The sequence below is a fragment of the Myxocyprinus asiaticus genome, chromosome 38, assembly GCF_019703515.2.
Source record: "Myxocyprinus asiaticus isolate MX2 ecotype Aquarium Trade chromosome 38, UBuf_Myxa_2, whole genome shotgun sequence".
In the NCBI taxonomy this organism is placed as follows: Eukaryota; Metazoa; Chordata; class Actinopteri; order Cypriniformes; family Catostomidae; genus Myxocyprinus; species Myxocyprinus asiaticus.
In genome coordinates this window covers 10,306,648-10,441,888 of record NC_059381.1, presented here as the reverse complement: position 1 = coordinate 10,441,888, position 135,241 = coordinate 10,306,648, and the positions used below count along the sequence as shown (strand labels likewise).

At 37.7% G+C, this 135,241-nt stretch overlaps 6 protein-coding genes across 9 annotated transcripts in view; 5 read left to right on the top strand and 1 right to left on the bottom strand.

The window, feature by feature from the left end:
* The window catches only part of LOC127429102 (ER degradation-enhancing alpha-mannosidase-like protein 3), an 11,877-nt gene extending 4,695 nt beyond the window's left edge, over positions 1-7,182 (top strand). For both annotated transcript variants that reach the window (XM_051677896.1, XM_051677897.1), the window contains 13 exons: positions 61-166; positions 1,812-1,909; positions 2,031-2,156; positions 2,254-2,337; positions 2,459-2,542; positions 2,635-2,759; positions 3,268-3,433; positions 3,637-3,791; positions 5,043-5,163; positions 5,283-5,459; positions 5,575-5,740; positions 5,957-6,148; positions 6,517-7,182. In XM_051677896.1, coding sequence (XP_051533856.1) covers positions 61-166; positions 1,812-1,909; positions 2,031-2,156; positions 2,254-2,337; positions 2,459-2,542; positions 2,635-2,759; positions 3,268-3,433; positions 3,637-3,791; positions 5,043-5,163; positions 5,283-5,459; positions 5,575-5,740; positions 5,957-6,148; positions 6,517-6,728 — 1,812 coding nt within the window. In that variant the 3' untranslated portion in view covers positions 6,729-7,182. The remainder of the gene's footprint in view (positions 1-60; positions 167-1,811; positions 1,910-2,030; positions 2,157-2,253; positions 2,338-2,458; positions 2,543-2,634; positions 2,760-3,267; positions 3,434-3,636; positions 3,792-5,042; positions 5,164-5,282; positions 5,460-5,574; positions 5,741-5,956; positions 6,149-6,516) is intronic.
* Positions 7,183-16,462: 9,280 nt separating this feature from the next.
* On the top strand, positions 16,463-65,649 carry LOC127429107 (neural proliferation differentiation and control protein 1-like). The gene is made up of 9 exons (XM_051677912.1): positions 16,463-16,804; positions 45,709-45,867; positions 55,132-55,224; positions 56,412-56,615; positions 57,958-58,024; positions 61,261-61,342; positions 63,479-63,558; positions 64,039-64,138; positions 65,248-65,649. The coding sequence occupies exons 1-9, from the start codon at positions 16,699-16,701 to the stop codon at positions 65,317-65,319; spliced, it is 963 nt and encodes a 320-aa protein (XP_051533872.1). The 5' UTR covers positions 16,463-16,698; the 3' UTR covers positions 65,320-65,649.
* Positions 65,650-74,049: 8,400 nt separating this feature from the next.
* Positions 74,050-80,958, top strand: LOC127429001 (POU domain, class 5, transcription factor 1-like). Its single transcript, XM_051677714.1, has 5 exons — positions 74,050-75,428; positions 75,515-75,626; positions 75,710-75,840; positions 78,483-78,647; positions 78,724-80,958. The coding sequence occupies exons 1-5, from the start codon at positions 74,670-74,672 to the stop codon at positions 78,985-78,987; spliced, it is 1,431 nt and encodes a 476-aa protein (XP_051533674.1). The 5' UTR covers positions 74,050-74,669; the 3' UTR covers positions 78,988-80,958.
* Positions 80,959-81,105: 147 nt separating this feature from the next.
* On the bottom strand, positions 81,106-85,155 carry LOC127429002 (alpha-(1,3)-fucosyltransferase 7-like). Its single transcript, XM_051677715.1, has 3 exons — positions 84,968-85,155; positions 84,643-84,864; positions 81,106-82,672 (listed from the first exon to the last, which is right to left on the bottom strand). The coding sequence occupies exon 3, from the start codon at positions 82,663-82,665 to the stop codon at positions 81,628-81,630; it is 1,038 nt and encodes a 345-aa protein (XP_051533675.1). The 5' UTR covers positions 82,666-82,672; positions 84,643-84,864; positions 84,968-85,155; the 3' UTR covers positions 81,106-81,627.
* Positions 85,156-91,003: 5,848 nt separating this feature from the next.
* On the top strand, positions 91,004-95,761 carry LOC127428762 (chloride intracellular channel protein 4-like). The gene is made up of 6 exons (XM_051677363.1): positions 91,004-91,933; positions 92,284-92,393; positions 93,207-93,332; positions 93,555-93,661; positions 94,673-94,848; positions 95,075-95,761. The coding sequence occupies exons 1-6, from the start codon at positions 91,898-91,900 to the stop codon at positions 95,237-95,239; spliced, it is 720 nt and encodes a 239-aa protein (XP_051533323.1). The 5' UTR covers positions 91,004-91,897; the 3' UTR covers positions 95,240-95,761.
* Positions 95,762-96,992: 1,231 nt separating this feature from the next.
* LOC127428814 (patatin-like phospholipase domain-containing protein 7) lies at positions 96,993-133,367 on the top strand. Of its 3 annotated transcripts, none has more exons than XM_051677425.1 (36): positions 96,993-97,174; positions 97,665-97,705; positions 99,507-99,572; positions 99,905-99,992; positions 101,041-101,120; positions 101,442-101,530; positions 101,750-101,890; positions 103,705-103,864; positions 104,261-104,341; positions 104,434-104,562; positions 105,606-105,686; positions 110,237-110,378; positions 110,511-110,594; positions 111,948-112,033; positions 112,133-112,285; positions 112,387-112,464; positions 114,074-114,279; positions 114,854-114,985; positions 115,395-115,518; positions 118,271-118,384; positions 118,478-118,544; positions 118,688-118,837; positions 119,255-119,318; positions 123,922-124,090; positions 125,032-125,214; positions 125,675-125,793; positions 126,398-126,554; positions 126,848-126,964; positions 127,041-127,110; positions 127,195-127,311; positions 127,874-128,022; positions 129,531-129,683; positions 129,826-129,942; positions 130,482-130,566; positions 130,796-130,911; positions 132,652-133,367. In XM_051677425.1, the coding sequence occupies exons 2-36, from the start codon at positions 97,667-97,669 to the stop codon at positions 132,766-132,768; spliced, it is 4,023 nt and encodes a 1,340-aa protein (XP_051533385.1). In that variant the 5' UTR covers positions 96,993-97,174; positions 97,665-97,666; the 3' UTR covers positions 132,769-133,367. The 3 variants fall into 3 exon arrangements, with proteins under 3 accessions (XP_051533385.1, XP_051533386.1, XP_051533387.1); XM_051677426.1 differs by having other exon boundaries at positions 118,271-118,388; positions 118,482-118,544; XM_051677427.1 differs by lacking the exons at positions 127,874-128,022; positions 129,531-129,683; positions 129,826-129,942; ... (1 more) ...; positions 130,796-130,911; positions 132,652-133,367 and adding an exon at positions 127,412-127,863.
* Positions 133,368-135,241: the final 1,874 nt, after the last annotated feature.

Sequence of the window (135,241 nt, the reverse complement as noted above, 5' to 3'; positions counted from 1 at the left end):
ACGTCAACAAATCAAGACTCAAACAGTGATCTATGCGATTTTTCCTGTAATCCACCACAGGAACATGCTCGGAAAGCTCTGGATGTCCTCTGGGAGAAGAGGCAAAGAGGAAGTGACCTCGTTGGTACAGTTATCAACATCCACAGTGGAGACTGGGTTCGCAGGGGTGAGACTCTGAATAATTATGACAAACATTCACTTCATATTAGAGCTATAAAAATGAACGCGTTAACACATGCGATTAATTTAAAATGTTTAAATGTTGTATTTTTTTCTTAAACACGATTAACGCATTTACCAATTTGACATTCTGACATTTTATTTTCCTCTGTGTGAGTTCTGAACACTGGTTGGTTTAGGGTGGAACCTTTGCAATGTGTCAGGGGACATTACACAAACACACACACACAACAGCAATTCCGTGTCAGTGATTATGTGACGGGGAAAGGGCCTCTTAATGCTATTTGTTGTTCAAAACACACCCAGATGTGACATGTGACAGACATAAAGTACTTTGAAGCCTCTGTAGGGTGCAATTTAATTACCACAGAAGCATGTCAAGTCTTAACTATCACCAAAATGGCAAAACACACAATACAAGGCACTGATGAGGGACCGCTGCAGTGGCTAATGGAGTTCTCCTTTGGCAGGTCCGTTGACGGTCCGGTCAAATTTAAAAGAATTTTCATTTTGAACCCGTTGCCGCGGATTTTTTCAAACCGTCAGCTAATGATTACCGGACAATTCGGATGTATCATATCATGAGCAGTGCCATCACTAAAAGCAGAATTCTGCAGCGCTTTTCATGTGGAGTTCAAAGCGGCACCTTGACACCCTGACGTGAATTATGTTAATTCCATATAAAAAGTGGATAGCCACAGCCTGCTGGCTGAATAATATTGTGGAGGGTGAGGGTTTAAGAGATTTATTTTGCATAGCAATGAATATGCAACCTGTGGAAAGACTAGTTCTTTCAATTAGTCAACCTCCCACTTAGAATTTGGGAAATGTTTAATGTTACTTGTATTACATTTCCATTTAGTCATTTAGCAGACGCTTTTATCCAAAGCAACTTACAAATGAGGAACATTGAACAAATGAGCAAGCAATTTATCATACAAAGTTCAACAACATCTACAGTGTTATACTGCCAAGCTCTCAAGATGGCTGGAGTAGTATAGGTGCTAGCGCAGAAGAAAGAGACTGAAAGAGAAAGAAGTATTTTTGTGTGTGTGTGTGCAGAAAGTGCAAGTTAAGTTCAATAGTAAGTGCAATTATTGTGGATTGGTTAAGTGCTCGTGGAACAGATGTGTTTTCAGCTGGTTTGGTGCTATTTTAGTGCATTTCTATCTTTATACTGTGGAAGGCTTTGTTTGGAAAATGTTAATAAAGCATTATATTGTTACATAATTTTTTTGTTTTCCTTCCTAACAAGGAACTAAATCCAATTTGACACAAAAATAAGTACAGTATACATAGTGCGAATTTACAGCACTTTCAAATTCTGCGATTAATTGCGATTAACCATGAACAATTATGCGATTAGTTGCAAAACATTTTTTTTAATCGACTGACAGCATTACTTAATTTAGAGTATATGGTTGTAAAATAAACTTCACAGTCATTTACATTCATTTATTCATTTGACAGATGCTTTTATCCATTGCTTCTTGAGAATTGATCCCATGACCTTGGTCTTGATAGCGCCATTCTGCACCAGTTGAGCAACGGGATCTTCACCACCTCAAATCTGTCTACGATTCTCAAAGAGATTATTTTCACATCAAAGTCTTCTCTGTTTATTATTACAGATAGTGGTGTTGGTGCTGGAATAGACTCTTATTATGAATACTTGATGAAAGCATATATTCTTCTTGGAGACAAGGTGTACCTTGAGAGATTCAACACAGTAAGAGCTCTATATTCTCTTATGCTGTTCTGCTAAAAATCTGAAACCTCCATTAATCACTTAAACTCATTTTAAATAAATTTCTAGTACACATGATTTGTGTTTTTGTCTATTGTGACAGCACTACAGTGCCATTATGAAGTACATCAGCCAGCCTCCTCTGCTGCTCAACGTGCACATGCACAACCCCACCGTGAACGTGCACAGCTGGATGGATTCCTTGCTCGCCTTCTTTCCTGGATTACAGGTTTCTTACTATACCATGTTGCATCAAGAAATTGAAAGAGAGAAAAAGCACACTCAGTTTTGAATTGAATTTGAACTTTGTGTCTAAACACATTCAGGTTCTAAGGGGAGATTTGAAACCTGCCATTGAGACACATGAGATGTTGTACCAAGTGACCAAACAGCACAATTTCCTCCCTGAGGTGATTCATAGACAGACTGCATCTACACTATCACCTAAAACTGAAACGGCCTAATATTTCAAGATTTCTCAATCCTAATCCTCCATTCGCCTATGACTTCAAATTATCTGATGTCTTACAGGCCTTTACCTCAGAGTTCAGAGTTCACTGGGGGCAGCACCCTTTAAGACCAGAGTTTGCTGAGAGCACATATTTCCTTTATAAAGTAAGTAAATGTGACCCTCTGAGGGTCAAGATTGACTTTGACTGTCTTTATGTTTTGTCTGTACTCAGTCAATTTTACCATCTCATTTCCAGGCCACAGGTGATCCGTACTACTTGAAAGTGGGCCAGTCTATAGTGGAGAAGCTGAACGCTCATGCGCGGGTCCCCTGTGGTTTCGCGGCAGTACAAGATGTGAGGACAGGAATGCATGAAGACAGGTAAGAGAGAGGCTGAAACTCAGAAATCAGGGGTAAAAACAACAATATTTTTTCTTAGTCGGGCTGAACGGTTCTGAGCACGCTGTGTGACAGTTTCAGTTGCATTTACACTTGCACATGGTTCGGTATGGTATGCATTTCTCAGCACAGTTAGCTTACCGTACTTAGGACAGAGAACTGTGCTGGTTTAAACGGCTTTAGTGATGTGGCGAATCAGGGCTGGTCACTTGCCCAGTCAGTTAATTCTAATACTCATTTCGCTGCACCACAATGAAAAAATAAATCGGAAACGTGTCCGGATTTGTACTGCATGGCATTATTTGCCAACATTTACCGTTCGGCCTGATGGTGGAAAAGTGCCTTGGAAGTGATGCCTTTAGGAATTATGTCAACATTTGCTTGAGGACTGAGACACAAGCCAGCCATTCTCAGCTTTGAATTTCTTTCCCGAATCAATTTGAAATGTTGCTTGAGCTCATAGTAAAAGTATTTTTGTGTTTGTTTCAAGGATGGATTCCTTCTTCCTGGCCGAGATGTTTAAGTACCTCTACCTGCTGTTCTCAGAGAAGAGCCAGTTGCCTATAAACATTGATGACTATATTTTCACTACTGAAGCTCACTTGCTTCCTGTATCTCTGTCCACGAACCAGCCCCCCTGCCATAGCAACAACACGGTGAGAGTTCTCAAACAGGAACCCGAAATCATCTTGTCCTGCCAACTAAACGGGACTTTTGAAATACTGCTTTTGGATCCATAATAACTCTCTATATGATTGGATGTTTCTCAGATTTGCATCAGTCATTTGACTTCAGTTTCAAAGACCTATATTTCCACAATGTGATCATTTCTAAATGACACCTTTTTGCATCTTTTTAGGAACCTCAAGGATCTCATGCGGACGATTTGTTTTCATACTCCTGCCCCAGTGCTCAGACCCTGTTTCCCAACAACCCCACCTTTGCCAAAACTATCAGGGACAGTTACAAATACCTCACCGGTGTGGGCAGACTCCACCAGAACTCACCTGTCAGGTGGGTCTATATGTGATATAGGTTTACCTTCAAGTGAAGACTAATCGGGTTGCCTACAAACCGATTTGTCTAATGCAGTATGGTATAAGTGGGCAGCCTGTAAAAGACAAGAGACTCAAGGTAGAAAATGTACTGATATAAATGTACTGTAAGTTGCTTTAATCTCATTAATACTGTATTCAGGTCATATTTCACCACAAAATGAAAATAAAAAAATACGAAATATATTTTGTGCATAAAGAATATATGTTTTATGACCTTGATACCTAAAGGGATAGTTCACCCAAAAATGAAAATTCTCTCATCATTTACTCACTTTCATGCCGTCCCAGATGTGTTTGACTTTCTTTCTTCTGCTAAACACAAACAAAGATTTTTAGAAGAATATCTCTGTAGATCCATACAATGCAAGTGAATGTTGACCAGATAGCTCCAGAAATCACAAAGGCAGCATAAAAGTAATCCATGTGACTCCAGTGGTTAAATATATGTCTTCAGAAGCAATATAATAGGTGTGGGTGAGAAACGGATACATATTTAAGTCCTTTTTTACTATACAACTCCACTTTTACTTTCACATTCTGAAAGTGAAAGTGGAGATTTATAGTAAAAAATAATTTATTAAAAATTAAATATTGATCTGTTTCTCACCCAAAGTGATTGCATCACTTCAGAAGACATATATTAAACCACTGGAGTTGTATGGATTACTTTTACTATGACTGTCTGTGCTTTTTGGAGCTTTAAAGTGCTGTTCACCATTCACTTGGGTTGTATGAACCTTCAGAGCTTAGACATTCTTCTAAAAATTGTTGTTTGTATTCTGCAGAAGAAAAAAAGTCATACACATCTGGGCTGACATTTCCTCCTAAATTCTCTGTACTTTTAATGAAAAAAAACCTTTACTGTAATAATGAAATCACCTTGGCTGGACACAGTGGTTTTTTTTTGTTGTTGTTTAAAATCAGCATAAATTAAACAAATACTACCATGATGTATAAACATAATTATTTATTAATTGTTTTAATGCAGAAGGCCATTAACTATTAGGCTTATTAAATATTAGCATGATAAATTGGCTTAATTGTCACAATGCAAATTTCAGAATGCGAAACATTTTAAAATTCTCAAAATAGTCTTTGATTTAATTTCGGGGCGGAATATGACCCGAACATTTCTTAACAATTTTGATCAAAAAGTAAAATTCACCCTAAATGACTATTTACTACAACACACCTTTCTTTCACACAGGGGGATTAAACTGCCTCTTCATGACACAGGCCTGGAGCCAGTGGAGTTTCTGAAGAGCATGGGCATCTCTCTAACACCCCTTACTGAGCTGGCCTCTGCCAGTTTAGGCTCAGCAGCACAGGTGAAACAGCCCTTAAGTTTACATTTACTTAACTTTGTTGCGTTGGACCAGCTGTTGGATATCTGTCATTTATTATTTCCTCTGTACATCCATTCATTTATGTGTCTCTCCTTCCACAGAACACTCAGAAAGGTGTTTACAAATTAAAGCTGGTTGCTGAGGTGAGCCAAACCCCTGAGCATGCGGAAGTGGTGCCACTGATTGTGCAGCTCATTTCTCCTCCATTTTTGGGTAGAACGGTCCTTACAGCTGGACCAGCAAAGTTTGGAATGGACCTTACCAAACAAGAGCACGGGGTGAGCAGCTTGCAGAAACTGTTCTGTCTAGTTGCAGGGCACATTGTTAATTAATTTATTAAATAATTTTTGTTTTCTTTTTCCTCATATCTCTCTCTTTTTTTTCTTCTCTTAGTTGAAAGGCAGTATTATGAGGAGTGTTCCATATACAGCATGTGGGTCCATTGAGAATGCAGTAGAGATGCAGGGACACATAGCGCTGGCATTGAGAGGAGACTGCATGTTTGCTGCTAAAGCTCGCCGCCTACAGGAAGCCGGAGCCATTGGAGTCATCTTCATAGGTGAGCTGAACTGTGATAAACATGAATTACAGTAAATAGTCTATTGTGTAATATTTATAAATATATTGATTATAACCATGTGACTAGATTTAAGTAAATAAATATGGTTTCCAGTCCTAATCTTCATTGCTCTCTGTCACCCTGAAAGCGTTTCTATGCTTTCACTTGAAATAGAAATAAAGACTTTGGATCGTTTGGATTTTAATGTTTTCACAGATCACAGAGAGGGCAGCAGCAGTGCCGAGACTCCACTGTTTCAGATGGTTGGAGATGGAGACTCTACAGATGACATCACCATTCCTCTGGTGTTCCTCTTCAGTAATGATGGAGCTACACTTACTGCCGCTCTAGAGGAACATCACAGTGTGGACGTCCTTTTGCTGGCCAAAGAGAAACGACTGCGGAAAGGTACCATTTAGTTGAAGACACACCTCCAAACCATGATTTGCTACTTCCTATAAAGTAAAACTTTCCTCATTTTTGAGGGATCTCTCGACATGTTGCTGGGAATCGCCAACTCTCATTGAAAAAGGAATGACTTCTGGTCAATTTGCCACTGCAGATCGCTGAATGAGTGAACGTCCCTTCATTTTAGAAATCATTTTATTAGTCAGATATGTTTGTACACCCCTAAGCAAGAGATTATGTCATTAATATTTTGCTCTATTTTCCTAGTAGAGAATGTAAATTTTACATATGAATTTCTGCTAACAGACATCGACTGAAAGGTCATTTCTTGTGATCTTTGATTTTATTTCTTTGTGATTTTCTTGTAGAAAAAACAGAGAAATTGAACATTAAATTCCGTCTGGCTAAGGATGGAGAGTTTGCAGAGGGGGAAGTGGAGAGCACTACCATCCAGCTGGTGCTTGAGCAAAGCGAGGCAGCCACAGAGACGGATATTGATGGGAGAGAATCCGCATCCTCAACAGGGGACAACCAGGAGACCTGCACCTCTTCACAGAAAAACCTCGAGAGCAGCCCCTGACAGTGGGACCAGCCCATGACCATGATTCCCTTCACAGAATGCAGAAACCGGATATTCAAACTCTCTCTTCCCCCTTTTTATATTAAAGATGGCCTCACCTTGTGTAGTTCAGAGTTTGAACCGGATTGATCTGCATAGAGTGAGAGGGCAAGACATGCAAAACTCTGTCTCTTTATTGTGGTATTTGCAATGGATTCTTTTCAATGGTCCTCAGTGGAAAAAACAAGTGAGAAGAATTGGTTCTCTTCCTCATATCTAAGTGGCTTGAAGTCTTTAGGACAGCCTTAATACAGGGCTCCTATGACCAAAACAGTGTTGTAGTCATTATATCACAGAAGATGTTTAAATGAGGGAGATGGACCAAAATACCTGAAATAGGTTAAAATTTCTATCTCTCTCTCTCTCTCTCTCTCTCTCTCTCTCTGTATAAATATACAGTGAAATACAGGATATATATATATATATGTATATATATATACATGTGTATATATACAGGTATATATATATATACACACAGTATTTACAGATAAAAATCAGGGAAATCAAAGACAAATGACTTGAACATGTTTGCATGTGTACGTAGAGGCGGTATGAGGTGGCCTTTATCATTATGTCATGGAATGTGTGCATTTCATCATGTGCCAATACTAAATCTTTGTGTGTGTGCATTTTAAAAGATTATGGATATAACAGTTACCTCTTAATTTAGCACATTTTCACATTCCCCAACTCCTGTCACGAGGTCCCAGGATGCACAACACATCAAACCATCAGAAATGTTACGTAGTGATATTTACATAATGGTCTTGAGTGATTACAAATACATTTCATGTATACTGTGACTTTGTGGTTTACTTGGTGGGGTGATGATGACTGTTAATCTCTTATATATCTAGATTTGATCATAAATTTGCAATATTTTATTTACTGTACGCCCCCACTTCCCCATATATATGATTGCCATCACAATGTAAAGACACACTTTATTGCTTACACTAGATTCAGTGTTGTCTACATATCACTTTATCTGGCTTTCTGCTAAAAATCACCAAAGAACATTGTAAATATATTGCTTTTGTTATTTTACTTTCAATGCCATGTATGATTCACACATAGCTCAGCCTTTATACTCAGTCAAATATGAGGGATCTGTTAGGCTGTGTTACTATTTCAGATGATCTATCACTTTAGCATTGAAGACCGCGGGTAATTGTTTTATCAGTCCCAAAAGTTTTCACTTCAAGTCTTAACTTGGTTTGACACCTTGCACTGTTATTTATGGCTGTTCTCATAATGATGTCAATCTGTGTAACTCTCAAGGGCTTATGACTGATTCACTTTAAAGTGGGGGCATAATACAGATCAGATGGGATTTTTATTTATTTCTTAAGTTATTTTCTATACATTAATTAAGATGCCATAGATAATGTGTGTCATAAGAGTTAGACAAAATGAGATTTTAAGAGTCTTTTTAAGAGCTGTTTTTGTAACGATTAATGAAAGAATGATCAGGACTTGCCATTAAATCAAGTTATGAACTCATTTGTTTTCTGTTTACTTTTAAACATTATTCTATATATATATATACACACACACAAACACACACACACAGTACTGTGCAAAAGTCTTATGCACATAAGATGTTTCACAAAAGCATTTGCCTTAAGATGGTTATTTATATCTTCAGCTTTAGTGTGTCAATAGGAAATATAAATGTTAGAGTCCCAAACATTACTTTTGCAAATAGAAAAGATTAGAATAGAAGAACAGGGAGCCCTGCAACAGATGTCATGGCCCCCACAAAGTCCCCCACTAAACATCATGTCTGTCTGAGATTACATAAAGAGACAGAAGCAGTTGAGACACCCTAAATAGATAGAAGAACTGTGGCGAATTCTCCAAGAAGCTTGGAACATCCTGTCTGCCAACAACCAAGAAAAACTGTGTCCAGGTGTATCTAGGAGAATTGGTGCCGTTTTAAAGGTCACACTGATTATTGATTTACTGGACTTTGTATGACATTAAGTGATCAATGAAAACTATTTATGTCATTATATTTGAAGACATCCTCACTATGCAACATTTTTCACAAGTGCCTTAAATATATATATGATATAAATCATTCATATAAATCATTATTTTATATCCCTGGAGTGGAGATTAAAAAACACACACACTGGTACTTGTTATGATTTAAAAATTTTCTCTAACGCTGATTTTTCACGTTGCTGTTCATTAGAATTATAATTGCAATGGATATCTGGAAGTGGTCCAGGAAATTATATGGTTCGCACTACCCTATAGTGCCTCATGAACCTATCAGGTACAATAAAATCTGCTTGTACACAGAAAACAAAAGTTAATATTTTCCATTAAAATGTTTTTCAAACTCTACTTTCAGTGGATTGATTTGTCTGGGAGTTAAACAAACCTCCATTCTCAGATGTACAGGTAAATATTTCATATATTCACGATAAATTTATTATCGCGTGAATGCAGGACTTGCTTTTTGATCGAACATTACACTTTAAAGCGTCTTTTTGTTATCAATTTAGATGAGAGAAGTGGCAAATCTCCAATAAGAGACTCCGGGCAAAAGGTGAGTGATATTTTAATCTGACTCAACTTCTTGCGTTTGTTTTATTAAACTGAGGATGTTTTACGCAATTTAACATGCTGTTGTAAATCTGTCACATCATTATGGGTGAAATAGGTTTGGTTGCTAGCTTTATTAAGTTACAATTTGTTATTTAAAATACGACTTAAACGTTAACTTAAAGTAGTACAGACATTTTTCTCGCAAAAAAATAAATAAATAAATAAATTCCACTGCTCCGAATGTTAAAATTGTGCTATATCTGAGGGAAATCTTCGGCACTGCAGTCATATTTGTGATTTACAGTTGACACGACCAAAAGTCGCCAACAGGGGGCGCTTTTTAAGAGCGGCCTCACCTGTGCCCCCTACCGGGCTTTCTGCCCCAACTCTGGACCCGTCCACAGGTGAGTGGGCTGAGCTCCACATTTACTGTATCTCTCATGCAGCACAAAAACGTTCAATTTTGTCTAACCTTACTTTGTTAGATATCGTAGTAGCCCATTGAAAGTTTTCATTCAGAGTTTCACTTGATGTAAATTTCCTCCTTGTCTTGAATCTCTCTTGTTTGCAGTGGCTCCTCCTCTTCTGTGCAGGTTGCCACCATCCAGACTTCCTCATCCTAGCCCTGATATTTCAAAGAGGATCCTTACTGAGGTATGTGCTATTTCTACTTTTACTAGGGTTTGCACAAGGTCCTTAAAGTGCTTAAATGTAGCTTTTAGAAATGTAAGAATTGGAATACCTTATTTTGGAACATATGTAGGAAATCACGACCACTCACATAAAAATGAAGACTCCTGTCACATCTGTAACCTTATAAAAGCTGTTTTATTCTACATTATCCGCACATGGGGGCTGCCATGTTTGAATCACATGACCAGCCGAATACTACTTGCTTAATCTCAGTAACCATCCTATTATTTGACACTTTCACTCATTGATTAAATTAATCATGGCTGACTGTGAATACTACATTTCTACAATGGCATCTGAAACTGAAAACTATTGATTTTAAAAGATTCTGCTTCCAAGCCGCTAAGTGTCAGTGCAAGTCAAAGATGACACAAAGACAAAAGTTACTTAGTGCACCTTTAAGTCGGCTTGTTTTTTTTAAAAGTGCTTGAAATTAAAACTGAACATTTCTTCCGTGTAATGTGTGTCCATCAGAGACGAGATCCACGCACTCCACTTTCACTGAATAATGTGTCTTATAATAACTAGTGCTGTTAATTGATTTAAAATTTTAATCTGATTAATTACATGATGTGCCGATTAATCGAATTAATTGCATTTAATTGCAAATGTCAATATATTTATTGAGAAAGTCCCCAAAATAAAGATATTATAAGTATATAATCATTAAAATTAAAGTTATAATATATAATTCATTACATATTGTGTCAGAAGACAAGTTAAGCATTTCTACAACACAAAAAGTGGCTTAAAATTCAAACCATATTATGGCCTACTTTCGTCTGAGCTATTTTTAATTGTTGGTCTATGTACTCATGCATCAGACAGATGCTTTTGGAGTGTCTCACTTTGGTTGCGTGGCGTTTCGCTAGTTTTCAGTGTATCTAGCCATACATGCTGTGTATTTAGGATGCTGTGTTAAAGGCATATTTCACCCAAAAATGAAAATTCTCTCATTATATACTCACCATCATGCCATCTCAGATGTGTATGACATTCTTTCTTCTGCTGAACAATAATTAAGATTTTAAGAAGAATATCTCTGATCTGGGTAGTTCAGCGGGTAAAAAAAAAAAAGACACTGACTACCACCCCTGGAGCCACGAGTTTGAATCCAGGGCATGCTGAGTGACTCCAGCCAGGTCTCCTAAGCAACCAAATAGGCCCAGTTGCTAGGGAGGGTAGAGTCACATGGGATAACCTCCTTGTGGTCGCTATAATGTGGTTCTTGCTCTCGGTGGCGCATGTGGTGAGTTGTGTGTGGATGCTGCGGAGAATAGCGTGAAGCCTCCACACGCGCTACGTCTCCACGGTAATGCGCTCAACAAGCCACATGATAAGATGCATGGATTGACGGTCTCAGACGCGGAGGCAACTGAGATTCGTCCTCCACCACCCGGATTGAGGCGAGTCACTACACCACCAAGAGAACTTAGAGTGCATTGGGAATTGGGCATTCCAAATTGGGGAGAAAAAGGGGAGAATAATAATAATAATAATACAAAAAAAAAGAATATCTCAGCTCTGAAGGTCCTCACAATGCAAGTTAATGCTGGCCAGACCTTTGAGGCTACAAAAATCACAAAAAAGACAGCATAAAAGTAATCCATGTGACTCCAGTGGTTGAATCCATTTCTTCAGACGCAGTATGATAGGTGTGGGTAAGAAACAGATCAATATTTACAGTAAGTCCTTTTTAACTATAAATCTCCTCGCACCACATGTGAGTTTCAGATGAGAAAGTGGCCACTGTATTCTCCGCCGTTGACACGTTCAGCGGGAAATACTGATGTTAACACAGAGACAACTGTGCTAAAGCCATCCATGTAAAACATGGTCATAGAGTGACAATGTTCCACCTCCTCAAGGTTTAGGGGTAGAGTTGGGAAATCGAAAATATTATTAGCCTGAAATGAAATCAATGGAAGTCTATGAGATGTCCTCACTAATAGCATGTTTATGTGTGTGCATGCGTGCGTGCGTGTGTTTTCTGCATTGTGTATGTATTATAGTCTCACCCCTTCATTTATGTGTGATTTTGTTCTGCATTGTGTCTGATTTAATGATTTTTATTTGACAAATAATAAAAAAAATTGCTCTGTGTTGTAGTCTTTCCCATTCATTTCCTATGATGGGCTTTTGTGTGTTCAGAGGGTAAACGTAGGAAAAGTAACTACGTTTTGGACTACTCAGATGAAAGATACCATTATTATTAAAGAAACAAAATGAAAATGGGTAAAATAAAACCCCGAACAACTCATAAGGGGTTAAGGGCCAGAGTGATGAAATGTTCTATTGCTTGTATTGTATATTGAGATTTTAAGAGTGACTTTTTAAGAGCTGTTTTTGTGATGCTGAAGAAATGTTCGGGAAGTTATATCCCTACTCCTTATGTCTACTTGTTAGAGTTATAGAATTATTCACAATTTTTTTGTACATACGGTATATTGTTTTATGACAATTTTTTTATTTATTTTTAATTCATTGGAGAGGAGTGTTTTTGAGAAAAATTAACAGTTTGTTAATAACTGCGCATGGTAACATATTCCGAATTTTTTCATTGTGATGAATTATGAAGTTATTGTGAATGAAATATTGTGATGATGATTTTCCTTGCATCAAACTTGGATTTCTGGAAGAAGTCTGATGGCTCGCAGAACCTCAGAGTGCCTAATGAGCCCATCAGGTACAGTAGCAGATCACTCTACTCACACAGACAGCATAATAAGGCTTACATATTCATCTATTAAAACCTATTATCTATTAAAAATATATTTTAAAAAACTGTACTTTCAGAGGACCAATTAGTCAGAGAGATAGGGATTTTTCCACTCTCAGAAGTTCAGGTAAGGATTTCATATTTGTGTGTGTGCAGGACTTAGTTTTTAATCAAACGTTACCTTCTAAATTGGCTTTGTGTTATCAATTTAGCTGAGAGAGGTGAAAACCCACACATGCCTAAACTCGAATTTGTGGACTTCATTAAAAGAAGAGAACCAGAGCAAAAGGTGAGAAACTGGCTTTGGATATTTTGATGTCTCATTTGTGTTACACAACTGTGTATTCAATTCAGTATTTTAAATTGGTTTAAATTTACACTGTTCATGAGGACAGTTTACATGATTGATTAAAGTTGTCACATTAGTTAAAGCTGTCATTGGTGAATTAGTTGTTTAAAGATTATCTTAAAGCTATGAGTATAAAAGGTGGAATTCAAAATTATGAGTTATCCCTTTACTAAAAATTATGCTATTTTTTTCCGCACACAATTCTCCTGTTTTAAAATAAAAATCTGATGTTAAATGTTGATCAAATTTCTTCTTCCATAGTTGGCACTACCAAAACTTGCCAAGAGAGGATGCACAACAACAAAGGCCATGGGCTCAACTTTGCCTCTTATCGGTCCTTCTGTGCCAGGCCTGGGCAAATCCAGAGGTGAGTGGTAAATAGCATGTTAAATTTTGTTTAACCTCAATGGGAAGTTCATTTCCTTATTGTCTTTAATCTTTTTGGTTTGCAGTGACACTTCCTCTTCTGAGTAAATTCCTGCTGTCCAGACCCCTGTCATGTTGTCCAGACATTTCGAGGAGGTCCCTCAGTACTGAGGTATCTATATCTAGCTCTCAAAACACTTGCAAGTCTCACCATCAATGTTACATTTGATATCACCTGAGCTTGTCTCTGAGGTTTAACGTCTCTAAATACGGCATAAAGTTTGTTTATCAGTGGTAATTAGTGTTTGACAGGCCTTATTCACTGTAGCACCATAAATCATTTTTGAAGTGAATGAAAACAAAGCTGTGAGGGATAGACTTATGGTCTTTTCGATGGCATGCACTGTATAAAGCTGTATATAGGCTCTAGATTACATCTCATTTTCCACAACTCGTGCTTTCTGGAGTTATTTATCAACTGAAATTTCTTGAAAAATACTTTTTTTTTAATGTTTCATCAGTGGAACAATCCAAAACACTTTAAACTGCAAGTCTATCCCTTACTGCCACGTTGTCATTCCCGTCAAATATTAAAGATAGAGCTATTGTGAAGAAGGTCCATATCTGTTTAATATCTCTATCAGCTCTCAGGCAAGGACATCGGGCTGTTTGTTGGCAGTAGCCTATACAACAGACCGGGCCATGGACTTCAAAGACTGGAGGGCAAATGAGTAGGGATCCGCTTCCAGGAATCTGTGTGCAAGAGAAAAACACTGTATGTGCCAAAAAAATAAAAAAAATAAAAATACTATGTTTGCAAAAGAAACAATCCTATATGTGCGAAAGAAAATAACTATATGCGCAAAAGAAAAATAACTAAAAGTGCAACAAAAAAACCTTGTTAGACAGAATGTTATTGTTTTATTTTACTTTTTCATTTTTTTATTGTATTGACATTTTTAGAGGTTTATATTGTAATTTTTTGTTCACTGTGTTTCTTTTTTTAGAATGAATATATACTGTATATACACAGATGAGCCAAAACATTATGACCACCTGCCTAATATGCTGTTGGTCCAACGCATGCTACCAAAACAGCACCAACCCGCCGAGGCATGGACTCAACAAGACCCCTGAAGGTGTCCTGTGGTATCTGGCACCAAGACATTAGCAGCAGATCCAACACATCCCACAGATGCTCAATTGGATTGAGTTCTGGGGAATTTAGAGGCCAGGGCAACACCTTGAACTCTTCATCATGTTCCTCAAACCATTTCAGAACAATGTGTGCTGTGTGGCAGGGCGCATTATCCTGATGAAAGAGGCCACTGCCATCAGGGAATACCATTGCCATAAAGGGGTGTACCTAGTCTGTAATGATGTTTAGGTAGGTGGCACGTGTCAAATTGACGTCCACATGAATGGCCAGTCCCAGGGTTTCCCAGCAGAACATTGCTCAGTGCATCACACTCCCTCCACCGGCTTGTCGTCTTAACACAGTGCATCCCGGTGCCATCACTTCCCCAGGTAAACAGTGCACACATACACGGCCGTCCATGTGATGCAAAAGAAAATGGGACTCACTGGACCAGGCGACTTTCTTCCACTGCTCCAAGGTCCAGTTACAACACCATTGTAGGTGGTGTTCGACGGTGGACAGGGGTCATCATGGGCACTCTGACCAGTCTAGGGCTACGCGACCCCATACGCAGCAGGGTGTGATGCACTGTGTGTTGTGACACATTCCTCCTGTAACCATCATTAACATTTTCTGTGACTTGTGCCACAGTAGACCTTCTGTCAGCTCAGACCAGACAGGGTAGCCTTCATTGCCCTCCTGCATCGATGTGCCTTGGGTACCCACACCCTGTCGAGGGTTTGTGGTTTGTCCCTCCTCGGACCACTGTCAATAGGTACTCACCGCTGCTCACCGAGAGAACCTCATAAGCCTTGCCGTTTCAGAGATGCTCTGACCCAGTCATCTTGCCATATAATTTGGCCCTTGTCAAAGTCGCTCAGGCCTTTACTCCTGCCCATTCCTCCTGCAATCAACACGTTGACTACGAGAACTTATTGTTCGCTTACCATCTAATCTACCCAGACCTTGATATGTGACCTTGTTAGGAGATGCTCAGCATTATTCGCTGCACCTGTGAGTGGTCATAATGTTTTGGCATATGTTTCAGTAACAGCACAACGTTCTACTAGAATTAATAATTTCAGGTGAATAATTTCATACTGGTTTCTACAGAGACCTTGCAACTTGAGTTGATCGATTTGGCTGTGGTACTTAATACTTATGAACACAACTGAAGCCTTAGTCACAGTGGGTTGCTTGCAGTGGTACTGTAGCAATAAACCCTACTTTGTATCACCTTTGCTCTGATTCTGTCTGGAAGCTTGATTTTTAAGACACAATACTGGGTTAATGAGTAGATAAGTAATGAAGAACAGCATTCACTTAATATTCAGACAGACAGACAAACAGACAGACATTAAAGACATTAAAACAGCACTAGCATACACTACATAATGAATGTAGATTTAAACCAAAAGATTGAACTGTATTCTTAAATTGTCACATTTTTATTGAGGTCAAGCTGTCCTATGTGTTTTAAATTTTATAGCTAAATCTAAACATTTATTACAATATTTGTTAAAAACGAAACAATGGTTTTATATATTTTTTTGTGTGTTACCATTTACATTTTTGTTATTTCATGAATTGTTTTGTTTCATAATTGTTTTACTTTTTAATTGGGCTAAAAAGCCAATTATAGCCAATAAATATAAACGAAATACATTTAATAAATGAAAGAAAGAAAAATACATTATGCATTATTTTATGAAACATATTTTATTTTGTTATTTGTACGTAGAATATGTTCTCTCATCTGAGAGAACAAACATCCACGTCAGCGTCACTGCGTCACGACCTTATCCTCCACGCTGCTTCAAGCCTCCTCTCTCTAATCTCTCTACTCTGTTAACAGGGTTTGCTATACTCCTCCTCTTTCCCACCTTCCCAACCGCAATCTCTGTCATCTATCTTTAGCACTGTACCACACGAACAGCGGCTTAACATCGCCTGTTTCAGACAGGCAAACACTTATCTTGGGTTGACTCTCTCTCTCTCTCATCTTTATTCGGGCCGGTTTGTCTCACTCAATTCGTCCTAAACAAATGGGGGAATGACACCCCGAAGCTTTTATCTGTTGGTCTGGACTTGAGAAGCACAGTGAAGTATGTTGTTTTCTTCGAGCCGGATCGCAAGGCGAGCCCGGGTCTCTCTCCTCCTGCCCGGGGTCTTGATCTGCGTAATCCTCGCTGCGTCCAGTGCGAGTATGCCAGGTAAAAGTGTTTATCTGACATATGGTAGTAACAGCATTTTATTGAAGCTTCTGTGAGCTCAATATATGCTACTTTTCCATCTGGAATCATATATATATATATATATATATATATATATATATATATATATATATATATATAATGCATAATATTTGGTGTGAAAACATTTAAAGTGATTGAAAAGGATTTTTTTCCAAAGACGAAGGTGAATTTAAACAGAAGTTCTAAGTTTATAGTTATAAATTGCTTTAGTTTTGACTGGTGTTTTGTCTTGTATTACTCTTTTGTGGTCTTGGATATGTTCATTTTTGGCAATTAGAAGCAACAGGATGTAGGCTGAGTCTATGTAAACCCTAATCCAGTGGCACAAGTGGAGGAGGAACAAACAAGGAGAAATAGAAAAAGGAATGGTGTTTCCTTGTTATGATTTTCCCTACTTATCCAGTGATCCTTACTCTCTTATTTAAGAGCTGTTAAACCAATATATGCTTTGTTTTGGGGTCATACATTTCCCATTTACATCTCTTTATCCATCAAATGAAGAGTTATTATCCGGGGCTCTGGGCTAAAATGCCTCTGAAAGTGACTAGATGTTTATAACGTGGGTGTTTTAAGCCTAATTGTTGGTTTAGAATTCAAACTATATTTTGTTCAGTTATGTATTTTACCTAATTTTACAGCATGGTTTGTTTGTATATGTTTTTATTTTTTTTGGCCAGCATTAACTTGCATTGTGAGGACCTTCAGAGCTGAGATATTCTTTTCTTTTGTATTATTATTATTCTCCCCTTTTTCTCCCCAATTTGGAATGCCCAATTCCCAATGCACTCTAAGTCCTTGTGGTGGCGTAGTGACTCGCCTCAATCCAGGTGGCGGAGGATGAATCTCAGTTGCCTCCGTATCTGAGACAGTCATTCCGCTCCTGTTATCACGTGGCTTGTTGAGCGCGTTACCGCGGAGACGTAGTGCATGTGGAAGCTCACGCTATTCTCCGCGGCATCCACGCACAACTCACCACGCGCCCCACCGAGAGCGAGAACCACATTATAGCGGCCATGAAGAGATTAACCCAACGTGACTCTACCCACCCTAGCAACCGGGCCAATTGTTTGCTTAGGAAACCTGACTGTCACTCAGCACGCCCTGGATTCAAACTTGCGACTCCAGGGGTGGTAATCAGTGTCTTTACTTGCTGAGCTACCTAGGCCCCATATGTCTGTATATGTTTTAAAAAATAGGCCCTTGTGAAGTTGCAAAATGCCCCTGAAAATCAATTACAGGGCTCAAAATATTGAGAAAAAAAAAATTCTTACACTGATCCAAAGCCAATAACAAATGTTATAACATAAACAATTCATCCTAAGGAGACTGCAATACAAGTTGCCATATGATCTCATTTGTTGGAAATATTGACGGAAGTCCGTATGCGTTTTTCTCACTTTGTTCTAGGGTTTTTGTGTCAGTCTTTGATATATGCCACTGTATTACGAGTTTCATTGTTGGCTTTGTGAGCTATGGACTGTGGGATGTAAGTGCTGAAAACATAGATTATCTATCTGAGCTTCTCTCTCAGACTCCTGTGGGAATTACTACAGATGGACTCTGGCACATCGCAATCTCTCGTTATAGCTTTCTACTTGACTTACAAATGCATGCTCAGCATTCCTAACTTTATATATTTGTATATTTTTATACAGCAGCTGTCATCAAACAAGAACGATTAAGAAGAAAACGAATAGTTTTGTACAGAACTGCATTTTTCATCAGAATTCATACAGCAAAGTCAGAAATTAACCAGAGCTAAATGTCAGGCACAAATGCCTGACGTTTCTAATCCTGTAGTCAATTTCATTGTTTTTTATTTGATTTAACATTTGATATATTTCATTATGTTCTATTCTTGACCTATCTAGTTATGGGTTTTCGTGCCTGTAGCTGTCAGATATCTTTAATCATTGTCTGAACAGGCAAGTGTTGTTGAACGTGTCGCTAATATTAGGCTAGGTGATTTTCAGTGAGGAAAATCACAGCTTTAACAATAATGAATGTGAAGAAACTCCAAAACTTGAAACAGTGATTATATCAAAATTTACTGTGACTGTAGACGGTAGAGAGCTGTATCAAACATAGGGAATGGCCAATTGTATCAAATAGATTCTAGCTGAAATATTCTGGGTTCATTACAAGTTAAGCTCAATCGACAGCATTTGTGGCATCATGTTGATTACCACAAAAAATAATTTCGACCTGTCCATCCTTTTCTTTAAAAAAAAAGCAAAAATCAAATTTATCATGAGGCACTTAGAATGGAAGTGAATGGGGCCAAATTTTGGAGGGTTTAAAGGCAGAAATGTGAAGCTTATAATTTTATAAAAGCACTTACATTAATTCTTCTGTTATAACTCGTGAATTATTTGAGCTGTATAGTTGTTTAAATTGTCATTTTTACAGGCATTTGAAAGGTTTTAGGGTTTTTCGTCATGGCAACAATGTTGTAAAATTGACATGATGTCACCGTCATTGTAATTTGCGTGTAAAGTGTTGAGGCTCATGCGAGTCTCATTGACAAGCTTAAGTCTGAATGTGCTAGAGGAATCATACATTGGTCTCTGATCATCAACTGACCATTTGCAGCCAAATAGCAGTTTATTTTACCTCTTACAATTGGATAGCCCTAACTACTTCTATGCTTACCATCAGTGATAATAAATGGTAATATAAGTCATTGAACTTCTGTATTTAATTTGAACTGAATTAGAATGAAGTTGATTGAAGAAAGTCAAGTTTACTTAAAAAAGACAACTTTAATGTTACATTTGTTTAAACAACTTTCCCTCTTAAATTGAAACAACTTAAAATTTTAAGGCAGCACAAACACTTTGTTAAAACAACAATATTTTTTACACTGTTGAGTTTTTTTTTTTTAAAGTGTTTATACATTGCATAAGCCCATATTACTAGTATTTTGATAAGGTCAATTAAAAAGAAGACCTGTCCATCCAACCACAAATAACATATGCGCTGTTTCTGGACATAAAAGTTCAGATTTGGGAGCAAGCTTAATCTTTCCTTACTGACATCAGTGGTGGAAAGAGTACAGATTTTTTACTTAAGTAAAAGTACTGCTACTGAAGAAATAATTCACTTGAGTACAAGTAGAAATACTGAGAAATAGTGTGACTCAAGTAAGAGTAAATGAGTAGTTTGCTGAAAAACTACTCAAGTAATTAGGTTACAAGTTACTTTATGAAAATTATATTATATAAAGTATATACGCTTCCATTTTTAGAACACAGACATTTTTGTTCTTGAAAGAAATTGATGTATTAAATTGATCAAAAATACTGTCAAAATCATTGATTGCAAATTATTATTACAGTTTGAAATAAAGGTTTTAAGTGATATTTATTCAATTTTTTTCTTTAACTGTGATGGCAAACATATACTGTGTCACCTATTCCTTAAAAAGCATTCTAAAGTGCTAATTTGGTACTCAAGACAATTTTCTTATTATTAGAACAAATGAAAATGGTTGCGCTACCATGCGGAAATCACAATACAGTGGGTTTTTTCCCCATTTGCTGAGGTATTGAGTTCTTACAAGTTGCTTTGCACTTGCAAGTCAAAATTTGGTTTTAAAAATAGGCAAAAAGAAACACATTTCTCCTAAATTCTGAAGTCTATTGTTTTAGAGAGATTAAGGCTTTTCCATGCATTACTGTTTTGAAAAAATAATCTCTAACCAGGATAGAGGGGGAAGTGGACGCCCAGATGCACAACAAAAAGACAAATAAATCACAGTCTCTAGTTTGAGAAACAGACTCCTCACAGGTCCAAAACTAGCAGTTTTTAAATGCCAAAGACCTGCATTGCTGCAAGAGTATTCTTGGACAAGCAGAACATTTAAAAATACAACATTTATTTCAATGAAATAGCAATTTGTAACATTCTAAATGTCTCTAAACCGTCTCTAAACTACATAATGTGCATTGTGACTGAAACACATTGCTATTTCAGGATTATTCTCAGTCACGTATGTCCAAGTATTTTGGCTAAGTTAACATACTGTACAAAAATAATATAATGCAATATCATAGTGGAGGAAATGTATCTTCTATGATATTGCAGCAATTCCAGATATGGAATGAGATTATTAAGCAAAATGTTATCAACTCCTACATGCCAGCTGAATAAAATAAGGCAAAAATAAACATTTCACACAGCGTTTAGTGAGAGATATGATTGATTCAAACACTAAAAGTGGTTGTTCTGTATATGTATTATTGTATTACAGTTGTGATAATAACATTATGATTATTTAACATATTGAGATATTATTAAGTAAATTGTAGCATTTGGTTACATTATGTTTTGTGATTTCTCATACCTTCTTTATATAACAGCCATCCCTTGTGCACTTTTGGCCTCTAGCGGATGAGGCTTTTCAGACAGATAAACAGCAGCACAGGGAAGTACAGTACAGCACCGTGAGCGAGAGTGTCACCCGCTAGGACAGTTTATTTTTAACGAAGGGCGAACAGTTATGGAATTTAACGTGGGAGTACAATAACGAACTGATGCGGATTGATAGAAGCGGATGGCAGGAAAAAAAAATGTTCATTGAAATTTAAAAGAAGATCGCAATGTATGTAATTGTAACTATATCAGATATTATTAATAAAACACGGGAACTCGTTGCATGGGCATTATTTGCCTCCATATTTAGAATTTCGGGGATATTTTCGAGTCCCCGTTAATTTCCGACACTATTGGCATTGTATCTTTCTAAGGTATTTAAAAAGTTTGTTTTAGACATATAGTAGCAAGTAATCAAGATGTCCCCACATACAGTTGCAATCAAAATTATTCAACCCCCCTGACCAGCAATACATTCTGATGATGTGAATTAAAACACATCAACTTAAACCTCAGTAAACAGTCAAAGTAAGTTTTTAATACACATTTGAGTGATTTTGAGAACAAAGAGTTCAGTTTACCCAAATTTTAAAATAAAAAATAAATAATTCTCTCCACAAATGTCATGCCAAAAATATTCAACCCCCAAAGTCAATCATTTGTGGAGCATCCTTTATCCTTAATAACAGCAAATAAATGTTTCAGGTGAGTGTTCTCAGGCTTCGGACACCTCTCTATTAGAATGTTTACACATTTCTCATGAGCAAAAGCTTCCAGCTCATTGACATTCTTTGGTTTCTGTGTGAAATCCCAGCAAAGGTTTGCAATGGGATTTTAATGATGGACTGAAAGGGCCATTTAATGACAGATTTTGGACAACTTGGATGTAACCTTGGTGTTATTGTCTTGCTGGAAAGTCCAGTGATCACCAAGCTTCAATTTACACACTGCCAAAATGGCCTGATACCTGAAAGAATCCATGGTGTCAGTCACATAGTCAGGATAGCCGTTTCCTGCAGCTGCAAAACACCCCCATAACACACCTCCATGCTTGACTGTGGGGATGGTGTCGTTCTTGTTATCACCTTGTCATCTTACTCCAGACGTACTGCTGACCCATGGGTCTAAAACTCATTTTCAGTTTAGTGTCATACGTCTATAAAACCTTCCAGGACTCCACAGGTCTTTCCTAATTACTTCTTGAATATTCAGTCAACTGGAGTCAACATTTCCCTTGGTGAAGTTTTGCTTTCTTCCACACCCCAAGAAGGTTGCTGTTGTACCATATTTAAAAAATGTATGAATGGTGCTGCCAACTTTGTCTATTGGAAATTGAAGTGCCTTGGAAATGTACTTTTAGCCATGACCTTTCTTGTGTAATGAAATACTCTCCTCTTTTGAGACAGCTTATATTTAATTGCATTTTTTGCTTAGAAATACATTTTTGCTTGCAACGCTAAACTTAAATTTTAAAACTTATATAAGTGCCATTGCAAATTGATGACTTAATTTTGTTTTAAAACAATTACTTGTGTAGCCTTACATATTTAAGAAACAGCTACATGCAATAGGGGTTGAATAATTATGACATGGCTGTATTTAAAAAAAATCCTGCTATTTACAAATATTAGGTTATATATTCACACAATGACTTTGAATGTGTCACTCAACTGATATAGATGTAAAGTTTACAAATTCTGGGTCATCAGAAAAGCTTACCTTTGTAAATCCTTACTGTCTTGGGGGGGTTGAATAATTTCGATTGCAACTGTATATGTCAAACTACATTGTTTTAATGTTTGACACAGTTAAAACATTGCCTACCTTAAAAACAAGTGAAGTTTGATCAGTGGTTAAACGTGTTCAGACGGTTCCCTCGTACCTGAATGAATGGCTCCTTTCCAGAATAAAATGAAATCTGCAGAAAATCACAGTATTACAGTTCTTGTATAGTGAAGAGAAGACACTGGTGGCAGTTTATGTAAGCTGCTGTGCTCATGATGTTGTGCCCTGCGGGCTTCCATCGTGCCGCGCACAGTGTGTTTTAGTTAAAAATGTCTTCATCCCAAAACTTCAGAAATATTATATATATGAAAAATAACTGTAGCGAAGTTGAATACTTCATTTTTAATCAACTTAAGTAAAAGTACTATTATTTATTTATTTATATTTAAAGTAGAAAAATTTGAAAAAGTACAAGAGTAGTTGTAATTCATTACTTTCCACCTCTGACTGACATGGTGCCCTAAAGTGTACTTGACATGCCCTAAGGCTGACTGGAAGTAGGGATTGTGTCCCACTCTTTGTTTTTCTCTCTTTCGCTCTCTCTTATCTCATCTTCCAGTGGTGTTTGCATGCGTTTATGCATGTTTTCCATTGTAAAGTGGATTGTTTGTTGTTCCCTATCGTGTAACCTCTGAAAAGAGCTTCCACTTTCAGTTTGAACTCCCCTCAGGTGGTTGATTATCTGATCGCCAGAGTAGATTTATATTTCACTGAGAAAGAAAGACCTGTGTTTAGAGCTGCTAGCAATGCAGCAATTTCACAGATGGTGCTCAAAGCCTGTCTTAATAATCAAGCCTGTTTATGCACAGAAGAACAAAACAACTAGTTTTTTACATTTGTTTTTTTTTTTGTTATTAACAATTTTTATTGATTCCATTCAACAAATTAAATAAATATCACAGAAAATGCGGAATCAAATTATGTACAATTAAACCCTTCCCCCCGAACACCCCAACCCAACACAAACACATAAATATTTATAAAAAAAAAAAAAAAAAAAAACACAAAACAAGCACACACACACATAAATAAAATAAATAAAAAGCATATTTTCAAAAAACAATCAAATTGCACACACATATTTAAAACTAGAGGTCCCTCTCCACTACCCCTCCCCGAAAGCCTTCCAAAAAGGCCTAATATCTGCCCCATTTCCTATCAAATAACTCCAGATTTCCCAGCCTTCTGTACATCCCTTCCTCAAAGGCCGCCACCCTCCCCGTCTCCGAGCACCACTCATGAAATGAGGGCACTCCAACCGACCTCCAACCCCTTAAAATAACCTGTCTGGCGATCATGACGCTCGTTAGGACCCAACTCTTTATGTGCCGATTCTCAACGTTGATGACCACCCCATCACCCAAAATACAGAGTCTGGGGCAAAGTGAAAGCCGAGTGTCCAATACATCACATATAAGACTCTGAACATTCAACCAGAACTCCTGGATCTCAACACACCCCCAAAAGACATGAGTTATGTCTCCAACCTCTGATTGACATCGCCAGCAGGTGGGTGTGTCTTTAAGACCAAGCCTATACAATCTGGAGGGGGTCCAATAAAATCAATGTAAAATCTTAAATTGCATAAGGCGAACCCTTGCATCTCTAGATGCAGACATGACATTTATTAGGATCCTACCCCACACCCCCTCCTCCAATGTCAATAATTTTTTGAGAGAATTCAAAGTTCCGTCCCCCAGACTCTGAATTAGCAGGGAGTAATACACTGATGCCTCATGACCCTTCCCAAAAGCAGCAATCACCACTCCCAGAGTATCTGCCGCACTGGGGGGGTGCGGGTGCGTGCCACTCCCAAAAACAGTGCAGAGTAGGTGGCGCAGCTGTAAATACTTATAAAACTGAGATCTGGGAATGCCAAAATGTTGAACAAAACAAAATCTTGGGTAGGCCTATGTAACTTATTGAAATTTAACATGGGACGCTTACCATTCTAAATGAAGGACTTCGCTATCAAATTGCTTGAAATAAGAGAAGGGGACATCTACAGGGAGAGACTGTAGCAGGTAGTTGAATTTTGGAATACAATTCATTTTAATAACATTTACCTTCCAAATCATCGATAAGTGTAATGAAGCCCACCTGTCCACATCATTCTAAAATTTTTTTATTAAGGGATCAAAATTAACTCTGACTAAATCAGACAAATTTTCTGGGAATAAAATTCCCAAATACTTAATTCCCGGTTTGGGCCACTGGAAGGCACCCGGCTGGAAGGCCGTTACTGGACAGTACGCTGTCAAAGCCAATGCTTCGAATTTAGACCAATTGACTTTGTATCCTGAGAACTTGGAAAAGGAGTTAATAATTCTGTGGAGGCAAGGCAAAGATCTAGTAGGGTCGGAGACGAATAATAAAATATCATCTGCGTAAAGCAGAAGCTTATGTACCACACCTCCCGCAATCACCCCTGGAAAATCATCCTCCTTTCTTATCGCGGCTGCTAATGGTTCCAGGGCAAGACAGAACAATAATGGGGAAAGAGGGCAACCCTGCTGGGTGCCCCTATCCAGAGGAAAATAATCTGAAATTAACACGTTTGTTTGTACCGCTGCTACAGGGTGTCTAAAAAATAACTTAATCCAACCAATAAATGTACTCCCGATCCCATACATTTCCAAAATCTTAAAAAGATAATCCCATTCTACCATATCAAACGCCTTTTCGGTGTCAAGTGTGATGGCAGCGACCGGAGATTGATCATTCGCTACTGACCACATAATATTGATGAGACGCCTAATATTATCAGAAGAGCTACGGCCTTGAATAAACCCCACCTGATCTATATGTATAAGTGATGTCATAACTTTACTTAATCGATTAGCCAGAATTTTTGACAACATTTTTACATTTAACTGGATCAGGGAAATTGGGCAGTAACTTTTACACTCGCTTGGAGCTTTGTCCTTTTTAAGAATCAGACTGATCCGGGCTTGTGTCATGGTTGGAGGAAGCTTTCCATTCTTTAATGATTCCATATAAACTTCTAACAAAAGTGGAGCCGGTTCTGTAGCATAAGATTTGAAAAACTCAGAGGAAAAGCCGTCAGGCCCCGGAGCCTTGCCTGTAGGCAAGGCCTTAATTACCTCATCAAGCTCCTCCAAGGTTATCTCAGAATCAAGATAATTTTTTTGCTCAGTCGTAAGTTTAGGAAGATCTAATGGTTCCACAAAGTTCCTAATATCTTCATCAGTAGATGAAGATGTGGAACTATAGAGATCAAAGTAGAATTCTTTAAAAGCATTATTAATATCAATGGCCGAGGTAAATATTTCACCACCCGCAGATTTCACTGAGGGAATGGTAGAAAAAGACACTCTCTGCTTAATATATCTAGCCAAAAGTTTTCCTGCTTTGTCCCCCGACTCAAAGTATGACTGTCTTGGCCTGAATAACCAAAACTCCACTTTCCACGACAAAATAGTATTATATCTATATTTCAATCGGGTCAATTCTCTGAGGCCATCAGATGACATTCGGCGCTTCAACTCGGCACTTTTAATATTTCCTTCCAACTCCAATTTCTTGTGCTTTGGATTTTTTGGTGAATGAGGCATACTGTATGATCCGACCCCTAAGAACCCCCTTAAGTGCCTCCCAAGCCATGCCCACAGAGGATACTGAGGACCAGTTGGTCTCCATATAAACATTGATTTCAGTCTTTAACATTTGTTGGAAATCAGGATTTTGCAAAAGGGACACATTAAGGTGCCAACTATATGATTTCTTTTTCTCTGTATATGGCAACACCTCTAAACTCACCAGGGCGTGATCTGAGACTAAGATATTTCCAATTGAGCAATCAACAACAGATGAAATGAGGGATTTGGATATATATATAAAAAAATCTTATGGACTGATGAAAAAAATTTATAGTCCCTACCAGATGGGTTCAAAAGTCTCCAAATATCTGTAAGACCAAGATTTTTACACATCCTGTGAAGCATCAATGTTGCTCTAGGGGGTTTATACACATTTGCTTCACTATGATCAATGACTGAGTCCATCAAAAGATTAAAGTCTCCTCCCAATATTATATCATGAGGGGTGCCAGCGGTTTGCAGCATCCCTTCAAGATCTATAAAAAAGCCCAGATCATTAGCGTTAGGTGTGTAAATATTAGCCAAAATCAACCTTTGCCCTTGAATTTCAGCTAAAACAATAATGACTCTCCCTAATTTATCTTTAGTCTGTTTGAGACATTTGAATTGTAAATGTTTATTAATCAATATAATGACTCCCTTGCTTTTACTTGAGCCAGCACTAAACAAAAACATGTCCACCCCATATCTTCCCAAATTTTTCAGCTTCCTGCGGGAGAGATGTGTTTCTTGAAGAAACACTATATCATATTTCTTATGTTTAAGAAAAGTAATAACCTTCCTTCTTTTTATGGGGTGCCCCAATCCATTCACATTCCATGTGGAGAGAGATAGAACACTCATATTAACATTTGACATTTTGATATAGTAGAAAAAATAAATTGTGTGTCAAAAACAAAATTATACAGACCACATTCCCCTTAGTGAAACAATCAAACCCCGAACTTCCCCCCGAACAAAACGAACAGAAAAAAAAAACGTGCGCATTAACCCCACGCATGAAAGCGCCAACCGACGACTCAAAACTCAAACTCAAAAGGTTCATGAACGCTCACGAGCCCCCACGACAGCTTTGCCATCGGATTGCTCAATTTTGCCTCACAAGTTTGTGAGGCAAAATTACATAACAGAAAATACTTTGTAAAATAAACCCCAGCCAATAGGAAGAATGAACACAAAGAACGTGTAGATTCATTCACAGAACTGTCTCAAAGGTGTGATCTTCCACAAAACAAATTCCAGCTGATATAAAACCGTTCAGATTCCTCGGACAGACAAACGAATGTTTAGTGAGCCGGCTGTTATGAGTTCAGCGGATGACGTAATCATTCCAATGTCCCGTAAAAATACTCAACAAAACAAACTCCAGCCAGCAGGAGGAATAAGCACGAAGAACGAACAGATTAATCCACAGCTGTTCCAAAGGAGTGTTATTCAATAGAGCAAGCTCCAGCCTCTAGGCGGAACCAATACAAAAAGAAACAAAACCGGCATCCCGGTCTCCGGATGGTCGAGTCAATTCACTCGGAGGCCGCATAAAGTATATACCATGACTTACACAATCCATCAACTTTATAAAAGACATCCTTTGTGTGAGCATGTAGATATTTTGCGGTCATCCGTAGTGTCCACTGTCAAACTTGCATTGAAGTTCCCGGCCAAAGTAATCTTTCGTCAATGCAAACGTTTCTTTAAGGAAAAGTGTTATTCACAAAACAAACTCCAGCCGCCCGGCAGAGCCAACACAAAAAGAAAAAAGAAACCAAAATGATGCCCAGCTTCCTCAAAAGCCAGAGTAAGTACAGCGAGTCGACCCACTCACATGAGAAACACCCAATGGTTTACTCACACATTGATTCCTGATTGGGACATGTAAATACTTTGCGACCGTCCTTCGTTTCTATTCTCAGTTTGGCCGGAAACATCAGAGCAAAAGTGATCTTTCACTGATGTAAGAGTTTCTTACATTCCTTAAACCGATCGCGTTTCTCTCTTGTCGAACTCGCAAAGTCCGGGAGCAAGAAAATATTATAGTTCTTCCAAGAAAGCTTCCCTTTGCTCCTCGCCTAGCACAACACAAGTTCTTTATCGGATGATCTCAGAAATCTGGCCAGGATTGATCGGGACCTATCTCCCTCAGCAAATCTGTGAGCTGGGACTCTGTGAGCTCCCTCGATTTCCAGTTTATGGCCTGTTATGTCGAGCAGACTTGGGAAAAGCTCGTCTAGGAATTTCACCATATCTCTGCCCTCCTCATGCTCAGGAATTCCAACAATTCGAACGTTATTCCTGCGGCTTCTATTCTCAAGATCTTCAAGCTTTTCAAGGAGATGTTCCAAATCAACTTTGGTCGCGGGCGGATTAGCGGTTAATTCCCTCTCCGAAGACTCCAGACAATCGATTCGTCTCTCAACATCAGTCACTCTTGTAACTAACTCAGATAATTTTATTTCCATCGCCATAATCGATCGACGTATTACAGGGAGATCCTCCAAGTCAGCAAGAACCTTCGTCAACATCACCGACATGTTGGACATCTGACGCTGGATCACTTCTCCCACCCCGCCATCCAAATCGAGTCCTGTCGGAGCTTTCATCCTGAACACGTAAGTGTCTTTTAATGTCTCCAGAGCCCGAGGATTTTTACTTCTTTGCCATGTTTTGCCTCAAAGAGCAAATGTGTAACTGGGTGTATCAAATTTCACCAGATTATAACATGAAAATAATAAAAAATTTAGCAAAGTGCACAGAGCTCGTCGCTCACACGTCTGCTTCTTGCATGGCGTCACGTGACCAATGTTTTTAACGTTTTGTGAGGAAAATGTCAGTGGTGATTTCCCATGCAAAAGTTGCCGCCACGATGCTAAGGTGTTGTGGGTGTTGCAAGGAGCTTACTGCCCCAGTCAAATCAAAAGAGCCCACCTCTAATTTCCTATAAATTTCTTGTCCCTTGATGTGGCCTGGGCTGCTCTTTTAATTGAAGTCTTTGGGATGTTTTTACCCGATTTATCGTCTGGCAGGCAAAAATCGTAAGTCAAATCGTTTCTAGCAAAAGTTATAACACACCTTCTCAACAAGCCACATGATTTTAGGTATTATTCATATCCATAGCACAAACGGTGTGGAATGAGTTGCACACTGAAGTTCAATACTTAGGGTTAGGGGTTTGTTCGAATTACTCAAATTATCAGGGTTTTGTTGGAATTATTGGCTGCCGAGAGCACAAAATCATCTTAAATTCAACAATTTAGAAAACAAAAACTCAAACTATAAAACTATAAAAGTCAGTTCTCTTTCGATTACAGTTCATTCACATTGCATCAGCTGATGCAATGGGAAATTCCTTCTCCAACAACCTATTGAAGCCCTTGTGTCATAACGCCAATCTGCTGTTTGGCAATGGTGTTTGAACCCCACCCACCCAGGCACTGTCAATAAGCCTATATAAGCGAGTGGTCAAACACAATTTCTTCAGAATTGTCTTCCTTCAAGACTGAACTACACCTCTCATCTTGAACGCCCTTTCAACTCGGATTCGCCATCGAAAGACACGCATTCAGTGGATGGATTCTTGATTTGGACGCGAGCAAGATGACTCGTCGCTTTTACTGCCAGCGTACATCAGTTGACTGAACCTCCCCCTGCAAGTGTTCCAGCGAGGAATTTCCCGCGCTCACCGCAGACACCTCAGCATTTTAACTGTATCTGCAGCGCCTCAGCGGAGACTTGTATCCTTTATTGCCATGCTTTTTATATACTGTATATACATTGTTGTTCCTCCATGGAGGATATCATAAATGAGCTGCTTGTGTACACTTCTTTTTGAAGATGTCGTTTCGCAAGTGTTCCCTTTTCGAGTTGCACATCCCGCTCTAGGCATCAGACAGGCATGAGAACTGTATTCGCTGTCTGGTCTGTGCCCATGCAGAATCAACTTTCATAGAGACGGACATGAGTCTCGATGCTCTGCTCGAGGATCCCCCTTGTTCTTAGGAATGATTCAACCTCCGTTGGAGCACAAGGTCTTATCACATCCGCAGATCTGATGATGGGGATGATGCCATGTCACTCGCAGTGTCTGACATGGGCAAATGGTCATGTCAGGCTGATGATGTTGCTGTCCCTTCCCTCACAATGGTGAGGAGCACGCACACGGCATTGATACGAGTTACTCCGCGTCATTGCGTGGGTCGTCGAGGAGCTTGGCCTTGAGTGGGTGCCTCCTGTCGATCCGGAAATTCTGGTCTGAATGAATGATTCCTGCTCACCGTCCACCGTCAAAAGACTGTGGTTCAGAAAGCAGTGTCGTTCTTCCCTGAGGTTCATACGGAGCATACTGAGACCTGACGCACACCCAGATTGGAGGGGCTGCCATTCTCAGGCATATTTTTAAAAATATTTTTAAAAACATTTTAAAAATGCTCTTTCTTCCTTTCCAACCAAACTCACTCACCGTGATAACCATCTCAGAGAAAAATCAACCCACACTCCACGCAAAATGCTCCCGTCTTATAAACGGCAGATCCCCTCAACACGTGCAAAACTCGGTGCCCACCCGCGCATTATGCGGTCGCGTGGCACACGTTACCAAGCATTTCTCAGTGTGTAAAAAAAATAAATAAAATAAAAAAAAAGGTAGTGTGCGGTTATACATTCTGGTTCATGACTCGGCCGCCTCACTTCAACTGCATTCTATTCTCCACGTTACTGGAGGATATGCCCATTCTGCGCTCCAAGGTAGTAAATCTTCTTGCGAGAGATGCAGTAGGGGTCATTCCTCCTGTGGTGCGCAGAGAGAATGTCACAGCCGTTATTTTCTCATCAAAACGCAGAAAGACGGTGGCCTCCGGCCTTTTTGCATCTGTGACATTTGAATTGAGTCAGATTCTCAGGCAGAAGGTGGTGACTACAGATGCATCAAACACAGGTTGGGGTGCTCTTTGCAACGGACATCTGGCGTTTTGGCACTTGAACGGGTGCCAAATGGGCAAATCAGCCACCTGGAGCTACTAGCTGTCTTTCTAGCCATGGAGGCTTTTCTTTCTGACGTAATGAATCATCATGTGCTGATTCATTTGGACAACAGTAGTAGCATACATAAATCACCAGGGCAGAATTCGATCACGCCAGGTAACGATGACTGGGGCGGGAGACTGAACCCCCCAAAAATAATGATGATTTGGGAAGTGTTCAGGAAAGCGGAAGTCGAGCTGTTCACCTCTGCAGGAACAACACATTGTCCTCTATGGTACTCCATGTCACAAACCCCGTTTGGCCGCCAAAACACAAGTATGCATTTCCCCAGTATGCCTCTTCCACTCTATCATTTGCAAAGTCAGAGGGGACAAGGAAACAATAATTCTGATTTGTGTCAAAATGACCCATTCTGCTATGGTTTCTGGAGATGTTAGAGTTACTGGATGGGCAGCCTTGGAAAATAGAACTGAGGAGGAATCTCCTCTCTCAAGCGCAGGGCGTGATTTGGCATCCCAAACTGGAGCTTCGGAACCTGTACGTTCAGCCATTGAACGGAACTCGCCAACAGTGCCAGTGTTAGCTCCTTCATCATGAACACTATTATACAGGCTAGTGCTTTGTATCAGAGCTTTCAAAAAGCAACCCTCAAGCCCAGAAAAGGTTATGTGCCTAAAGTGCTGCCCACACACTTTAGAGCTCAAGTAGTGCATTTACAAGCTTTCTTTCCCCCTCCGTTTAATATGGACGAGGAGCATACAATGCACTTGTATGCCCTGTTCAGGCATTAAACATTTACATGGAGCATTCATTCCAGTTCAGACTGTCAGATCAGCTCTTTGTATGTTATGGAAGACGCACAAAAGGTTCTCTCTCTCTTCATGGGTTCTCACTTTCTAAGAGAGTCATTTTACAGGCGAGCTTGAGCTCCCCTCTATCTATTTTAATAGCTACGAGCTATAAGTCGTGAAAGACAACCGCCATTGGCCGTTGTAAATGATTTTGTCCAATAAGCAACAAGAACTTCATATAAGCCCCTCCTTCCCAACTGGCTGTTGTGAAAAGGGTTGCTATCACAAACGCAGCTGCCGATTGGCTGGCCTTTGTAAAATATTCTGTCCAGTTGGTAACAGGCACTTCATATAAAGCCCCTCCTTCCCAACTGGCTGTTGTGAAAGGGGTTTGTATCGCAAATGCAACCGCCTATTGACTGGCTGATTGTTAGATTTTGCCGCAGAAGTCACAAGCACTTCTTATAAGTCTTTCCTTCCCAACTGGCTGTTGTGAAAGGGTTTATCATATTGTTGGTTTTGTATATATACACATATTTTCCCTATAATTAGATTAACTCCCTCCCGGTCTGACCTTGTAGGGGTTAATCACTCATTCATTCATTCACCTAAGTTATATTTCTAGTGACGCCCCACGCGGGCCGTGTTGCCCTGTGAGTATTTTTATTGGGTGCACCCCTCTGCGGGGTTTCATGTTACGTCATGTAGTGTGGCATGATAGAACTCATTCCCCATAGCTGACAGCTGACGCAATGTGAGTGAACTGTAATAGAAAGGGAACATCTCTGTTACACATGTAACCTCGGTTCCCTGAGATGTAGGGAACGAGACATTGCGTAAGATGGCCACACTAATGACTCTGAGTTTTCGAGGGATGAGAGATACGCGCTTCATCTCTCAGTAAGAAAATTCTGAAGAAATGGTGTTTGAGCACTCGCTTATATAGGCTTATTGACGGCGCCTGAGTGGACGGGGTTCAAACACCATTGCCAGTCAGTGGATTGGCGTTATGGCATAAGGGCTTCAATAAGTTGTTGGAGAATGAATTTCCCATAGCGTCAGCTGACGCAATGTCTCGTTCCCTACATCTCAGGGAACTGAGGGTACATGTGTAACAGAGACGTTTTCCTATTCAGCTTAGTAATTTTGCATATATTCATGGGTATATTAGTCAATGTCAGTGTTTTCTGGGCCCTGAAACAAAACTAGTTCAGAACCACTGGGTTAATCTTTTCCCAACCTAGCTGTATTTAGTTATGTGTTTTTTAACTTGGCCTACAGTCACACAACTCACTCAGAACACGGAAATGTTTTATAATTATATATATCAAGTTTGAGGTAACATAAGGCTATGTCCTCTGCCCTCTTTTGCTCTATTAATCCCCCTTGTCATTCATTGATTCTAGCAGTAGACCAAGGGCTCAGTTTTCAACATTATGTTTTAAAGATTCTTTGATGTAATCAAGTGTTAGGGTGGAAAATAGGCCTTTTAGTTTGTGCAATATAGCATTCCAATCTGGAAATTTAAATCTTAAAATGGCACCTTAAAACTAATCCTCAATGTGTAAAGTAAGAGAGATAAAAGAAAGGAATCCTGCTGTTTCTGAAGGGAGGGACCAATTTTTTTCCATTACGTTGCTGTTCTGGCCACAGCTTGCTTTGTAATGCACTTACATAAGAAGTGTGAGGTGTCTAAGTGTTGCATCCCTCTCTTCTGAGGTGATGGAGTGGATTGAGAAAAGGTTAGCTGCGTTGCTGTGGCAACTGTGTGGAATTGGACCTTGCGCTTGGTCTCTCAGGGGACGTGAGGGTCTCTGCTTATTATGGCCACAATGATGGTTAGCAGACTGCTCATTGAGAGCGGTGGCTTATCTCTGTACCAAAGAGCTGAATAAGGTCACGTACTGCATATAAACCACAGCGTGAGAATGGAACAGCTGCAGCTAAATAAAGCTCCCACTTTTTAAGTGGCCTTGGTTCCGAATCAATTTTTCCTTTACACTTTTTCAAAGGCATTTAAAAAACTTCAGTAAAGAGTTCCAAGCCATAAACAAACCAGCTAGCTTCAAAATGAATCATTACAACATTACAACATTTGATTTGAAGCTAAAAAGTGTTTGAAAATTAGGCAAAAGGACAAAGGATGTGTACCATAATTATTTTAGTATGGAATGAACTACTCAAATGGGTGTTAATTTGTATATAGTACTCATAGTACTCATTTCAGAAAGCATTGAAAATTATGTAATAGAAAAAGCACAGTAAAATATAAAAGTAATGACTTGTAATAATTGATTTTAAGTTTGAAAACAATATATTTTAGGCTTATTGCAGAATATTCAAATACATACAAATATTTTAGTAGTATGAGAGAACAGGGAGACTCTATTTTGTCATTTGCAGTGCTTTAAGGGGTGGGTGGTCACTGCTATCACGTTTCCAACAGTGACTCCTCTGATTGGTGGATCTCTCTTCAGAATTATGGGAAGGGTAGTTCTTGAATTTTTAAAAAATGAATTAAATCACACTGACTGGTGGCTTCTACAGAACCATATCATTGCTTAACAACCTTGGAGCTCATGGTAGTTCTGTCTAGAAAGATTTATACGTTATCATTAAAAATGAATTCCTCTGTGAAGAAAATTGGTAGGATTTTTACTTTTGGAACCCTACTGTTGTGCTCTATTACTCACTTTTCTGCCAAGCAAGGCTATACTGCTATATGCTTGCTCAAAGCAGGTCCTTCTTGCGTGGTTAAGACGCAACCAAACATGGCATACATGTTTAAATATGCACACTAAAACCCAAACATATCCTTGGATGTTCAGTAACACTCAACAAACATCCACCCTTAAGTCTTCACACACTAAGTACACACTCAGGTTGCCAACTTGGTTAAGGAAGGTACATTGAGATCAGCCGGGACTCTTGCAGGTTCATTCCGTACTGTACAGAATGCAAGAAAAACCTATTCGAGAAACCTGCTGGCCCAGAAGGGCAGTTTTCATTGTGAAGCACTCTCTGATTCAGTTGTCTGAATGTGGCTATTGAAAGATGTGAGCATAATTCTGTAAAGATTGTTTTTAGTGCAGTTGTCACAAAGATTCAACATTTTAAACAAGTTCAGGCTGCATAGAGGGGACTGTTGCATTGTTTCATATTATTCCAGACTGTTCTACACCAAGTGAAGTTTCAGGCAGTGCTTCCCCCCCCCCCCCAATATGGTATTGACAATTGTCCTGTCCGGTGCATTCTCTGTCAGCATTTTTCTTACAAACAAGTGCCATTCTACCTTTCCTTGGAACAACTTCACTCCCTCAAACTTAACAGCTGCTTCTGCATCACGCACACACTTAGTTGAGAACGCGCGAGACAGAGGCTCCTAGTTATGGCCGTCAGGACTTCATTCATGTAAGACAGGTTTATTTTAATTCATCAAGAGAAATAAAATGGTCAGAAATAAAATGGCTTTGATTTGATAAGTTGTTTGCAGGTTAAATATAGCTATTGTAACGCTGCACTTACCGCGTTACTGACGTGATATTTGCAGTGAAATCGTGAAATTCATCATAAGTACTCATTGCCAGTATATCGAACCACTTGTATGTATAATCATAAAACCCTGCAGATACAGTGCAGACATTAGAAAATGTTCAGTTTAGACAAGTCTTCCCCCGTTTAGATCGGGAAATGAACTTGAGTTACAGATGTAATAAAAATGGACATTACGTTTTGGCAGACCGCACTAAGTAAAAACTTTGTTATAAATGCACAATGCAGAAATAATACTAGCCACACAATGAAGAGACTGTTCTCTGTCCCCCACTTTTCTCGGTACATTTTCCTGCTTTTTTGTGCTTAGCCGATCACAAGCCTGCTGCTGAACTAATGTATTCAAATGATCCTACAACCAACTATCAGTTATTCTTTGCAAATGAAGAGTGGAACCCTGCCTACTACACTTTCTGTATCTCTCCTACACATATTCATTTAAATAATAGTAATAATAATAATGTAGGAGATCTAACAGATGATTTTTAAGGACACTTTGGAAAACATCAGGTTTTGGGGGGAGGGGTACATTCAAAGGAAGTCATTACCCATACTTAATTGAATTACTTAAGTGAATGTCCATCCTCAACCTATAGCATAAGCGCCAATCTTCACCACAATGTTAACCCCCAAAACTCAAGCATAACCGACACTCTTTTTAAATACCAATAACAGAACATTAAACATTAACAAATCTCCTCCAATTCTTATCTCGCTCAAATATGCAAAAAATAACACTTAATTTCAATATTTGTTCGCCCCATCCAGACCCATGCAAAGCATGCTGGGAAATAGAAATCCCATGCTTCATCAAATCAATGCTACAAAAAATATTAATGTAGTCCAAACTCAAATGTATTAAGTAAACTTCCCTTTTACAAATTTAATTGGACAGAACGTAATGAAATCAAATTGTGACAATGTTCTAGAATTGTGTTTCTTTAGTACATTTTAATTAAGTGAACTGAACAACCTTCAAACATCCTTTTTTTTTTTTTTTTTTTTTTTTTGTGATACACTCACCTAACACTTTATTACAAACACCTGTACACCTACTTATTCATGATATTACCTAATCAGCCAATCGTGGCATTAGTGCAGTGCAAAAAATCATGCAATACAGGTCAGGAGCTTCAGAATCATCAGAATGGGGAAACATTTGATCTCAGACAGTGATTTAGACCGTGGCATGATTGTTGGTACCAGTCTTGCTGGTTTGAGTATTTTTTGTAACTGCTGATCTCCTGGGATTTTCATGCACATCAGTCTCTAGAGTTTTCTCAGAATGGTGCCAAAACCAAAAAATATCCAGTGAGCGGCAGTTCTGCGGATGGAAACATCTTTTTGATGAGAGAGGTCAACGGTGAATATCCAGACTGGTTCGAGCTGACAGAAAGACTACGGTAACTCAGATAACCCCTTTGTACAATTGTAGTGAGCAGAATAGCATCTCAGAATGCACAACACATTGAAGGCGGATGGGCTACAACAGCAGAAGACCACGTCGGGCACTTTATTAGGACCATAGTGTTCCTTATAAAGTGCTCAGTGAGTGACTAATAGATAAAAAAATAATTTCATTAATAGAAGCTCTTTTAATAAATAGAAACTACCTTTATAAAAACATTTTGCAGTGCTACCATGGTAATGTGATTATATCAGATGGTAATACCATGGTTCTTTGATGTATACAATGGTGCTGAATGATTACCGTATTCATGAACCAAGTTATATACTTAAAGAACTCCAAAGTGCCAAAAAGGGCATTTCCAAAAGTCTATGGTGTTATCATGTTATTGTGTCCAAAAAACAAACAAAAAAAACAAACACTGTAGTAATGGGAAGAGTGACACACCTGAAACATATGCCATATACTCATAAAACAGTAACCTGGCACATTCATGGCTAGATTGGTTAAAGAGTGTGCGATCATGGATAGGCACAATGTTATGTCTATTGATGTCAGAGGACTTAATTCCCTATTCAAATGGACCAAGGTATTAGACTTGCAAAGGAACAATTTTGACATTGCTCTACTACAGGAGACCCACCTTCTGAGACCAGATGATACATCAAGATTGCAGGACAAACAATATAAGCTGGCATTGCCTCAGGAGATGGTACAAAAACTAAAGGTGTCTCTATATTTATGAAATGTATAAAATGACTTTATATACAGAACAGGTTCTGACATGTTAGGAAGATTACGTTTTGTTGCACTAGCATACAAGGGAAAAAAGTAGCTTGTGTATGTATTTATGCCCTAACTATTATTAATTAATAATTTTTTCAAAAATTAACTAAGGAATTGTTGACATTACATGACTACCAGTTAATAATCGGATCCAATATGAATGTGGTTTTTTGATCCTTCATTAGATAAATCATCTATACTTTAATCACCTAACCAAGCAGCTTCCTCCAAAGCTGTAGGAAATTTAAATAGAGACCTGAACTTAGCAGATATTCGGCGAATATAAAATCTCTCAAGCAGGGAATATACATATTTTTCACCCTGGGATTTTTCCAGGATGGATTTGATTCTTTCTCCGTGCCCTTACTGCACCTTTTAAATGACAACTCGGCAACAATCGAATGAAGGATTTGTAAAATCTGGTTGGAGGCTTTGACTGTAGCAACAAAAAAAAAATTGTTGTGCAACAATAACATTGGTAACATTGCCTATTGGAAATATTATTCTTTGAACTTTCCTCAGCAAGGAGCAACCATGCAATGCCAAAAACTATAAAGATGTGAAAATATGTAATCATTATGGTGAAAGACTTATAACTGACATGAATACATGATTGGGGTTGAAATGAGTATAAGGAGACAAGAAGAGGGGAGATATAAGTACCCTTTTTGTTTGAAGTTTCTTTTTTCTACGTGTTTTTGATATAGAAATTGAGAAAAATATCCCTCTCGATGCTTTTAATCTCCCAAGAAAAGAAGTAAAAACTGAATGATAAAAAAAAAATATATATATAACATGGTTTCAAGGCTTTTGTTTTTAATTCTTTGTATTGTGTAATCATTTTATTGCATATTTGAATGTATTGTCACAAGTACAGTCATTATAAAACATATATTTTCCATACTCCCATGTCCACGAAGTTTCTGTAAAATAAAATGTCATTGCTTATCATGGTAACGTTCAGTGCGATCCAGTTGTAATCACATTAGCGCCCAAGAAAGAAGTGGCCATTTGGTGGAAGGTGTGGTTTCTGTAGCAGCAGGAATGACAGCCCATTCTCATAAAGTTAATAAGTAATGAGAGTGAGAAAGAGCCAAATGAATGTAATCTGGAACCTGTTTTAACAGGTTAACATATTGAGTATCTTGGAGTGTTTTCACAGAATAATTTTTAACATTATAAAAGATCTTCAGAAAAGGGTTGTTAGATGAGAATGTGGGCGTATTTGGTTATGCACAAGCCTTCTCTGGTTCTTATCTTGATATTTCAGATCTGTCTTGCTTGATGTGCATATAATGTCATTTTTCTTGAAAGGAATACTGGTGGATTTAGCATTTTGTTTAAAAGAATAGTTAGGTGAACTGTCCCTTTAATAATACTGAAAATAAGTGTTTAGAATGAGAAGTTTGTGTATATGAAGCCATGGATTTGCAAATCCAATTTAATCAGTCAAAAGAGCTGGCACTTTGCTTTGGTTTTAAGTGAAGCAACAGGAAATCCACACAATGGGAGTTTCCCCTTATCCTTCCACAATTTCCTGTTCATAGAATCTCTCAACACAACATCAGAAATGCCCAATTATTATCCACTTGAAAAGATTTGCACCACATCACTTCTTCGCAACAGATTTTGTAACATTTGTCACCCCTCATGATTCCTATCCTACCTCACGAAGTAAATCGCCACCTTAAACACCCCGTAAGTGTGTCCCTGTTCCAGAGTGCTGTAATGCTGTGCTGATGTTGGCTTCCTTCCTTCTCATGGCTCAGTTAATGATTTATAAGCCAGCAACAGATGGTTAGAATATTCATTTTTCATCCAGCTTTATGATATGCTGATCCGTGATATGTAATTGCATGCCATTTTCTTGTTTTGACAAATCTGTTTCCTCACGCTCTCATGAGGCAGATCTGACCTATTCATGTGTTTTGCATTTCAGGGAGCTTGTAAAGTCTCAAAAGTCACAAAAATGGGCAGAACAAGGTGTCTACAGCCACTTTCATTTCTTATTTCAGATGCATGAACAATGCACAAATTGGCACAGCCTTTTTTAAAACAGGTTTAAATGTTTAAACTGGTGTGGTTCTTTCACATACGCATTCTTTCAATATCAATGTGTCACTGATGTTAGATAATGTCACAAAAACTACATTTTTATGTTTTCTGAAGAATGCTGAAAGGTGCTTGCCCATGCAAAACTTTCTGTCGTGATGAAGTTGGAGGTGGTTGCTATGACATTGCTATGCTGTTACTAAGGTGTTCTTAGATTTTATCATGTTGCTATGTAGTTTCTAGGGCTAGAAATTAGCTATGGGTCTATGGGTTTTTATTTACCCCTTATGTCATAGGCCAAATGGAAATTCAAGTTTTACCCCTGCCCCTAGACCCTTTGACTAGTACACTTGCCTTGCTTTTAAAGCTCTGCATGTCTCCATTTAATTATGCAAATTTGTTGATGTATCCATATATGATTTCAGAGAGCTAAAATATAATTATAAGTCATCTGTCAGGTTTTAATTTGATCAGAGTTGTGTCATGTATGTTTAGATGTGCAGATCAAAGCATCTCCTCCAACGACAGTTCCAGACACATAGTCCTGTGAACTGAATGTGAAACCACAGGGGATGAATAGGAATGGTAATAGAGGTCAAGTGACCTGCAAGAAATGGGATTTTATAGCCAGGTTATTAATAATCTGGTCTAATAACTAAAGGGTTGCAGGTTAAAATCTCACTACGCATGATCCATGAACTATCGCTATTGTGCCCTCTAGCAGGGCACTTAACCTCAGGCTATTCCAAGAGATTGAGAAACTTTGGATAAAAACATCAGCTAAACGCAAAATAAGCAAGTAGTTCATGTATTTCAACTGGTGGTTTATGGTTCTATAACTTGGGAAGGTGATTGGTTTGATTCCCAGGGAATGCACCAACTGCTCCAAGCTATTAATTGAATATGACTTTTTGATAAAGTATTTGAGAAACCGGTAAAAGATAATGTTCTCCAGTAGAGATTAGCTGCAGCATTAGAAGCAAACGTGGTGCCCGTTGCATCCAAAGTCCCTCCTGATTTGCAGACGCAGCTTGAGCTTGTGGACGGTTGTGTAAATTAATGTTCATGACCGGCTGGAGGTGGGCGGCGCAGTTGGATGTTTAGAGGAACGTGCATCTCTCACATATACACACACACACATGCTCACACTTCATGAGTCAGTTAATCTCAGTTCTCATAACTTGTCCAGATTTAAAAGCAATCTGGTAACATTTAATGAATACTAATGAAGGGATGGAGGTCTATGACTAGTAATAAGCAGATATCAATGGATATTGGGTGGTGATTATTATTTAGTGAACATGAAATGTGGCATATTATATTGTCGTATGTTTTTGTTAAACTGTGAATTCCTTTTCTATCCTTGGTAACCTTGGAGTTTGCATTGACAGAACACTTACTGTCTCAATACTGCTCTTTTAAGAAAGTATTGTTGCCTGGAAACACATCGCCCACGGTGAGACATGTGAATAGCAAAGATGTGACACTTAAAAGCAAAGCATCAATGTAACTAAACTTGAAAATATGTTCTTATTACACAACAGATCAGAATCCAGTTGTGTGCTTATGTAGCTATAGAACAAAGTACACAAGTTTGTCTTATAAGATATACTGTTTACAAAGTCCCAGAGGTATATAATAAAAAGGTCTATTTATGATGCATTTCTTAAAATTTATTTTGTTATTTCTAAAAGCGAGGTGGACGTAATGGTTCCTACGCCCCTGATTAGAAGGGATTATCTAAGGACGCGTCAATATACACCTGCATCAGACGAATGCTTTTGGAGCGTCTCACTTTGGTTTTGTTGTGTCATAAACAGACTGTTTTTAGTTCGCTCTAGCACTTTTCATGTAATTTGAAAACATTCGGATTCGTGCTCCAAGCTGTTTTTGAACGCAAGTACGTGTTCTCATCTTGTGCTGTTCATTGGTGACGTCACTGTTCTGTGAACATTTCCTGCTTGTCAAAACAGAGACCATTTAGCAGAGATATGCCACTTCTATTAAAATGAATGGAAGAAATTGGAACAGTCCAAAAAATAAAATACAGTCTTATCACCGCTGCCTTTAAACACAAAGCGCGCCTGTCCTCGGGGAGACCGGTTTCTACCTGCTGGCGTTTTCGCGGGTCCAGGAATGGAGCGGTAAGGGTCCATTGCGAGTTAGATGCATCGCCGGACCCGCAGCCCCAGGCGCGAGTTAGATGCGACGCCGGGGATTGGAGCATGCGTCGTGGTCGGGCCACTCGAGTGAAGCCGGTGCCACACGTGCCTCGGACCAGTACAATTTTACTGCTTATTTGAAATATGTTCTTTTATCGTAATCTTGACCAACCATTTTGGAGATTTCAGTCTTTCTCCATTCAAGTAGATAGGATCTGCTTTATGACGCTTGTTTACATAGAAAAATAGCTGCCCAAACTGCCCAAGAGCGTTCCAAAAATGGTCGCTGAGTGGACTGACTTCCCTTGAAAAAGAAACTTCGTTGAAAGGATCCAGAAATACGTTTGGACCGTTCTAATTCATTTGTTTTTGTTTACATTCTTGAAATGGTCTATACAGCTAGAGTTTCGCTTACTGCCCCCTAGAGAAATCAGGTGGTGCTTCAAACTTGAATTGTTCCGATGGTAGAATTATTCCTTATTACGGTCAAGGGACTTGAATAATTGCGTTAATTTTTTTAATGTGTTATTTTTTTTAGATAATTAATCACACTGAATTAATGTGTTTAATCGAAACCACTTATTTTAACGTTTCTGAACTCGCCCCAGTCACTTCCATTGTAAGTGCCTTATTTTAAATGATATTTTTTTCTTTTTCTTTTTTAAATAAAGAAAAAAAAATGTTGTGGTAATAAACTTTAAGCCATAAATGCTGTTAGTTGAGCTTAACATATTGAACCTGGACCATTCCCCATCATTGTGTCTCTCACACCTGAACCCCCCCCCCAGTAGTTTGTGTCCTAAGCTGCCTTCATTCACAATGAAATACCAGGTATGATCCACAAGCGCCGTCACAGCACACGCACAAACCTGCTGCTGACCCAATTTCCTTCTGTACCCCCCACTGAGAGAATTAGAATGAAAATTGAGGGATTTACAAAAGATGCTGAGAGAACTACATAGGAGAAAATTAAATATAAGAGAGATACACATAGTGATTATGATTATGGACTCAATGGCATGATCAAACCCCGATGAACCCCAAATTGCAGAATTTTTTTAAAATAATGATCCACTGATTTACTCAAGCAACTGAGAGTCATTCAAGGATATGAGGCACATTGAATTGTTCAGCACTGATGTCATTAGGTACTTCAATTATCATTTCTTGAAAAAGAAGGATGTCTTTGGGCTACAAGGAATGTTCAATGCAGGTTACGCTCTATTGACAGTATCTATGATGTGTTTTTTTACATCATGTTCCCTTCTGGTATCCTTGCATGTATTATGCGAAAGTTACATATTTACCGGCTTTACATGGTCATGACAATAGTTAAAACATATAATGCAACTATAGGTTATATAAATTTATTTCAATAATTAGGTTAGTAAGTGATTTATCACTTTATCACATTAACATGCATAATATTTTGATTTGTGGCTATATCTCTAAAATGGTTTGTGTTTTAACATTTATTCCAGTGCATTGCCTTTCCCTATAGTCTTTTATTGTAAGTGCATTACTGTCAACATGATTTTTTATTTATGTATTTTTACTACAGTTTTCTGTGGTGTTCGACAGCATGTCAAAGAAGTCACAGAGCTTAACTTGTATTCAACCCAGCACATTGTTTAAATTATGAAGAGGCATTTTAGAAATGTTGTACAGGTTGTACTTTTTTCTGTACATTTGATACCAAGAACAGTATGATCTAATAAAAATTATGTGACTTTGGTGTGGCTACATTTTTGCAAAATGATATTATTTGGTTCATTACACATAACGAGGCATTTCCGAGGCAAAATGTTTTAAAGTAAAAAAAAAAAAAAAACTTAAACCTAACCAGTGGTGTCATAAAAAGCAAATGTGAAATGAAAAATGCAACCACGTAATTTTGTTGTGCTTTTATGGCACTTTTGACTCCTTTGAGATGTTGACTCCTGCATCAAGTGCTACGATCTATCAGTTGAGTTTGTTGTTGCGCCTCTAGTGTTCATTTTAACAGGTAACTGCCATGATACCTACAATGAGCCACGTAAAAATTATGTTGCAAAAATGTAGGTATGCAAGCAAGATTCTATGAGACAAGGTTGACCAAGAACATTTATTTATTTTTTGTCTGCTTACTGCTTAATGTGTAGTTTGGATCTGCGTCATAATTCTAAAAAACATAAACATTATTATGAATGTCCAAAAGCACATACTGATAGTCTGTTCCTGCAGAAACAACAAAACCAATAACAGAACCATCATGGGTAAGTGAATGCAGGTGGGGCTTCAGTGGAAATTATGCAATTTAATAACACTTTTAGGAACAACATTTCCTTCAGCAGCCATTAACACCCGGCGAACTAATGCATAATGATTTAAAGGCAAATCGACATTCAAACACATCATTCCTAACATGTGTCATTACATGTGACCATTTATGCTTTAAGACACTTGAAAATGTAAATGGTTAGATGCAGGCATGTAGATATATTTTTACTTTCTCTGAAGAAAATGTGAGTGCAACTTGCGGAGCAAAACTTGCCACCATGACACTAAAGTGTTGTCGGTGGTTGCCAGGGTGTTGCTATATTGTAGCTAAGGTGTTTTTTAGTGTGTTTAGTGCTTTGCTATATGGTTGCGAAGGTGTACTGGATTGTTGCTAGGTGCTTGTTCACAGGCAAAAGTGGGGTTTTTTCATCCAGGTGAAAATCGTAAGTCTGCATAGAAACTAAGTAGCACATCTCTTCATCAATCAAATGATGAGAAACAAGTTGTGCGATAAAGTTTAATACTTAAGGCTGAAACATATTCAAGTACCTGAACTCGGATGCTTCTAGCCATGTAAGATCGATTTTGTGCGTTGTTGCAGTTCAGAATGTGTTGGACCGCATTAGCATTCTCAACATCGCCACAAGGGGCGCTAAAGCGTACATTAGTGTGAACTGACCGCTTCTACAGTGAGTTTTCTCTTTCACGTCAACCGTTATCATGGCGACGCAACCGTTTGAAGAGAATATTGCCGAGCAAGTTAAAGTCAATATATTTATAACATCTTCCCTGAATTATAGCACATGCAGTGTCATGGCACTGACTTTTGAAGGTAACACTATCGCCCCCCTTGAGCACTGAAGTTGTTACCGCCACAGTAACACAAGAACTCACCTTCAACCGGTCTCACGTTGGCAATGCATTGGCTAAGTGCTCACGTCTGTGTACGTGTACTTGTATGAACAGTGTTTCTGGCCATAAGGTTGGCGTATTCAATCCCTTGTATGCTGATAGATTCTTACGAAAGTTTTTGAGTATATCTTCTAATCCTGCTCTCTCTTATTCTTTTAACAGTTTCATTTCTTTTTTTTTTCCCTAGCAAACAAGTGCCCCGACCACATAGACTGTGCTCGAATGGGGCGGCACTTCTGCAAGCCTGGCTCCTCCCACTGTGGCCCTTGCCTCTCCCCATTGGAGGAAGATGAAGTGGGACATTGTGTTGCCCACAGGAGACACCATCCCCAACACCACCTCCACGGTATGAAGACTTTTCACGCCCACTTTATCAAGTTCAACAAAAAACCCACACACAGATGCTCCTGAAACTAAAACTCAGATTCATAGATACTCCTCACACAATCACGTTGATGCCGTGGCATTGTATAAATAAGCATTATGAGTGATGATCGGTCTGGGTGCAGTGTCACGTTTTATTTCGCATCTGTTGTCTGGCTTGGCACTGTGCTTTGGTTCTCGTGCATCGGCATACTGTGAGTCAGGCGAAACATGGCTGTTTTTGGAGGCCAATGCTGTGCGTTCATTAACAGTGCTCTGTCTGGACTTCTGCCAGTGACTAATGCCATCATAAAAGAGGACATGATACTGATGGTGATGCCTAGACGTAGATCCTGCGGTCAGCTGGCTCTTACTTCTGCACTCATCTGTCTCTCTCCCCTCATGTGGAAAAGGCACATGACTGAATTTAATCAGTTGGAGTGTAAGCATGATCGCATCTGTCTATGCGTCCTTGGGTTTAATGTAATTCCATGCGAGCACTGCCCTAGCAAAAAGAATCAATCTTTTCTAATCCATTGCAATAGTGCAATATTGTTTTATTTTTTATTTTTTTTCAAAGCTACTTTTTTGTGGCTGTTAAAGGGATAGTTCACCCAAAAATGAAAATTCTGTCATCATTTACTCACTCTCTTGAAGACTTTCTTCTGTGGAACACAAAAGGAGATGTTATGCAGAATGACAGCCTCAGTCACCATTTACTTTTCATTGCATCTTTTTTTTTTTCATACCAGAAAAGTGAATGGTGACTGAGGCTGTCATTCTGCCTTAAATCTCTGTGTTCCACAGAAGAAAATAAGTCATATGAGGGTGAGTTAACTGAGTAGATTTCATTTTCGGGGGAACTTTCCCTTTAAATGAGTAATTCAGTTTTGTACTGCCCTGCCAATAATTTTTCTGACCCCTTGATAGGCTAATTTATATTTAAATACTGATCATTTAGATTTTTATTTATATATTTTATTAAACATTGTTTTCTTTACCCAAAAAAATAATAAATTAAATAAATAAAAAATGCAGCAAATAATATCTTATTTTTTAAATTTTCTATAATAGCTGGAATATTGTACAATTATAATGTAACTCCATGACAGCTATAAATTCAACAGCACATTTTTTGCTGAAAAATTATGGCATACTTTTGATATGTTTATCATTTTCAACCCATACTAACTGATCCCTTCAAATCATTCTCACAGTTTCGACAAAACCTCATCTATGTTATCCAGATAGATAGCTTTACCTTGGTGAAAAAAGAAAGTCAATGTTGGAGATGTTAGGCAGAATGTTAGCCTCAAGGCCTGGTTATAGCTAGCTTACGTGTGTCTGTAAATTGCACATAATCAGTGTACTTTTTTAGATTCTGTCTATTTTGATGTGTCTTTCCAGTGTTTTTTGATATCAGTACTCGACTGTGTCAAAAACAGGTGAAAAAATAAATTCACTGTCCGAGGCACTTGGCAAAGTCACCACTAGATGGCAGTATAATCATATCCAAATCTCATGTTATCTGGCATATATTGGTCCTAAATAACGTTGCTCTTTATTGGTACATATATTTACTATACATAAACCAGTCATATATGACAGTAAAATTAGTAAAATGCCCCATGTTAATGCCAGAATGTTAGTTTTCCTGCGTTCCGTAACGGATCGTGCCTGGTCGATCACTGCTTTGTGATACTATTTAACTACAGTTAACGTAAGGCACATGTGCCGACAAATTGCATAGATGAGGACTGTCCGCGTGTCTAGAATCTGGGCCACGGGCAGACAGTCCTCGCGGACTGTGCTGAGGAAGAATTTTGCGTCACACATACTGTGCATTTTACGATCAGAAACGCAGACAATCGAAGTATACTTTGGCCTTAAGTCACCATTTACTTCCATTGTAAGGAAAAAAGATGCAATGAAAGTAAATATTGACAGAGGCTAACATTTCATCTAACATCTCATTTTGTGTTCAACATAAGAAAGACTGTCATGCGGGTTTGGAACAACACAATGGTGAGTAAATAATGACAGATTTTTTTAATTTTTTTTTTTTTAGGTCAACTATTCCTTTAAAGGAAGTTTCAAAGAGCGCTATCAGAGTGATAGTGTATGTTAGACTAAGGTGGAACTTACTGTTAAAGAGTTTACTGAGCAAACATTCCTGTATCTTGAGTCTCTTTGCGTTACTGTTATGAGTGAACAGCATTAACTGTACTCTAAGAAATAACCTGCTGCTTAACCTGTTCATCTTTTGCACAATACATTGCATTTACGTAGCCCGTAATTATACATTGTCAGTATTGTTTGTATAGGCTATATTTTTCTCTATGAAATTGTTGTATTTATCATATCTAAATTCCCATTCTCTTGTAGGCCAATGAATTCTTTGTTAACTTGTAATGTGTGTCAGGTGTTGACCATATCCATTTAAGGGAAGACCGGGGCTAGTTGTCACACAAGAAAGTGGTCTCAAGGGCTATATCTCAGTAGCTATTTGGAGACAAAAGTCCAATTTGCGCAAATGTGTTTCCTCTAGCAGAGATTGTGTATGTTGGTTTCAAACTCCTAGTTTCAAACCCTCTTAAATTAGTATACATTTTGTGAATTCATAAGTTATTTTTTGCTTTCATCATATAGTAGATTTGTTATTGCACTTGTAAACAAGCGAACATAATCAGATCACTCTGGCATAAATTAAGTCAAGGTTCAACTGTTTTATGAAGCTAGAGAAAATGTCAGTAAACTGACTTGACTGAAAACTGAGAACAGTCAAATTAATATGGATTTTTTCCAAGTCAGTTTGTATAGATTTTTTTAACATGGTAATGCTCTTGAAATCCGAGCCTGAATTGTCCAGCCTTTGAATTTGGGTCAGATTGGTTGAGGGCTGATGTGCGAAAAGAGGTTGGGTGGTGTAGTTAAGTCATCATTTAAACCGGAGGGCCTCTGACTAATCATCATCCGTCTTTCTAGGTCAGCAGTCTCATTCTCACGTCACTGATTGGATGTGTGAGAGAGATGTCAGAGACCAAGACCTCAGTCAAACACCTGCCCAAATTAAACACTAACATGACTGGACGTATCATCGTAATGACTGAAATGGTCTGAAGGTAGTATTTAGGGGTTATAGCTAGCTTACATATGTGTCTGTGAATCACACAAAATCAGTGTCATTTTTTAGATTCTGGCTGGTTTGGTGTGTTGCAGTGTTGATATTAGCACTCTGATGTGTGCTTAGAAAAGTCACCACTAGATGGCAGCATAATCATGTCCAAATCTCATGTTAACTAGCATGTGTTGGTCCTGAATATTGTTGCTCATTATTGGCACTATTCACAACACGTATACCAGTCATGTAGGGCACACTGTTTTTCCAAAGGTACAATGAGTAAAATGCCCCATATTTGTATCAGCATTGAAAGGGATGTAAATTATGAATCTGTAATTACTTTTTCCAAAATAGCTGGAGGAATATTGGGGTTTTCGATGGCTACCGGAACTTTTGTATCTGGTTAGTTAATTTTATTGTAATATATTATTTTTGTGTTATTTGTTTAAGCAGACTGTGTTTGTTTATTTGTGTGAGCAATTTCTGCAGAAAACTGGTAAATCCAACAGGTTTTAAAAGCCTTTTCCTAGGTACAGTCATAGTTAGGCTAAAGGGTTTGTTCAGATTCCTAAAATGAGCAATAGTAATAGTGATGCTTGCTTCAGCAAGCACCACGAATGAAGTTTGGATATGGTAGACTGAAATAAGATGGGCAATGTAATATAAGCTTATATAAAATATTATTCTTCCTTCCTCCTTTTTTTAATTTTGCTCATATTTCATAAAAGAAAAGAATGGCACATAATCATTTGATTTTATAATCTTTTGAGTAATTTACGGTAATAGTGTACAAATGAAGTTGCATAAACTGCGGAACTAGTCTAATCTTCTTGTATGAATCAAACCATATTTTGGGGCCGCTCAGACTGAAAATGTTCTTTCTAAACACAGCGTCACAAATAGAACAGTACGCAGGTGTCTTTTTAACTTGACACAGCGTCTAACTGGCTGTCAAACACTTATTGAGCTACACATAACACATAAGCTACACATAAACTACACATAAGCTATACATGTATTTTCTCAGGCACTTTTTGAGTCTAAATAGAATTTACATAATTTCAGTAGTGTACCCAAATGACAACAGGCAAATCATATTGTCCATGTGTTACACTTGCTATAGTTTACTTCCACGTTGCTTCTTGGTCAAATACCAATGTCAGATGCAAATCAAGCCCCACATTTAGTAACAAATAACACGTATAATATGTATGTGTACAAGCATATGGAATACCGATTTCGCACCAATTTGTTACACAGAATATCAACGTGATATAGTAGTCATTTGTCTTGTAATAGACAAAGTAACTGATATCCTGTGATAGTTAACTTATATAGATATTAAATAATCCAAAAAATATGATTTATGGAAGCGAAAACAACAGCACTATTACATATGTTGGGTCTTTAATGACCGTATTCACTTTTTGTTATTAAGCAGTTAAAATGTTGCCTTTTTTTAAACACTATTCAGAAGAGAAAGGTTGAGAAATACTAAAGAGGTGTGCACATAACTCCAAAAAAATTGGAGTCACAGGGGGTGCAATGAGGTCCTGGGTCACTAAAGACCCCGAGGTATGCAATCAGTCTTCAGTCAGGCTGTACTGAACACACTTTTACAGGTCCACTTGTCAGTTCCATTAACCCTCCTCAAAAAGTGCAGATGGTTGACCCGCCTCCTTTGACACCTGCTGTGGAGGACACACAGCCTGGACTGTGAGGGTGTTTAGAAAGCAACAAAGCAGACAGTGATATGTGCTGTTGTATCACATCAAGCTTGTTCCAGGAGGCAGATGGCCAATCCTCTGTAGACTAAACCTATACCATGACAATAAAAACTTTCACTTTTCTGTAGCTCAGGTCTGTCGCTACTTTAGTGTTGATAAAGAGCTAAAGCAAGGCTTAAAGGGATGGTTAAACTGTCAAATATTTCAATTCTCTCATTTACTCACCTTCATGTTTATTTTAAATCTGTATGACTTGCTTTCGTCTGTGGAAAAGGAGATGTAAGCCCTCAGTCACCCTGCGCTTTCATTGTACGGAAAACAGAGAAGCGTCAAAACTCTTAAAATTTGTTCTTGTGCTCCACTGAAGACCAGAAGACTTCATAAATGAAGTTTGCTAGTATGAAAATATCAGTTTTTGCAACAGCACTTTGTATGCACAAGCTCTGTGCTGCATGCAACACCTCACACATCCCCAGAGCAGATAACATATCGATAGGTGTTACCTACAGGATGTGTTAAACCCCCAGGCTGAAAAAATATTTAAAGGAACAGCAGACAACACTGGGCTTGGAGTTATATAAAAAATATTTATTGTATATTATATATTATTTTGTTGCCATTGTAAAATTAACAATGCTAATGGAAGTTATTTCGAACTGTACGTTGGAATGTATCATTTCAAAAATCTGATTCGTCATTCACAATTACAGGAATTCCCAAAAAAGTCCATATCTTGTTTGTGTTTTGTTCCAGTGTAGAGAGTGTGTAAAGAGCAGGGTTGGGGAGTAACGGAATACATGTAACAGGATTACGTATTTAAAATACAAAATATTAGTAACTGTATTCCACTACAGTTACAATTTAAATCACTGGTAATCAGAATACAGTTACATTCAAAAAGTATTTTGATTACTGAAGAGATTACTTTGCATTTTATTGTCATTTGTTTGATTTAATATTTAGTCCTTTCAGATGGAAAACATTTATATATATAAATGATGCGATCCAAAGTGCATTTGAACAGCGGTGAACACTTCCTTATGATGTGTTACATTCATACGAGCAGACAGAGAAGTAAGTTTGGAGCAGCAGAAATAGAAATAAACCTTGTGTAAATTGTCAGCTTTACGCTAAGCTAAAATGCTATTTCTAGCCATTTTACATGCACGTTACCAGGCACGATCATATTTTTTTATCAAGAAAATTCATGTTGGATCATAATTTCTTTTTTCTAGTCAGACCTTTGATATTAGGGCAAAAATTTTATTCTTGATAATCATTTTTGTATTGTTTTCCTGTAAAAATATCTAAAAATCCTTAAAACAAGATCAATTTGATTTATCTTGTTTTAGAAACAACACTGCATAAGATATTTAGGTTTTTCAGAGAATGTATTTTTAGCATGTGTATTTTGTCTTACTGTACTGGCAGAGTTTTTATAGTCAAAACAAGTGAAAAAATCCACCAGTGCTGAAGAAGTAATCCAAAGTATTTAGAATACGTTACTGACCTTGAGTAATCTAACGGAATACATTACAAATTACATTTTACAGCATGTATTCTGTAATCTGTAGTGGAATGCATTTAAAAAGTAACCCTCCCAACCCTGATAAAGAGGTAATGAGAGATCACACACCCCTTCTCAATGGCCACACACACACTCAGGCTGGTTACCAAGGGAATATCTTCCATTGTCTTGGAATGCAGTTTACTGTCTGGCCAACCGTACCATTAAACCATGTGCTGCCTTTGTTTTCTTTTTAGAGCGTGTCAAACAAACAACACCCTGGCACACTCTTACTCTCTCAGGGCACACACACACTGCCCAATGCCTCACACGCTAAATCTCAAAGAATTTCTGTAAACCTCTTTTGAAATCCGATAATACATCAACAAAAACGTACTATAGGATTATCATGTGTTTAGGACATAGTACAATGATAATGTCTTGTTGTTTGGACATGTGCCATGGTAATTCCTTGGTAATTTTTAAGTATCATGGAGTAGTGAGCAATATTTGGTTCTTCGGAGATCATCAGTATCGGCCGATAACTATGCCTGATTTGCTGATTAACAAAATTGGGTCATTCCATTTAGTGTCAGTTACAAAATGTACCAACAGTCATGTTATTGGATAATGCAGATTTTTGGTTTAAAATATTTTTGAATATTTTATGTAATTGTGTAAAATATGTGATCATTTTATTTCAACAATTAAAAAAGTATATTACTGTTTATCAGAATAATATCAGCCATCGGCCACCGTGTTTTCTAAATATCAGTATCAGCATCGTTGAAAAGAAAAACATATTGGTCGACCCGGGATGTTGCAATTATAAGGTTTCACTATTATCTGCGAATAAAAATGTCAGCGTTAATTCAGCCGTAAGAATGTAGAATAAACGGTTAAAAACCGACAAAAATTCTATATTTCATCAGACCAGAGGACATTTCTCCAAAAAGTACGATCTTTGTCCCCATGTGCACTTGTAAACTGTAGTCTGGCTTTTTTATGGTGGTTTTGGAGCAGTGGCTTCTTCCTTGCTGAGCAGCCTTTTAGGTTATGTCGATATAGGACTCGTTTTACTGTGGATATAGATACTTGTCTACCTGTTTCTTCCAGCATCTTCACAAGGTCCTTTTCTGTTGTTCTGGGATTGATTTGCACTTTTCGCACCAAACTACATTCATCTCTATGAGACAGAGTATGTCTCCTTCCTGAGCGGTATGATGGCTGCGTGGTCCCATGGTGTTTATACTTGGGTACTATTGTTTGTACAGATGAACAGGGAAATTGCTCCCAAGGATGAGCCAGGCTTGTGGAGGTCCACAATTTTATTTCTGAGGCTGATTTCTTTTGATTTTCCCATGATGTCAAGCAAAGAGGCACTGAGTTTGAAGGTAGGCCTTAAAATACATCCACAGGTACACCTCAGATTGACTCCAATTAGCCAATTAGTCTATCAGAAGCTAATTGTCTAAAGGTTTGACATCATTTTCTGTAATTTTCCAAGCTGCTTAAAGGCACAGTTAACTTAGTGTATGTAAACTTCTAACCCACTAGAATTGTGATATAGTCAATTAAAAGTGAAACAATCTGTCTGTAAACAATTGTTGGAAAAATTACTTGTGTCATGCACAAAGTAGATGTCCTAAACGACTTGCCAAAACTATAGTTTGCTAATATGAAATCTGTGGAGTGGTTAAAAAAAGATTTTTAATGACTTCAACCTAAGTGTATGTAAACTTCTGACTTCAACTGTATATATTATTTATTTATTTATTTATTTATTTACCAAATGAGGTTTAATGAAGAATAAGGTTTATTTTTATTCACAAGATTTGAAATTGGAGACACGATGTATGTGCTGACGGGGCACGTTTCCATATAGTAACATTTTTCTTCAATTAAGAACGCTTGATTATCTAATCAAAATAGTACTGGCCACAGAGGAATAAAAAACAAAACAAAAACTATTTACCTATCGGCATACATTTTTGCAGATAACCGATAGTTCCTAAAGGCAACTGTTGGCACCAGTTAATCAGAAAAAACAGAATATCTTTCTACCTCTGATATTTTTTGATGCAGGCATAAATGTGAAAATCTCTTGAGCTTGTGTCTACCTGTTACCATGGTTAGGTGTGGTGCTTGGCCAGGTATCGCGGACTGAACGTGAACATAGGAATTCGATCTACAACACTCATCCACAGGAAAAGCAGCTTAAATCGGATGTTTGGGAGCATTTGTAAGACACTTAGTGCCGCCCCCTTCTGAAGTTTTCCCACCCTCTTTTGGAGTTACTACCCCTGTTTGGAAATTTCCGGGCTGCAGCAATAAATCCTTGGGTAGCCTGTTGCCGATTCTTTATAATAGAGTGTTTCACAGACACTGGATTGCTTTAATAAATTGTTGCAGAAGCAAAAACTGTTGGATGCCATGAACTACATGTTGCACAGCAACAATAATCTTCCCGTTATGCTCTTTTGTTGTGTCTCCATGCACTCTAGTTACATTGAAGCGCCCTGGATGCACACAAGCTTGTGTTGTGTCCTGTATTGGAGTCTCACTTATTATATATCTCCTATTTATTTGTTGTGTATTTATCAGTTTTCTAATTGTTGGGCTGGGCTTAGCATTCATATATCCCAAAGAAACACATCGCCATGTTTACTTGTGATATGGCTTTTTTGCCTCAGTGCTGTTGCATAAAAAGAAAATATGCATAAAACTTACACTTGGCATTCCTAGTCGACCAGAACCATGTAAATTCCATGGTATGTGAATACCATGGTATTTATCAAAGTACCTTCTTATATAAACACTGTGCCATAATACCACCACAGTACTTTTTTGTATGGATATCATAACCATATCAAATTGTCTTTGTTTCCTCAGGTAAAGAGATTTCTCTTCCTGATGTTGATGAAGAAATCGACTATCTGTCCTCTGTCATTTCCAAGCAGCAAATGTCAGAAGTCAAGCAACCAGGTTTGAGCTGTCTGCTTATAATATCCGTGTGATTATGGTTGACGTAGTACTGCGGTAAAACAGAAATGATTCATAGCAAACCCTGTTTGACCTTCTTTCCTCCATACCTGCCCATCTCATTCTGCTAGTTTCAGTTTGAATTTAGTGTGCTTTATCGACATGACAAACAACAGTATATATTTCTAAAGTATATGCAGCCGAAAAGGCAAGGCAAGTTTATTTATATAGCACATTTCACACACAATATTAAACTGAATTAAAAAAAAAATTTTAAAAAGGAAAAGAATACACAAATAAAAGTATACAGTACAATCAGTGAGTGCAGCACAGTGCTCAGTTAGTAAATACTCAGCTAAACAGATGTGTTTTCAGTCTGTATTTGAATGTGGCTGCTGTTGAAGCACATCTTGCCTTTTCTGGAAGCTGGTTCCAGTTTCAGGTGGCATAATAGCTAAATGAAATGCTCAGGTTTTTTTTATTTGGGTCAGTATTCTGGCAGCAGCATTCTAAATGAGCTGTAGCTATGGGAAGGCCGGTGATAAGTCCATTGTAGTAGTCCACCCTACTGGTGATGTAGGCATGAACAAGTTTTCAAAGTCTTGCCTAGATACAAGACATCTAATTCTCACTCTATGTTTGATATTTTAGTAGGCTGATTTAGTTACTGCTGGTACTACTGAAACTAAGGTCTGTCTCCAAAATGACACCAATTACTCCTGACTTGATATTTTGTCTTTAGACCCTTGGAGTCATGTAACAGAAAGTGAAAAGCGCTACAAACAAAAACAAAGAAAAGTAACATTAGGGAACTAACAGTATAATTTTACTTGAACACAAAAAATGTAAAGGGGTCATATCATGAGAGAGCTCATTTCCATTGATATTTTGACTTAAAAGAGGCCCGACAGCAAACCCGCAGCCTGTAAGTAAGCTCTTATATGCAAAGAGATTGTTAACAAATATATTTTAATGGTACATTAGCAAGATAGTGCCTGCTTAATTCTAATGGTAGAAAGGGTGGAAAATGGTCATGGAAAAGCACAATTATGTCTGTTTTAGCACAGTTTTGCTATTATAAGTGGACCTCAAAATAAAGAAGACCAAAAATGCAAAAATAAAGACAGAGATTCTTGTGTCCCTCAGATTTGTTAGAGATCCATTTATTCTTGTTATTCTCTACCACTTAGGTTCTCCCTCACAATCTTCTACACAAACACGGTCAGACTCCAGACAGAAGAGTCTGTCCCACACCACGGCTTTAGAACCAACAACCAGTGGCCCTTCAACGCCAACACATCCGACCCCTAAACCTCCCCAACCACACACAGACTCCTCCAACCGTCATGGGCCGAACGTCAACCCCCACCCCTCCAGAGACACCTTGCTAATCTGTATGTATCTTGTTTTCAGAGTTTCACGTCATCTTTAGAACTTAAATTATATTGATGTAACAACATCTGTCAGAACTCAAATGTAATTACATCATAAGCAGATTTACCCAAGCCTCGCTGCTGACTTTGATTGTAAAGATGGATGTGACACTGAATGCCAGAAAATTAGGTCAGCTTTTATTAAAGCACTAAAATAGCTTTTATATCATATTCCACCCTCTGTTTCTTTCACATCTCAAAGAATGGACCAAAAGACTGAGATAGAGAGGGTTTGTGAATTCGCAAGATGAACAAATGCAAAAACAGATTTTATTTCTAAACAGTATCTAGTTATAATTGACGTGTTAGTGAGAGTCTAAAAGATCTGTTGATCAGGTCCTTGAGAAGTAGGCCAAGTTATTTGAATACAAAATAACACATTTATTCAACTGGGGAAGTAAAATGAAAACTGGAGGTGTCACAATGAAATACTGAGACATTCTGTGTCATGCACATTTTCTGTGCATGATGATGTATTGATATTTAGGTTCTTCATTAATGGTTTTATGTAGGTTTAGCCATTTCAGGGTTCCCAAAAACCTGAAATTATCAGGGAAATGTTAAATTGTTATTTCCAAGCATTGAAAGTAATGTAAAATAGTAAGAAAGTAATGATAATTTTTATAGAGGATATACATTTTTCTGTTTATGCTCTGCTCTAAAATATTTCATCCGCAAGATATTGTTCTTTGTGAATGCTGATGGTATCTGACATACAAATGGAAATCTGTCACTGTGGGAACACGTCCGCTTGCTAGCCCTTTCTCTCCACCTTTAAACACAGCATTCCCATGTTTACTAAGAGTTCTATACCACTCTTTTCATTTAATACAACTCTTAAGGATTTTTTGGTTTTTGGTGAACACAGATATCCAATGTCATGACACATTCGGCAAACACAAAGTGTTCTCTTTCAATGCAAAAATGTTAATGTCATTTCACCGTATTTAAGTGTGATTTGCTGTCCCACATTACCCACAAAGGTGCCATTATAACTGCAGATGTATCACATGATATTTTATCATTAACAATTTGCTTGTGCTCAAATCTAAGGACACTGTGAACCTCTCTGGCCTGTATCAAACCAATTTAGATGCTCTATGCTCATGTTGTCCTCTCATGAAAGTGCCTTTGAGTGTGTGTCTCCAAAACCCTGCAGATGTGAGGGAGTTTGTCCAACCTCAGAAGAAAAGATTTGTTTTGATAAAGCATAAAATTCTTCTTTTGACTGCCCTCCTCATAATTTCTCCTGTCTGTGTCCTTTCTCTTCTCATTGTGTATGTGTTGGTTTCACTTGGAGCAGTGATGATATCTTTATGCGTTATTATGGGAACCATAGCTATCATCCTCGCTGCTGTCTGCTGGGTCAGGTAAGATAAATCTGCTTTTAGTTAATTGTAATATGAGATTCCTATCTGGTCCTTTTAACTTAGATTGAACCATGAACCTTTGTGTTGACGACAAACTCCCTGTACAAACTCCTTTGCAACACTTAATTACTCATTGTATAAAATTATTACACAGCTCTCTTGAATACTTGCTTCTAATTGGTCAATCTTGGCAGTGACCACTAAACTGTATTATCGACCGTTGTCCCGCTGTCCCTTTCTTCTCACGTAATAAAATATTTTAAACGACTTTATTTCATGTCTATTTATTTGGTAAGAAGCTGTGTAGTAAGTGGGATAATGTACAGGCAGCCTCCTCAGGGTAATGCAAGATATTCGTTTCATGTTTAGGTCCTGATCATCATGCTTTGTATTTTTGTTTTCTTTTAATTTGTTTTCTTTTGTCTTGGTTAAAAAAAAAAAAAAAAAAAAAATATATATATATATATATATATATATATATATATATATATATATATATATATATATATATAAATAAATAATGTATGTATGTATGTATGTGTGTATATATATATATATATATATTTGTGTGTGTATGTATGTATATATATATACATACATACACACACAAAATATATATATATATATATATATATATATATATATATATATATATATATACACACATATATATATATATATATATATATATATATATATATACATACATATATACATATATATATATATATATATATACATACATATATATACACATACATATATATATATATATATATATATATATATATATATACATATATATACACACAAATATATATATATATACATACATATATATACACATACATATATACATATATATACATATATATATACACATATATATATATATATACATATATATATATACAGGTGCTGGTCATATAATTAGAATATCATCAAAAAGTTGATTTATTTCACTAATTCCATTCAAAAAGTGAAACTTGTATATTATATTCATTCATTACACACAGACTGATATATTTCAAATGTTTATTTAATTTTGATGATTATAACTGACAACTAAGGAAAATCCCAAATTCAGTATCTCAGAAAATTAGAATATTACTTAAGACCAATACAAAGAAAGGATTTTTAGAAATCTTGGCCAACTGAAAAGTATGAACATGAAAAGTATGAGCATGTACAGCACTCAATACTTAGTTGGGGCTCCTTTTGCCTGAATTACTGCAGCAATGCGGCGTGGCATGGAGTCGATCAGTCTGTGGCACTGCTCAGGTGTCATGAGAGCCCAGGTTGCTCTGATAGTGGCCTTCAGCTCTTCTGCATTGTTGGGTCTGGCATATCGCATCTTCCTCTTCACAATACCCCATAGATTTTCTATGGGGTTAAGGTCAGGCGAGTTTGCTGGCCAATTAAGAACAGGGATACCATGGTCCTTAAACCAGATACTGGTTGCTTTGGCACTGTGTGCAGGTGCCAAGTCCTGTTGGAAAATGAAATCTGCATCTCCATAAAGTTGGTCAGCAGCAGGAAGCATGAAGTGCTCTAAAACTTCCTGGTATACGGCTGCGTTGACCTTGGACCTCAGAAAACACAGTGGACCAACACCAGCAGATGACATGGCACCCTAAACCATCACTGACTGTGGAAACTTTACACTGGACCTCAAGCAACGTGGATTGTGTGCCTCTCCTCTCTTCCTCCAGACTCTGGGACCCTGATTTCCAAAGGAAATGCAAAATTTACTTTAATCAGAGAACATAACTTTGGACCACTCAGCAGCAGTCCAGTCCTTTTTGTCTTTAGCCCAGGCGAGACGCTTCAGACGCTGTCTGTTGTTCAAGAGTGGCTTGACACAAGGAATGCGACAGCTGAAACCCATGTCTTGCATACGTCTGTGCGTAGTGGTTCTCCCCCACATTTTTGAATGGGTTTTGTTTCACAATCCTCTCCAGGGTGTGGTTATCCCTATTGCTTGTACACTTTTTTCTACCACATCTTTTCCTTCCCTTCACCTCTCTATTAATGTGCTTGGACACAGAGCTCTGTGAACAGCCAGCCTCTTTTGCAATGATCTTTTGTGTCTTGCCCTCCTTGTGCAACGTGTCAATGGTCGTCTTTTGGACAACTGTCAAGTCAGCAGTCTTCCCCATGATTGTGTAGCATACAGAACTAGACTGAGAGACCATTTAAAGGCCTTTGCAGGTGTTTTGAGTTAATTAGCTGATTAGAGTGTGGCACCAGGTGTCTTCAATATTGAACCTTTTCACAATATTCTAATTTTCTGAGATACTGAATTTGGGATTTTCCTTAGTTGTCAGTTATAATCATCAAAATTAAAAGAAACAAACATTTGAAATATATCAGTCTGTGTGTAATGAATGAATATAATATACAAGTTTCACATTATGAATGGAATTAGTGAAATAAATCAACTTTTTGATGATATTCTAATTATATGACCAGCACCTGTACAAACATACATACACAGTACTGTGCAAAAGTCTTAGGCACATAAGATGTTTAACAAAAACATTTGTCTTAAGATGGTTATTTATATCTTTATCTGTAGTGTGTCAGTTGGTAATATACATTTTAGACTCCCAAACATTCCTTTTACGAATAGAATAGAATAGAAGAACAGGGAGCACTGCAACAGATGGCATGGCCTCACAGAGACCCCCACTGAACATCGAGTCAGTCTGGGATTACATGATGAGACGGAAGCAATCAGTCTCTGTTCTTCTCACCACAATTGTACAGAGCGGTTATCTGAGTTACTGTAGACTTTGTCAGTTCGAACCAGTCTGAACATTCTCTGTTGACACTCTCATTAACAAGGCATTTCTGTCAGAGAACTGCCACTCACTGGATGTTTTTTGTTTTTGGCACCATTCAGAGTAAATTCTAGTGACTGTTGTGTGTGAAATTCCCGGGAGATCAGCAGTTACAGAAATACTCAAACCAGCCTGTTTGGCTCCAACAATCATCCATGTGATTATCTAATCAGCCAATTGTGTGGCAGCAGTGCAGTGCATAAAATCATGGAGATATGGGTCAGGAGCCTCAGTTAATGTTCTCATCAACCATCAGAATGAGGATCTGTGATCTCAGTGATTTGGACCGTGGCATTATTGTTGGTGTCAGATGGGCTGGTTTGAGTATTTTTGTAAAGTTTGCTCTCTCTCTCTCTCTCAATCTCTCTCTCTCTCTCTCTCGCTCTCTTGCAGGTTACAGAGAGAAAACATTTTGGCACAGAAGGTCGATTACCCTGCGTTTAATGCAGCGGGTCCCAATAATAGCCATACCTCTGTAAGCAACTCTCATGTTATTGCGAGTTTATGTAAAATATAACCAACACAAAGTAACCATTACAGCAGTACTTCCTATAATGTTTAATGTAATGTAATTAAATTTACTTTATGCTTTAAGCTTTAAGATGTTTGAATGTGTATGTGTGTGGCGTGTGTACTGTGCTGGGTGGTAATGGATTACACATAATCCGGATTATGTAATCAGATTACAAAAACCAAGTGCTTGTATTTGGATTAAATTACATTTTAAAATACTCGTAATCAGACTAGTTACTTTTTTATGGATTACATTATTACATATTAACAAGGCAATGGCAGTAAATTGTTTATTTTTTATTTTATTTTTATTTTTTTGTATTTATTTATTTATTTATTTTTATCCCCTTTTCTCCCAATTTGGAATGCCCAATTCCCACTACTTAGTAGGTCCTTGTGGTGGCGCGGTTACTCACCTCAGTCCGGGTGGTGGAGGACAAGTCTCAGTTGCCTCCGCTTCTGAGACAGTCAATCCGCGCATTTTATCACGTGGCTCGCTGTGCATGACACCGTGGAGACTCACAGCATGTGGAGACTCATGCTACTCTCCTCGTTCCACACACAACTTACCACGCGCCCCATTGAGAGCGGGAACCACTAATCGTGACCACGAGGAGGTCACCCCATGTGACTCTCCCTAGCAACCGGGCCAATTTGGTTGCTTAGAAGACCTGACTGGAGTCACTCAGCACACCCTGGGTTCAAACATGCGACTCCAGGGGTGGTAGTCATCGTTAATACTCACTGAGCTACCCAGGCCCCTTGGCAATGACAGTAAATTGTTGATAATTTATTGATCATTTTCACATCAATGTCATCATATTCTTACCCCAAAGTGCAATAGTCTACATTACATTACAACAGTATAATTTTTATTTTTATTTTTTTTTATAATTTTATTTATTTATCACACATTATACATTTGCACATATACAGTGAAATTCTTTTTTTTTCACATATCCCAGCTAAGCTGGGGTCAGAGTGCAGGGTCAGCCATGTTACGGCGCCCCTGGAGCAGATAGGGTCAAGGGCCTTGCTCAAGGGCCCAACAGTGGCATCTTGGCGGTGCTGGGGCTGGAACCCCTGACCTTCTGATCAGTAACCCAGAGCCTTAACTGCTGAGCCACCACTGCCCAGTAAGATATGCACCTCAGCTAAGGAATAGGTGATGGACTATTACTAAGTAGTAAGGGTTAAAAGTAAGTGTGTCTGAGTTCTGAGCTGTTAGCTTTGACCTAGCAATGTCATTGCTGTTTATTTCAGGTTCATTACTGCTTGTTCATGTAATGTTTCTATTGTTGTATGCACTTAAAATGAACTAGATATGTTTTATTATTTATTACTACCTCACCAATGGTGTGCAGCTCACGCATTGGACTTAATTGCTTCAGATGACGTAGTGGATGCCATCGCTAAGGGTCCTGCCTGCAGTGTATACAATAGTTCAACTGCAAAATGTGCAGCAATATGGAACAAAGCCCATCACTCTACTGTTGCCGTGTTTCAGTGTTTTTAGATGAAAGCTTTGACCTAGGCAATATCGTTGCTGTTGATTTTATGGTCATTGTTCGTAATGCTGCTATTGTTGTAGGCACTTAAAATTAACTTGATGTCTCAGAGTTTTGAATTATATACTTTGGCCATGCACTGTCATTGCTGTTAGATTTAATGTTTATTTCATTCATGTAATGTTTAATGCATTTTTCGAAAAATGTCTTTTTGTGAGGCTCTTTATATTAATGAACTAAAAATGAGTAATAAAGAATGGAATACTTTTTCTTCCTCTTTGTACTTTTATGTTAAAATGATTATCCTACTCAAATGCAAGTGACATAAAATAAAATAGAATTAGGTTGAAAGTAATCCAAAAGTAATCAGATTAGATTACACCAAAAATGTAAACTATGGTTTCGTTACTGATTGCATTTTTGTCATGTAATTTGTAATCAGTACCTGATTACAATTCATAAGTAATCCGCCCAGCACTGCGTGTGTATTAGACTGTATGAGACAAGGAGTCTGACACTCTCTCTCTCTCTCTCTCTCTCTCTCGCTCTCGCTCTGTCTCTTCCATATTTGTTCACTTTCTTTGTTTTAGTCTGGGGATAAAACACTAGCTCACAGTGCTCAGATGTATCACTATCAGCATCAGAAACAACAGATGCTCTCAATGGAGAAGTAAGCATAATGCTTATTTATGTATTACTTTAGTAGAAATAGAATTGAATGATTATTCACAGTTATTGCGGTAGTTATGTACACTTAGCTAACTGTCCCGGTAATTGCCATCAACATTATTTGTGCATTTTATTGTTACAAAAGTCACTTTGCCGTATGTTGCACAGTGTTGACTAACAATATGAAGATAAAAATACATAGTGTTCCTTGATTCATTTCCTTCCCTCATATTCGCTTCCATTTTTATAAACACATACACACATGTATACACAATCAATATAATTAGGCACTGTGTATGTTACGGACCATACTGAAAGTCAAATTTCAAATCTTAACCTTCTGGTCTCAAATAACTGTAGCACTATGGAAGTGATGCATTTACTAATTTTTGCATAACTATCACAAAGTGTGTTATTTGTGATAACAAATATAGACAGACATTCATGTGTCTAATGTTTTTATTTTTTGTTTTGAATGCAGGCACGAAGCCAAACCTAAAGTCTCAGAGTCTGGGGCCACATCAGACGAAGAGACTGAAGAGGGTGATTTCACAGTGTATGAGTGCCCTGGCTTGGCACCGGTGAGTAGACAACAATATTTTACTGTGTAACCTCCCCCCAACTTTTGTCACCTAATTTATAAATAAACTGTCCATCACAGGTTTTTATAAGACACACTGCTGTTTCTGGATGCAGAGCCAGTTTCCCACACATAAAACTTAAAGGGACAGTTCACCCAAAAATTAACATTCTCTCATCGTTTACTCACCCTCATGCCATCCCAGTTGTGCATGACTTTCTTTCTTTTGCTGAACACTCAGCAAAAATTTCAGCTCTGTTGGTCCTTACAATGCAAGTTAATGGGTACCAAAACTTTGAAGCTCCAAGAAGCACATACAAGCAGCATAAAGGTTATGTAAATGACTCCAGAGGTTAAATCCATATCTTCAGAAGCAATATGATAAATGTGGTTGAGAAACAGATCAATATTTAAGTCCTTTTTTACTTCAAATTCTCCTTCATGCCCAGTAGGTGTGATATGCAGAAAGAATTTGAATCGCCAAAAACAATGGAAGAAGAATGTAAAAGTGAAAGTGGAGACTGATAGTAAAAAATGACTTTAATGTTGACCTGTTTCTCACCCACACATAATATATCACTACTGAATTACTTTTGTGCTGCCTATTTATGCCTTTGGACCTTCAAACTTTTGGTATCCATTCACTTGCATTGTATTCTTCTAACAATCTTAATTTGTGTTCAGCAGAAGAAAGTCAAATACATCTGGGATGGCGTGAGGGTGAGTAAATGAGAGAATTTAAAATTTTCTGTGAACTATCCCTTTAAAGGCTTTAAATGTGGCCTGTGGATTTTTTTAAAAACTTTCTCCTATCACAGCGTAATATGCGGAGACAAATATAAGTTATTCAAGGACTGATTTCCCCAAAATGTATAAACACTGGCTCTGTGGGTCAATCAAAACATTGCTCTGTTTGTTTGAGCATTCCGACCATTCCACCATGGTAATGTTGGCTCAATCAATGCTGTTAGTTTGGGGGGTGGGACTATCTGTTTAGCCGACCAATACTAGTAGTGTAGAAATACGTTATTGTTAAATACTGCCTGGGGAACCAGAACCATGAAAACCAATGTGTTAAGGCTAATTTTCACTTTTTTGTTTTCTCTGTAGACTGGAGAGATGGAGGTGAAAAACCCTCTATTTGATGACTCCACCTTGCACTCCCAGAGGAATCACAAGTGACCTGGACACGGACACACACACCTGGATACTTTTAGAATAGGCTTAACACACCAAAAGCATTCTTCTGTAGGGTGAAGCTCCATCTGTTGAACCACACATATACTATATATAACACATGCAAAAAAACATGTATGACTCTTTTCTTTCTCGAACATCTCAGTTGACACCCTTCATTCAGCCAGCCCCTCAGAACAAACTGAAAACATATAATACATTTACACTCTAAAGATACTGAAGAATAGATTATACACCAATCAGCCCAATATTAAAACCACCTGCCTAATATTGTGTAGGTCCCCCTTGTGCCGCCAAAACAGCGCCAACCCGCATTTCAGAATAGCATTCTGAGATGATATTCTTCTCACCACAATTATACAGAGCGGTTATCTGAGTTACTGTAGACTTTGTGAGTTCGAACCAGTCTGGCCATTCTCTGTTGACCTCTCTCATCAACAAGGCATTTCCGTCCACAGAACTGCTGCTTATTTACTGCTGAGTAAATTCTAGAGACTGTTGTGTGTGAAAATCCCAGGTGATCAGCAGTTACAGAAATACTCAAACCAGTCTGTCTGGCTCCAACAATCATGCTTCTTCAAATCTTTGAGATCAAATTTTTTTCTCCATTGGTGCCAAATGGGCTGGTTTGAGTATTTCTGTAACTGCTGATCTCCTGGGATTTTCACACACAACAGTCTCTAGAATTTACTCTGAATGGTGCCAAAAACATAAAACATCCAGTGAGCGGCAGTTCTGTGGATGGAAATGCCTTGTTGATGAGAGAGGTCAACAGAGAATGGCCAGAGTGGTTCGAACTGACAAAGTTTACAGTAACTCAGATAACCACTCTGTAAAATTGTGATGAGAAGAATATCATCTCAGAATGCTATTCTGAATTGCGGGTTGGTGCTGTTTTGGCAGTACAAAAGGAACCTATACACTATTATGCAGGTGGTTTTAATGTTGTGGCTGATCAGTGTATGTATATACATGTGTGAATTATTGATCATATAAAGCGAAAGACAGCAGTGGTTGGTGGTCTTTTTTTCAGATTCACCCTATATGAACTGTCATTCTTAAAACTCAAACCGCTCTGAAACTTTTAATGCGGTTTCTTTACACCACATATGATGTTTTGTCACACTAGCTTTTCATGTTACGCCACTTTTAAAATTATTCCTCGTTTAGGGTCATGTTGAAATCTTTATTTTAATCAGTGTTCATCTTTTGGGCAAAGCTGTCTCCCAAAGTACCTCTTTACGGGTGATTTGTAGTGTGATTATTATGCATAACAATACACAGTGATCTATCACACATTTACTTATCTTTATACTATTTTCTTATTGTCTTTTATTACTGCTGATTTTCTGTTCAATTTCCAGTTTGTCACTTTATTTCTGTACATTTTCTCATTTTGTATGCCCTTCAATGAAAAATGTAGTCTTATTTCTCCCCCACTCCATATTCTCCCTACGATATCTTATTTTTGTCTTCTTGTCCCTCAGTAAATATCAATCCATTTTATCTAATGATATCATGGCTTTGTTGTGTCAGGGAATGTAATACTACATAGTTTGAAACAGAGACATTAAGGCTACTGTGCTCAAGTCACTTTAGTGTAAATAAATACACAAGTTTAAACTATCAAATAGCTTTTATTTTATGTTTCTGAGCTATTTTCTGAGCTATTTTCTGACATGGCGATAATGCAAAACAATATTTCTGATACTAGTAGAAATAGGTTATCTGACCATAACATTAAAGTTGTTTAATAAACACAATACATAATTTTGCAATGAGTAGATTTTGTTTTACAGTAAGTGTAATGTTTATATTTTTTACATAAAGCTTTTCATGAAATGGATGACCAGAATTCATGTTTTGATGCATGAAATCATCCCGGCAGTAACTGTTCAAGTTGTTCAAAAATCAATAGGATAGGGTTGTATCAACTACATGAATATCACTGAATTTCATATTCAAAAGTGTATGTTTGACCTTTAGTCTAGTTCAAATTGCAGATTTAAGTTAGTCCCTTGACACACCTGTCAATGCTGAATTTCTATTAACACTCGATCCAGGCCAAATTTAAGATAAGTTTGCTTTAAGAAAGTAGCCATAGCTTAAATATTTGTTTGTCCTCTCCAACTTAGTCACCTCAATTGAATGTGGCAATAGCAGAGACTACCTCCCCCAGTTAAGCCCCTTTTCTGCAATGGGCCACTTAACTGCTCCATAAGGTGTGGTTCAGAAGGAGTCATCACAGATCCAGTCTCACTGAGGTGCCTGTGGGGGGGAGAGCCATTAAAAGCCATTGTAAATGTGAATGATGAGGAAGGCGACCATAGGCCACAAGATCAAGATAGAGAGAGAGGCCGTGGTCATCTGCAGGGTGTCAAAAGCAATCAAAAGGCCATCAGACAGGTTGTATAAAGTAAATGGGGCAGAGGGAAGAGAGATCACATACCTGTTTATCAGATACTAAACCTTGGAGGACCTATTTTATACACCCAAAAAATATTTTATAGAATTACGCATTTCAATTTTATGACACATTAACATCAAACTGAATTCAATAATCTTTTGAGAATGTACATTATAAGGAATTAAGCATAAATTAAACATTAAGGTTAATAAAATGCTTAATTCATGTATCTGTGATTAAACTTTTTTAAGTTTTAAAGTATTTTGAATAGGCATCTTTATAGTCTACCAAAACATGTTTCATATTAACTATTTTAAAGGAAAGATACTGTTTGTGTGGTCTAGACTTTCATAAAATAGAATCACATTCTTAATTATATTCAATACATTCAATAAGAGACAAAATACTGGCATTTGTACTGTATTTTTTATTCTTGTTTGTGTACTGCTGCCTTCCATCCATGTACAAGGACACTCGCACTGAAAAGTGGGAATGGAATATATGCATGGGATACTTCTGATTTATGGTGGGGTCCAAGAGTCTTGTGAAAATTCTTTTTTTTCTTCATTAAAAATTAATTATCTGCATAACTCTTGTAATGAAACTTTTAGATGAATTTCAGAATTTGTTATATGATGTATGTCCCTCTTTTGCTATATTGAAAGTAAGCATTTGTGTTGGTATGGACTGATGGTCCATGTTAACCCAGAATAATTTGGAACATTTTATAATCTCAAATAGTAAACATGTCCAATTAATTTATCTGTTTTGGTATTGATATATATTATTCATTTATACTGTATCTAATAGTCTGGATGTCATGTTATTGTGTGTGAAACTGAGATCAAAAAACAACTGAGTTGGTTGATTAAGTTAATGATTAATCTTTTAATTGGCATTTGTTACCAAAATATGTATTTTTATTATGTTATTACCATAAGGTCAGTGTATAGATGTATGCAATAGCATTTGTGAAATGCTCTTCTGTTAAGCTTGTTTATTTCCTCCTTAGATTTTAATCTACGCCTCATAATCAGCATTGCAACTTGCACTGGATATCCGTTACCAGAAACATATACATCCTTTACTGTTGTCCATTTAAAAAAAAATAACACTTGGTTCCCAATTCTATAATAGGTCATTGTAAGAGGCTGATGCAACCCAAGATATAAACTCCTGAAATGTTTCAGAATGCATCAAATGTAAACCATGATGGGGCAAGCTATTACTTCATACCATGCAACCAGAGACAGTTACTGTAAAATTATCAAATATGTTCATATAATTACTGCTAAACTTTATAACTGACCATTATAAGCAACCGATTTCCTTCACATCACCACACTGGGGTCCTGATCACGTTGTCAGGGTTTATTGTGCGATAATGATCACCGTGCTTAAATTAATTGAATCTTTACTTAGATAAAGTTAACTCAAGAAACATGTTTAGCTTATTTCTTCTTATTTAGACTCCTCTCAAGATGCTACAGTATATAAGCCATCTACGTAGAGCCTGAAGAAGAAAAAAAGCCACCTGGGAATGTGTTTGGCCTAATCCTGTTTCAGCCATCCCTCACTGCACACCCTATGGGCCAGTGTCATCTCTTTCCACTTTCTCCTCCTCTGTCTGCACTTTACATAACAATCCCCACCCAAGTCCATGGGCCAACACAATGCCTGCAGCAGTGGTTTGATGTCTTTTAAAACTTTTGACTGGCCCCTAAGGCCTCCTGTGTTTCCTTTCCTTGGCTTTGTAACCAGGAGAGATGGAGACCTCAGTTGTGACCTATAGCTCCTGGTCTGCCAGAGTGTGTTTGAAGGCAGGGGGTTGATTGTTCAAGATTTGAGTTAGCTGTGCTTCCACTGATGGTGCTGGTGGGTGTGTGTGATGCCCTGAGTGGGTGGTGAGGCATCAGAGGGATTAAACATGGGAATCAAAGTAGGATGCATGGTTATATACAACTTGTCTCAAGGTGGTTTTTAGTGGATGTATGACGTCAGTTCCCTTCTAGTTGTCCTAACAGAGTAACCACATGCTGTAAAATCTAATTAATTGACCTTACTTAGACTTTTTAATGCAATTTGCATGCTTTTTCTAAGTAAACATACTTATTTGGCTCAAGTAAAGTGAACTTAATTAAGTACAGTTTACTAGTTACAAGTAAACTTAACTCATCTGTAATTTAAATTATCGTTCTTATTTAATAATTTAAATCATATAAGAATTAAAAAATATATTATTTTTTAATAACAGCTATTATATTTCTCCATAAGTTCTCGTCTTGACCAAACATACATAATTTATTCAAGTGCAAGGGCTTATGGGTATTCCTGACAGCCGCAATTTCGTACTTGATCATTTTGAGTTAGTTGTACACGAAGCCAACGTTTAAAGAACATATATATTTGAGTTATGACTCCAAAATGTGACATTTCTATCAGGAAGACTCGCAGACTTGAGTGAAACTTGAGATGACATTTATTTGATGAATATAAAACAGAAATGTAATGTCTCTCTTTGGCGTTAGCTCCGTGTGGCGGTCCAAAGAAGTTGTACTCGGAACCGTCATATCCTGCTGGAGATAGGAGGCAGGGGCGAGGAGCCTACCCCCATGCTGGACGGGACTCAACCGGTGGTGGTGGGGTGGTGGAGGTTGCCATGTTAGCACACTGAAACAGCAATGTGATAGATTGTGAGCAGACTTATACAGCAATGACTTACATGTGATTGGCTAGGAGTTACCTAGCTAATGGTGCGATGATGTACAGCTGCTAGTCTTCCTGCTAGAACTACGCTGCGCTTACGTTTCAAGTAATGTTTAATTAGGACTACTTGATTGTTTTAATTAATGACAACTTTAGGGTTTAGAGAGTAATGATATTTAATTAAAACTAGTAACAATAGTAAAAAATAAAGCTTAATTTGAGTCAACAATTATTCTTATTTTTATTTGAGATAACTATTAGTATTTTTGTGAAATGTTTTGCTTAAAAATCATGTTTGTGCTATGGGTCATTGACAAATAAGTTTGTCCGAGATAATACAAATTAGAAATTTTTTCAATTTTGTAGAAATGTAATGTTTGACTCCATGTTGGTTTCACAAATTATTGAAAGACATTCATTTTATTTCTAAAATAAATAAATAAATAAATAAAAATAATGTGGTGTACCATAAAGTAAAAGGTATTCAATTATTTTCTTGCATCTTTAATACGAGTTATTTCAAATAAGTTTTCAAACATATTTGTCAAGGTATAAACACTTTTTTTTTTTTTTTTAACAAATATGATGAATTTTTGAATCAAGAATATTAAGAGGTTTTCACCAAATGAACTAAACAAAATGTGCCTTTTCATAGAAATGTCAAAATATTTAATATTAATATAAATAATTTATATTTAAGATGACTGATGCATGTGGCTAGAGTCTGTTCTATATTTTATATTTTTGCTTATTGATATTATGCTTGAAATCAACATAATCAGAAGCTATGCAGTCATATGCATATATTCACATTTATGTACTCAGTTTTATATTAATTTATATCATCACTGTATAAACTATCATTATATTCATGCTTGATTCCTTATGTATCCAATGTACCTGTGAGATCTAAATGCATGCATGTGTACAAATGTATTCATTTGGTCCTCTAGTATATGAGTTTGTTACACTTTTGACTTCATGAGGCTTCAGAGCTGGAATGAGAGAGCATAATTCATGACTGTTATTGTTCTAAGAAATGTGCAGAAATCGTACAGACATAGACCTATTACACAACATTTCGCTGAGTACATTTACGAGTAGCTTGCATAAATAAATGTACGAGTGTACACTTCGGGTTAAAAATGATTGTGCAGAACTTTCTGTACCTAAAAAGGAAATGCCTGCTGGAACAGTCTCAAGAGGGTATAAAGACCTTAACGAATATCTGGGTGTCAGACTAACACCTCAGCTCTCTAGCTCTTCGCATCTGATCTCCAACTTTGAGGTCTCAACTCATCTCTGTACTTTAACTCTTTTCCATTTACTTACTTAGTTCATTAGACAAAGACAAGACTTTGTGTTGTTAGGTTTATTCCAGGATTTAGTCCTTAGATATATCCTTAAGATATATCTACTTAACATTTATAAAAAAAACATTTATTTTCTGTGTTATCTCAGTATTCATTATTTCATTTTTGATTCTTTTATTAATTTTTTTTTTTTTACAAATTAAAGTTGTAATTCCTGCTACAAATCATCTGATTTATTGAAGTCATTTCCATCTGCTGGATCTCACTGCATCAATGACAACTTAATTATTTATTTTTTTTTTTTTACATTCACAAACAGTCTTAAGGGTATAAAGGGGTTAATGGTTTGCTTGGTTTTTTTTTGTTTGTTTGTTTGTTTTTTTGTTAAATGACAACAACATTGCTACCTACATGTTGGCTACACAACATGGCTGTAATTGGGTGGACAAAAGTTTTTCAAATATTAAAATAAATTTGTTTTACTGCTCATTTTTTAAACAACTAATAAACTATTGTTCTGCTCCACTCATGCCAACATTTCTTTTTTCAAGAATGTATGTATATATGTATGTATGCATGAATGCATGTATGTATGATTTTGAACTCATGTATGAGTGTATGCTCATTAAAGAAGAGCTGCATTTCATTAGCCTAATTGTTCTTTGTGAATTGCTTTTGTGATGTATTTTTGAATAGATCTGGACAAAAATGAGCCTGACGTCATTGACCCATTTTTTTATATCTCTTCTTTAAAATGTTATATAATGCAAAGACATTCATACATAATTGTAAGTATGGATTAAATGTGGGCCACTGTATGTGCATATAATACTTAAGTAACTACTTCACCCCTTAACGTCTCTTCTTAACATCTTCTGTAGACAGACTCCCATATATTTGTTCTGGTTAATTCTGTAAGACTTTGGAATAACGCAGGACAGAAACTTTAACCAGTGTTTGTTTCAGATGAAGAGGGGTAGGGGGCTAGGGGGGGAATCAAAGGGTTGCGACGTATTGTTCAATGCTGAAAGGCAGCTAATGGCCGGCCATCACAACTCTGGATCTGGAAGCCGCGGGGTGCCCCGGGATCTTCTTGCACAATACCTCCCCCATCCACTTTCCTGTTGCGCGTCTTCCTGCAGCAATCTGCACCGATCGGCTCGGGGGGTGCACAGCTGTATAGATGCGTCTGTTAAGAACTCAAAACTGTAAACAACTAGTAATGGAAAAAAAGGCCGAAAACTTTGAGTGGATGAACTAAACTTAGGCTACTAGTATTTGCGCCACTTCATAGGCTATTTTATTATTTATTTATTTTTTTATGATTATTAATGGACTATAGATATTAATATAGGCTACATTTTATAAAGTAAAATGTGTATTTGATAAACTGAACTGATTTGACTAAAGTCACGTTGTTACGAACTGTAGAATTGTGCAGGTTAATTTCTATAGGATGAAAACGGAGTGAACTGAAGTTCTTACAATATTATCATTCTCATTATTATGTTTATTTTCAGAACACTCTTGCATGTATAGGACCTATCAGTGACAGTGATACAACCAGCAGCGTGAAGGTGGGAGATGTGACGCTTGTAATCCAATTGCTTATCTGCAAGAGCTGCGATATCAAAGACAAACATGTCACCTTTTATGTGTCACTGTTAGCCAAACGAAACAGCACAAAACATACATTTTAGGCCTTAAAACAGTATAATGTTCGAAGAATACACGTTTGACCGATTTTAAACTGTTTTTTTGTTTTGTTTACAACACTCATTTACCAAGAAACAAATTAGCATTGGCCACAAACGATTAGCACGTCCTCCTTGACTAGCATTCTGTTATTTTATAAACATTTAAAATGCATTAGAACTTGAATTAGAACCCTGATAGTTCATGTTCTTCACCAAGACATCCATTCGAAGACGTATTTTTAACGTTGTTTGAACATATGCAATACGTCTATAAATAAGTGTGGCTCAGATGTCAATAAGACATTCAGCAGATGTCTTGGAGACGTTTATGATTTAAAAAGTTTGTAATTCTGATCTTTTTAAGACGTTAAGCAGATGTTAATTAGATTGTGATCTCAGAGACGTACAATGCTATATGGGAACTTGTTCACTTTTTACTCAAATGGTTATTTTCCCACGGATGTCAAGAATTTCAATATCAAGAACAACTCGTTAAGTGCATATTCCTGAAACAACGTTTACTTAATGTGGCATGAATATAAAACACGCACGCTATGAATATGTAGCCACGCTAGCACTATTTGCATTGTAAATACTCATGTTGGACTCAACCACCATCTCATATATGCTGTGGATGTTCTAAACAGGTGGGTTGTCTTTAAAAGTAACACCTTATGGATTTATTTTGATTTTTTGATTTGTGAACTTTTGGCAAATGCAAACATGTATGTTGTAGAGACGCACCCCATATTCCCAAACATGCCCTTTTACCCAATGAGAAAACCAAGTTCATTCACAAATTCACTGTCAGCTGTGGCTTATTGTCTCAGGCGTCCAATGGGTGAGGAGATAGTTAAGACTCCTGCCTCCAACTCAAATTGATTAGGAAAACCTGCGTGGGACAGGCCCAGAGTTGAGCTTTAGAAGCTGTTTTGTGAGGTGGGTGTTGGTGAGCTGCTGTTGTTGCCCCATTTCAATTGATGGCCATCACTCACTTGTATCAAAGACGATTGTGTACATTCCTTTACAGGCTGATGTGCACTAAGTGAGAAGGACACTGGGACTTTTAGGGTCTTGTGGCAACTATTTACTCTTAAGTTTGGTGCTTTTTGTAAGGACATAGGCTACTGGAATGGAACTATTTATGTCCTTTTATTGATTATCAAGCTGTAGGTTTTATTGCCTGAAGTGTGAAGAGATTTGTCCAGCAAGATGACGGACCGATCCCAGAGCCCGGCAGGCGCAGACTGCAACAGCCGAACCTACGAGGTCAACAGGGCCATGTACCATCAAGTCCCGGGCCTGGATGGACTTGGTGGTGCGTCTTTACAGTTCGCGCACGGTATGCTTCAGGACCCAAGCATGCTTTTCAACAAAACCCATTTCAGTGGAATCAGCCCTGCGCCACCACAAAGTTTCTTCCCTTTTTCTGGGGTTGGAGGCGATTTTAAGGCGAGTGATTTGCAAGGTAGCGATTTTACGCAGCCCAAACACTGGTACCCGTTTGCGGCACCCGAGTTCACCGGCCAGGTGGCTGGGGTCACCACAGCCACCCAGCCGGAAAACATTAGCCCGCCTATCGCTGAAACCAGGGAACAAATCAAGATGCACGCTCAGGTAAAAACCGAGAAGGATGTTGAGGGCTACGCCAATGAAGACAAGCCTCAATCACAATATCATCATTCCGCGGGCGCATCATCTGTGGCCACCGGGGTGTATTACTCCACACCCTGGAACCCGAACTTTTGGCACGGCCTGTCTCATATGACGCCCCCCGCTAATATTACTCAAGCTCCCCCGACTCCAACGGCATCATCTCCTTCTCTGTCTCCATCTCCGCCTGGGAATGACTTTAGTAGCCCGGGATTTTTCAGCGGAGGCCCTACGCAAAACATCCCCACGGGTCAGGCTCAAACCACCGCTAGGAGCAGCGGCTCCTCCAGTGGAGGGTGCAGTGATTCTGAGGAGGAGGTGATATTTCAGTCATAATTAAGTGTTTAATTAAAATATAGTGTTGTTTGAGTTTTATTAATTGTTGTGCTTTTTTTTTTTAATAGGAGAACCTGACCACAGAAGACTTGGAGCAGTTTGCTAAAGAGTTAAAACACAAGCGCATCACGTTGGGCTTCACACAGGCGGACGTGGGACTCGCTTTGGGAAACTTGTATGGTGAGTTGGAAGTTTCTAAAACCACTCTATATGTAATTTATGTGAAAGATGGTGGAACTTTTTTTTTTTTTTTTTTTGTCTAGGAAAAATGTTCAGTCAGACAACTATCTGCCGCTTTGAGGCTCTCCAACTGAGTTTCAAGAATATGTGCAAACTGAAGCCACTGCTGCAGAGATGGCTGAACGAGGCAGAGAATTCTGAAAATCCCCAGGATGTAAGTATACTAAATTCTCATTAGTCCCACTAGGGGGCGCTCGAAACTGACAACCACTGCCATTGATTTAAGTTCTGTTTACTTCAAAGATTGACGCGCTGGCTATGTTAGGAATCGAAAGGGATAATTCACCCAAAAATGAAAATTCTCTCCATTTAAATCACCCTTATGCCATCCCAGATGTATATGACTTTCTTCTGCAGAACGCAAAAGTTTTTTTTTTTTTTTTTTTTTTTTTAAGAATGTCTCCGCTCTGTAGGTCAATGCAAGTAAATGGTGGCCAGACCTTTTGAAACTCCAAAAAATAAAAACAAAACAAAAACTTTATCCTTATTCCTCCAGTGGTTAAATCTATGTCTTTAGAAGCGGAATTGTAGTTATGATAAAATAAGTGTAGGTGAGAAACAAGTCCTTTTTTACTATAAATCTTTCGCATTCTGAAAGTAGAGATTTATAGTAAAAAAAAGAGACTTAAATATTGACCTTTTTCTCACCTATTATATAACTTCTAAAGACCGAGTTAACCACTGGAGTTGTATGGATTTTTTTTTTTTATTATTTATTTTTTTTAGCTTAAAAGGTCTGGCCACCATTCATTTGCATTGACCTACAGAGCTGAAATATTCTTCTGCAGAACACAAATGAAGATTTTTAGTAGAAGGACATTTGGAATGGCATGAGGGAGAGTAACTATAGAATTTAAATTTTTGGGTGAACTATCCCTTTAATATGCTAAGTGTACATTTTACTCCATACTGTGCAGTATATACTGTATACTGCCTATTTTTAAATGGCATTTAAAAGTAGAATGCAACGATAAACTTTTAAAGCAAGAGTTTACGGTGTTACAGGACATTTACACCAAACGTTTTTGCTTCTGTCTGCACAGATTCTCAATTGTTTTTCTGTTGACACACGCTAGACGGACACTGGCCACAGCAATGTGTCTCCCTGTTTTTGCAGCTTTTTTTTTTTTTTTTGAGACATCAAGTTAAAAAGAACTTCAACTGTTTAAAAACGCATCTTGAGACACATGCATTCTGTTATTCACCTTTTTCCTGAACGTAAATTTGTTCCATAATTCATAATGGAAGCCTGTTTTCTTTTTCCGGTCTTCAGTGTTTTCACTTGCATCAGTGTATGTTTTAGCGGATAATGTGATGTTTAGCATATTAAATTTGTTAAATGCCAAATAAAAGGACACGGTTCTTTTGTACCGATACTTTCGAAGTATGATAACTGTCTTTTGACAGTGCCTTACCTGAGTGGGTAGATGACATTTAGCCATGACCTGAGGTTAGTTACATCGATATCATTAACTATTTCGAGTTATGACCGCCAACAACTGCAAGTTGAGCCTAGCTCATTTTTACGCCAGACTAAGGCTACGTCCACATTAATCCGGATCAGTTTTAGTGGTTTCGAAATGCTCTTCATCCACAGTGCCGTTTTCAAACATTTTCCAAAAGTTGCTAGTCCACACTGAAACATGCAAATGCTTAAATTCCCTTACTGCGCATGCGAGGAGAAAAAAAAAAAATGCAAGAAGCTTTACCCTGCGTCATTTCCATGTATGGTCTGAAAGTCCTGCAATTGTCCTCGTGTTCTGCTGCCAGACAGTAATTCCAAGTAAACTTCCCATCGCCTTTGAAGAACTGCAATGTGAAGATTTTACAAAGTAACATTTATCTTTAACCACACTATCAAAGTGAATAGCAGGCTCAACAATGCTGCTTCAATATGTGCTGCGATCTTGACTGTTTTGGGTTGAATGGATTACATGACTGCATCACAACAACAAAAAATACATATCAAATTTACCTGTCCACACTGCAAAGTGAATGCAGCATTTTCAAATTTATCAACTTGGGAGAGTGTTTTCGAAAAGCTCAGTTTTCACTGGACAAAAACGCCATCTCGGTGTGGATGGAAGGGCAAAACGTAGTGAAATTTAATGCTTTTTCAAATGAAACCAAATAAGTGTGAACGTGGCCTAACACTTAAAATGGTGGTGGTGGTTGTCTTATCTGGATCGCTCATTTCAGGAGTTTTGACATTGCTTCTTTTGGAGACTGGAACCAGAAAAGTTCATTGGCATTCAGAATCATGATGCTGGCCAATGATTGGTCAGGAAAACTGGGTATTTGCTGCACTGCATTTATATATAAAAGAAAGCGCTAAAGCACAAGAATGCGTTCTGTCATTACTGCGGTAACTGCCTTGGCATATGACTTCATGTGTAATTGAGTTCCATCTAGTTATCTTAAAGTAGTTATTTTGAATTTTAATTCAAAGTTTGTTAGTGTCCTAACTTTTGTCAGTCTAATGAAATAATATTCTAGATGCTAATCACCGTTGCTTTCAGTTCAGGGGTCATACTGGAAATGGAAGGTCAAGTTGCACATTTCCTTGTAGGAAAAGTGTATTCTATGCAATGTGCTCTGGTTGCATACTGCACATTTGGTAAATGTAGTTTTTATCATCTGGTTATTGTATGTGTATAATTTGCGCATTGTAGGCTATATATACACTGCAGAAATTTTGTATGCTATTCTGAACATAGCCATTGCCTCTTGTCGAACCTGCAGTCACATCAATATTTATTCTGAGTGTAATCACCAATTTTTCATGAGATCTTCCAGATGTACAAGATTGAGCGGGTTTTTGTTGACACAAGGAAAAGAAAGAGGAGAACCAGTTTGGAAGGCACTGTTCGTTCTGCTCTGGAGTCGTACTTTGTGAAGTGCCCCAAGCCCAACACTCTGGAGATAACGCACATATCTGACGATCTAGGCCTAGAGAGAGATGTAAGCATGCCTTTCTGCTTGATCACATAAGTGCTTCTAGAACTAGTTTGATCTGAATTGTATACTTTTTCTCTAGGTAGTACGTGTGTGGTTCTGCAATCGCAGACAAAAGGGGAAGCGCCTAGCATTGCCCTATGATGACGAATGTATCGAAAGTCCGTATTATGAGCAGAGCCCACCACCTCCACCCCACATGGTTGGCACAGGCCTCCCAGGGCAAGGCTATCCTGGACCAGCCCATCCTGGATTAGCCCCTGCCCTATACATGCCACCCCTCCACCGATCAGAGGTCTTTAAAAATGCCCTGCACTCTGGACTGGTGGGTCACCTCACCAGCTAATCTGACCAGCTGCCACTCTCTGCATCCCTGCCAGTCCAACAGCTTGGCAGAAAACCTGTGGCACAAATTCACTGGGTCAGAGAGGGAATATAACTTACAGGTGCCTGATGAAGTTGAATTTGTTTATAGAAGTGATCTGAGCCAAGCTGTGGATCAAACCAGTCATATGATTTTAATGTTTATGTAACATTGCATCTAGCTGTCTCTGTTCTTCCATAATGTGCCTTGGGAGACTAATTGTCATTGGTGATCATTTGAATAATGGATGTTTGTTGAACTAATGCATTTGCACATGAAATCATAGGTTCAAAAATGATTTTATAGTAGTTTTAATGACTTGTTACTCTTTTGCTCATGTTCTAGTTTTAATGTACATATGTTTGTCTCTATAGTTCAATATTTCCCAAGTTATTTTATATGCTCCCATTCTTTGTAACTGCTCAAATCACCTTTTTGTTGTGAACTGGAAGCAAATTCAAGGTTTCATGTATTCTGTCTAAGCCAAGTTTGAATTGCCAATTACCTAATCTTTAAAGTTTTTTTTTTTTTTTTAATCGTTTGGAGGAAACCTTTTTCAGATGGCCCACAAAGAACATCAGTCATTGTTCTTTTCTCTAAGTGCTGCACTGTCCTCCCATCTACAATTAATATTATACTTTATTTTTTATCAGGGTGATGTAGATAAAATTTGCTGCCAGTTAAGTTCAGTTTGAAAGCCTCTTTGGAGGTTATGTGCCTTATCTTTCTGATCTTTCGGTGTCTAATTCATGCTCCCATCCCTATGCAATGTAAATGAAAGCCATGTTTGATAATTTATTGAGATGCTGCTCTTTCTTGCAACCAACACGTCCAGTATCTGTGTAGCTATTAAACCATTCCATTGTCCATCACTTCAAATCTTGTTTTGGCCTCCTTTGAACTGGTGCAATTAAACAATGTTTTATTTTTTTTTTTTTTTTTTTTTTTTTTTTTGTCTTTAAAAAAAGAAATTTCACATCCTTCAAGGTCTCTATTATAGAGGACTTATACAAGCTTGTTGTTGGGGAGGAAATGGGTTTTGCACATTATGGTTTCAGTTTGGCACAAGGGCCTCAGCTACATAGATTTGAACTCTAAAACCGGTTTCTTTGCATGCACAGGTGCACACCACTGCTCCATGCTTTAAATATATTCTATAATAAAAATAGATCTGCTCAAACTCCCTTTTGAGGCAAGTAAGTTCATTTGGTGGCCATTTTGGGAACACTCCTGGGCAGCTATTTTCTTATAGCTACAGCTCCCATCTACTTGAATGGGGAAAGACCGAAATCTCAAACGGTAAAGATTATGTTCAAAGAACATTTAAAATCAGCACTAAAATCTGACAACAACTGTATCATAAATTGTGCTGCTTTAGCTCCGATCAGGCAAAAAAAAAAAAAAAATTCAAGTTGTTCCAGATAAAGAGTGTGCACGTTCTTGAGTTCACTGACAGACATTGTATCTAAAAGGTAATTGGCTATTTTACCTGTAAGGTGGGATTTTGTTTTCTACACCCATCATATTGGGTGTTCCAGTTTCTCTCATTTTAATAAAAGTAGTACATTTTAGGCTTAATAGTCTCTGGTCCTGCTGCTGAATTCTAAACAAAACCACAACCTGTAAAGTGCAGACTGAAAAATGTTAAAGGTGTTTTTTTTTTTTTTTCCTATTCCAGTGCGGAGATGGCTGAAAGTAAGCCATTTGTATGTTGATTTCCCCTTAAAGTGTAAACACTGCAGCTCTGTGGCACTTTCAAAACATTGGGTGTTTCTCAATGTGTGTTCTTAAGTGTTCTCATGGACTCGTTCAATTCCAATACTCAAGAACGCAAGTACAGAGAATGTATAAAATTACCAAGATGTGTTCTTGATCATGCTGAATATCGAGTATGCATTGCATGATGACTTGAGGGCAAGAACCCATTTGAAGTCCTAGAAATCATAGTGGCACTATGGTGACAGACAAAGGACATTAATGGTTGTTTTTTCCCTCAAGAGTTTCCTGCTGTAGACTTGCACATGTCTGACAGCATATGAGATTTGTCCTACTCCAACATTTGTTTTTTGGGGGGATTAAGTAATAAACACATGGAGGAAACAAGTGTTAACAGACTTTATTCTTTTAACATGTCACTAGTCCTGCAAAACCTCACTGGTGTGTGCAAATGGCAGTAATTCTCTCACTGGTTACAGATGTGCTGCAATGGACAATTGTGCAACAGGAAGATCGCAGCACATCTCAAAGCTTGCAATAGATGCATCGTACGTCCTCCTGTCTTTCTGAGTTCGTTCTTCCGAGGTATTTTGGCAAGACGGGGTCTTCATTAGAATGCAAGTTTGTTCTCTGCATTCTTAGCATTGAGAAACACAGATTGTTTCGGTTTGAGCATCTCAACCAGCCCGACATAACAACATTGCCTCAACCAATGGCGTGCTGGTTAGGGTGGGTGCTATGTTTGACCAATGGCAGACAGAAGGCAAGTTTGGGAAAACGTGTTTGAAAACAGTCATCATTTTTGTCATTCTCTATGGTGTAGAAATTACATATTTTACCTTTAAACACAGGAAACAACATTATAATGTTTTTTATGTATTTTTAAACAAAAGTATTCTTTATATGTTACCATTTGGTCCAAGCTCTTAAATCCTCATAAACCTTTTGAGTTGGAAATTGTCTATATATTGGGCAGATATTGCACAGTCTTTCTCTCCAGTCTGTATACAGCTTGACTGTATAGTTTTGTCGCCATGTGAAATAAGCATTATACTTCTCTGGATCTTTAGTTAAGTCTCTGAGATACTTGGCCAGAGCCTTAATGGACTTGAAGTCATCCACATGGATGAAGGATTTAGGAGGTGCCACAGCTTCATAGTCTCTGCGTGGCGGCCCCAGCACCACAGGTACGGTCCCAGCCTGGAAGGCATTTCTCCAGAGCTTCTCTGTGATATAGTGTGGAGACTCTGTGTTTTCAAAGGCTAGGTAGAAATAACAGCTTGATATTGTGGGGAGCAGCATCTCCTTCGGTAGTTGCTTTTTGGCGAAAAGGCCATACGATTGCACGTTAAGGTTCTTCTTTAGCTCCTGGAACACAGTGCTCCTTTTGTGATGTCTCTGGAAGTTACTGACCACCCAACAAGCTTCATAACTCTTGTTATTTGGTATAACAAAGTCTAGACCTGGTTTCTCCTTGGGTAACAACTTCCCATAAGGCACAGTGATGTCAGCTTGAGGATGATATGACATGGTCAGGTTGAAAAGGTTTTTGAATGCCGACAGGTCTCCGTTGTTTGGTGGTGCTTCCAAAGAGAGCCACACCCATTTTTGAGTGGCAGGGCGAGGGAGAGCCAATGGCAGGTGCTGTCTTTGCAACTTCAGCTCAAAGTGATGAAATACCACCAGGTTGGCGCTTTCGTAGAATGTGCGATTGTCTTCTAATGAACATCCAGAGATGCCATAGTCCTTCAGACATACATCCCCTGTTAGGTTGTACCGGGTGCCATATGGCCAGTGCCACAATAGGATGGTGATGTTTTTCTTGAGCAATCCACTGATGCCATTTTGATTTTTTTGATTAACCATAAAAATGTACGTAAAGATGATGGTCAGGAATAAAGTGAGGAGAGTCCAACTTGACATACGTCTTCTAGTGGGACCCATTAGCTTGCTGTGAAAGTATCAGGAGAGGGTGTTAATTTGTTATTTTGTTTTGAAAACACGTTGTCAAAATTAGGATTTTTTTCATTGGTTGTGCAAAGTCTGTTGCAAAGTCTGAATCGATGTCATTTTCTTCCTTCCTCACATGATAAGAGTGTACTGAGAGTCTTCACTCAAGCACAATCTCTCTCTCTCTCTCTCTCTCTCTCTCTCTCTCTCTCTCTCTCACTTAAGAAATTGTAATGACATGCAAGTACTGTGTAAATGAGCACTTACACATCTTGAGAGTTTTTCTTTTCTTTCTTTGCTAAAAGCCTTGCCAACGTCCCTTGTTCTGTGTGGCATTTGTGGCAGATTTTCTAAAAGAGCCTTTTTAAACATATTTCCTCCTTTTTAAATATTGTTTTCATAAAAATTTAGCTGTGGATGGACTTTAATTGAGCAATAAGAATACTACATAATAAAACTATTATAAAATTGTTTCTATGTAAATTTGTTCTCATATGCCAATTTAAAGAAATGTATTCCGGTTCAATACAAGTTAAGCTTAATTGACAGCATTTGTGGCATAATGTTGATTACTACAAAAAAATTATTTTGACTTGTCCATCCTTTTCTTTAAAAAAAGCAAAAATCTGTATTCCAGTGAGGCATTTACAGTACAATGGAATTGAAGGGAGGCAATTTTTGGAGGGTTTAAAGGCAGAAATGTGAAGCTTATAATTTTATAAAAGCACTTACATACATTTTTCTGTTAATACTCATGTATTATTTGAGCTGTAAAGTTGTTTAAATCATCGTTTTTACAGATGTTTTAGCTTTAGTGTTTGTTAGCATTACATCGTCATGGCACTGAAGTTGTAAAATTGGCTATAACTTTACACAGACAAGGTTAGTAAGAGATTTTATCACACTAAAATCATGTTAACACACATACTGTTGATGTTATATGACTATACTTTTGAAACAGTGAGTATTGTAACATCTACAAATTTCAGTACTTTATTTCAATAATATTCTTTTGTTATGTATGGCAGACTTAATGTTAAGCTAATGACTCACCCTTTATGCTTTGATATATGTAAATTAATTAATCATTTGTAAGATAACATGCATTAATGAACCAAATACAGGGTAGGTTGTGTAAACGTGCTGCAGGTCTATTCGCTTATGCTTATATACTGGTACAACAGAAAAAAGAGCTTTTGCTGTCGTTCATTGTGTATTTTCTTTATTTGGCTCCTTCCGTATTTTGTTTCTGACTTGAATCCGTGACATGTCGTAATAACGGCTAACTTGGACATAGAGGCTTCCCAGGTGCTCTTGAAAGCAATTAAATATGCAGAGTCAACTATAAGTAAACCATTTGTAGGTTGATTTAACATAAAAGTGTAACATTGTGGCTCTGTGGTGCAATCAAAACATTCCTCTGTTTGTTTGAGTGGCCCGTCCAAACCGACACAGCAGCACTGGCTTAACCAAAGGTGTGAATTTGGGGCGGGACTATCTGTTTGCATAACCAATGAAAGACGTTTTACTAGAATCTGTTTGAAAACTGATTCTTTTTGCAATTCTGCAGAAATTACACACATCAGCTTTAAGGACACACTTTTCCTTAAAGCATCAATTTACTAATATATCATGTATTTTAACACGACTGGAATGCTATATTTACCACTCAGCATCCAGGACCTATTAATTTTATAAAGGATGATACATCAAATTCTAACAAATGAGAACAAAAGATTTTGCGCTGAGGCTTAAGTTTTCAATTGTTATGTTTCTATGACAGTAAGCTGCAGAGCATATGCTTTATACTTGAGCAATGTTATAAAAAGAAGTATTAAAAGATGGCAGAAACAAATGCTGATAATGTCTCAGCTGGGCAAAGAAAAACAGATCTTTAAAAAGACCTACAGCAAAATGCAGAAGCTAAGGTCAAAGGTATGTTTTTGTGTAGATCAAAGGCAGATTTCTTACCTGGGTCTTTGAGGAGTGTGGCAGACCTCAGCTGTTGTGTGCCTTGAAAGAAAAGTGATATGGAGGAAATGTGGAGGCCTACCCTGTCATTTAATGACTGAGAGATATGCGAAGTGACTGAATCAGGAAGGAATCATCAGCTTCTTGCTAAGGTTTCTTTTAGTTTATTTTCTCCTTCCACTTTGACACTTCTTGCCCTTTCCCCACCACTTTTCAGCGCTCCTGACAATTAAACATCAACATAACACCTCATTGACATACCACAACTAATAAATAGATGATTATTGAACATGATGTGTTGTCAGTCAATATTATTACAACATACCTTCTCATAAACCATTGGTAAGTTGGATGCCATTATATCCTTTAAACTTGCAGAGAACTGATTTGGCTTTAAGAGCTGGATGATTAAGAAATATGTACAGAACGCACATCATCTCTTGCAGTTCTTTATGTATCAGTGCATGTATCACTGTCTCTTGCACAATGTATGCGGTTACACCAAGTGAGCTCTGTGGCATTGAGGATACTGAATTTCTATGGTAAGAGGAAGTGTGTAATTAAAACGGTTTGCTTTTCTCTCACACTTTCATTTTTTCCATCTTGTGCCTGTCTTGAACTAGAGAAATGAAATGTGTAGACTGTTGCAAAACTGTTTATTTGACTGAAGCCCAAGAAATAAAACATAAATGACAAAGAAATTAGAAATATAAAATGAAAACATGAAGGAAATCACTTGTGAGCACAGAGAGGGGCTTTTTTTTATTTGACATTTGCACAGTGCGCTTTTTGTTGCAAAATATTTCTTAGAAATAGAGACGAAGAGATGCAATTGTGAAACAAAGGTACTCTTCTTAATCTTTAAATGAATACTTCACCCAAAATGAAAAATTCTGTCATTATTCACTCACCCTCATGTTGTTCCAAACCCATATGATTTTCTTTGTAAGGCAGAATGTTAGACTCTGTCACATTCACTTTCAATGTATGGAAAAAAGATGCAATGAAAGAGAAATCTACTTTTCTGTTCCACAGAGGAACAAAAGTCATGTGCATTTGGAACAACATGCAGGCATGTGATTGACAGAATGAAAAATAAAATAAAGTAAAAGTTGCAACATAGCCATGCTGAACAGACCAGATCTGACTAGCATGTTTTTTCCCCCTTTTCCTTTGCTAAAAGTTTCTTAGAAGAAGCCTGGTGGTGTTACCAGCATACCCAAAAATAACCCAAGGGAAATTCAGTCAAGTCTGAGCCTGTCTCATCAATAGCAAACTTTAAATGTCCAGCAAAACCATCAAGTCTTTTGGCCCATTAATATGAGCAACATTATGCTTAATTATTCTGTGAAGATGTAATCACATGAACTCCTTGAAATGTGTTAAATATGCTCACACATTTCAAAAACTGCTAGAAACTTTTTAATATACTATTTATTTATATTTTAATATTATTTAATAATATTTTTGCTGTTGTATTTAGGTGACCTCAGCATTTATTGAAGCATTAATATTAATAATAATTTTTCTGCTTTCATGATATATAGGCAACAGAATATTTCTTAAATGTGTGGCACACACTTGGAGGTCATGTGTTTTCATCTGACATCTTGGAAGTTACACGCGAGACCAAAGTGCACGTGCAACATGTATCTCAGTGTTACAGACATTTAATCCAATCCGAACGCTACATGGCACTAGATTCTTCTTTTTCAAATGGAAACGAACACAAAATACCCTAGAATTCTCGTTGTTATAGATCTTGTGTTGACAAGACACTCTTCCCAGAAATGTTTTGTTTTATATATATTGGAGGGATTAAAATTAAGTTATAAGTGTCATCAGTGCACATATTACTCATTGGAGCGCACTTCTCACTCCATGAATGAATCATACAAACCAATGGATTCCTTAAAGTGATAGTTCACCCAAAAATTAAAATTCACTCATCATTTACTCACCCTCATGCCATCTCACATGTGTATGACTTTCTTTCTTTTGCTGAACACAAAAGAAGATATTTATAAAATATCTCAGCCCTGTAGTTCCATACAATGCAAGTGAATGGTGGCCAGAACTTTGAAGGTTCAAAAAGCATATAAAGGCTGCAAAAAAGTAGCAAGAATTGACTCCAGTGGTTAAATCCATATATTCAGACGCAATATGATAGGTGTGACTGAGAAACAGATCAATATTTAAGTCCTTTATTACTATAAATCTCCACTTTCACTTCCACACTTTTTGTTTTTGGCAATTCACATTCTTCATGCATATCACCACCTACTGGGCAGGGAGGAGAATATAGCAAAAAGGTCTTAAATATTGATCTGTTTCTCAGTCACACCTATCATATCAGTTCTGAAGACATGGATTTTAACTACTGTTGTCATTGTGTATTACTTTGATGCTCCCTTTGTGTGCTTTTTGGACCTTCAAAGTTCAGGCCACCATTCACTTGCATTGTATCGACCTACAGAGCTGAAATATTCTTCTATAGTCCGACAAATCACAGAGCCAAACAGCAATGAGAAAATTAACAAACCATTAGCATCACAAAACATAAAGTATAATAAAGGTCAGGGAGAGCATATCGGTCATCACCCTCCTGCACCTGCACACAAACTGAGTAACTCTCTAATCACACAGCACACCATATGAAAATGAGATGGTCAGTGTCTTAAAGGTACCCTGCATACTTATAGAATGCATGTAAATACATTGTCTTAATCATTACAGAACGATCTTTTTTTTTTCTTATCAAGAAAATTCACGTTGTATCATAATTTCTTTTTTTTAGTAAGGTCTTTGATATTAGGGCAAAAAATCATATTCTTGATAATAATTTTTGTATTGTTTACCTGTAAAAATAAACAAAAATCCTTAAAACAAGATCAGTTTGATTCATCTTGTTTTAGAAACAACACTGCATAAGATATTTAGGTTTTTCAGAGAATGTATTTTTAACATATGTATTTTTTTTATTTTTTATCTTACTGTACTGGCAGAGTTTTTATAGTCAAAACAAGTTAAAAAAAATCTACCAGTGCTGAAGAAGTAATCCAAAGTATTTAGAATATGTTACTGACCTTGAGTAATCTAACATAACATGTTACAAATTACATTTTATAGAATTTATATTCTGTAATCTGTAGTGGAATACATTTCAAAAGTAACCCTCCCAACCCTGGGCATGAGGGATAATGAGAGAAATTTCATTTTCCATAAATAACTCACTGTCATCCAAACTAATATGACTTTCTTTTCTATGTGTAACACAAAAAGGAGATGTTATGCAGAATGTTAAGTCTCAGTCATTCATTTTTAAAGTATGTAAATGAAGGGAATGGTGATTGATTCTGCTTAACCAGATATCTCCTTCTGAGTTCCACAGAAGAACATGAAGGTGAGAAAATTATGACATAATTCTCCTTTTTGTTTGAACTATCCCTTTAGGTACATTGCATCCACCACAACAGATTATGCCTGTTTGGAGCTTTGAAGATGCTGAATAAGTGATGAGAAAGGTCATTTATAAAAATGTTACTATGCAAACATTGTATCTGCTCAAATACCATTGTTACAGTTACTGTCACCACTCTAAAAGCATAAATTAGTATATAAACCATTACACTTAAAATGAATATGGGATCTCCCTCAAACAGCATAAGAAAAGGCCTCAACCCGATCTCATGACAATTTGTACGTATTTTACGAGTTTGCTATTTTGTATGATTTTGTGTTGGAAGCTTTCAGAATCTTTCAGTCAGTTTCATGCTTCTTTTTGATAACAATGGTGGTTGACACCAAATCTCCACAGTTTAGTTGCAGTTACAATAACTGAAATAACTATGGTAGTTGGGTGGACTCCATAGGCATTACTAGATCCTTTTTGGGAGGGCTTCGGCCCCACTAAAATCCATCTCAGCCCCCCTAAAAATCTGTGACTTTGCGATCAGCACGCAAGTGTTTTACACAGCTGCAGCCACAACGTTGCACTTGTTTAAAGCATGAGACATTTCCCACCTGTAAAGACTGACTGTAGCGTGAGCCAATAGCATTGGAGTGTGGGCTGTGAAGAAGCATATCATTGGTTTGACCCACTGAACAAATCCACCCCATTTCCTCATTTGATTCGTGAACAAGCGAGGATCAGCATCTGCTGACCGACTGAAGGAGAGGAGGAGGGATGTTGTTCGTTTAGGACATCAGGTCATAATTAAAACCTATAATTACTTTTAGGCTAATAATATTGTCTTTTTTGTATACCTTGATGGTCTTGGACAGCAGTTCACAAAATTATATGCTTTGTTGTCATTTGCGGGGAAATACGTATGATGTTTAAACACTGCTAAAGTCTCGTAGTAGAGACACCAATTTAAATAAAGTTTAATTAGACTTGTTTCTGTCATGAACATCTCTGTGCTTTATCAATGGTTTAATGACTCAAAACACATAAAAGACTTTCATTTGTTGCCACCTACTGGCGTACAAGTGTGATTTAAAAATGGCTACCTAAACAAATAAGTGAACAAATCTGAATTTATCGGTTTCAGTTTTTTAAAAATAACTTTATAAGTGTGTTTGTTATAGAAAATGACAATATTCTGAATGAATATAAAATGGCTATCTTGAATGATGTAAAAACAAAAAACACTATTTGTGCTTAAGAGAGAAATACATTAAATGTGCACATCTAGTGTCATTGGGGCTGAGCCTCCCCTAAGACTGAAATCCTAGAATCGCCCCTGGTGGCTCTGTAATTACCATGGTAATTATTTGTAAGGGTTTAGACTCCAAACCTCCTAGATTAAAAACAAATCTGTTGGTGTGGTTACAACATACATGAGAAATTAAAACAACAATAGGTATCATGATTTGTCATGTAAATGGCAGAGTTTAGATGTCAGAATATAGATTGTTTAGACGTCACACCTCATTGCTGTAATGATTCGCTCTCTTCCAACTCTTTATTCATTGGAGCATCCTGACTGTCATAGAAATTCCAAATCAAGGAACAGTCTGTAAAGCAAGTTCATCAACACTGATCAATGCTTTAGGAATTTTAAGTAACATTACGGCACTGATAGTATAAAACTCCTCAGAATAGTGTATTTTGTGCGCAGGAATCAATTTTTACATGTTATAAATGAGCATATATTTAATTTCTAGGTTTTTAAAAAAAATTTTTTTTGTAAAGTAGGAGAGACTGGGGCTTGTTGTGACTGTTTATTTCAGTGAATTAAATTTCTATATAGGCACATACCTTAAAGGAATATTCTTGGTTCAATACAAGTAAAGCTAAATCGACAGCATTTGTGTCATCATAATATTGATTACCACAAAAAATTATATTGACTTGCCCCTCCTTTTCTTAAAAAAAAAAAAAAAAAAAGTGAGTGTTCCAGTGAGGCACTGACAATGGAAGTGAATTCATCCAGTCCATAAAACGTTAAAATACTCACTGTTTCGGGGGCCTGGGTAGCTCAGCGAGTAAAGACGCTGACTACCACCCCTGGAGTCGTGAGTTCGAATACAGGGCATGCTGAGTGACTCTAGCCAGGTCTCCTAAGCAACCAAATTGGCCCGGTTGCTAGGGAGGGTAGAGTCACATGGGGTAACCTCCTCGTGGTCGCTATAATGTGGTTCTCGCTCTCGGTGGGGCACGTGGTGAGTTGTGCTTGGATGCCGTGGATAATAGTGTGATGCCTCCACACGCGCTATGTCTCTGCGGTAACACGCTCAACAAGCCACGTGATAAATTGTGCGGATTGACGGTCTCAGATGCGGAGGCAACTGAGATTCGTCCTCCACCACCCGGATTGAGACGAGTCACTACGCCACCATGAGGACTTAGAGCGCATTGGGAATTGGGCATTCCAAATTGGGGAGAAAAAAAAAAAAAATTATTCTCACTGTTTCATAAGTATAGCCACATGACATAACCAATATGCGGGTTAACATCATTTAAGTGTCATAACATCGCTTACTAACCTTTTCTGTGTACAGTTATAGTCAATTTTACAACTTGGTTGCCATGATGATGTAATGTCAACAAACTCTTAAATGACTGTAAAAATGACAATTTAAACAACTTTACAGTTCAAATAATACATGAGTTTTAACAGAAGAATTAATATAAGTACTTTTATAAAATTATAAGCTTCACATTTCTGTCTTTAAACTCTCCAAAAATTGTCCGCATTCAATTCCATTGTAAGTGCCTCACTGTAACCTCAATTTTTGCTTTTTTTAAAGAAAAGGACGGATGACTCAAAATTATTTTTTGTGGTAATCAACATTATACCACAAATGCTGTCGATTGACCTTAACTAGTGTTGAACCCGGAATATTCCTTTAAAGTCTTGGCTACAAAAAAGATACATAGATTTCATAGATAATTAATAAATTGTATACAATTTCTGTAAAACACACATGACAACATAGCCCAATAAATTGTGACCTTACATTTATGAAAAATAGTTAAACACAGTTAAACCTGAGTTAAAATCTACCTTCATTATATACGTATTTGTACCTTACCTGACTATATGCCAGTGTGGTTTTATTACGTTCACTTGTTTACTCAAAATCTATCACAAAAATATAATATTTGAATTTTAGTTTGGAGGTTAGAATTTGCAAAAATTATGAACTAGGTATTTGAAACCAACATACAAAAACGCTGTTAGAGAAAACACACATGCATGTTATTGGACCATAAAGTTAATGAGATATAGACCTTTTGACAACATTCCTGTGTGACAACTAGCCCTCCTCTCCCTCTCCCTACTCTTTTTAATTGTAAATTATAAAGACAAAAAGTGAATTTAAGACACAGTGCCACCATTGACTGTCTAGTTGTATTAATGGCAAAGGATTATGGGAGTGAGACAGTTTTGGAAAGAAACTCACTGTGACTAAAGCCGCTGAGAATGAAGGAAGATACAGGTTGGACAGGTTCAGCCTGTGGGATGGTATTCCGAACACCCAAGACCAATGGGGTGTGGTGGGAGTTTTAGTTCTGAATGGAAGTAATAGATACTGCAATTGGGAGAGAAACAAGGTGCTAGTGTCTAGTCGATACAGATTAATCCTTGACAACAGAAATAGTTGAAGCAGACAGATCCAGGTGTGAACTCGTGCTGAAGTGGATACGCAGGTGCCTCTGAGGTGGACTGATGTAAACTGACCTTATCCTCCTGGGCCAGTGAGCGATCTTTGGGGACTGAGACAGCAATAGAGAGAAGGAGGAGAAATGGCAGAAGCACCAAAGATTGAACTTTTTGTCAAGGTCAGAACATTTTATCAACGTTTAGTCAATGTATTCTACTTACTTACTCTTCTTATTGATGTTTGCTTTAAATGATTTCTTAAAGATAAAAGATTTGTGATCTAACCCTTGCTCAACATGTTTGTACTTCCGATCATTCCTATGACATTATCCTGTTGATCGTCTGAAAAAACATGTTTATTTGTGGCCTCAAACTGGTCAAACTGAATTTAGTACTAATGATAGGATCTCTAAAACATCTGTCACTATGTCAGTACTTTTCAGGTACAAGTTCCATGTAGGTCTATCATTGAATTATTGCATTAAATGGATGCATTAACTAAGGTTTAGTAACTGAATGTTTTCTCCAGGCAAGTGATGATGGTGAGAGTGTTGGTAACTGCCCATTTTGTCAGCGGCTTTTCATGATTCTCTGGCTGAAAGGGGCAAACTTCACCCTTACCACAGTGGACATGAAGAGGTGAGAGATGTCAACATCAGGACACAATACTTCTGCACCTACAGTTTATTCTGCATGGGTGGAGATATATTCTGTGGGGGTTGATGTTTACACTGATAATTTAGATTAGTTCCAGAACAATCTCTTTAACATCTCAGGTGTTTTTTCATAGACAGCTATGAGGTTAAATGAAGTGCAAGTGGAGACAGATTTTTCTCCTGACAAAAAGACCTTAGTAATCTCCCACAGTGTCTTCCATATAGAGTTCCGTCTGAGAGATCTCAACAATGTCTCAAATTGTACTCAGATTTGCCATGATACCAAAGTCTGCGATCAAAATTCAGAAATTTTAATAAGACCCAAAAATTTGTCATCCAGTTCTTCCAAGACCTATGAGTTATGCTATCTATATTCATTTATAGCTCTATACTCTTACTGTATGTCAACATTTGTGTCCATTTATACTGTTCCTAGGGAACTATAGGAGAAACATCTGAGAAAGTGCTGATACTTAAATAAAACATGACTCTTATGAAAGGGTAACTTCTGAGCAATAAACCTTCCTCTAGGGTATTCTGACAACAACGATCTTAGAGGAATATAGGTACCTAAAAATGGTTATTTGAAGTATCATGGATCAGTTTCTCCAGTTAGAAAAAAAAATCCTAATGTATATAGTTATAGTTCTCTTAATAAATTTGAGCCTTTTGGTTCCTTTGCCTTTAGTTGTCTGTCAAACCGTACTCCATCCAAAAGTCTAAGTCCTAAGAATGACCAAATACATATTGATATTCAAAATCTGATCTGGTTATTTATTGTTTTCTTTCTTTCAAGAGCTCCAGAGGTACTAAAGGACCTGGCTCCAGGCTCTCAGCCCCCCTTCCTCATCTATAATGGAGAGGTCCGCACTGACACCAACAAGATCGAAGAGTTTCTGGAAGAGACCCTCGCTCCCCCGCAGTGAGTTTGCGCTCATACCAAGACCAGAGACTAACTTCAAGTAGTTTGTTGTGAGGTCCAGATTAGAAAAGATATCCTAAAAGAAAGTGTATTTTACAGTTTATACAAAAATTAAATGCCAAAATGTGTTCCCCTGCCAATCAAAGCCATTACGAAAAAACAATAAATTATGTTATGCATGTATGACACACTAAATATTTCCGCCACCATTTTTCGATGCAGGTTTCCCAAGTTATGTTGCCGCTATAAGGAGTCTAACACAGCTGGAGATGACATCTTTCACAAATTCTCAGCATACATCAAAAATCCCAATCCTGGCCTTAATGACAGTAAGAGTAATTTCTCTGGTGTTAATTTTTTGCAAGTAAACAGAAGTCTGTTACTGATAAGAGAGCACAGAACCTTAAAAATAGCTTCAAGGCTTAAAGGCATGACATGCCTTTTTTTATTTTTTCAAATTATTTTAATATATTCCTTGAGGTTCACTTATAATATTAGTAGTTCTTTCTTTTTTTTTTTTTTTTTTTTTTTTTTTTGCACAAGGAACAGTCATATATTGTAAAACATTAACATTTTCCACCCTCATTCTGACCCTCTGTAAGAAACGCTCGTTTTTTGTGGCTGCTTCTCCTTTAAGACTTGACTGTAAACGCCTGCTTTTATGATTGTCTCTCTGCTCTTGACTGACCTGCTCTCTCATTGCCATCTCACTGCTCACTGCTACTGGGCAGCCTACGGAAGTGATAAAGTAGGCATTGATGTGTTGTTGTGGAGGGGGTCAGATGCAAATGTACTTTATACCACAGTGTAACATCACAATGTGGAGGAAGTAGAGAATGAGTCATTTTGGCAGCTTGGTTTCAACAAATGCTCTTTTTGCGGTGAGGAGGAAGTTTTGAGTTCTGAAACTTAAAGTATCTTTTTTTATTGTACATTGATCTCTTATATATAACAGGATCAAGAACATGTTGATTTATCATGTCAGGACCCCTTTAAAGCACTTGCATGTGAAATATTGTTTGAATTACTTGCATTATTAAATATAAACAGATTGATAGATAGACACTTTATTGATCAGCTCTGCTGTTATGTTGTGTTTTGGATGCTGGTGTCTGCACCAGGCTTTTAAAAATCTTAACAAGCTTCATCAGAAGGACCATTCTGGACAACAAGCTTCACCAGCTAGGTTTTGCTGGTAAAAAGCATGGTTGTGCTAGCCCAATTGCTAGACCAGCACCAAACCAGCAAAAAGCTGGTCTTTTTTTTTTTTTTTTTTTTTTTTTTTTTAAAGCAGGGAATGCAATGTAAAATCAGCACCTTGATGGTTTTGTACCTCTCAGTGTTGGAGAAGAAATTTCTAAAGAGCTTGATGAAGCTGGATCAATACCTGTTGACTCCTCTTACTCATGAACTGGACCAGCATCCAGATGCAGCCCAATCCACAAGACTCTACCTGGACGGAAACTCATTCACTCTTGCCGACTGCAACTTGCTACCAAAACTGCACATTGTCAAGGTTCGTACACTTTTCTCCATTCAGATGACAAATGCAGCAAAATTAAGACTTTGTTGTGCTGAACTACATCTTCTACTATAATTCAGTGTACTGCTCTGTACTATTAGTGCAAACAGTTCTACACTGATGCTCCTTAAGATGATCATTGTACTTTGAGCCAAGTAGTTCAAATATAGTAATGTATAGTTTAGACATTATAGGTCTAAACATTACCTTTACTCCATAGGTGGTGTGTAAGAAGTATCGTGGTTTTGAGATCCCTGCAGAGCTAAAAGGCCTGACAAAATACTTGGAAAAAGCATACAAGGAGGACGTGTTCAAATTCACCTGTCCAAAAGACAAGGAGATCCTGCTTGCGTACCATTCAGTGGCCAAATATCTCAATAAGTAGAACTGGACTTTAAAGGAGAGGAGGGTATGGGGCAAAGCTTGCTTGGAATTTATTGTAAAGCAAATTTTTTTTTTTAAAGATGCCTAATGTATACATATATCAATAAACTGCTTTTGTTACATGTATTCACATTGGGACTTTTGATCATCTGGTATATCGGTGGAGGTTGGGTTGTTTTTGTTTTAATTTAAAAAGCACATTTGTGAATATAAGATGCCTGTCTTGCTTGTTCATGCAAGTTTTAGTATTTAAATGTGAGTCACTTATGTCCCTGGTTTTGATAGGTCACCTTCGTTTGATAAGCTACAGACTCAGTGGGACCAACTTGTAAACCGTGTGAAATGAGATATTTAATTTGTCTGCAATTCTACCCCATGAGAAAAACAAAGCACAACTACAACTACAATTATGTATGTTACTGATGTCAAAAGACATTTATATTTTGTTTTTTAATAACTACTCTTGAGAATGTCAGTATGTATAAAACAGTCTGCGAACAAATAAAATTCTTATGAAAAAGTAGTTTATTAGATTGAGTTTGGTCATTTTGGTCAAACTATTAACTTCTAGAAATGTTTTTTTCTGTCTGTTTTTATGGTTACAGTACACACTTTCATAGCGGAAGCGTCTTTAGTTTTTTTTTATTGCAAAGATTCAGGTTTACAGAATCATACAAATACAAAAAACAATAATTTCTTACAATACTGAAAATAATAACATTGGATGATGTTAAAACAGAAAGAAAATAAATAACCAAAGGAAAAGGATAAATAACTAATAAAAAAGGTAATAGAATTACAAATGAATTAAGACAAATTTAATAATTCGTCATACAGTTTGACAATTTTGACACTTTTTTTGTTGTTCAGTGTTCTGAGAGTCAATATTAAATAAGTCTTGCAAAAAAAGAAAAAAAAGAAGAAAAAAGAAAAGTAAACTTGGGTACAGTTGATGAGAACGTATATTTATGAATAAAATATTTTGCTAATAATATTATTACATTAACTATATATTCTATATTATGATTATGATGAGAAAAGTAACATATTACATCACTTAATGTTAAAGTGAATGCTTGTCTAGTTTTTAAGGCAAAAAATCTGGTCAGTTCAACCCAAAATTTTGAAGTAAGGTGACATTTTTAAAAAAGATGGTCTGCTGACTCAAGATTCACTTTACAAATGATGCAATTCAAATTAAAGGTGCTCAGTAATTTTTCCCTCATTAAAATAGGCAATAGTAATTTTGCAATATATGTAGGAAATCATGACCACTCACATTAAAATAAAATCTCCAGTCATATCAGTAACCTTATAAAAGCTGTTTTATTCTAAATGGAGAGGGTCCGCACATGGGGGCTGCCATGTTATAATCACATGACCAGCCGAATACGCTTAATCTCATTAACCGTCCTGTTATTTGACACTTTCACTCATTGATTAAAGTAATCATGGCTGACTGTGAATACTAAATTTCTACAATGTCATCTTGTTATTAGTAGGGTTTATTCTATGTAAGATTTTAAGGTTTACGTCTCTGACTTTATTGGGGAATGATACATAATTTGTATGGTAGAAGCCATACTTTTTTCCAGTTAATATTTTCTATTAGTGAATTCCAAAGAACTTTTAGAAATCTCAACCTTCCCTCCTGTCAACAAACGTCAATGAACAGTCAACAACAACGACTCTGATTGGCTATTTGATGTCGATTGTAACCAATGGAAATGCAGAACACTGCCACGCGAATGACTGGCTAGGCAATACAGCACAGATTTGATTTCATGGTGCGAAAAATGAGCTGCCAAATTATGCGATGCAGTGAAATGTGCGTTCATTTTACAAGAAAGTGGCCCCGCGAGTAGCTGTGGGATAAATTAACTCTTTAAAACTGGATTATTTGAGGGTCGGTCCTCTATTTCGCTGTCTTAAAACAGTAAGTGCAACTCGAGCTAGTTTGCTAGCTAAATAGCAAATTGCTCTGTCATTTATAAACACCTGCTATTTCAGTTTTCATTTGCGTTTTTAAAAGATATACATGTTTTATTTGTATATATGTGCAGATGGTTTACACCTGAAGCAGAATTCAAGTGTTTGTACTAGCTGACGTGGTTGTTTACATATTAAATACAGTAACTGAAACGCCCAATAGACTAGTCACCACTGCTTCAGTATCTGACAGCATAAACATTAGGTCACATTAAACTGGAAATTTCATAAGCCTACCTATTTAAATGGTTTGACAAGGCTTGTTAAGAACAAATCAACAGAAGCTTATTTGTTTAGCACCTGGTAGATGAGAAGTGTTGCAGTTCAGATTAACTCTCAGAGGCATGTAAACTTATTGTCAGAATAGAGATATGCTACTATTGAAATGTCAATAAACGATGCTTTCTCTATCAATTAATTGATTTATGTCTTTTTAGAAATGGGGGAAAATGAGAATGGAGACCAGTGTATGTATCCTGTAAGTATCATCTAAACATCTTAAGTTTAGGCTAAGTGAAGCATTTTATTGTAATGATTGTACAGGTTGTTGTGTTAAATGTAAATATATATTAATAGATAACTAAACAAGTTTATAAAAAGTTGTAAATTAATGAAAGACCTAAGAAATATGTAAAAAGAAAATATTCAACATTATAAACTGCAAATATGCCTAATATAAGAGTAATAACAATATATAAGTATAACAAATAATAAATACAAATCTAAGAATATGTGGAATGAAATTACAAAAGCAGTGCAGAATATTAAGGGATTGCAGTGTCTTTTTGAAATGAATGTCCTTTTTGTTGTAGTTGCCTTCCTGGGCCTTGTCGTTATGACTTTAATTTTCAAGTGGATTCTTTGTGTTCTATCCACTACCTGTTTTTAAAAAAGTTGACGGTATGTCCCGATCTTTATGTCTAACTTTATTGCATCATAGTGGACCCTGTCAGAATTTGCTTGTGCTGTGCAGAATTGACATTTCTTAATAAGGACTCTCTGCATTAGTTGTTGAGCAGACAGGTCTATGTTGTCACATTACTCCTCTATTTTTGTGAAAGGAAGCACTGTTTGTGTTTTTGTGCTGAGAGGAAGGAAACTGAACAAGCACTGGCCCCTTTGAGTTTCAGTTAGAGAGGCCCTATTATGCATTTGGGGATTTTACGTTTCCTTTAGTGTGTAATATAGCTGTTTGTGCATGTAAAAGTTCTGCAAAGCTACAAAGCACAAAGTTCACGCCAAAGGGAGTTACTCTCTCTCACAGAAAACACTGCTTCTGAACTGCCTGAAACGCCTGGTTTGCAGTCCAGCCATTACTTCTGTGACATAGCTACGTCACTATGTAACACATTTGTATAATGCCCGCCTCAGGAATGCGCTGCTCAGGAAGCCTCAGGAGCTGAAACTCGGTTATGGTAAGGGGCATTACATTTCCGACACACACTCTAAGCGGTTGACCAATCACAATAGACTGGGCCAGCTGACCAATCAGAGCAGACTGGGCTTTTTTGGAAAGGGGGGCTTTAAAGAGACAGGAGCTAAAACGGAGCGTTTCAGACAGAGGGTGAAAAGAGGTGCTGCAGCAATGTACAGTCTGAGGAAAATTATGTGTTTTATGAACATTAAAGCATGTAAACCTATTCTAGTAGACCCCCAAAATAAAATTATGAACCTTAAGAGCATAATATGGGCTCTTTAATTAGGTTTGTACTAGAAACATATACATGATGATTTCAAAGTAAACCCACATCAGTCGTGGGGTTTCTTTCAACTTGTAATGGTCTGTGGAACAAATATAAATGAATTATAAGTACAAATATAAAAGAGGATCATATCCAGGAGGGTTGGGTTTTTATCTTTAAAGTGTGTAGTTCTTTCTATGTTTAAATACTTTCTCCCATCCTAGCTCTAGGTAAATATGCAGAAACAACTATAAAAGCCATTCTTGAGTTGGTTGTTATGTCCCAAAATAGTGTTAACACTGTGGCTTTGTGGCGCTATCAAAACATTGCTCTGTTTGTTTGAGCATACTGACCAGTCTGACAAAGTAACTTGGCTCAACCAACGCGACTGTTCTCGACTCTGACCCATCAGTTTGTGCGGCCAATGGAAAATTGGGGGATTGTTCGGGAAACCTGTTTGAAAGTGTTTTTGCAATTCAGTTCGCTAGTAGTGCAGAACTTAAAATTTTTTTATTTACACTATTTTTTTAATTGGATTCCTTAAACTGTGTGTGTTTGTGTGTCTCACTGTATGTATTTTGATGTGTATTTCCACAGGCTATTACAAATGATATTCGTTCCCGGCTGCAGCACTTTGTGGAGGAGAGGATGCAGACCACCATGGTACAGAAACTCACTGCTGTATTCCCAGAATTACTCTGAAAGTCTCTCTTCCCACATCAGTTTCCCATGCAGATTTTTGTGCAGGGGGAAAAGAGTTTGGACTGACCCAGATCAAGTATCACACATTATGTAACAAGTAACAGAGGTTTATGATACTTTTTGGAGTAAACCCATGTCGCAAACTCTTTTAGATTTAAAATTAGTTCTATTTTTGATAACTTGTTTTTAATGAAAGTGAAATTAATGTTATTTTTCATCTAGATCTTTCAGTCTGCCAGTAAAATCAGATAAATTCCTTTATCTTACATGACTGTAATTGTTGTCTGTTGCAGCTGACGGGTGTATTGATCGGGGCAGTGGTGTCTGTGTTTCTGATAGGAATCTCTGTGCTTCTCCTGTACCGCAGATACAAACTAGCAAGTAAGTTTAACTTCTGTGTCCATAAATAGATGCTTGGAGTTTCACACTTTTAAACACTTTCCAACTATAGAGTTGGATATAGTTTTTCGTATTGTAAGGAAAGTCTAAAGAACTATTTACTGTTTTTTTTTTTTTTTTTTTTTTTAAGCTGTAGTTCTTGAACTTAATAATAACTTCATCAGTGTTAAAGGGATCATATCATTAGCTGCTTTTAGTTGTGTCTGGCTTGCCAGGTTCACTAATATTTGGGTGAAGTAAATAAAAGTAAAATAATTTTTCGACATGCCTTTTTTGTCAGGGAGGGCTCATTAAAACACAATGTATCAATATATTCTCATATACTATTTTCATATAATACTTATACAAATAAATAATACAATACAAATAATTTTTTAGTCATGGGACAAAAAAAGCAGTCCTAAAAACTGTAATATGCAATCATCCTCCATAGCGCAATAGCTCCAATGTTTACCTCTCACGCCGCCGCCAACAGATGGATCTGTTTCATACATTCTCCTGATTACACCGCACCACAGTGGAAAAAAAAACTTAACCGCACCAGCTGGCCAGGACTGGCACGGAACAACGAGAACTGTTTGGCCTGATGGTGGAAAAGGGGGGGATGTACGTTATGGAAGGGGTTCCCCGGCCTGAGGCAAATGAGGAGGAGCGTGACGAGGAGGAGGGCAGGGCCGGGCCGTGACTACGCACGCCCGGCCCCCAATCGGGCTAATCAGCCGAAGAGAGGGATAAATGCAGCCGGATGCGGCAGTTCAGGAGAGAGAGCCACACGCAGCTGCAGTGTGTGCATTTGTGTTTGTGTCTTTTTGTTTAAGTTTACATTAAATATTACTTTGACTGTTCAGCCGGTTCCTGCCGCCTCCTTGCCCGACCTTACCTGTTAAAATTATCAACCTTTTAAATGCCTACAGTTTGCAAGAATCAGGCTATGGTATGTTAATGAAACATCTCCCAAGCATGTGATAATGCGGCCAGTGGGTTATTTGGCATTTTTGGTTACAGCAGTTCTGTGTGTTTGTGTTTCCAGGTCAGCAAGCTGGTGTCCCTCGGTATCGCTTCAGGAAGAGAGATAAAGTGCTCTTCTATGGCAGGAAAATCATGAGAAAGGTGAATCATAGCTCAATGCAACTCATGTGCTTGCCTGGTGTGATTTGTAGCCTGTTTTCAACTTTTAATTGTCACATTCAGAGTTCAGATTTGTTCTCCATTTCCAAGATAAACAGCCAGTTGTTCTGACTCTGTAGAGATTTGCTCCACAGTGATCAAACATTCATTTATATCAGTTTAATTAAAATGTGCATTTTCTAATGTCATTTTACCCTGCCTCCACTGGAGAGCAGCATAGAGTGTGTCAAATGGCACATGACTAACCTGTTAATTTTTTTACGTTCTCCTTCCTCCCTTGGTTTTTCTATTTCCATCTCTCAGGTCCAGACCTTGTCCTCCACACCTTCCTCCGCTTCAGTGTCTAAACAGCGCTCTCGAAAGAGGCCTAAAGTTCTGAGTATAGCTCGCAGGTTTGTTTTCTCTTTAGATTCTCATGTTCACCACCGGATTTATAGTACACGCCACCTCGTTGCCCTCTCTTTTACCACTGTCTCTCTCATGCACAATTTAAGGGCAAAGGTAACTAGATTATGCACTATTTCTGGTTATTTCTAAATCTGTGTCAGTAATTTAGTTTTGAGTTTTCCAGTCAAAGCTTCATGTTTTATTCCTGCTATGATGTCATAAAGGATCCTGCGGATTAGGAAGGAGCCACCCACTCTACAGCCCAAAGAGCCACCTCCCTCACTCTTGGAGGCGGATCTTACTGAGTTTGATGTCCAGAGCTCAAACCTGCCCTCAGAGGTTCTCTACATGCTCAAGAATGTTAGGTAAATACAGTATAATACAGTATATACAGTGGCAAGAAAGAGTATTTGAACTCTTTGTAATTACCTGCATTTATGTATAAATGTATCTTAAAATCTGGTTTGATCTTCATCTGAGTTACAGTAATAAACAAACACAATCTATTTTAACTAATAACACAAATTATTGTATTGTTCTTGTACATATTGAATACATCATTCAAACATTCACAGTGTAGGTTGGAAAATGTATGTGACCCTAATGAGTCAACAAAAGCTAATTAGAGTGAGGACTTGACAAGCCTGGCATCCAAATAACGAAACGAGATTGGATGTGTGGGTTAGAGCTACTTTGACTTATAAAAAGCACTCAAACATTTTGAGTTTGCTATTAACAAGAAGCATCTGCTGACATGGACCATGCCTTGCAAAAAAGAGATCTCTGAAGACCTATGATCAAGAATTGTTGCTTCACATAAAGCTGGAAAGGGTAACAAAGTTATCTCAAAGAACATAAATATTCATCTGTCCACAGTTAGACAAATTGTCTATAAATGAAGATGATTTAGTACTGTGGATTCTCTCCCTAGAAGTGGCTGTCCAGCCAAGATGACTCAAAGGGCACACCACAGAATGCTCAATGAGGTAAAAAAAAAAAAAAACCTAGAGTGACAGCTAAAGACTTGAAGGAATCATTGGAACTGGTTAACATCTCTGTTCTTGAGTCTACTGTACAGAAAACATTAAACAGGCATGGTGTCCATGGCAGGACACTACGAAGGAAGTCGCTGCTTTCCACACAACATTGTTGCATGCCTGAAGTTTGCCAAAGACCACCTTGACACTCTGCAATGCTACTGGGAAAATGTTTTGTGGACTGATGAAACTATGGTTGAATTGTTTGGGAAGAAAACGCACTACATATGGGCACCACATAAGAACATGAAAACATCATCCTATCTGTGAAGTACGGTGGAGGGAGCATCATGATTTGGGGCTGTTGTGCTGCTTCGGGGCGTGGACCGCTTGCCATCATCGAGGGAAAAATTAATTCACAAGTTCATCAAGACATCCTACAGGATAATTTCTGGGTGGCTGTGCACCAGCTGAAGCTAAGTAGAAGTTGGGTGATGCAGCAGGACAATGACCCTAAACGTTTAATAAATCCACTGTGGAATGGCTTCCAAAAAAAATCGACCTTTTGGAGTGGCCCAGTCAGAGTCCAGATCTTAACTCAATAGAGATGCTGTGGAATGACCTCAAGAGAGCCGTTCACGCCAGTCATCCTAAGAATATGGCTTAGCTGAAGCAGTTCTGTAAGGAAGAATGGTCCAAAATTCCTTCTTAATGTTGTGCAGGTCTAATCCCAGCTACTGGAAACGCTTGGTTGAAGTTATTGCTGCTGAAGGAGGATCGGCTGGTTATTAAATCCATGTGTTCACTTACTTTATCCATAGCACTGTGAATGTTTAACAGGATGTGTTCAATAAAGACACGAAAGATTATAATTGTTTGTGTATTGTTAGCTTAAGCACATTTTATTTGTCTATACTTGTTACTTTAATGAAGATGAGATCACATTTTATGACCAGTTAGTGCAGAAAGGGTTCACATAATTTTTCTTGCCACTGTATACATACTAAATGTCTCTTATTAAACAGTTCTGTTGAATATTTAATTCAGAGTCAATAGCACTATTTTGCAGTCAGATATTTTGTATAATGACCACTCAATAATTCACCGTGAAATTGACAATTGTCCCATCTCATGGTGAAACTTATGTTGAAGCATGAATTTGTAAGTATGTCAAACCCTTATCTTGTGTCAATGGATTTCAGGGTACTAGGTCATTTTGAGAAGCCCTTGTTCCTGGAGCTGTGTCGGCACATGGTTTTTGTGGAGCTGCAGGAAGGAGAGGGGCTGTTTAGGCCGGGAGATGACGATGAAAGCATCTATGTGGTTCAGGACGGAAGACTAGAGCTTTGCATCCACGAGCCTGTAAGGATGAGCCACATAATTCCCATTTGAGATTTACAAATGTGCTAGATCATCTGGTATTCCATGCATAAAGAAAATGTGCATACTGTGCAGTGTGCACATTATACATACTGCAGAAATGTCAGAGTAATGTGATAGTGTGCTGTATTGCTATTCTGAACATACATAGCCCTAAACTTTGTTGAAGTAATGAAATAGTGACGATTGGTTTAAAGCAGGGTGTTGTAGCTTAGTACGTCTGGGATGCTGCCTGAAAGGTTATAGATATGAACCCTGCAATAATTGAATCATGAACATCACCATCATGCTTTGATCGAGAAACTTAACCTCAGGTTACTTAATGGGTACTATGTGTGAAAGTCACTCTTGAAAAGAAGTGCCTTTTTTATTTTTAAGGATGGCACAGATCCTGTGGTGAAGGACGTGTTGCCTGGGGACAGTGTTCACAGTCTGCTCAGCATTCTAGACATCATCACGGTACATTCTCTTGTCTCTTTTTGACTGCTTATCCAGTTCCAGTGCAAAGAGATTAATGCTTGATCCTTCCTCTCCCTGCCTTCATTCTCCAGGGTTATCCTGCTCCTTATAAGACTGTGTCGGCACGTGCAGCGGTCAGGTCTACCATATTGCGTCTGCCTGCCTCAGCTTTCCAGTCTGTGTTTGAGAAATACCCTGAGACTCTAGTGAGAGTCATACAGGTACATATGGAGTCTGCATCACTGTGACCTCAGTCTTACTGAACATCAGCAATTCTGTATTTAAAGGGGCCATATTTTACTTTTTTACTGATGTCGACTTATGATGTTAGTCAAGGTTTCTTGTGCCAAAACAGTCATCATTTAGTGACTTTCCTCATTTATTTCCCATCCTCTTTCTGTGCCTTACACAATGTTCTAACCAGGGGCGATTTGATGAAGCCATAAAAGCTCTTTCATATTAATCTGAGTTTTTGTTCTAATCAGCTGTGACCGGTAACACTTGGTAGCCCCGTCCACATTGAAATCTCATTGGTTCAAAATCCTGCTCCATATAACTATATATTATGCATGAAATGTGTTCTGATTGGCTGTTATTGTGCTGCATGATGTAGCATTTTCGCTTTCAGTTTGAAAACAGTATTACAATTAAACAGACTGTTTTTGTTACTGTACCTCTTTATGTAAATGTATTCTGTTATGATTGGCTAACCGATATTGGCATAGCTCACACTGTCATTCATTAGGGTAAGCGAAGATGCTGATTAATGAATTGATGTTAATGTGTAAACGTGAATAGACACAGGTTTAAGTCAACATGAAATGCCATTCACAACCCATTACAGATATTTCTGAGGGAAACAGGATATTCAGCGTGAAAAAATGTAGTTTTTTCTATCCATTAGCAACTGTTTGGATCGTAAAAAGTGTGCGTTACATACAACAATGAAGCCCATGTGGGTGGAGGGGAGTGGTTGAAATGCAAGAGGGATTGGTGACGTCACCAAAAAAGTAAAGTTGTTTCAGAGGCGGAGCAAGTTATTAGATTTTGATGTAAGATTACACAGACAAACACTTTTTTGTATTCATTATTCGTTTTATTTTTGTATACATTTCTTTGTATGCGTACACGTTATTCTTGAAATAACGTGCACTTCTGAACTGTACACAGTACGAACAGGAATGTGCATTAAGAAATTAAATACGGACGAGTCTGTTTGTCATAACCATCTGTTTTGTTTCTTTGTCTGTCTTTGGCTGTTTAGATAATCATGGTGCGTCTGCAGAGAGTCACTTTCCTAGCACTTCACCACTACCTGGGGCTGACGACCGAGCTTTTCAATCAGGTTAGAGAGAGTATGCATGCATCTCAGAATTATTACTTTTAAGATCACACGTACACATGCACACACTCAATCACTTAAAAATGTTTTTATTTTTTTACACACACTCTGTGTTATTTCATGCTACATTAACCACCATAATGTGGCATAATCACTCCTGCAGTTGAGCCATAAAACTCAGTCCGGTTGAATGACATGGATCATAAGACCTCAGCTCTCCTTTAAAGGACAGGCTTTAATGCCCTCTGGGGTTAAAATCTCCCATCAACCTCCAATGCATGGCACAGCACAAACCTACATACACATGTCATCTCATTACATCAGCCTCTTTTGTCATCTCAGCAGCATAGACAGGACAAGGGAGTTGTTTTCTGTTTTGATTTAAGGAGAACCTTTGGCTTGTGCTGTGAAATTGGCTCTCCCTTCTACTAAAAAAACAACTTAGTCTCAACAACAGGCAAAGTTACGTGTTAACAGAACACTACACTCACTTTTGATCAGCTGAATTGGGTTGTGTTTGTTCTGAAAAAGCACAAACGATTGTAAAAATGAACCAAGGTCAGTGACAAATGAGGATGATGAAAAGGAAAATTCTAGTAAAAATCTAAAAATGCATTTATCAAGTAGTCTTGAAAGTGCACTCTTTGTAGCCATGTTGGTTTCATACAGCTTTGGAAAACGTTTATACCATTTCAACAAAAGTTGATTTAATAACCCTGAAAATGAGTGATATAACCATTAAGTGAATTTTATAATTAGGGCTGTCAATATTAATGCGTGAACACATGGGTCATTCCTGGTATTCAGTGCCTTTTGGAAATCATAATGTTTAGAAAATCAAACACCGTTTTTAAAATCACTTCTTGTGTAATAATGATAGGGAGATTTGAAAAATGATTTTGGTCAAGCTCAGGTAAATATATTTAAGCATTTATGAAACAAAATAAATGAAATGAAGGACCAAAAATGTCCACCCTGTTAGGGACAAATGAACAACAGTTTGAAAGACTTATGATTTAAATGTATGGGCCTTTGTCCTCTTAAAAGCTAAAACCAGCCATAGAAGGTTTATCAAATAAAGAATCGAATGGATTTTGAAATGTTTATTTAAAAAATATGAACTAATACTGACTTTTTTCATAGTTCCCTTAACATAGTGGACTTATTAAGGTTGACCACATCAGATTGGAAAGATAAAAAAAGACAATTGAAATAATAGAGGGTATCACTTGCCTTCAGGTTGTTTTCCCTCCAAGGAAGTGATGTTAGCTTTATGATATGATGTCATTTCATTTTTCCAGCTTCCATTTAAAGAGACAGTTGTCGAAAATAACAGAGTGGACAATATTAGAGACACGCTTAAAAACTTTATTATAATTTTTACAATAAATTTAATAATTTAAAAAATCTATACATAAGAGAGAAGTGTTACTGATATACCCAACAATTTGAAAAATGTGAAAAAATCACTCCTAGTAAGTCTTGTATTCATCATGAAAATAGGATACACAAGCCTGGGGACATATGAAAAATTTTGATATTTGGTGGTTTAAAATGTTTAAAAAAATTTTTTTTATCAACTTTAATATGCTTAAAGTTTAAATGGTGTTATTTATGTAAAATACAACTTTAAAATTGCTAGAATTCAATATTTAAAGGCAATAAGATCATGATATTTACCAGGGGCACAAAAGGCACCGAATACCAGGAATGACCCACATGCGATTTAATTTTGAAAGCTTAATGCGTTAATTTTTTTTAATAGCGATTAACGCATTTACCATTAATACAGCATAAACACTGGTGTGAAGGGCGGAACCATTGTAATGTGTCCGCCGGGAGTCATTACACTGACACACATGCCACAAACAGACACACAACAGCGCCCGAGCCCTTCTACCCAGAGGAGCCTACAAGCTTAGCATAAAACAGCATAACGCGGCAGTCCCATAGTCATTCTATGGGCGGTACTGTCGTAACCCACTAGTTGACTGTTATGCTCTCTCCTATGATAGAGCTGGGGAGGTTGTTATCTCAGTAAATAAAAGAATCTGACAGCGTTTCCCTGTCAGTGATAAAATTATGGAGAAAGGAGCTCTTAGCGCTATTTGATGTACATACAAAACAAGCCCAGATGGGACTTGTGATAGAAATCAAGTATTTTTCAGCCTAAATGCACATTTTTATTACCACAGAAGCACACCAATCATACAGTTGAAGTCAGAAGTTTACATACACTAAGTCATTAAAACTCATTTTTTAACCACTCCACAGATTTCATATTAGCAAACTGTAGTTTTGGCAAAGAAAATCTACTTTGTGCAGGACACAAGTCATTTTTCCAACAATTGTTTACAGACAGATTGTTTCACTTTTAATTGACTATATCACAATTTCTGACAGTGGGTCAGAAGTTTACATACACTAAGTTAACTGTGCCTTTAAGCAGCTTGGAAAATTCCAGAAAATTATATCAAGCCTTTAGATAATTAGCCAATAAGCTTCTGATAGGAGGTGTATTGAATTGGAGGTGTACCTGTGGATGTATTTTAAGGCCTACTTTCAAACTCAATGTCTCTTTGCTTGACATCATGGGAAAATCAAAAGAAATCAGCCAAGAAATCAACAAAAATCAACAAAAAATATTGTGGACCTCCACAAGTCTGGTTTATCCTTGGAGCAATTTCCAAATGCCTGAAAGTACCACGTTCATCTGTACAAACAATAGTACGCAAGTATAAACACCATGGGACCACGCAGCCATCATACCGCTCAGGAAGGAGACACATTCTGTCTCCTAGAGATGAATGTAGTTTGGTGTGAAAAGTGCAAATCAATCCCAGAACAACAGCAAAGGACCTTGTGAAGATACTGGAGGAAACAGTATCTATATCCACAGACAAATGAGCCCTATATCGACATAACCTGAAAGGCTGCTCAGCAAGGAAGAAGCCACTGCTCCAAAACCACCATAAAAAAGCCAGACTACAGTTTGCAAGTGCACATGGGTACAAAGATCTTAGTTTTTGGAGAAATGTCCTCTGGTCTGATGAAACAAAAATCAAACTGTTTGGGCATAATGACCATCGTTATGTTTGGAGGAAAAAGGGTGAGGCTTGCAAGCTGAAGAACACCATCCCAACCGTGAAGCATGGGGTGGCAGTATCATGTTGTGGGGGTGCTTTGCTGCAGGAGGGACTGGTGCACTTCACAAAATAGATGGCATCATGAGGAAGGAAAATTATGTGGATATATTGAAGCAACATCGCAAGACATCAGCCATGAAGTTAAAGCTTGGTCACAAATGGGTCTTCCAAATGGACAATGAGCCCAAGCATACCACCAAAGTTATGGCAAAATGGCTTGTGGACAACAAAGTCAAGGTTTTGGAGTGGCCATCACAAAGCCTGTGTGAGCAAGAAGACCTACAAACCTGACTCCATTACACCAGTTCTGTCTGGAGGAATGGGCCAAAATTCTAGCAGCTTATTGTGAGAAGCTTGTGGAAGGCTACCCAAAATGTTTGACTCAAGTACAAACAATTTAAAGGCAATGCTACCAAATACTAACAAAGTGTATGTAAACTTCTGACCCACTGGGAATGTGATGAAAGAAATAAAAGCTGAAATAAATCATTCTCTCTACTATTATTCTGACATTTCACATTCTTAAAATATAGTGATCCTAACTGACCTAAGATGGGGAATGTTTTCACGATTAAATGTCAGGAATTGTGAAAAACTGAGTTTAAATGTATTTGGCTAAGGTGTATGTGAACTGTGACTTCAACTGTATATAGTGTCAAATTTCTGTGATTAATCGCGATTAAAAAAATTTAATCGACTGAAGGCACTAGCTATAATTTATTTTTCTTGAATAGTTTCCACGAATTACCTTGAATACCTTGAATGTGAACGTATACACAAATATTTTGTACAAATATGACCTTTGAATCATGAATATCATGTTTTCTTGGGGTTATACCATTTAACAACCTCAACCAACTTTGCCATGTCATAAAAAGATCAAAATCTCTGATATTTTTAAGAGACTTACTGATGTTGACACACAGTCATGAAGGTTCACAGGGTCCTAACTTTAATGTAATATTCCTGTTTTATGGTTTTCTTGAAAAATAACAAAACAGCTTCATGTTTGTTGATTATACTGCCCATCTGATTTTGCAGACAGAAGTTTTTTAAAAGGTTAATACTATTTTATAATACTATTTTAAAACAAAACTGCTCCACTTCTTTCAAATAAATGATAACATACCTTGCCAAAGAAATGTCAAAATGAAATTTCATTCATAAAATGAAAACATGTTCATCACTGAAGTGGTGTATTCAGGTCATTTATATGAATTTAATAAATTAATAGAACACAAAAATTTGCATCACTTCATGAGCAATTAAGAAGTAAGAAATTCTATCTTTCAGTATAGCAGTATGGCTTTTGCTTAGACTAGTAAAATTGATTTCTGTGTGCCAGTGCTAGATGATTGTGTGTCTAATGACGTGTGTGTGTGTGTGTGTGTGTGTGTGTGTGTGTAGGACAGACAAGCAGTACCGCTTTTCACAGTCAACAGTGTGCTCGCTGAGGGGAGTCCCATTAGAGTCCCGCGCAAGCCCCACTTTCAGACAACATCAGAAGACGAGCACCTGCACAGCTCTGGAGAGCACTTTACAGACTCGGGTGCACAGCACAAACACATCACTTCATTTCTTCATTCAGCTACAGTATTATTTCCAAACAAATACAAAAGAATTTAAGAATTTTGGTCATGCATGGCTGTTTTGAGAGTGATATAAATTTCTCATCACTCAGATGGAGGGCAAGCTAGTTCATATGAAAACGCATCCTCAGTTGTGCGCAGGTCTCGCTCAGTCTCAATGCCTGTTGAGAGCACAGGTAACACCACGCTGTCTGATAGATCATCCACCATCTTCCTCTCCACTCACACAGATTCTGCTTTTCAGTAACCAAGGCTTTCTTCAAACAGGCAGCCCAAAACATATTTGTTTCTCTGATCAACAAAAAAAAAAAAAAAATAGAGAGTTTTTACAAAACTCATTCAAGCCACATTCGTATGGGGTTTAAAATTAAATAAAAATACTTTTTTTAGAAATGAGTTATAATCTGGGCTGTCAGAGCTTAATTCAAGAATATTAAAGCAATAGTTCACCAAAAATGAAAATTCTCTCATCATTAACTCCCCCTCATGCCATCCCAGATGTGTATGACTTTCGTCTGCAGAACACAAACAAAGATTTTAGAAGAATATGTCAGCTCTGTAGGTCCATATAATGCAAGTGAATGGTGACCAAAACTTTGAAGCTCCAAAAAGCACATAAAGACAGCATAAAATGAATCCATACTACTCCAGTGGTTTAATCCATGTCTTCTGAAGCAATCAAATTGATTTTGAGTGAGAACAGACTAAAATATAACTCCTTTTTCACCATAAAAATGACATCAGTAGTCTCCTTGGTGATCATGATTTCAAGCTCGATCACACTTCCTAGTGCCATCTAGTGCTCTGTGCATACGTCAAGCACTAGGATGTGTTATCGAGCTTGAAAGCATGAATGTGCATAGAGAATGTAATAGCAAGATGTACAGTGAAAAAGTTAGATTTTGGTCTGTTATCACCCAAAATTGATTAGATTGCTTCAAAAGACATGGATTAAACCACTGGAGTCTTATGGATTTTTTTATTTTGTCTTTGTGTGCTTTTTGGAGCTTCAAATTTTCGGTCACCATTTACTTAAATTGGGCCTACAGAGCTGAGTTATTCTTCTAAAATCTTTGTGTTCTGCAGAAGAAAGAAAGTCATACACATCTGGGATGGCATGAGGTGTAGTAAATGATGAGAGAATTTTCATTTTTTGGGTGAACTATTCTTTTTATGGGTTAAATTCAGTAATGCCTCCTCCATTGCTTAAAATCTCATATGCCACATGATGTCAGACATATGTTTCCATCTGCAAACTTCTGTCTTACCATACTTGCAGCTTGAAATCTTAGTTATTGTAGAATAAAGTCTCTTGGCACTGTGCAGGTTCTTACATTATAGCTTAAGCAACCAATGTATATATACCCAGAAATGAACTACACTCCCTGAATAAACTGTCTCTTGCACAATAACAGTGCCGACAGTCAATCCTAAAGATCGGATTTGGAAAAAAAAATCTGAATTATGTGCAGTGTGATGTTATTTACCATGTATTACCTAATTCTATTACCTAAACCCCACCTATGCAGGGGTGGCAGGAAACGACCTGAACATGGCTTACGAACGGGCCCGAGTCACCATAGACGATCCTCCATCCAGTCCTGTAATTTACAAGGTTTCTCACCCTCCATTTCATCTCTTTCAGTTCCTTCTAATATCTCTAGAGTTTTGAACATTTCAGATCATTTTTCATTCACGTTTATATTTTCTTCAGTCCATTCTGAAGAAGAGTGTGACCATGCAGCAAGCTCCATCCACTGTGATTCATTACACGGACAATGCGCCATGCTCTGATGTGCCCCCCAGTAAAATAGGAGCCATATTCCAGGCTGCCAAGAAAGACTTGCTGGGTATTTTTCAGCTGCAGGTCAATATACACCTCCAACACTTGGAAATATATTCATGTTTAATGTATTATTTAAATGCAAAATCTTTTTGAATATTTTTATTTGTGCTGTGTGTGTTTAGGACCCCAGTTTGCTGGAGGGCAGGGTGACACTGCATCAGGTTAAGGCTGGATCTATTGTAGCTCGCCAAGGAGATCAGGTGAGACATCTTGAACAGTGACTGTGTCTCAAACCCTAGTGAGTTGTTTGACCATATGCTGCCTAACTGGGAACCTTTTTACAAAGACATCATCCCACCAGAGTTGGAACCTCATAGGTGTTTGATTTGTGATGCTTTGCATGAGGCAACTTCATAAACAGGATTATGTAAGCATAGCTTGGGATCGATGCCTTTTTCACGCATTGATAATTGGAAGATTGTCCCGATGATTATCGATTATATATCGGGTTATTTTTCAGATATAAATAGGGCTGCTCATTGCACAATATTCTTTGACTTATTAAACATATTTCTCAACACAACTTTGGTAAAGTGTGAGCGACAGGGTAAATTAAAGGAGCACCACGGAGCCCATCTCGCATAGTTTTCAATTAAATTCGACCCAAATCATTATCAAAGGACAAAGATTATGTACTCTAGTCATCACTGGATGTATATTGTATTTTTCATATAGCCTACACAAAGTATTTTCAGTTACAAGTATGTCATTTTGTGGTTTGACAACATGAATGAAAGACCTATTCAAGGCTACATATAGATAAATTGTATAATAAACATCACCTTTTCTAAATATTCAGTTTGTACAGTTACACCAGTTTCATACACTAACCTGAAAACTCATCGTCACTTAGTTCATTATGAAAGTACCAAAACCTTTGTAACTTTGGACTGCCATCTGCTGCACCGCATCAGCTCGTCCTGTGTGTGTGTGTGTGTGTGTGTGTGTGTGTGTGTGTGTGCGTGTGCGTGCGCGCGATATCTGTGCCTGTCCTACCTGCAACCGGCTTCAGGAAAGTTATATCACCCTTTTGTGGTCACCAAACGCTATTACCCCAGACTGTTTAACAGAAGGCCAACTGAGTGAATTGGAAAGCATGCAAATTAGGCTTCTTATTTAAATGTCAACTAATTTTAATATATCGATGCCACAACAATATATCGATAAAATAACATGTCGATCAGTAATCGATATATCAATATTTAATGACATCACTAGTAAGCATGTATGTGATATTGCCAAAATAAAGTATTTTAGAAGGTAGTATTATTTGATATCTAGAATTTCAGACAGTCCTTGTGTGAGGAACATGCCGGTGATGCCCAAAAATACTGTCTAGGTAGGCAGCTCATTGGGTTTTGATACACCGTTTGAATGTTTGCATACTGATCTTGTTATCAAACATGGATGTTTGTTTGCTTTCTAAAAACATTATGGGACATGATTGAAGCTAATAAGATCACTAGGCCAGACTAGAATTTTAATACCGATCATTCACAAATTCTGCACATCCCCTTCCTCTTGTATGTTTATTTATTAGATATTTTGTATAATTTGAAAATGCTTCCATTTGCTACCATTGTTGTACTCTCTGCTATGTTTAAGTTATTTAACCATATTTTGCTTCCAATCCACAGATTTCTGCTGATTTTCACCCACAATCAGCACAAAAAATGTGTGGATTCTGAGTGGGCTTATTCCAATAGAACATGAATGTATCTGGACAGTGCTGTGTCTTTGGATTTCTTCTTTGTAATGCATTACCCTGACCGAATGACTGTTTTGACTCTGTGGATGTGTGTCCTTTAGGAAGTGAGTGTGCAGTTTGTGATCTCAGGCACGCTGCATGTATACCAGCGGATGATCGACAGGGAGGAGGATACGTGTCTGTTCGTGGCTCGCCCAGGAGAGCTGGTGGGTCAGCTGGCCGTGCTGACAGGCGAACCACTCATCTTTACTGTGCGGGCGCACCGTGACTGCAGCTTCCTGTCCATCTCTAAAACACATTTCTATGAGTAGGCCACAAACAAACACTCACTTTAAAGGGTTGTGTTCTGCACTTTTCCTTGGAATCCACTTATAATGTTGAAAGATGTTCAGTGTATTGCTCTAACAATTTACATGACCGTTTTCCTAGTCTCACATAGCCAGTCTTTTGACATCTGCATATAGTCTGGTCCACTTCGTAGCATATTCTGACCAAGAACTGCCCACTTAGACAGAAACAGTCTGACTGACCGACATTTAAAGCATCCAGTCATAGTTCGTTTAGTTTTTCTGTTGTTTAGAGGCGAGTTTATCTGAAAAAGTTCATACAATAATAGATTGGCATGCAAAAAAAACAAACAACTATTGTCGTGACCAGCTGTACAGAAAACACAGAAGAAATTTGCAGAAATGTGTGCATTGTAATCAGTATTTCTGTCTGACATTTCAAATGCCTTGAATAAAAATCTGAGTATCTTAAGTGTAATTTAGGGTCTTATTAATTGAAGCCCTTGTTCACATTGACAGGTAGGCTCTCCAGCAGATGCATTGACTCATTCTTCTATATACACACATATATACTGTATGTGTGTGTTGTCTCAGGATCATGCGAGCTGAGCCCACAGTGGTGCTGAACGTTGCTCATACCGTCGTAAGAAGGATGTCATCTTTCGTCAGACAGATTGACTTTGCCCTTGACTGGATGGCTGTGGAGGCGGGCAGAGCTGTCTACAGGTCTATTTCATTTGCTCTGATATTTACCACTTACATCTTCTCCATATTTCACCCGCTCTCTTTTCTCATTGCCTCTTTCTTTTTGTTTTTCTTTTTTGTTTTTAGGTTAAACACAGTACCTTGATTACTATGTATTAGTATTAAATGTCCTCCATGCTGTGTTCTTGGCTCAGCTGAGAATAGATTGCAGATAAACTGTGTATTATGATATTTTTCTCCTTTTACTCCAGTGATTCCTCTGTGAGAGTTTTGGACAGAATACAATTGAATAAACTTGGCGACTTCCTCTTTTCAGGCCTCTGGCTAAAACAGATTAGCTCTCTCAGCATCTCATAAATCTTCTATGACACACGATCCTCTCTCTCTCTCTCTCTCTCTCTCTCTCTCTCTCTCTCTTTCTCTTTCTCAGGCAGGGTGATAAGTCTGACAGTACTTTTATAGTGCTTAGTGGACGCCTGCGTTCCGTCATCAGGAAGGAGGATGGGAAAAAGGAGCTGACGGGAGAGTATGGCAGAGGAGATCTCATTGGAGTGGTGAGCTTTTGCACATGCATGACATGTACTGGAATAGACCACTTTGCTGTCATTGCAATCTTATTCCTGCCTTTATTTTTATTTTTTTTTACCTGCATTTGTTACCTGTTCATGGAAGGCATGATGAGCATCGTAGTGCCTAAAATATTTACAGTAAAGCACAGCCTTAAGTGCCTTATTGCTTTTATAAATAGTTACAGTACTGTATAATAAATATGTGTAGAATTCACAACACAGTAAATTCTAAAATGTAGCTAATACTATTATTTCAAGCATTCAGGCTTTCAGGGCTGTTTTCTCATGTTGTTTATGTTGGTAAACCTTTAATATACACAGAGTACCCATGGGTACTTAAAAAGACAAAGTATTAAATTCACTTTTTAATTTCTAAGGCCATAAAGAGTCTTAAATATCTTCAATAAAATACAAGAAGTTTTAAATATTCATAGGCCTTACATTTTGGGGCGTGAAAAGAGGAGATGCTTAAAACAGCAAACGTGTGTTTTGATTGGTTGGTGGCAACTTTGGCAACTTTGGTAACTAATTTGCATGCTAACAGATCTGTTATAGCAGTATGGAATGCGCTGGGTTCGAAAAAATTGAGTTCTCTGACTGGTTAAAACCAGTTAACATTAGGTAATGCATTCATAATGAATTCATTTAGAGTTTTAATGTTCTACATACGTATACTAATACATATAGACAGTAAAAGTTACATATGTCAACATTAGGTAATGCATTCATAATGAATAATGAACATTTTAAAAATTATGTATTATATTATTTAAAAAAGAAAACGCATAAATGCACAATATAATATAATAACATTTCCAGAGACATCCAAGTAGCCTAAGTGGTTTTGTATTGACCTGATAATTTTATTATTTAATGTATTTTAAACCATTTTTTTCATTGTGAAAGTGGTCTTAAATCTTTATATAAAAGTATTAAATTTCATTCCTTCATACCTGCAGATATCATGATACTTAAGTGATTATACATATTTCAGTTTTCAGTAATTGGTAAACGTTTGGTTGGTTACAGTTTTACAGGTTTTAGTCATTTTGCACGTTAATGTCATCTAAAATGTTGCTTTCCTCAACTAGAATGTACTAAAATTAATAAATCTGACTAAATATTGAAATCATGATCAACAGACAAAAATAAAAAAAAATGTAATAACGAGGCCAATTGACAGCACTGTCTCTTGTTCTATTCACCCTTTTCCTGGATGTGGAAGTGTTCCATGATTCATAATAAAAGCCTGTTTCCGTTTTCCAGTCTCCAGTGTTTTCACTCGCATCGGCTAATGTTCTTTGTGGATAATGTGATGTTTAGTGTATTACATTTGTAAAAATAGTAAAAAAATAAAAGGCATGTGGCTCCATAGTGCCGATTCTTTAGAGAGACAGTACCTCCCCTGTCAAAGTTTAAGCCTACAACAGCACAAGTTGAGCCTGAACTCATTTGTTCTCCAGCTAACACTTAAAATTGTATTGGTAGTTTTTTCATTGCTTCTTATGAGACCGGAACTAGAAAACAGTCCAACGGCAATTAGAATCATCATGTTAGCACACAGTGGTTAGTCAGGAAAACTGTTGATTGGGCCAATACTGAGTTTTCACTATATTTAATGTTTGTCGATAATGTACATGTGCTTTTATGCCTTGCAGACATTCAAATTTTTGAATTGTGCTAATTTAAATACATCCCCAAGGTAACATTATCTATAGCTGGTTAAATTTGTGAGAAAGACTTGTGATAGCTTTTGAAGCATTAGTATTGTTTTGTCATGTATACCATTGTTTTTAAAAAATTGTGTTTAGTCGAATTTATAATTGAGTAATATTATAGCTTTCTTTTTTTTTTTTTTTCTTTTTTTACAAAGAAAACTAAACTAATAATGTCATATTTGCTTTCAAAGCCTTCATTTTTTTGTGGGCAGTGAAATTGATGTCAGGTAAAGTCAAAATCTGAACTGCTGGCCTGACTGGGGTGGCTGAAAAAAATCCATATTGCCAAGCCCTATCTTATAACATCATTATTCCTGCCCATTTTTGCCTACTGTTCATTACCCCCTATTACCTCTCTTTTGCTAAAATAACACAGGGATCTTGTTTTTGGGCATTTAATCCATTTTTATTCTTTATTACATATAATTGATTACTTGCTATAGTAACTTTGCTCAATATATGTGCTGTTAAAGAATACATCAAGAATACATCAATGCCACTGCATACCACTGGCATTGATGTATTCTTACAAATCCGTACCACAGGTGTGCTTCAGAGATGGCAGACTTGCTTATTTAGATAAATGTATTTCCAGAGAGATCCCACAATCTTGTTATTCATTACTCTTCATACCCGTGGTAATTTCTGTGCTGCTAAGAATACCTGGCCATGCCGATGCCATGGTTACGTGCACTGGAGAGCAGGGATGGTGTGTTATTCATGCCACTGAGTGATGTGAATGAAGGCCTGATTTGAAGATCCAGATTTAGCCTCCATCTACGTCATAGATTGACTCAATTTTTGTTCTTGATATTAGAGTTGTATTAGTGCAGATTTTTTCTCTTATGTGCAATTGAAGGAATAATGTCTTCGTTCCTCACTTTTTATTTTTTTAAATCAGGCAATATGTACAGTACCTTATTCTTTATAATGCTAATTGTTGTACCTAAGCAAGCTTCAGAGTCAATCATTGCATTGTGTTTACATTTATTATCGTGTGTGTGCGTGTGAGAATACAGGTGGAAGCTCTGACCCATCAGAACAGAGCAACTACTGTTCACGCTGTTCGAGACTCAGAACTAGCTAAACTACCCGAGGGAGCTCTCAGTTCCATTAAGAGGAAATTCCCACAGGCACGTCAACTGCACTGCATCTGCTTTACAGACTGATAAGAGTTCCTTCGGTCTCTTAACATGCATTATGATCCGTTTATTTAATCTCATTAGGTAGTCACAAGGCTTATTCACCTGCTCGGACAGAAGATCCTCCAGCAGGTTAATGGACCTTTGACAGGTGTGTGTGAAAACAACTATCAGTGTTCAGTCTTTAACTGCTCCATCCGAGGCAGAGGTTTCCAGGCTACAGATGAGCCTGGCTGATGCATAAAAACTTCTGTGTATCTGGTGGTATTTTAACATTTACCTTTGTTGCTTAAGCTCGCAGTCTGGCTCTGCACACCCCGGGAAGTAAATGGGATGCAGGGAACCCTGCCTCAAATCTTTCCACCGTCACTGTGCTCCCAGTATCAGAAGAGGTCCCTCTGACTGCTTTCACACTGGAACTTCAGCATGCACTCCTGGCTATCGGTGAGGATCAAAGGCCCCTGTCACAAATGGCACACATAATGGACTTGTAGTCTTGATGCTGTCATGTACGCATGTCCGTTAAGTCCACGAGACCATAGGTGTCCCATTTGTCATTTTATGATTCAGTGTCCTTTGAAAATGTCTCCAATGCAGCATTTTGTCTGTACTGGTGCAGACTTCACAATGGACTACTACACGACAGTCCATGCTGCAATACATTAGTAAAGTCTGGACTCGGAGAAGGACCACAAGGGCAGAGAAAGGCTTTTAGGACATGGCCATATACATTATATAATCAAAAATTAAAAGGATAATCAGGCGTACAGTAGGAGAGAAAGTTTCATTAGGATATTGAGTTAAATATATTGCCGACAATCACTATTTTGTGTTTTTATGTGCTTATATATGTGTTCCCAGGTCCCACTCTTCTTTTGACTAGTGACATCATCAAACAGCGCCTTGGATCTGCTGCATTAGACAGGTACGACATCAAAGTGACACCAAATAGTAGTTGATTAAGCAATATCACACAAGCGAGGGCTGTTGAATTAAATTTCAGCACAGGTCAACAGCCATGGTGATATTCAGTACAATAGCATGATTGTGAGTTTGAAATTGCTTTTATACAGCAGTTCTATAAACAAGAAGTTGACATTAAGTAACTTACATTTTTATTTTGTCTATTTTTGCTCCACTAACAAAAATAGTGACAAAGTCAGTGCAGGTCAGGATCAACCTTTGTGTGTCACCAAGCAATGCACAGACTGACAGTCTGGAATGCTGTGTACAGACAAGCGGGTTGATACAAACAGTGAAACATCCTCATTCTGTTAAACTAAATATTAGCACTTTTGGAATAAGACTTAAGGACCATAATTAACTGTTTATAATGTTTATGTGACATTAAATATTTAAAGAATAACAGACGACAGCCCGTTGAATTATTGATTAATTATGCACACCCAAGGTGGTGATGCAATTTGGGTGAACATTATTTTTTAATTCATAATTCAATTCATATAATTCAATGGTCCAGAGTCAATTATTCTGCTTAGACCATGGTTATCAATACATGCGTGTGTGATTACCTGTGTTTGCCATGGCTTTCGTCAGCTGTGTTTGTCAGTAACATTGCTTCAAATTGCCAAGCTGTTCGTTTACACTTCTTATTATCAAGGTGGTACCGTCACTATATTTGTATGTTGCTTTTTAGTTGCAAAACTGTTGTGTTCATTAAGTCAAGGTTCTGTGTCTTGCTCGTGAGTGTCTATGTATGTGTGTATGTATGTGTCACTCTAACCCTAGCTGTTTGAGAGTGTGGGAGAGCGAGAGAGAGCAAGGGTGTGTTCCACAGATTTTTTTTTTATTATTTTTTTTTTCAGATATTATTGAAATAGTTTGTCATATTTATATGACTTACTTAGCCAGTATCTTTGTTTTATTTGGTTATTTTGATGTGGTAGCCTGTATGGCTCTTTGAAAAAAATGTGGCGAAGTGGTATGGAACTGTTTTGTGGCCAAGACCTGGAACTACTTCATAGCTGTGCATTACTGAAAAGTAATTGCACACCTTAAAAGGTCTGTCAACCAATCAGAATCAAGTATTCAACAGCCCTGTGGTATAATAGTTAATAAATGTATGCCCACTCCATCTATTAGAACATGCAAGTTCACTGTTAATGGATGCAGACTTTCAGATGAATAAATGTTTTTAAAGCTTCTTGTAAAAAAACAAACCTGGCACATTAAAGTAGTTGTTTGATGAGGGAGATGAAAGGAGATGTGTTTTGTGATGTGTAAATGAACAACACAATAAACCCTATAAATAAACAGTCCTCTTGAGTAGGGATGTACGAGACTAGTCGACTAAATGTTTCTGATGCTGCTGCTAGTCGACACTGGATTTACTAGTCGGTTAATATTTCCCCCCATTAAACTATTCAAAATTTTACACATTTACATTTGGCTTTATATTTTTACAGAGGCTGCGCTTAAAGTATTGTCATATTAATGTTACATTTTTTTAAATAGAATTAATAATACAAATATTATTTAAAAAAGAGGATTTCTGGAGCAGATACATAGTTTCATTTCACTTCTGGCTGCACGTGCTTCTTCAGCAAAGTAGTAATGAAATCACTTCGGTGGTGGCACGGGAATCAGATTTCCAAACGTTTGAAGTCCCTATGGATGTTTTCACATTTGAGTCATCTTTAAATCTGTGTGTGCTTGTATGTTATTTTTCCGCTGTGCAGGCTTTTTCAAGGTGACCATGTTAATTTTGCTCATCAAAAAAATATATGCTTTTTAATGCTAGGTATGCCATTTATTTTTAATCTGCTGATTAAGAAGGCTATTTTCAACGAGGTGCTGACTGCTTAACGAGTTAAACTATCTTTTATTCTGTGTGCACGTCATGTTTAGAATAGATTAGATACACTATATTGCCAAAAGTATTCGCTCACCCATCCAAATAATTGAATTCAGGTGTTCCAATCACTTCCATGGCCACAGGTGTATAAAATGAAGCACCTAGGCATGCAGACTACTTCTACAAACATTTGTGAAAGAATGGGCCGCAAGTCCAGTCGTGAAATTTCCTCGCTACTAAATATTCCACAGTCAACTGTCAGTGGTATTATAACAAAGTGGAAGCAATTGGGAATGACAGCAACTCAGGCCACGTAAAATGACAGAGCGGGGTCAGCGGATGCTGAGGCGCATAGTGCGCAGAGGTCGCCAACTTTCTGCAGAGTCAATCGCTACAGACCTCCAAAGTTCATGTGGCCTTCAGATTAGCACAGGAACAGTGCGTAGAGAGCTTCATGGAATGGGTTTCCATGGCCGAACAGCTGCATCCAAGCCATACATCACCAAGTGCAATGCAAAGTGTCGGATGCAGTGGTGTAAAGCACGCCGCCACTGGACTCTAGAGCAGTGGAGACGCGTTCTCTGGAGTGACGAATCACGCTTCTCCATCTGGCAATCTGATGGACGAGTCTGGGTTTGGCGGTTGCCAGGAGAATGGTACTTGTCTGACTGCATTGTGCCAACTGTGAAGTTTGGTGGAGGGGGATTATAGTGTGGGGTTGTTTTTCAGGAGCTGGGCTTGGCCCCTTAGTTCCAGTGAAAGGAACTCTGAATGCTTCAGCATACCAAGAGATTTTGGACAATTCCATGTTTAGTTTGGGGATGGCCCCTTCCTGTTCCAACATGACTGCGCACCAGTGCACAAAGCAAGGTCCATAAAGACATGGATGAGTGAGTTTGGTGTGGAAGAACTTGACTGGCCTGCACAGAGTCCTGACCTCAACCCGATAGAGCACCTTTGGGATGAATTAGAGCAAAGACTGCGAGCCAGGCCTTCTCGTCCAACATCAGTGTCTGACCTCACAAATGCGCTTCTGGAAGAATGGTCAAAAATTCCCATAAACACACTCCTAAACCTTGTGGAAAGCCTTCCCAGAAGAGTTGTTATAGCTGCAAAGGGTGGGCCGACGTCATATTAAACCCTATGGATTAAGAATGGGATGTCACTTGAGTTCATATGCGTCTAAAGGCAGATGAGCGAATACTTTTGGCAATATAATGTATATTGTAGACTACATCACAGGCCTATTCTATCCTATAGCTATTTTTTTTTACATCGTAACTTATTGGTTAACATTCTTTACCAAACAGCTGTCATATTAGATCAATGGTTGACGCACGACTGCATGTTGTGAAATACGCGCAACTTTTCAGCGCATTTTTTTCCTCTTGTAGATTTGGCTTACCTATTAATTATTTCAACAATGTCCTGACTGTTTGAATATGTTAAGTAACTTTTATGTGGTGAATTCCATTTAGAACAGGCTGGGTTGCTCTATTGGTCCTATACTATTCATTCAATTGTTTTCAATAAATATGCCTGTTAAATATTCGCTAACATTGTTTTACTGAATGCGTATCATGTTCAATATTTAATGTAAAATGATCATAATGCAAGATGAGGACGTCGCAAATAAATGCCCCTTTTCAACGGAATTTAGCGTTGGTTTTGGAATAGATTAAATAAACGGATAAACACTTTTTTTTTTACTGTTTTATGAAGGTTGGTTTCTTTTCAGACTAGTCGACTCCAAAATTTTCGCTTAAATGTCAGTGAAATTAGTCATTCCGCACACCCCTACTCTTGAGTTGCCGCATAATTAATGTTTCTCAAACGCAGACAAAGTGTGAGATCTCCAGTGCTGATATTTGTCTCTGTTGTGGGCTGAGTTTGCTGTTTTTCTGTTTAGATTTTACTCAGGGAGCCTTGAAGTGCCAATGCTGCCTTGATTCTGTCAGGGTTAATGACATGCTACAATCTATCAGACATTTATTTGACATTTTAACAACAACAGATCCACAAAGACAAGGCTCCAACACACATTTACTAGAATAACTGGAGTAGATCTCCAAACAGCGACCGAAATAGTTGTAAATGTGACAAAAAAAACAAAAAACCATTGGTGACAATGATTTAAAATTAGTTACAATATTTAGAGTGCATGACTAGTGTTTTGGACTTTGGACTTGCAGTTTGAGCCCAGCCAAGCACACAAGCTGACACTTAATACAAAGGTGTCATAGAAGCTACACGAAATGACGTGGTTTCTTCAGAAAATGTGCTTTTAATGTCACATTTTATTTAACAACACTATCGGTTAGGACATTTTAAAAATCATGGATTTGTTCCTTGTTTAGCTCAGCACTGAAATATTTCATCTTATTTAGTGGAAACGTATTTTTGGAAAATCTCTATCCAGTAATCACAAGCACCCAGAAAAGTTAGTCAACTACAGAATTAGTGATTTAAGTGTATTGACATTATTTATCATTGTCGATATTTTTTTTCTTTAATCTCAGTCCAGTGTAATGAAAAATAGCAAGAATATGGACAACTCCAACCTAACCCTGTTTTGACATGCTTATACACATAACATCACATTTACATTTTAGGAGTCGTTTCTTACCAAAGGAACTTACAGTGCACAAATCAAGTTACTTGAACATGCCATTAGAAGCACCTGAAAGTACAACTCTTACCCTCTGTACCCCAGTGTGCATGAGTACAGGTTGTCGAGTTGGCTGGGTCAGCAGGAAGACATCCATCGCATTGTCCTGTATCAGACAGATGTGTCACTCACCCCCTGGACTCAACGCTGCATCAGACAGGCAGATTGCATCATCATCGTGGGACTGGGAGAACAGGACCCAGCCATTGGAGAGGTTTGACATTACATAATCCTTGCTTTCAGAGTGAATACCACTGTCTTATAAGAATATGTTAATTTGGTACTAGATTGCATGAGTACTGTACCATTTATCCAAGCAAGATTGAAGTTTACAATACATACAGTATCTCTGTGGCAACTTGCTGGGAACAGTTTTGTATTGAAGAAGAATCTTTAATATAAAATTCTTCAGTCCAACAGACTCAAATGAAATGGGCTTCAGTGCCTGTAATTTATCATTCACACAAGATAACGGGTATTTTTATTGGCTGAACACAAATAAAATGAAGTCATTTTAACCATAACACTTTGGCCTAAAAATGGCTAAAACTGCTCCAGCTTTACTGAGGGTGCATTTTTTAATCTTCTGTCTTGTAAGTCACCACAGAACTACCCTGAACACAGGCACACTAAGCCACACTAGTCCAAGTTGGACTGCAGGTCGTACTCACTTCTTTTCCTTGAGAGTGAGAGATTAATCATTTATATGCAGCAGTGAGAATGGTTTTAGATAACCAGCAGTCAAGCTTATGTGTTTGAAGTTGGATCAGAGGTAGAGCAACATCCTCATTGATCATGTGTATTCTGCAGGCTTAAAAGGGTACGGCTGCTACAGTGCTACTCTATGAATAAGAGACTTGAAGCTCAGATGTGGTAAAAAGGTATAAAATAGATGACTGTATTCATGTAAAAAGAAATGAGAGAGTATGTTGTTGTTCTCTTAAACGCATGCCGACCCGTCCAGAGAACAGATCGATAATTGCTTTTTTGAATGAAATGACCTTCCAAAAGAATTTTTTTAATTTTTTTATTGTGCATCTAAAGAATTCAATTAAAGAAAATAATTGAATTATGATGCTGCTTTTGGACAGTGTAGTTTTCAGAGGATGATATTCAGAGTTCCGACCTTACTCTCTATTTCTCTCCGTCTCTTAGCTGGAGCGTATGTTAGAGGGAAGTGCAGTGAGGGCACAGAAACAGCTGGTGTTGTTGCACCGCGAGGATGGCCCTCCTCCCAAAGGAACAGCTGAATGGCTGAACATGCGGAGCTGGATCTCCAGACACTTTCACCTGTCCTGCCCACGCAGAGTTTTCTCCAAGAGGAGCCTGCCTAAACTGGTACAAATTATTCAGTATTACATCATGGGCTCACTGAAAAAACCATTTTGAAAGTCAAAATGGTTATGGTTATATTGGAGCTGTGGTCTAGACCAGACACATGCTCTAGACCAGTGTTTCTCTTTTTTTCTGTCACACCCCTCTTTAGAACCACTTGTGCATCCCCCCTCACCTTACATAATTTACATTTATCAATTTTGCACATGATTTTGTCTAGTCTAATTTTTCCAATAATATGACTGGTGCATTTTATGTCATGGCAAATCGTTGTCTCTTTGAGACATCAAATGAAAAGATAAGTAGAACCAAAGACTAATCTTTCTTTTTGAAAGTTCTTTAGAAAGTTTCCTTCATAAACAAGATGCTTTCTGTCTGTAATGATCTACTTGCTATCATCAGTCTACTGCTAGTCTTCTGTGGCTTTTGCTCTGGTTGAAGTCACTGTGTTTTTCTTCAATAGAGAGAGATGTATCAGCGTGTGTTCCAGAAACCTGCCGACCGTCACTCTGATTTCTCTCGCTTGGCCCGCGTTCTGACAGGCAACGCCATCGCTTTGGTGCTGGGGGGTGGAGGAGCCAGGTATCCACCTTTTGTACCTCTTAAAACTAGATCTGTAATAAGAGAAAAAAAAAACAAATGCTTCCACTCTAATGTTTTTAATGCATTTCCACACTCCCGCTCTTGTTTACACTACTGTGACATTTTCCTTTAAAAGCCCGTTCCTAGCACCTCTCAAGTCTTTGTTTGACCTTCTTCCTCTCGTGCTCTCTTTTACTCTATCTGTGCCCATTTAATTTTTCTGATGGCTTTTGTTTGTCTATTCTGTCTTTCTTGTGGTTGGCAGGAGGTGTTTAAAGGTTGGTTGCTATTTTCTCCCATGAACCTTTGATTCTGTTTACAGTGCCTCGTCTCTCTTAAGATAGAATGCCCCCCCTAGAGCTTTTCAAAGACAGAACAATAAAAGGCTTGTTTGGCGCTAACAACAGAGGGTCAGAATAGTTATTCCCACTACTGCCAGACATCATATTTATTTATTTTATTTTTTTTTTTAAATGATAGTACAGTACAGATAGTAGTTGAAATGATTGTGCAGAACAGAAAGATTATATATCCATATAGGCCGTATATCACTGATTTTATTTACCCCCTCAACCTTGTGTCCACCTTGTCTTTCCTCTTTAAGGGGTTGCTCACAAGTGGGCATCATTCGTGGATTAAGTGAGGCGGGAATCCCCATTGATTTGGTGGGCGGCACCTCGATTGGTTCCATGATGGGCGCTCTGTATGCAGAGGAACGCAGTTATAGCAGGATGAAGATTAGAGCCAGAGAGTGGTCCATGGTGAGTTTTTTTTTGTTATGTTTTTTTCTCCTCGCCTCTGCTCTCCTATCCTGTCCATGCTCTGCTCTTCTTTCCTTTCTTTTCCTTTACCTGCTCTCCTTTCCTTTATCTGCTCCTTTTTCCTTTCCTTGCTCTGCTCTCCTTTCCTTGCCCTGCTCTCCTTTCCTTTCCTTTCTCTGCTCTCCTTTCATTTCCTTTCTCTGTTCTCCTTTCCTTTTCCTTGCTCTGCTCTGCTGTCCTTTGCTTGTTTAGAACACACTTAGAACTCAGAATGCTAATTCCCCCCCCTGCAGGAAATGACATCAGTGTTTAAGAAAGTGCTGGACTTAACCTACCCTATCACCTCTATGTTCTCCGGAGCTGCATTCAACTCCAGCATTAATGCTGTCTTCAAGGACAAGCAGATAGAGGTAGGAAACTGGCTCTTTTTGGCTCCTATGGGATCATGATCAGCAAATTCAGAGGCTTAACCATGTTTTCTTACAGGATCTCTGGATCCCATATTTCAATATCACCACAGACATCACCGCCTCCACAATGAGAGTGCACACTGACGGTTGGTACAGTCACACAGTCCACCAGTGTTTATGAGGCCCTGCTTAACCAGGATAAATGTCTGATGTTTGCTCCCTTCTATCAGGCTCTCTGTGGAGGTATGTGCGTTCCAGCATGTCGCTTTCTGGTTACCTGCCACCACTGTGTGACCCAAAAGACGGACACCTGCTTATGGACGGAGGCTACATCAACAACTTGCCAGGTGTGTAGTTGTACATAAGCTCCTCTCAAGGCTTGAAACTCTCCACCAGACATTGAAATTACAATATTCCATGGAAATTTTTTTTTTCATGCATGTAAAGGTGCGGTCACACACACTTTTGCATGACGAAATTCTGTGGGGGAAATACAGTCATCTCAGTGGGAATTCGCGCAATCCTGAAATTGCACGATGGACTTCCGGTGGCGAAGAATTTCCTTTCATGGATTTCGTGTGGAGTTCAATTTTTGTGAACTTTGCTGCAAACTTTTGCCGCCTTGACCAATATGAAGCTGCTTGGTTTGGCAGTGACCTCTGAGTGGGCGGTGCTTTGTACACAGCTACACTGAATACACAATGGACAAGGATATCATTTGAGCATTGAGTTTCTTTTAAACTTAACTCTGCCAGAGTTTGAAGTGCAACATTAAAAAGCAGACACACAGAATGAACAGCTAGTGGACCGTGAAGAGATATTCAAGGAATTTGACAAAAATGTATTGGATTAAAATGACTTACTCCACCTTTAAAGCTGCTGAAATAGTGTCTTCTCCCCACAATCCAGCGGATGTGGCACGCTCCATGGGCGCAAAGGTGGTGATTGCCATTGATGTGGGCAGCCAAGATGAAACCAACCTCACCAACTATGGAGACGCCCTCTCCGGATGGTGGCTACTATGGAAACGGCTCAACCCACTGGCTGAGAAAGTCAAGGTGAGGGAGACATTAGCTGAGTGCTGTATTTACCTAATTAGTTGTGTTCAGTTTTACTATTGCTATGGATATTTATACCTTAATTTGTGTGGCTGGTTGAATTAGGGCTGGGCGACATGGCAAAAAAATTTAATCTCGATTTTGATCAAACTTATGGATGATTCACGATTCAATTTTCTCAACTTTTAAATGTACTCCAACATGATTCAAACTGTATGTTATTTATTAGAATGCAAGGCAACCTGGTTTGAGAAATCCAAGTTCTTTTCATTGTAGGAAACAAAGGTGTGGAAGAAAAATGTACAAATGCACCACAGGGGGAAGTTGTCAACAGAGTATAAATGTAAAATAAATTAAAATCTAATGATCCCAGATGTTCAGAAATAATAGAATAAGAAAACTGCAAAATAATTCTTAGCCAGTGTAGGTATTCATTTGATCTAAACCAAGTCTATCTAGTAAGTCATTAGAAATCAATATCTATAAATTATCAAGTTTATCTAGAAAGTACTCATTGTATATGAAACAATTTGTGTGTATATTCATAAACCCCTGCAGATAGAGACACGCCCTCTAGTGGTTCACGCTGAGCAGCGCAGCAATATGAAATAATTTATCATTATAATTCAACTAGCAAAGTTTGTCAAAATGATCGCTTGCCAAATGTTGGCTATAGATGCAGTACACTTGAAACACGTCACACAACAAAGCAATAATTAGCTGAATCATCATGGCAAAAGGATCTATATTCTCCCATATATAGCTTTGCCATGATTTGAAATATAGCGGCCATAACTGTCACGTAACTAACGCTTTTTTATGGATAAAATGAAATGAAAGGAGACCGTTCATCAACATGCGCACACCGAGGCCAGTTATGGTCTTAAGCCGGTGTATACCTACATGATGGACGAAGCTGAGCTACAATCACATTGTGTACAATCGTATTGGGAATATTACCGCTGTCTTTTATATTAGTCTCTGTGTTGTTAACCTGTCAATTTCATTTGGAGCGTGCACACACATGCAGCTGATCAGATCGGGAGCGGCATTAAGATGAGTGCTATGAATTCTTTTTCTCTTCCTTATTCAGCCTTTACTGGATTTACAGTGTATCTAACTATAGCATTTGCAATATAATTTGTTTTGTGTGTGCCAAATCTACATTTCTCAATTAAAAAAACAAAACAAAATATGTTTTAAAAATATATTATGTCAAAATGGAAATACGAATTAATCAAGAAAATCTAAAAAACCGCCCAGCTCTTTGAATAGAATAGAATGAATAGAAGTATGCTACTACTTTCCTAAGTGATCAGACTTATGAACACCTTAGCATCTGCATAGCAATGCCCTGGCAACCATCCAAAACACTTTAGCTTTGTGGCAGCGAATATTGTATGCACAAGCTTCACTCTCAGGTTTTTCAGAAAATTTAAAAATCTAGTTCGTTCATTAATGTTGTTGTGGATTTGAGATTTCAAAGGGTTTATGTGCTCACGTTTTAGGTGCTGAATATGACTGAGATTCAGGCCCGGCTGGCTTACGTGTGCTCTGTGAGACAGCTCGAGTCAGTTAAAAGCAGTGACTACTGTGAATATATCAGACCTCCCATCGACAGATACCGAACACTCGAGTTCGGCAAGTTCGATGAGATCAGCGTAAGTATTTTATCTCTCTTATTTTTCTTAGTTTACTTCCTGCACCATAAATATCGTAATCTTTCTTTTGACATTTCTTGTGGACACTTTCTCACCCTCGGCTTGGACTTATTTGGTTTGCCACATGTTTGTATGTCAACAGGAAGTGGGCTACCAGCATGGGAAGACAGTGTTTGATGTGTGGTGCAGGAGTGGAGTGGTAGAAAAGATGATGAAGGACAGACATCAGGAGGAGTTCCACAAAACACAAAATAACAATGTGAGCCAGAGATAAAATAGGATTATAATACTGATTGCTAGAGATACAGTACCAGTGAAAAGTGAGGACACACCTACTCATTCTTTATTATTACTGTTTTTCACATTTTTGAATGATAGTAAAGTCTTCACAGATAAAAGTATGGGAATTATGTAATGACCACAAAATGTTAAATAAATCAAAACTATTTTACATTTTGATGTGTTCTTTAGAGTTGCCAACCTTTTCCTAGATTGCAGCTCTGTGCACCATGGGTATTCTCTCAACTAACTTCATGAAGTGCCACTTGGGATCCTTTTTAAACCATTTGACGGATCCCATGTATGCTGGAAAATTGTTGGCTGCTTTTCCTTTACTATGTGGGCAACTTGTTATTTTAGTTTTGTAAAAAAATGTATATGTAGGCTAATAAGAAAAAAAAAAAGTTGGCATAATCGTTTAGCTCAAAAGGTTTTTTTAAGATCATAAGAAACATTTCAGTCAAGTGTCCAAACTTTTGTCTGGTTGTGTAATGTGTTGATTTGTTGTTGTCTCTGCAGGTGGTGACTTGTCCAAATGCCTCCTTCACTGATCTGGCCGAGATTGTCTCACGCATTGAACCAGTTAAACCAGCTCACATGGATGGTAAATTATGGATTTGAAACCCTTGTTAATTCACTCAAGCCCTTCGCATGATATTTGGCAGTCTGTTTCAGGGATTTTTGGCATGATTCCTCGTGACGATTCAAATCCCAGCATATTAACCTCTGTTTGGCTGCTTCTTAGTTGGATGTCAGTTAGTGTTATGTGATTTCTGTACAAACATAAACATCATTAGGGTAATTTTCCTCCCTCCTGTCTCTACCTCCCACAGATGAATCAGACTATCACACCGACTATGAAGAGGAGATGGCAGAGAGCACTCTATCAGACATGGAGTTCTACAACCAACACAGTGAACATACTGAAGAGGAACTGACTGCAGACACTGTGAGTCTCACATACACATTTAATGGGGCTGTACCCTACACTCTATATCATTATATTTTTTTCCCTGAAGTCATTTTCCAACACTCTCTGTGACCCTTAGAATTAAACTGGTTGTTTTTGCTACTGTACCTTTAAAGATGAAGTCTGTAAGGATTGGGTTACCTTCACATACTAGTGTAGTTTACGTTGTGTTGATCAGGGTGTGCCGTTTTTATGAATACTTAAAGGGGTCATGACATAATCTTTTTTTTTTATATTTGTATTGCCTTCCCTGAGGTCCAATGATAATATTAGTATAGTTTTTTTTTTTTTTTTGCACCAAAACAGTCATTGTAACAATAGTAAATTGTAACAATTACTATTTAGTAGGGGTGTAACGGTACATGTATTCGTCCCGAACCGTCACGGTTCGGTGCATGCAGTCAGACGAAGAATACATCTGAGTCAGTCACAGGCGATCCACTCCAATCCAGAAGGGGGCACGTGTGGTAATGCAACACTGTTTGCTAACCGCCACAACAGGAAAAAGAGCAGAAGAAGAAGAGACCATGCACCAACCCAAAACAAGAATGGCTTCTCCTAATGCACAAGTTTTATTTTTCAGTACTCAACACAAGAAATGCTTTTCAATTTTGTAGCTGATTGTGACCAAATACGTTTTGTTCTTTATCAACCCTACAAAAAAATATGACCTATGCTTATATACAAAAATAATTCAAAATAGTCCAGATGGGTCCCCTTTGGTATTCAGGAATAGTTAGTAAGTGTGGCTAGGTCTTTCTATCGTGCTCTTTCTGTGTTTACGAATGGCAGTGGTGGGGCAAATAGTGTGGTGATGTAAAAGTAGGTGTTTATGTTGTTGCTTTAGTGGCAGTTGTGAATTAATAATAATAATAATAATAATAATTTATAAGTTTCATTTATGTAGCGCCTTTCCAGAGCTCAAGGACACTTTACAATAGTAACACAATAATACACAAACAAAGAACAGTCACAAAAACACAGTTCAGATAGCACAGTCATTGAGAGTGAATACATAACACCTTAAGATAAATAACACTGAGAAAACAAAAAAGTTTTAAGTTGAGATTTAAACTCCGAGATAATAAGCCCCCTAGTGACGTTAGGAAGTTGCGGAAGTAGAGAACGAGGTGTTTTTGCAGCTTTGTTTCAGTAAGGGATTAAGTCTTGAGTTCTAAAATGTACAGTATGCTTTTATAGTAGATTGACCTCTTATATGTCAAAATATTAAGGAAAATTTGATTCCTCATGACATGACTCCTTTAATAGTTGTTGATAATGTGGCTGGTCATGTTAAGGTGTTTATGTTGGTCAAATTAATGTGCTCATGGTTGTGATGTCACTTTATTTCTGAATGACTTATTTTTTGCAGCTTAGTTTCCAGAAGTAGGGGTGGACTGAGGAGGAAGCTTTGCATTGTGAACTTTAAAGTATGCGTAAATAGTACATTGACCTCTATTATTTAAAAATAGCGAGGAAAATCCTGTTTTCCATGATATTGCCCATTTAAATGTCTATCCAAATCTTACAGCTTACACTGTATACAGGCACTGTTTGGTTTGCCATAATTTGAGTTCTCTTCGTAATATCTGTATTGTCAGAACATGATATGTGGATATAGATTTGTCGTAACCAGTCTGTAATGTTTTTTTTTTTTTTACCTGTTGTTACGATTAACCTTTTGGTGTGACTTAAAGGCTTCTTGATTGTTATGCCTAGGATGAAGAATTCGAAAAGACTCGCAGACAGGGTGTGCATTCTGACCCAGAGAACATGGGGCCTGTGTCCTCTCTAACCCTGCAAAACTCCAACCCCTGCAGCCCTCCATGCCAGTAAAGCACACGATAAGCACCACTCCATCCTGACCCCTGATCCCCCCCAAGAGATACCAGCCTGGCAGGGTACAAAAACTGACACTCCCAAGATCTGGGGTTCTGACCTTAGTGCACATTCCAATCACATTCCTTCCAGGCCTTGAAGAGCAGAAAGTTGGCAGTTTGTGTATTTGTAATTGCCTTTCCCCAAAAATCCAAAGAAGACATCTAACTGTCACACCACTGATAGTTGGGTAACATTGCATGGGGTTGTAACTCAAGACTATCCCAGTGTATCATCTGTGAGGTCTCATGCTGACTGTGAACTTTGCTGGGTAACATTTTGATTGCAAAGTCCCAGCTTTGTTCAGTCTTGAATTACTTGTACAGTTAGTCAATAGAGGAGGGATTTACAAGAGTAAGACAATCAACTAAAATGTTGCATTTACAAATGGTTAGATTGGATTGCTTGTACTCTCGATTCTTTCTACTGTCAATGAAAGAAGCAAAAAAGAGAGAAACATTGAGAGATCACAAAAGCAATGAGATACCTGCAGAGTTCTCTATTTATAAGCTCTGATAACTGGTGTTTTTTTTTTTTTTTTTTTTTTTTTTGCTTAACTCTCAAAGACGATTTGACAAGTCCATTTGTCCCACAGCTTGGCTGTTGCATGCAGATCAGAGATGTCATACTGAAGGATACTTGATCTAATGTGGACTTTAGACAGCTTAGAGACTGATCTAACCTAACCAATGTCATATATCGTACTGAATGTGTCTGATAGATTACTTTTACCTCTAACATTATGTGATCAAACACTTACAATTCATAAACACAAGCCTATCAATGCAATACTTTTAAAAATCATGTGTTATTGTTGTGAAGAATCGTTGTATATGCTACCTGTAGTGCCTTTTTAACCCTGACACTAGCCATACAAGTGAATGATAGTTCATTAATGTGCCAAATATATTAATAGTCTAATAATGCCAGTATTGATTAATATGCAATTATTTTAGTTTGTCTAAGTTTTGTTGAGCACATGTGAGTCATAATGTGATCTTTAATTATATACAGCCATGACTTTTATTGACTTACAGTACATGGTGTATGTGAAGATTTGTGGTTATGCTGCTGTTATGATCATTTTGAAACCATCTTTATGCTATGTGCCTATAGTTTTGATTCACCCAAAAATGAAAATTCTGTCATTTACTCACCCTCATATTGTTCCTAACCAGGATGACTTTCATTCTTACCTGGAGGACAAAAGCAGATGTTGGGCTGAATGTTAGCATCAGACACCATTCGCTTTCACTGTATGAAATAAAGATGCAATGAAAGTAAATGGAGTCTAAGGTTCTTCCTATTCTTATGGGTTTGGAGTGACATGAAGGTGAGTAAATGGTGATAGAATTTTCATTTTTGGGTGAACTATCCCTTTTAATGTTTTGACAGTTAGCAGTGGTCTGTTAATTGTTGGAGACAGTTTGTTTCCAAAGCAAAAGAAACTGGACAAAAGGGACATTAGAGCAACCAAACAAGAATATGTAATTATTTTCAAATGACATGAGAGTTAGGTGTCATTTGCAAACTTAATAAAGTGTCAACCACTAATATAGTGCATTTTGCTCTTGTCCTGGCTTCTATTCAGAGACCACTGAGGCATCTGAAATATGTTTATTTGCATATGTTGCATAATGCAGAAATGCACACGTTTACCCTGTCTGCTTTGTGCTGCGCTCCAGGAAACGTGGACCCGTCAGTAATTATGAGAATGACTTATGCATTTCGGCAGTAAGCCCATAGTTTTTCTGCTTAATGGAGACTCCGCCATCTTCAGTCATCACTTGGTGCCAACTCTGTGCAAAACAATCTCAGCAGACCAGTGCATGTGATATTTAATGTGCACAGACATACAGTATAATGAATACAACACACTTATCAAGTAAGTTTTGTGTAGTGGCAACATCACAAAGTTGGGACTAATCACAAAAGAGCAAATGTGTGATACATGATCACATGCACTTAGAAGTTGGAAAGGTGCAATGAGTTTTATGCATGTAGAAGGGCACTGGGGGCAGGCAAGGTATATTCAACTGTGTTTTACTAGTTTATGGATATTGGAGAACCTGTTTGCAAGTAAAATTTCTACAGCTGTTCTCTATAATCCATTTTTTTTTCATATCGAAGGAACTCTTTGACTCTAAAGTGAATTTTTTTTTTTTAGTGGGCATCCTAGCTAATTTTGTTTTCCTGTATCTCAAATGGTAGAGCATTGGGGCTAGTAATACCATTGTTGTTGGTTTGATTCCCAGAGCATGCATGAACTGATGCAATGAATGGAACAGAATACAGCGCTGAGCTCAAGTAGACCCTACTTTATTTTCAACATAAATCCTCTTGTATTTAAAATGGTTTCCTCAATATGAGTGGTACAAGACTTTGTGACTTTTCCCAGCCTTGTAATCTGCACATACAAACAAATTTGGAC

Bases quoted from the DNA above. Each gene is read 5' to 3' on its own strand.
- LOC127429002 (XM_051677715.1), bottom strand. From the start codon at position 82,665: ATGGGTCCCACTAGAAGACGTATGTCAAGTTGGACTCTCCTCACTTTA.
- LOC127428814 (XM_051677425.1), top strand. From the start codon at position 97,667: ATGGGGGAAAATGAGAATGGAGACCAGTGTATGTATCCT. The intron at 99,993-101,040 runs GTAAGTTTAACT...TTGTGTTTCCAG, and splicing joins CCGCAGATACAAACTAGCAA to GTCAGCAAGCTGGTGTCCCT. The intron at 101,121-101,441 runs GTGAATCATAGC...TCCATCTCTCAG, and splicing joins GCAGGAAAATCATGAGAAAG to GTCCAGACCTTGTCCTCCAC.
- LOC127428762 (XM_051677363.1), top strand. From the start codon at position 91,898: ATGGCAGAAGCACCAAAGATTGAACTTTTTGTCAAG. The intron at 93,333-93,554 runs GTGAGTTTGCGC...TTTTCGATGCAG, and splicing joins GAGACCCTCGCTCCCCCGCA to GTTTCCCAAGTTATGTTGCC. The intron at 93,662-94,672 runs GTAAGAGTAATT...TGTACCTCTCAG, and splicing joins CAATCCTGGCCTTAATGACA to TGTTGGAGAAGAAATTTCTA.
- LOC127429001 (XM_051677714.1), top strand. From the start codon at position 74,670: ATGACGGACCGATCCCAGAGCCCGGCAGGCGCAGACTGCAACAGCCGA. The intron at 75,627-75,709 runs GTGAGTTGGAAG...TTTTTTGTCTAG, and splicing joins CGCTTTGGGAAACTTGTATG to GAAAAATGTTCAGTCAGACA. The intron at 75,841-78,482 runs GTAAGTATACTA...GAGATCTTCCAG, and splicing joins ATTCTGAAAATCCCCAGGAT to ATGTACAAGATTGAGCGGGT.
- LOC127429107 (XM_051677912.1), top strand. From the start codon at position 16,699: ATGTTGTTTTCTTCGAGCCGGATCGCAAGGCGAGCCCGGGTCTCTCTC. The intron at 56,616-57,957 runs GTATGTATCTTG...CACTTGGAGCAG, and splicing joins CAGAGACACCTTGCTAATCT to TGATGATATCTTTATGCGTT. The intron at 64,139-65,247 runs GTGAGTAGACAA...TTTTCTCTGTAG, and splicing joins AGTGCCCTGGCTTGGCACCG to ACTGGAGAGATGGAGGTGAA.